This window comes from Gorilla gorilla, chromosome 7 (assembly GCF_029281585.2).
Source record: "Gorilla gorilla gorilla isolate KB3781 chromosome 7, NHGRI_mGorGor1-v2.1_pri, whole genome shotgun sequence".
Lineage (NCBI taxonomy): Eukaryota > Metazoa > Chordata > Mammalia > Primates > Hominidae > Gorilla > Gorilla gorilla.
This window is the reverse complement of record NC_073231.2, coordinates 99,555,533-99,699,711: the sequence shown is the minus strand read 5'-3', so window position 1 is coordinate 99,699,711 and position 144,179 is coordinate 99,555,533. Positions and strand designations below refer to the sequence as shown.

At 39.4% G+C, this 144,179-nt stretch overlaps 4 protein-coding genes across 19 annotated transcripts; 1 reads left to right on the top strand and 3 right to left on the bottom strand.

Annotated features, from left to right (window-relative positions):
• Window positions 1–23,768: 23,768 nt before the first annotated feature.
• On the bottom strand, window positions 23,769–89,510 carry TMEM67 (transmembrane protein 67). Of its 8 annotated transcripts, none has more exons than XR_008668035.2 (29): window positions 89,190–89,510; window positions 88,482–88,570; window positions 85,788–85,881; window positions 80,412–80,511; window positions 78,881–78,950; window positions 78,710–78,784; window positions 71,707–71,769; window positions 63,661–63,815; window positions 63,426–63,534; window positions 62,663–62,749; window positions 61,937–62,002; window positions 59,011–59,167; window positions 58,043–58,166; window positions 56,446–56,551; window positions 53,038–53,094; window positions 51,060–51,158; window positions 47,526–47,624; window positions 47,047–47,133; window positions 45,800–45,899; window positions 45,563–45,702; window positions 43,278–43,418; window positions 39,357–39,437; window positions 38,173–38,289; window positions 34,093–34,209; window positions 33,888–33,992; window positions 33,160–33,262; window positions 27,598–27,740; window positions 26,516–26,659; window positions 23,769–24,025 (listed from the first exon to the last, which is right to left on the bottom strand). XR_008668035.2 is itself a non-coding variant. In XM_019032936.4 (28 exons), exons 1-28 carry the CDS (start codon window positions 89,410–89,412, stop codon window positions 26,579–26,581), a joined length of 2,988 nt encoding a protein of 995 aa, XP_018888481.2. In that variant the 5' UTR covers window positions 89,413–89,510; the 3' UTR covers window positions 25,363–26,578. The 8 variants fall into 8 exon arrangements, 4 of the variants coding, with proteins under 4 accessions (XP_018888481.2, XP_055205364.1, XP_055205366.1 ...); XR_008668034.2 differs by lacking the exon at window positions 23,769–24,025 and adding an exon at window positions 24,960–25,321 and having other exon boundaries at window positions 89,190–89,479; XR_008668037.2 differs by lacking the exon at window positions 51,060–51,158 and having other exon boundaries at window positions 23,781–24,025; window positions 89,190–89,479.
• A 10,178-nt stretch (window positions 89,511–99,688) lies between these two features.
• LOC129524017 (uncharacterized) lies at window positions 99,689–104,061 on the bottom strand. The gene is made up of 3 exons (XM_055348233.2): window positions 103,816–104,061; window positions 103,035–103,594; window positions 99,689–100,033 (listed from the first exon to the last, which is right to left on the bottom strand). The coding sequence occupies exons 1-3, from the start codon at window positions 104,059–104,061 to the stop codon at window positions 99,961–99,963; spliced, it is 879 nt and encodes a 292-aa protein (XP_055204208.1). The 3' UTR covers window positions 99,689–99,960.
• RBM12B (RNA binding motif protein 12B) lies at window positions 103,236–111,535 on the top strand. Of its 8 annotated transcripts, XM_019032545.3 has the most exons (4): window positions 103,236–103,417; window positions 103,602–103,669; window positions 106,955–107,003; window positions 107,874–111,535. In XM_019032545.3, exon 4 carries the CDS (start codon window positions 107,902–107,904, stop codon window positions 110,905–110,907), a length of 3,006 nt encoding a protein of 1,001 aa, XP_018888090.1. In that variant the 5' UTR covers window positions 103,236–103,417; window positions 103,602–103,669; window positions 106,955–107,003; window positions 107,874–107,901; the 3' UTR covers window positions 110,908–111,535. The 8 variants fall into 8 exon arrangements, with proteins under 8 accessions (XP_018888090.1, XP_018888089.1, XP_018888091.1 ...); XM_019032544.4 differs by lacking the exon at window positions 103,602–103,669 and having other exon boundaries at window positions 103,268–103,417; XM_019032546.3 differs by lacking the exon at window positions 103,602–103,669 and having other exon boundaries at window positions 103,289–103,435.
• Window positions 111,536–115,050: 3,515 nt separating this feature from the next.
• CIBAR1 (CBY1 interacting BAR domain containing 1) lies at window positions 115,051–143,897 on the bottom strand. Of its 2 annotated transcripts, XM_055349386.2 has the most exons (9): window positions 143,738–143,897; window positions 142,953–143,187; window positions 140,688–140,756; window positions 139,366–139,467; window positions 136,859–136,864; window positions 134,487–134,591; window positions 125,545–125,658; window positions 117,792–117,911; window positions 115,051–116,099 (listed from the first exon to the last, which is right to left on the bottom strand). In XM_055349386.2, the coding sequence occupies exons 1-9, from the start codon at window positions 143,761–143,763 to the stop codon at window positions 116,007–116,009; spliced, it is 870 nt and encodes a 289-aa protein (XP_055205361.1). In that variant the 5' UTR covers window positions 143,764–143,897; the 3' UTR covers window positions 115,051–116,006. The 2 variants fall into 2 exon arrangements, with proteins under 2 accessions (XP_055205361.1, XP_055205362.1); XM_055349387.2 differs by lacking the exon at window positions 125,545–125,658 and having other exon boundaries at window positions 143,738–143,887.
• Window positions 143,898–144,179: the final 282 nt, after the last annotated feature.

Below are 144,179 nucleotides of genomic sequence, written 5' to 3'. Positions count from 1 at the left end.
ATAGTCATGCCCCACAGAGCATATTTAGTAGATAATAATAGAGCTCTGGAGTTAGAACTCACATTATAGTGTGAAAACTTAGAGAAATTATGTAAACTCTCTAATCTGCAAAGTTTCTTAGTTTCTTAATCTGTGAAGTGCAGCTAATAATAGAGTTTATCCTACAAGGTTGTTGTGGGGCTTAAATAAGGTCGTGAGTGTGAAGCCCTTCACACTTGGCCTGTCCCAGAGAAAGTGCTCAATGAATGTTGGTTGTTGGTACCGATTCACCAGCCTCATCCTGCACCATTTCCTTTCTGTCTTCCACCCTTCAAACAGACCAGACCATATTCTCTGCTACTTCTTCTTTGAAGCCTCAAAAATTCAGGTTGATGACTCCCCGACCACTTCATACCACCCTTACAGTTAGATACTTGGTTGGTGAGTATAGCCTTTAAGTCAGCAGTGGATTGTTTCCTGGGGTTGGTCAATAGGGCCTTGAGAAAGTCCCCCACACAACAGAATGTTCTTCCCACAAACTCTCGCTGGCCTCCTGCTTTAGGCTTCCCATCTCCTTGCTCTGCCTCTCCCCCATCCCCTGCCGTTTCTGACTTCAGATGTGTCCCCTAGGCTTGCCCTAGCTCCACTTTCCAGCCAGCTGCCTGGCCCCAGCGTCATGGCAGCTATCTGACCTCAGCTCCACACCAGTGCTGTGCTTCTGGGCAAGGCTTTGGCATCTTGGTCCTACTGTCTCTGGCATCTGACCTCAGTCTGTCCTGTTTCTAGCTTTCCTGGAGCTGACAACTCCCAGGGACCAATCAACAATGGTTCAGATGGGATGATCATAGCTCTTATCACACTGTTTCGTGTTATTTCTTTGTCTTTCTCGTCCATTAGGCTAAACCCTTCCAGGACAGAAAGACCTTGTCTTTGATCTTAGTAGATCCTTCATAGCATCAGGTTTAGAATAAGTGAGTGCTTGTTGATTGAATAGACTATTCTTTCTCCACATAGAGGCATCTGATAGCACAATCTTCTGAAACTGCTGTTGTACAACCACATTCAGATTAATGGGAGGTACATACAACTGTGGTCATATGTGAAGTTTTTTTCCCTACCAGAATAATATTTAAAAAATCACCCCTAAAATAGTCTTAAAAAATTATTTTCCTGCCAGGCGCAGTGGCTCACACCTGTAATCCTAGCACTTTGGGAGGCCAAGGCAGGCGGATCACCTGAGGTCAGGAGTTCAAGATCAGCCTGGCTAACATGGTGAAACCCCGTCTCTACTAAACATACAAAATTAGCTGGGCATGGTGGCGCATGCCTGTAATCCCAGCTACTCAGGAGGCTGAGGCAGAAGAATCGCTTGAACCTGGGAGGTGGAGGGTGCAGTGAGCCACAATCGCGCCACTACACTCCAACCTGGGAAATGGAGTGAGACGCTGTCTCCAAAAAAAAAAAAAAAAAATTATTTTCCGTTATATGCTGACAAGTTTCTATAAATTCGACTATGTCATCAATTGTCCTCATTAATTTAGTTTCATTCTATACATTTTCTTTGTTAACCCTTTGCTTTTCATCAAGCACTTTGTTGATATTAATCCCTTACTTCTGTACATAGAGTCCTTGAAAGGAGTTTTGTCTTTGTGTTTTCTTGCTGCACCTTGTTGAGTAACTTTTTCCAAGTACAGTACATGCTACATAATATTGTTTAAATTGAAATATACAGAAATTTTTGCAGCTACAAAATAACCTCATTTTGTGTTTGATTAAACTATCACAGCTTTCATTAAGATACATTTTTGTTTAACCACTGGACCTTTTATTTATTTATTTATTTATTGAGATGGAGTCTCACTCTGTCACCAGGCTGGAGTGCAGTGGCATAATCTCGGCTCACTGTGACTTCTGCCTGCTGGGTTCAAGCGATTCTCTTGCCTCAGCCTCCTGAGTAGCTGGGATTACAGGCGTGCACCACCACGCCCAGCAAATTTTTGTATTTTTAGTAGAGACGGGGTTTCACCATGTTGGCCAGGATGGTCTTGATCTCTTGACCTCATAATCTGCCCGCCTTGGCCTCCCAAAGTTCTGGGATTACAGGCATGTGCCACCATGCCCGACCTATTTTTATTTTTATTTTATTATTATTTTTCTGAGACAGAGTTTCGCTCTTTTTGCCCACGCTGGAGTGCAATGGCACGATCTCGGCTCACCGCAATCTCCACCTCTCAGGTTCAAGCAATTCTCCTGCCTCAGCCTCCCAAGTAGCTAGGATTACAAGCATGCACCACCACGCCTGGCTAATTTTGCATTTTTTAGTAGAGACAGGGTTTCTCCATGTTGGCCAGGCTGGTCTCGAACTCCCGACCTCAGGTGATCCGCCCGCCTTGGCCTCCCAAAGTGCTGGGATTACAGGCGTGAGCTACCGCGCCCAGCCTTATCTTTTTAAATCTGTAAAACAGTAAGTTTGCTTAGATGAGCATTTTCTTTTCAACTCCACCACCTGTAGTGTGTGGTTGTGAGATGTGACTAAAAACTCTGGTGTCTTCTTGTCTCAGGTGATCTCAGAATTAATAGAGGAAATTTTAAAATTCTATTGGTTTACTAAAAAGAAAAATGTACTTTGAAATTATTAGTTTTTAAAAGAAATACGCTTTAGAAAAATGCAAATTAATGCAACAACAAGATACCACTTTTTAATCTATTACCTAAAAACATATGGGTTAGGGAAATGCACATTAATGAAAAGACATACCACAAATTGCCTACCAAAAATATGATTATCCCTGGTGTTGGGAGGCATTATTGTACACCACTGGTGGGAATGTAACTTGGTGCAATTTTCATGGAAGACAATTTGACAGTATGTATTCACCAGACTTAAAAATGCATATAACAGCTGGGTGCGGTGGGTCATGCCTATAATCCCAGCACTTTGGGAGGCTGAGGTGGGCAGATCACTTGAGGTCAGGAGTCTGAGACAAGCCTGGCCAATAGGGTGAAACCCTGTCTCTACTAAAAATACAAAAATTAGCCAGAAATCGCTCGAACCCAGGAGACGGAGGTTGTAGTGAATCAAGATCGTGCCATTGCACTCCAGCCTGGTTAACAGAGTGAAAGTCCGTCTCAAAAAAAAAGAAAAAAGTATATAACCACCCATCTGACAATGGGTTAATAACCAGAATATACAAGGAGCTCAAACAACCCTATAGGAAAAAAATCTAATAATCTGATCAAAATATGGACAAAATATTTGAATAGACATTTCTCAAAAGAAGACATACAAATGGCAAACAGGCATATGAAAAGCTGCTCAAGTCTGGGCACACGCCTGTAATCCCAGCACTTTGGGAGGCCGAGGTGGGTGGATCACCTGAGGTCAGGAGTTTGAGACCAGCCTGACCAACACGGAGAAACCCTGTCTCTACTAAAAATACAAAAAAATTTAACTGGGCATGGTAGCACATGCCTGTAATCCCAGCTACTCGGGAGGCTGAGACAGGAGAATCATTTGAACACAGGAGGCGGAGGTTGCAGTGAGCTGGGATCATGCCATTGCACTCCAGCCTGAGCAACAAGAGCAAAATTCCATCTCACAAATAAAATAAATAAATAAATAGAAAAGCTGCTCAGTATCATTGACCATTAGAGAAATGCAAATCAAAACTGCAATGAGATATCATCGATAGCAATGAGATATCAGCTAAAATGGCTTTTATCCAAAAGATAGGCAGTAAGAAATGCTGGTGAGGATGTGGAGAAAAGGGATCCCTGTACACTCTTAGTGGAAGTGTAAATTTGTACAACTACTATGAAGAACAATTTGAAAGTTCCTCAAAAAACTAAAAGTTGAGCTACCATTATGATCCAGCAATCCTACTGCTGGGTATATACTCAAAAGAAAGAATATCAGTTTATTGGTGAGATATCTGCACTTCTATGTTGCAGCACTGTTTACAATAGCTAAGATTTGGAAGCAAACTAAGTGTCCACTGACAGATGAATGGATAAAGAAAATGTGGTACATATACACAATGGAGTACTATTCAGCCATAAAAAAGAATGAGACCCAGTCATTTGCAACAACATGGATGTAACTAAAGATCATTATGTTAAATGAAATAAGCCAGGCACAGAAAGGCAAACATCACATGTTCTCACTTATTTGTGGGATCTAAAAATCAGAACAATTAAACTCATGGACTAGAGAGTAGCAGGATTGTTACCAGAGGCTGGGAAGGGGAGTGGGGGCTGGAAGGGAGTTGGGGAGTTAGGTACAAATAAATAGTTAGAAAGAATGAATAAGACCTACTATTAGATAGCGCAGTAGGGTGACTGTAGTCAGTAATAGCTTAATTGTACATTTTAAAATAACTTAGAGTATAATTGGGTTGTTTGTAACTCAAGGGATAAATGCTTGGGGGATGGATACCCCATTCTCCACGATGTGCTTATTTCACATTGCATGCTGTGTCAAAACATCTCATGTACTCCATAAACATATACACCTACTGTGTACACACAAAATTTAAAAAATAAAAAGTAAAATTGTTCTCATTAAAACAAAATAAATAAAAATGCATATAACCTTTAAGCCAGAACTTACTCTTTTAGAATGTTCTCCTAAAACTATCATTGAAAATAGATGCAAAGCTTTAGCTAAATGGTGGTTCGCAGCATTTTGATTAGAAAAGAAAAGCTCTTTGAATGCTTGCAAACTGAATGAAGTACCATTTCCCAAACAAGCAAGGACAGATATTTGAGCCTACTGCTCTGTAAAAATTGTGTGGCTGGACACACAATAGAGAAGAAACATGTAATCACTCCTCTCTGAGGCTGAACCATTGGCGGGAGTGAGGTAAAGGCCACTTTTCTTTATCCCTTCCCCAGCTCCATTTCAGGACAAACCAGAGGAAACTGAGCATCTTGCAAGCTGAGCAGTAAAAAGCTAGAAGGTAGAAAAGGAAGAAAGGAGGCAGGGTCAGACCTACTCCCAGACCCCATCTGAAGGGGCAGGTTCCAGAACACCAAGAAGACTGGGGGCAAGGAAAAACCTCTCTTGTGCCACCTTGTAATCCCCATGTGTATATGCATCAAATAGAAAGGCTCCCTTCTGCTCATAGGCTGTACTGATGGTTAGGATTTATTTTAAAGTTTATGACAGAAAATAATTTAAAGGTCCAACAATGGAAGATGGATAGAAAAAAATGTTTATAGAAGATTTTACTAACATGAAATTATATTTACAATATATAGATGAGTGAAAAAAGCAAGTTACAAAAAATGTATGCAAAGTTATCTCATTTCTGTAAAAAACAATACATACACACATATATATGTACAGCCACAAACAGAAAAAAATATGGAATGGTGATATGGTTTCAATCTGTGTCACTACCCAAATCTTATGTAGAACTGTAATCCCCAGTGTGGGAAGTGAGGCCTGGTGGGAGGTGATTGGATCATGGGGGTGATTTCTCATGAATCATTTAGCACCATCCACTTGGTGCTGTGCTCGTGACAGTGAGTGAGTTCTCATGAGATCTGGTTGTTTTTAAAAGAGTGTAGCACCTTTCTTCTTCCCTCCTGCTCCTACTCTGGCCACCTGCTTCCTCTTTCCCTTCCACTGTGATTGTAAGTTTCCTGAGGCCTCCCTGCTTTCTGTACAGCCTGCAGAACCATGAGCCAATTAAACCTCTTTTCTTTATAAATTACCCAGTCTCAGGTATTTATTTATAGCAGTGTGAGAACAGACTAATACTAATAGTATACTTTGAGGTGTTAACAGAATTCTAGGTACTGGGGCTAGATTCAGTAGCTAATAAGACAGACAAGACCCCTACTCATGGTGCTTTTATTCTCATAGGGAAATAGATAACATAAACAATAAGCTAATAAATAAACATATAATATGTGATACATATTGTTGTCAGTTCTGGGGATACAACTTTGTGAACTCACTAGGCAGTTATGGTCCCTGTCCTAACAAGTTTTCTTGTCTGCTATGAATAGGGAAGTGAGGAGGCTGTGGGGACCTAGGAAAGGGACACCTGACCTGGTCATGAGGGATCCGGGAAGGCTTCCCGAGGAGGGAAGTCCAGGCTAACAGCCAAAAGATGAGTAAGGAGTAAGGCAGTTGCAATAAGAGAGAGCTTTCCAGAGACAGACCACGGTAGGTTTTCAGACCTCAAGGAGAGAGGGAAGGAAGGAGGGCAGACAGACACACGGACTGGCTGAATGACCAACTGCTTTATTACAGGAATTCATTCTGGTATCTGTGGCACTTAGGGTTTGAGCATGGATGGAGCAATGAGGAGTAAAGAAGCCTGGGAAGTAGGTCATGAAGCCATGTTAAAGAGGGCTTGGACTTGACCTTGAGTGATCTCTCAAAGGTCATTACGAGTAGTTCAAGGGCTCAGTAAACGAACTTACCGCCCTAGTGTGTACTTCTTTAGGAAGGAACCATTTTTTAAATAATAGTATCTTTAAAACCCATTTGTGAAGAATATTTAATTACAGGGAGATATGCTTATGCTGTGGTGCTTAAAGAGCAGGCTACAAAACAATGTGTATAGTATACATGGCAACCCCCTTGTGGAAAAAAGTACAAATATGTTATATGTTATTTACAATGCAAAGAAAATGTCTTAGGGAAATATGCTAAAACCAAATGTAATCTGTGGTTACCTCTAATGATGGAATTACAGGTAGTTTTTGTTTTCTTTTGTTTTCCATGGTTTTCAAAATTTCTACAATGAAATGAATATATACTCTTTTTATAATCAGAAAAAAATACTTAAGTGTGCTTTAGGGACAGAGAGCAGTGCCCTAAGGGTTATATATCACCAAGTGTCCTTGCCTATAGGCAATTATTCAGGGGATAAAAATAGGCTCAACACTGAAGTCTGTCCAGGCATGGTAGCACGTGCCCATAGTCCTAGCTACTTGGGAGGCTGAAGTGGGAGGATCGCTTGATCCTGGGAGGTCAAGGCTGCAGTGAGCTGTGATTGTACCACTGCACTCAATCCTGGGCGTGGGCAACAGAGCGAGACCCTATTTCAAACAAACCAAAACAAATAACAAAAAACACTGAAGTCTGGATGGGACTCTAGGACTCAACATTTTTTACTTGCATGAGATTTTACTAGCATTTTTCTGGAACAGTTTGAATTGTAGTGTGAACTGCACTAAAGGAAGCGCTATTTTTTGACAGCATGACATAAATTTCTCTATTGGCAGATAGGTTTCACCAGTACAATCAACATGTATGCACATATTTTTGCATGCCTAAGCATGTCATTTGTATATGCTTTAAACTTTTAAGTCCTGTTTCTAAGAATTCTGTGCCACATTCGTCGTACTTGACAAGCCAGGTGAGCCACCTAAATTAGATCATTTCTCCATTAAACTATTCTCAGCCTGGCTATGGCTGTCCTGAGGAGACTTTAGTGCTAGCTCTCCACTGAGGGGCTTGCCAGTGACCTTGGACCTACCAAAAAACTGCTTTGGGCTCCAATTTTCTGAACCACAAATGAGCGAGGTAAGCTACGATTGCTAAGGTTGCCTAAATTCTATGATTTCAGGACTTCTTTCCCATCGTAAAACTTGACAACATCCTAAAAACAGAGTGAAGACCCAACCCTCTTTGAATACTAATAATTTTCATTTCATTTGTTGACTAAAGAAAAAGCATCAGGCATTTTTTTTTTTTTTTTTTTTTAGATGGAGTCTCGCTCTGTTGCCAGGCTGGAATGCAGTGGCATGATCTCGGCTCACTGCAACCTCCGACTCCAGGGTTCAAGCAATTCTTCTGCCTCAGCCTCCTGAGTAGCTGGGACTACAGGCGCGTGCCACCATGCCCGGCTAATTTTTATATTTTTAGTAGAGATGGGGTTTCACCGTGTTGCCCAGGCTTGTCTCGAACTCCTGAACTCAGGCAATCCGCCCGTCTCAGCCTATCAAAGTGCCAGGATTACAGGCATGAGCCACTGTGCTCAGCCAACCATCAGGCTTTTAAAGAATTAAGGCTAGCTTTATTTAGACGTCTTCCTGAGGACTATGGACCAAGGTCTAGAGCCTGGGAGCAGTCTCGGCTCTGGCACAGTTTTTCATCTCACTGCTTATATACAGGTGATGGGGGTTCAGTACATGCAAAATCACATCAGACTTCCTCAGAAGTTACATTAAAGCAGAATCACATCAAGGTCTGGGTGTAAGAGTACATCTGGTTAAAAATTACAGAGGCATAATCACTAACCCCATCTGACATTATCTTATGTGTAGGACAAGGCAAGGACCAGGTCATTTATCTTTTAAGGAGTATAGTGACTCAGGCAAGAGACGTGGGGGGCCTATGTGCTCTCTCCTGTTTTGTCTTCAAAGCATCTTTCCAGAGAGCTGCCTGTCCCACAGAGTCAGTGACTTTTTGAAATTGTGTTGCCAGGAAGAAATGAAGAAATGCGGCTTCTTATGTTTGCTACTTTGTTCCACATAGTTTACAAGTTTTACAGAAATTGATCAAGTGCTATTTTATTATATTTAATTTTTTAAATTTTTTATTTATTTATTTTTTGAGACAGAGTTTTGCTCTGTCGCCCAGGCTGGAGTGCAGTGGCGCCATCTTGGCTCACTGCAACCTCTGCCTCCCAGGTTCAAGCAATTCTCCTGCCTCAGCCTCCCAAGTAGCTGGGATTACAGGCGTATGCCACCACACCCAGCTTAGTTTTTGTACTTTTAGTTGAGACAAGGTTTCAGCACATTACCCAGGCTGGTCTCAAACTCCCGACCTCCCTCTCCCTCTCCCTCTCCCTCTCCCTCTACCTTTACCTCTCCCGACTCCCTCTTTCTACGGTCTCCCTCTCTTGCGGAGCCTGGACTGTACCGCCATGATCTCAGCTCGCTGCAACCTCCCTGCCGTGGGCGATTCTCCTGCCTCAGCCTGCCGAGTGCCTGGGATTCCAGGCATGCGCCGCCACTCCTGACTGGTTTTTGTATTTTTGGTGGAGACAGTGTTTCGCCGTGTTGACCGGGCTGGTCTCCAGCTCCTGGCCTCGGGTGATCTGCCCGCCTCGGCCTCCCGAGGTGCTGGGATTGCAGACAGAGTCTCGCTCACTCAATGCTCAATGTTGCCCAGGCTGGAGTGCAGTGGCGTGATCTCGGCTCGCTACAACCTCCACCTCCCAGCCACCTGCTGTGGCCTCCCAAAGTGCTAAGATTACAGCCTCTGCCCGCCCGCCCCATCTGGGAGGTAAGGAGCGCCTCTGCCTGTCCGCCCCGTCTGGGAAGTGGGCGCCTCTGCCCGGCCGCCCTTCATCTGGGAGGTGGGGAGCACCTCTGCCCGGCCACCCCATCGGGGAAGTGGGCGCCTTTGCCCGGCTGCCCCGTCTGGGAGGTGAGGGGTGTCTCTGCCTGGCCGCCCCGTCTGGGATGTGGGGAGCGCCTCTGCCCGGCCACCCCGTCTGGGATGTGGGGAGCACCTCTGCCCGGCCGCCCCTTGTGGGATGTGAGGTGCGCTTCTGCCCGGCCGCCACCCCATCTGGGAAGTGGGGGGCGCCTCTGCCCGGCCGCTCTTCGTCTGCAAGGTGGGGAGCGCCTCTGCCCGGCTGCTCTTCGTCTGGGAGGTGGGGAGCGCCTCTGCCCGGCTGCCCATTGTTTGGGATGTGAGGAGCGCCTCTGCCCAGCCGCCACTCCGTCTGGGAAGTGAGGAGCGCCTCTGCCCGGCTGCCCCGTCTGGGAAGTGAGGAGCGCCTCTGCCAGGCCGCCCCATCTGGGAAGTGTACCCAACAGCTCCGAAGAGACAGCGACCATCGAGAACAGGCCATGATGACGATGGCGGTTTTGTCGAAAAGAAAAAGGGGAAATGTGGGGAAAAGAAAGAGAGATCAGATTGTTACTGTGTCTGTGTAGAAAGAAGTAGACATAGGAGATTCCATTTTGTTCTGTACTAAGAAAAATTCTTCTGCCTTGGGATGCTGTTAATCTATAACCTTACCCCCAACCCCCTGCTCTCTGAAACATGTGCTATGTCAACTCAGGGTTAAATGGATTAAGGGCGGTGCAAGATGTGCTTTGTTAAACAGATGCTTGAAGACAGAATGCTCGTTAAGAGTCATCACCACTCCCTAATCTCAAGTACCCAGGGACACAAACAGGGCCGAAGGCCGCAGGGACCTCTGCCTAGGAAAACCAGAGACCTTTGTTCAAGTGTTTATCTGCTGACCTTCTCTCCACTATTATCCTATGACCCTGCCACATCCCCCTCTCTGAGAAACACCCAAGAATGATCAATAAATGCCAAAAAAAAAAAAATAATAAAAAAATAAAATTAAAAAAAAAAAAACACAAAAAACTCCCCACCTCAAATGATCCGCCTGCCTTGGCCTCCCAAAATGCTGGGATTACAGGTGTAAGCCACACTGCCCGGCCCAATTGCTATTCTAAAAAGAAATGTCTGAAGTTGCTTTCACATTCTGGAAGGTGGAAGAAACAAGTCTGCTCTTTTGCTTGAAAAATACCTAGAGGGGTCTTTTGATTATAGAAGGTGATCTCTCCAAGGCATATTCTGGAAAGAGGAGATTCTGGCAGATGAGGAAATTGTTCTGTAGGTAAAGTAGAGAGATGGTGGAGTTGCAATGCTAAAATAAGGGGTGGTTGTATCAATGGAAGTGGCTTAAGCTCTTTCCTGTAGCCTCCATGGGTACCCCTACCCAATCCAAGTAGCATACAATCTAAGTAAAAACAGTGTGCTTCAAATCAAAGCAGACTTTGAGATAAGACCTCTAGCCCCAGTTTCCAATCAGGCTGTTCTCACTGAGCTCCTCCTTCTGTATAGAGAGTTTTTGAGTCACTGCTGGTGAAGGAGAAAGGTACAGGAATCCTGGGGACTCCAAGAAGATGATACAGAGGAATGAGGGTAGAGAGGAAAGTTGGCCCTAGGAGCACAGCAGCAGGCCAGGGCCTAAAAGGAAAGACAGTAATGTAAATTTCCTGTGCTGGAGAGTTGGCTGAAGGACTTGGAGGATGGCAAGACCTGATGTCCAGCTTGAAGTTGTTTTCCAAGCAGTGCCTCTCTCCATTACCCCCGACTTTCAGCAAAGGTTAAAACTTGCAGTTGTCTAATGTTAATGGTGCTTTGGAAAATGAAGGAAAGGTGAAGTGGTAGAAGAACAATAGCTGCAGGGCAAGATGAGAAACAGGAATTCAGCAGAACCATTCCCATTCAGAGGGGGAGGTGACTTGATGAACAGAAGCCACTATGCCTTCTGCACTTTCAGCTCCTCTGCTGTGACGTCCACCACACACACAGGCACACAAGCACAAACACACACACACACGCACACACACACAAGCACATGCATGCACTCATGCACACCTTCCCAGGAATCCTCAGAAACCTGGAAGGAGGCAGGGCTTCTCATAATATTTGGGTTGGGGACTAGATACTCACCATTTCACTTGGATATTACATGACAGGGTATTCTCAAAAGGTTGGAAGATTGGCAAATGGCTTTCATTTGAATGTAAATGACAGAAAAAAATAGTCCTGTTTTATTAGTAATATTAAACCATCGTCAGCTGTTATTTTTCTTTAAAAGAGAGTCAAAATGTCCATTGTAATAGAAATCCTTTGCCCAATTGTTGGCAAAATTTTCAACAAGTTCCATGTCTGTTTTAATCTCTTGCTTCATCAGCTGAGCTAAATGCAAACCTTGTACTCACATGTGCTTGTTAACATGGCCATTCTTTCATTCTCCAGGCCCCCTGTCTTCCCTGGGCCTTTTCTAAGATAACTTTCACTTAAAGGGGCTCAAAGAAAGGCCTGGTCCACTCACATGGGTTGTCTCCTCTTACTTGTCATAGTGATTTTAAAACTGGAAATGATTTTAGTGCTGGGTGCTTTCTATGCTCCCCATGTGGCATGTGTGAAAGTGGGAGGACCGAACATGTGAGTGTAACAGGAGTGAATATACCAGATGTGCTGTGGGTCTCAAGGACCTGGCTTCATCCAGATTTACTGTTAGTGTCCGTGATCATCACAAGCTGAGGAAGGTCCAGACCCTCACTGTACTGTCACTTCTAAAATCAAAGTACGAGATCATGAAATGATTCCGTGAAGGCAGAACTTTCTTTGATTATTCATGGAAATACGTGGGCAAATGCCTTTTGTGCATGATGATTATAACAAGAATTCCTGCCAGGGAGAGCTTTGCCTGTGTTAGGAAAATACCATCTTTCCTGAGGTAAAAGCTGAGTCTACAGAAGCTGGGCTTGCCTTGTTATATTACAAGAAGCTCCTGGGTGAACCCAGAGGGAGGGTCTAAGTGTGGATAAAATAACACTCAGTGTGCTTTTTCCTATTCTCTTACAACAATCAACACACAAGATTTCTGTGATCAAATGTGTGGGAGTTTCTCCCCACCACCAAACAAGCAATCAGTTCTGCAGAGGACACCAACCTGGTACCCCAGTTCAATTTTGACACTATCTATCTGGAGACAGTGTCAGATCCCACGGGTTGAGGGCTCAGTCCCCAAGATCACCCCCGCTCCCAGATACCAGTCACATGTCAGGGCCTCCAGAAGTTCTGACAGACCGGCTTCAATTTGGGGTTGCTACAACCACTCTTTGGGTTGGGTTAATTTGCTAGAGTAGCTCACAGAACTCAGGGAAACACATTGACCAGTTTGTTATAAAGGATATTACAAAGGATACAGATGGAGAGATGTGTAGGGTGAGGCATGGGGGGAAGGGTGCAGGGCTTCCACAGGCACTCCACCCTCCAGGAATCTCATGTGCTCAGCCATTCGGAAGCTCCCCAAATGCTGTCCTCTTGGGCCTTTTATGGAGACGTCCTTAAATAGGCATGATTGACAACCATGTAGAAATGTGTTTGGACAAAGGGATATGATCTAATGCTAATAGACTGAGTGGGGAGACCCAGCAAGGCTTGTCTGTCCAGGTTCTCCTTGGCTTCTTGGTGCAGTTTTCCTTCCTCCAGGTTATAGGGCAGGACCCCTTCTGAAATGGGGGTCTTATGGCCTACAATCAGACAAGGTAGCTCAGGGAATTTATGGTCAGCTCCAAGACGGAAAAGTAGGAGAACATTCCTGTCTTGGGGAAAGAAAGAACGGTGGGGGAAGGTCAGAGAAAGATTCTATTTTCTGAGGCCTGATTCTGAGGCCTAAAGTGCCCCCCAAGATTATAACAAAAGACTGTAACAAGGGCTATGGGAGTTATGAGCCAGGAACTGGCTCATCCACCATATATTAAAAATACCACGGAGAGAAGGGGAGAGAAAAAGAGAGAGAAGAAGAAAGGGAAAGAGGAGATGTTGTGCTGTTCCATAGTGGGGCCTCCCGAATCCTCAGAAAGTTAAAAAAAAGTCACAGAACGCTTGGTGAAACTGCATTTCTTGTGGGAACCGCAGAGGATCTGAGGAGCCAACCAGCTCTAAGCCTATGTGATCGCAGGGAGAAGAGGCCCCTGGCTGCATTTGAGGGATATGGCCATGCTTAGAGGGAGTTAGAGGAGTAGATCCAGTGAGCAGGAGTGGAGGTGCTGTAGCAAGTGTTAGTGCTTGGGAAGTGAACACGGCTGATTAGTGAAAAGATACACACACACACACACACACACACACACAGAGAGAGAGAGAGCACTGATAAAGGAAATCTCCTGATTTTGAGGAAAGACTTGAGTGAGAGAGTTCAAGAAAGTAGTTTATTCTGTCCATCCGGGACATATGGTGACAAATCCTTACAGGAAGAAGAAAACTATGCCTATTTCTGCCCTTGAATGGAGTGCAGGCATTCCTGGAAACTGCGACTGACAGGTGTACTACCACAAAGAAGAGCCTATTTTCCTCCTAGGGCAATGATGATAACAGAGTGGCATCCTGACCAATAACTCAGCATCACATAAGCCATAAATAGAACCAACCACATGTCATAAAAGCAAAGGTAAGTATTAACTTATATAGTTACCTCAAATTGTAAAATTATTTCTTAATGTCTATAAAATAGGCATAAATGTAATATACACATAATGTTACAAGAGACTCCAATATGCTATAAAATGAATAGCCATTAAAACAACTAGTGTTAACATAAATATAACATGAAATATGTTATAATAAAAATGAACTAAACACTTGACTAACGATACTTTTGTTTGCCTTCTTAGCAGTTAAATATAGTTTTATGGCACAACATATAGGTATAACTCTTAAAAGGGCTATTCAAGAAAGTGAGTTAATACTTTTTTTTTTTTTTTTTGAGACAGAGTCTTACTCTGTCACCCAGGCTGGAATGCTGTGGTGTGATCTCAGCTCACTGCAACCTCTGCCTCCCAGGTTCAAGCGATTCTCCTGCCTCAGCCCCACCCCCCGAGTAGCTGGGATTACAGGCATGTGCCACCATGCCCAGCTATTTTCTGTATTTTTATTAGCGATGGGGTTTTGCCATGTTGGTCAGCCTGGTCTTGAACTTTTGACCTCAAGCAATCCACCCACCTTGGCCTCCCAAAGTGTTGGGATTACAGGCGTGAGCCACTGCCCCTGGCTTCTTTTCTCTTGGTAAGTGTTCCTGAATTAAGTAGTGCTGCTTGAAGTCAATTAATCAAGAGTTCCTTAAGACACATTGTAAATACTTACTACTTGCTTGTTGTTCTTGTTGTTGTTGGGGGTGATGATGATGATGGTGGTGATGGTGGTGGTATCTTCTCTGAAAACACTGAATGCATATGGCTACATGTTCTTTTAAAAGGTAGGACCTTCCGGAGGGTATCAAGTGAAATAAGTTCATACTATGGTACCTGACATGGAACAACTGGGGAGCGGTGGTTTGGAGGTACTTTATGAGTCAGGATTGCATTAAGCTGCATGGAATAGAGACTTGTCTGTAAATAGGGCTTTGTCCTTCCCAATAACAAGAAGTGGATGCAGCCTGCGGCTGGCACAGCTGCTCAAGATAGTGGTCAAAGACCCAGCTTCTCTACCCGCCTGCTGTGCATCCTCACGCTCCTGCATCTCCAGGCATCATGAACACATTCCAGGCAGGAAGACAGAAGAAGGGCAAAAAGTGTGTACCAGTATGTTTATTCCTTTTTATGAGGAAATCAATAGCCTTCTCAGATGCCCCATCAGCAGACTTCTGCTTGCCTCTCATTGGCCACCATGAAACAGGGTTTCTTAGCCACAAGGGAAACTTAGCAGACTCCATCCCAAATGAAACCAGTGTTCCATAGTAAAAAAAAAAAAAAAAAGAAGGGAAGCCAGGCACGGTGGCTCATGCCTATAATCCCAACACTTTGGGAGCTGAGGCAGGAAGATTGCTTGAGCACAGGGGTTCAAGACCAGCCTGGGCCACACAGTGGGATCCTTATCTCTACAAAAAATACAAAAATTAGGCAGCCAAAAAATTAGGCAAAAAATACAAAAAAAAAAAAAAAAGAAAAAATACAAAAATTAGGCAGGCATGGTGGCACATGCCTGTAGTCCCAGCTATTCAGGAGGCTGAGGCAGGAGGATTGCTTGCCACCCTCCCAGGCTGAGCCTGGTAGGCTGCAGCTGCAGCGAGCTATGATTGCATCACTGCACTCCAGCCTGGATGACAGAGTGAGACTCTGTCTCTTTTTTAAAAAATAAAATAAAATAAAATGAAGAAGGGGAGAATGGATATTCCATAGGCAACTATCAGTATCCTCCTACAGGCTGATTTATTTTGAGGTAATAATTCAGAGCTTTGCTGCAGCATAATTCATACTATGGGTCATGTTTAAATGGCAAGGTCATAACAATTTTTTCGTATATGTTGTCTCAGTTTAAACTGATGTACTTTTTATAAATTCTGCCATGCTTACCTTCTGAAGATTATTATCTGCCATTTAAAAATATATAAAACTGGCCAGGTGGGGTGGCTCACGTCTGTAATCCCAGCACTCTGGAAGGCTGAGGTGGGCGGATCACCTGAGGTCAGGAGTTTGAGACCAGCCTGGCCAACATGGTGAAACCTTGTCTCTACTAAAAATACAAAAAATTAGCTGGGCGTGGTGGCACGTGCCTGTAATCTCAACCACTTGGGAGGCTGAGGAAGGAGAATCGCTTGAGCCTGGGAGGCAGAGGTTGCAGTGAGCCGAGATTGCACCATTGCACTCCAGCTTGGGCGACAAAAGCGAGATTCTATCTCAAAAAATAATAATAAATAAATAAACATAAAAATATATAAAACTAAATTTTAGGATAAATGACATGTCCAAGAACAAGTGGGCTCTAATGAACATTAATCATCTTCATCCAGCATTTACATGTAGAAGGTTATCAATTGTGGATCATGACATTAGGGAAAGAAGAGGACTTAGAGATCATTGGGCTTATAAATGAAACAGAAGCCTAGAAAGTGTAATTGATTTAGCCAAGGTCTAGTTATCAACAGAGATAGGACTAAAACCTAAACTTTTGAACTTCCAGTTCAGTGTACTTTCCACTACCCAATTAAACATGTATCTAACCTTGGAGACCATTTCTTTTGGGAGGAGGAAGAATTGAGTCACACAGCTTTCACTTTATCCCCATCATTTCAGATTCTTTCCTAGCCCACTTATTTACAGAGTCCCTCAAGGCCTGATTAACTAATCCCAGCACTTTGGGAAGCCGAGGCGGGCGGATCATGAGGTCAGGAGATCAAGACCATCCTGGCTAACACGGTGAAACCCCGTCTCTACTAAAAATACAAAAAATTAGCCAGGCGCGGTGGTGGGCGCCTGTAGTCCCAGCTACTTGGGAGGCTGAGGCAGGAGAATGGCGTGAACCTGGGAGGCGGAGCTTGCAATGAGCCGAGATAGCGCCACTGCAGTCTGGCCTGGGTGAAAGAGACTCCGACTCAAAAAAAAAAAAAAAAAAAAAAAAGACATGATTAACAATGCTTGTTACTTAAGGACTTACTGAACACATCATTATGGAATAAGTTATACCTTCCAAGATAGTACAACTATAGAAATGAGTCTATTATGATCCGGTTATTCTGCCTGTAAGACAGTTAGCTTTAAGGTTTCTTATTTCAGTTCTCAGAGCTCACCATCATAGGAGGCCAAATAGGCAGCCTCCTTCGATGTTGTAACTTTGTATGAGAAGGCTGTATGTGTACACCCAAATGGTCAATTGGGAAAGGATGGTGCAATCCATGTGGTCCGTCCCTCCCCCAAGAGAGATAACCTCTCTCGGCATCTCTGTCTCATTTCTACAACGCATATGCAGAAGGACCTAAATGTCACGAAGCCACTCATATTTGAGCAGCTCTAAATTATCTGAAAATTCTTCCCTCTTGACCTGAAATTCACCACTTCATCGCTTTCATTCATTGAGCCTAGTTCTGCACTTGGGAGCTATATGGATATCAACTCCTTCTTCCATGGGACAAATGTTTGAAGGACACCATCATGGTTCTGGTTCATTTTTTCTCCAGTTCCTTCTATTATGCTTCATGGGCATCTCAGCATCCTTCACCGTCCTGATCACCACCCTCCCAATAAAATCCAATTATCAAAGTACTTAGACCCAGACATGTTCAGAAAAAGAAACAATACCATGAATAAGGTGTGAATAGCACCCAATGGGGCCATTTCCTCCTTTATTTTGGACACTCAATTAATGTGGCCTTAAATTACATTAACAATGTCATCCCAGTGTTGTTCCATATTGAGCCTGTGGTCAGTTGAAACTATTACTGTTTTTTCTGGAGCACTGTCCTTGCGCCAGCTCTCCTTCTCTGGAATGTCGCACCTATACTCACCTCAGACATACCACAGAACCAGTCAAATAAGTAAATGTGTCACATGAATTTGTTTTGTGGCTGTCAAATTAATAATTCAGTCATAATGACGTACTGTATTCTTTGTACACTGACCTATTCCTGGCACCGTGCTAACAACTGTACTTCTATTATCTCGTTCAATCCTTATGACAACGCTCTTGAGGCAGATATTACCCAGGCTGACAGATAAAGAAGAGGCTCATAGGCTGGGTGTGGTGGCTCATGCCTGTGATCCCAGCAGTGTGGGAGGCCAAAGTGGGTGGATCATTTGTGGTCCAGGAGTTCGAGACCAGCCTGGCCAACATGGTAAAACCCCGTCTCTACTAAAAATACAAAAAATTAGCTGCGTATGGTGGCGCATGCCTGTAATCCCAGCTACTCAAGAGGCTGAGGTGGGAGAATTGCTTGAACCTGCAGGCAGAGGTTGCAATGAGTCGGGATCGCGCCACTGCACTCCAGCCTGGGCAACAGAGTGAGACCCTATCTCAAAACAAACAAACAAAAACAACAAAAAAAGAGACTCATAGAGGTGGGAGAGTTTGCTTATGATCATATGCAAAGGAAATAGAGAAGTTGGGAATTCAAAGCCAGGCCTGTCAGAATTCAAAGTCTTTGCTCTTAGCTATAATTCTACTGTGCCTCTTTATCCTAAGCATACAGAAAAAAAAAAGTGATTAAATGATGGCTCTTCCTGCAGCTTTATAACCGAGGAGAGCAGACAGAATAAGAGGAATGGGTTTGGAGTTCCATTTTCGTTAGAGAACAGGACAGATACTCTTGTGCACAAAATCTTCTAGCCTTTTACCCTCCGGGAATTAAAGCTAAAATGTTCTAGTAATTTACAGAAATATTTAAAATGTCAATTTAATGAGTCTCCCTGGCAGCTGGCATTGTTGTGCTTGTGTGATACAAGGTAGCTAGAAAGAATATATGGAAAGCCATCTAAGATCTTATTTATTAAAATATCAAAAATCAAAGCACCATGCAAACACTGGCCATGATTATCTCCAATCAGCTGGCTTGAGTTTCAAAGCTCAATAAGTGACATAAGAGGAAAAGAGCTCTATTATTCATTTTAAAACCTTTTTTTTAAAGTCCTGGTCTGCTACCAGCTGTCCCTCAACTCCTCACAATGAGAGCAGCTGCAAAAGAAAACTGCCAACATGAAAACAAGATCAGAATAATAGCTGACCCCAGCAAGGAGCAGACCTTTCCCAAACAGGATTAGATCATTGACTTTGGCTTTGTGTTCTGAGCTTGGTCTATCACCCTTCTAGGTAACAATCCTTTGAAAACTGTGTGTAATGATGGCTTTGAGAGAGGCTCTAAAAAATGAGAACTGTTCAGTGGATTGAAAGACATTCAGCTAGCTAAAAAAAAAAAAAAAAAAAGACAAAATCTTGTTCTGTTTGCTGTAATGGGAAAAATTGAAAACCCAAATAAAATGGAATAAGGCACTTAATTTTCTTCTAATTTTGAAACTATATTCTTGACTCTAAGTAAATCCCTTTTCGAATCTGGCCAATTCTGTCAAATGGTCAATCTAGACCCACTGTAGACAAGGATGCCCCCACATCAGGGCCTTTGCACATGCTGTTCCTTCTATCTGGAAAATTTCAGCCTCATTACCATCCTATAGTCCTGGCCAGCTTCTGCTCTCGCTTTGTCTCAGTTAAAGTATCCCTTTCACAGGCCTTTCCAGACTACCCAAACTATCGTAAGTATGCTAGTTTTATGTTCTTGTACCCTACAGATAGATAGTGTTCTATATTAGGCAAAATAACGCCCCCACACACCCCTACCCACCCACAAAAAAAAAAAAAAATCCAGGTCCTAATCCCCAGAGCCTATAAATATGTTACTTTACACTGCAAAGGGGACTTCACCAATGTGATTAAGCTAAGGATCTTGAAATGGGGAAAATTATCCTGAATTATCCAGTGGGCCCAATGTAATCACAGAAGTCCTTCCAAGTCAAAGAGGGGGTCTTCCTTAGAGCCTCCAGAAGAAACCCAGCCAGGCTGACAAGTTGATTTCAGTGCAGTGAAACCCATTTCAGACTTCTGCCGCCCAGAATTGTAAGATGATACTTTTATGTTGCTTTAAGCCACTCAATTGTGGTAATTTGTTACAGAAGCAATAGGATAAGAACATAGTACTTACTATGCTTTTATTGATTTGTTGTTCTGTCTTTTAACTATAAGCTCTGTAAAAGTAGAGGCAATGTCTTATCTACCTCCATATCCTTAGCACCTAGTGTCCCATTTGGGGAAATTGTATATAGAAAAAGGGCATTATATACTTTAGATAAGAGTTTGATTTTTAAAGAGATTTTAATGTAATATGTATTTCATTAAAATGAAGGAAGATTCCCTCATAACGAATCATTAGATAATTCGTTCTTAAATTTTTTCTGAAGCATGACCTGTTTTGTGATCCTATTCCCTAGGAGATGGATGAAAGTATATCATCTTTATTTTAGCATTCAATTCCCTAACCTGGGTTTTAAAAACTCAGCACTAGATTTAGAATGCACTGTAGTCATCTGAGCTGCCCAGCATTCTGGTGCAGTAAAGGGAGAGACGACAGAAGTTAGGAGGGGACAAAGAGTGAAGTGGAAGATGGGGAGAATGGCGTTCCTCTTGCCTCCGCCGTCCTGTGAGCACACCTACCTTTGAGCTACAGTCAGAAGGGCCCCAGCCTGGTCCTGAAAAGGTTACTGTGCTCTCCACTGCCATCTGCTGTCAGCCATGGGTTTGGTCAAATACAAACTTGAGTCTTCCTGTCTTTAAGATTCAGGATAGTCCAACCAAAAGTTACAGATTAACGCGAATCCCCTCACTTTACATAGTAAACAGTATGAAAGTTCTTTTGCTTCACACATTCTTGCCCACACATGGTATTTTAAGTTTTTAACTTTTAGCCATTTTGTTGGTTTTGTAGTGGTATCACACGGTTTTATTTTGCATTCTTATGACTAACAAGGTTGAGCACTTTTCACAGGTGTTTATTGGTCATTTGGAAACCTTCTTTTGAGGGATGGCTACTTGAGCCTTGCTCATTTTTCTATTGTGTTGCCTGTCTTCCTTATTGATGTGATGATGTGATTGATTCAGGACAGGAGTGCTTTGTCTAATCTGTCTGCAATTTTTTTTCTCAGATTGAGGTTTGCCTTTTCATTCTTATAATGGGGTCTTCTGATGTACAGTGTTCCTGATTTTAATGTAAATTCCAAATTTACACATATAAATTTACAAAAGTATAAATTTACCACAAATTGTAAAGTCCAATTTACCAATCTTTTATTTTATGGTTCATTTTTTTGGGTCTTATTTTGAGACAGACAGGGTCTCACTGTGTCACCCAGGCTGGAGTTCAATGGTGTGATCTCAGTTTACTACAATTTCCACCTCCCTGGGCTCAAGTGATCCTCCCTCCTGAGTAGCTGGGACTACAGGCACATGCCACCATACCTGGCTAACTTTTTGTATTTTTGGTAGAGACAGGGTTTCACCATGTTGCCCAGGCTTGTGTTGAACTCCTGAGATCAAGTGATCCACCCGCCTTGGCCTCCCAAGGTGCTGGGATTACAGGCATGAGTCACCATGCCTAGGCTTTTTGGGGTCTTAAGAAATCTTGGCAGGCTAGGTGCAGTGGCTCACACACAGGTGTGTAATCCTAGTGCTTTGGGAGAATGAGGGTGGAGGATCGCTTGAGGCCAGGAGTCTGAGTCCAGCCTGGGCAACATAATGAGACTCTGTCTCTACAAAAAAATTTAAAATTATCCAAGCATGGAGGCATGTGCCTGTAATCCCAACTACTCTGGAGGCTGAGGTGGGAGGATCGTTTGAGCCTGGGAGGTCGAGTCTACAGTGAGCCATGATTGTGCCACTGCACTCAAACCTGGGCAACAGAGAGTGACCCTGTCTCAAAACAAAATAAAAAACTAAAAGACCTACATGAAAGTCATGAATATATTCCCCTTTTATCTTCTAGAAACTTTATCATTTACCCTTTCACATTTAAATTTAGCATCTACCTGAAATTGATTTTTGTGTAAGTGTGACATAGAGGTATGCATTTTTTCCACTGGGATATTCAATGGCACATCTAAAAAACACCTTTCCGTTACTGCACTGCATGCTACCCTTGTCATGTGTGTGTATATACATATCCACACACCCGTGGACTTGTCCCTGGACTTCATTCTACTGATCATCTGTGATTATGTATTTATCCTTGGGCCACAGCCATGTATTCCTTGTAACAATAATAATTACAATGGAAGCAATGATTATTATAAAAATAACAGAAGCAGTTATTTTTTAAAACCCATAGACAACTGTGTGGCAGGCAGTTTGTCTATTGCTACTTCTAGCACACCCAGCAATGAGACAGTGTCTTAATGTAGTCTCTAGTGGGTCTAATCTGGGTCTCTCTTTCTGCACTAAATATTAATTGGAACTACTACTATTACTACTACTACACAGCTTATTTTCACATAGCATTTACTATGTGCCAGGCACTTTTCTAAGCACTGTACACAATAACTCATTTAATCTTCCCAATAAGTCTTTGAGGTAGGTACTATTTATCTCTTTTACAGATGAGAAAATTTAATCATGACTTGCCCAAATTGCACAGCCAGTAAGTGGTGCAGCCGGGACTTGAACACAGGCCAATCTGGCTCCAGGGTCTGTGCTCTCAACTACTACCCTTGGTGCCTCTCTTATGGGCAGTGGGGCAATGTATTTTCTTGCAAACCACAACATGCAGCCAGGCAACAGAGAGCAGGAACACTTATCTCCAACTTGGTTAAACACTCCATGCATGTGATGGAGATGTGGCCCAACATAAAAACCTTTAATGATGTGACTCCTGTTTTCCTTTCCAACCTCATCGCCCTCCAAAGCCCCCAAACATACTGTTCTGTGTCCTTTTATGTAGTGATGAGTGAGGAATGACAAGGGGAGACAGGAAAGTTTCTTACACTCACAGGTCCTAGAAACAGATGGCACGGCACACCATGCACAGCCACGGGGGAAAGCACCAGTCAGGAGGCAGGAGCACCAGGAGCCAGGGCAGAGCCTGGGTGCTTACTGGAGTTTCTGAGGAAATGGCAAGGCAGGGTGGGGTCAACAGTTTGGGATCGGCTCGTTGGAATAATTTCAGTGTGCTCTAAACTACAGAGACTATCCCTAGTTGCCCGTTACCTGGTCCTGGGATGATTTAAGGAAGAGGAACATTGCCTCCTAGGGTTTCAGGGCCAGACAGAGGAGGTGTGGCTCAGGTCTATAGTTTGTATATCAAAGGTATGCTCCCACCTGAGTTCTTTGCTGTCTAAAAGAACTGGGGAGCCCCAGGAGGGACAATCACTCCCCAGAAGGGAAGGTTTCTTAAAATGACAAAACATCTTATACAGACAACTTTTAAAATATAAATAGTACATGTGCTCTGATTCAAACTGCCCGTAGTGCCCCAAACTGCCATGTGCTGCTTTGTCTCTGAGCACATACTGTTCCATGCTTTGGTTGCACTTGTTTTTTTTTTTGTTTATCTTAAAATCTTATATCAAATCCACTTCTCTGAGGTCAAAGCCCTGATGACCCAGAAGTACAGTTAAGAGCTTTCCTTGTATCACACCCCGGTACTGCAGCATGTTTCATATTGCTGTAATTACTGGTTAATTTACCTGTTTCTCTTACAAATTATAAGACCCTTCTGAGGGGCTGGGGAGCAGGAAGAGGTAGAAACATTGTTGGAATGAATGAGCAAATGAAAAAAACCCTCCCTCCCAGAGACAATACTCCACTCTTCCTGTTCTCTCCACCCTCTATCACAAACTGTGTTTCCCACAGGGGTGTTGTCTTCTTTTATGTTTTACGTCTATCGGTGACCTCTATCTGGGCCTCTTCCTGGCAGAGCTGGGGGTGGCTGAGGAAGAAGGCAGGCTCAGAATTTTCATTGGTCAGTTATTGAGATCAGTAATCTGAGTTTTAATATCATATTATTAATTTATTAGCAAGAAAAAAATATATTTTGGGGCAGATATTTTAAACTAAAAATAAAAATTCCAGCATTTGTAGTTTACTCAACGTTAAAAGCACATTTTAAGAAACTAATCCTGGCCAGGTGTAGTGGCTCACACCTGTAATCCCAGCACTTTTGGAGGCCGAGATGGGTGAATCTCTCGATCAGGAGTTCAAGACCAGCCTGGGCAACATGGTGAACCCTTGTCTCTACAAAAAAAATACAAAAAATTAGCTGGGCTTGGTGGTGCACACCTGTTGTTCCAGCTACTTGGGAGGCTGAGGTGGAGGACTGCTTGAGCCTAGGAGGCAGAGGTTAGAGTGGGCCAAAATCGTGCCACTGCATTCCAACCTGGGTGATAAGAGTGAGACCCCGTCTCTCTCTCTCTGTCTCACACACACACACACACACACACACGAAACTAATCCTTACAACAAGTGGTAAGCAAAGGATATTATTTTCATTGCAGAGATGTAGAATGAAGCTCAATGATGGCAAATGACTTAGTTCAAGATACCAAAACTTATAAGTGATGGGCAAAATTCTAATTTGAATCCAGGGCTTCTTTTGCTAAATTTGGAGCACTTTCCATTAAGCCACACTGCTCACTGCTCCTTGACTTACAGTTATTTCCCCTCAGCTTATATTTGTCAATATTTACAAAAAAAAATACATGCTTCATGCTTGCAAGTGCTGAGTTAATGATCATTTTGAATGTTCCTCAATGTAGGTAATCAGCAAAGCCTTCTGAAAAGGCAGTTAGGACAGCAATGCCAGAGAAGGAAGCATTTACAAATCTCCCATAACAGAGGCACTGGTCTACAGAAGTATTTTAGGGGCCTGTATGTTTCTAAGGAGCATACAAAGTACACAACAGCTTATAAAGAACCTCTCTAGGTTTTGTTTCATTATGAAATGAAGAGAAATCAAATGTTTCTAGAAAATCAGTAAAATCAGGGATATAAGAGTCAAAGTATAGTGATTGGGTACTACAGAAATAGACAAAGGGTAATGAATCTAGTGAATAATTATGCACATGATCAGGAAATGTAAATTGTGACAATGTGAACAAAGGAGTCGACAGTGTATGAAAATCTGAACACATTTTTATGCACCTAGCCAAAATAAAAATATCATACAAAATTAATTTAGAATGATTTTAAATGTTTTCTCTGTTTTAATTTATCAGCAAGTAAGCCAATTGATCCTTTATTGTGAAATTTAATACTTAAAAACTTTTGCACTAAAATTAACTTCTTCTATGTTGAATGATGGTTGAATTTCTTTCATATGCTTCTGAGTGAGTGGTTTTAAATATCCATGCCATACAAGTACATGTATTTATCTCTGCAGCTTTTATAAAGGCATTCTTGTACTGTGATCCTTCAGAAACTGCAGTTTCAAAGACTTCCTTTTCAGTCATCCTCAAGATTCAGGGAAATGTAAAAGATTCAACTTTGGCAATGGCTGGGACCTCTGCCCCAATAATGTTATATTCCTAAATGCTACTCCATCAGATATACATTAATGAAACAGAAAACAGAAATACCAAATGTTTTAGTATATATTTTCATCTGAGAAAATATAAATAATATTTATACAGTATTCCATTTTAAGTATTTACACAGCATTAACATAGAAAGCAGTGAGAAACATGATACATTTACAGTGTTTTGTTTTTGTTTTTTCTGAGACAGGGTCTTGCTCTGTCATCCTGGCTGGAGTGCAGTGGTGCTATCTGGCTCACTACAGCCTCCACCTCCTGGTTTCAAGCAATTCTCGTGCCTCAGCCTCCCAAATAGCTGGGATTACAGGCCACCACATCCAACTAATTTTTGTATTTTTTGTAGAGATGGGGTTTTCCATGTTGGCCAGGCTGGTCTTGAACTCCTGATCTAAAGTGATCCATGTGCCTTGGCCTTCCAAAGTGCCGGGATTACAGGCGTAAGCCACAGCGCCCAGCCTTACCGTTTGTTATTTACAGTCTTTAAACGTAATTGAAAAGCAAAACTCTGGAAGAGAACTCTTAAAACATTAAGTAATTAAAATGTATAAAAAATGATATTGGGAAAAATGTCATACGTTATAACTTAATAAATGTAAACTATATTAGAAATGCAAATATATTTCATGGAAAGTGTATACTGACCTAATACAGGTATACAAAGGAATGAAAAGATATCATTTCATGAGATGCATATTAACCCAACAGTGAATTAATCCACTGCCAAATAGGATGAGCAATTAGAATGATGCAAATTGAATCAGCAATAATACAATTTAAAATTTCTAAGTAAACTTGAAAATATCTTTCAACATTTATTTAACCATAAGCACACAAAACATGAAAATATCAAACTGAAAACTAGTCTTAAACTTGGAATCAAATTACTTTGTCAATGTGAGAAGATTCAGGCAGCTCTCAGTTTATAAAATAATCTACAGAGACAAATGATGGGGACTGTTTTAATTATCATTAAGAAGTATTATGCTGAAAGCAACATTTAGATTTTTTTTTGGCCTCACTGTCAGTATTAATTTATTATTTACTGCATTAAATACTACACACAATGGGAAAACAGTATTTTCTATTATATCAGGTTATATATTCCCAAGTTATAAAAATAAATCTTTCTGCAAATAAAAAACAAAAACAGAATAGTCTGCATTATAAGTTTTAAAAAATATGGCAAACTAACCTGATATCATGACTTTTTTTTGGCCATGATTATACTGAGTCTTTAAGTTATTTATTCAGGAAGTTAAATCAAAAATCTTTGATCCACCAATGTTTTGGATGCCAAATTCTTTTGTCCTACTGTATTACGGATATATCTAAAAATCTGGAAAATTAAAACAATTCAGAATGAAAAGAAATATAAACAAAATTAAATATGCACGTCGATTAAAATATCTAGATTAAATTAGCTAATTCTCTCAACTATTTTCATGTATCAGGTATCTGAATCCCATGGTGATACATAAAATTATTTCAAGATGATAATTTCTTTCATAGTTTCATAGTATGTTCCCATTTAGAGTAAATTCTTATGAATTAATTATACAAATTCTCTCATGTTCACAGAAATACACTTTAAAATATATAGAAAGGCAACTTTCTTCTAAGTCTAAAACTACGGAAACATCAAAAGAATCTACTCACTAGAGATAGAATTTCTTCACAATTCTAGATCACTGTCAAGGACTAATAAATTGCATCTTACTTACATATACTTCTTTGACATAGTGGAGAATATTTAGTTGATAATAACACCATTTCAAGAACAGATTTGCCATTTCTTGAAATCTCTATTTCAGGGTCCACACTCATACATGAAGTTGCTTTTTATCCACACAGGTGGGGGAGGTGTCAAAGCTGCAAGCTAAAGGGGGCTTCCCTTTGGTGCTGAGCCCTGAGCTAGCTCTCCAGTGCTTGTTTTTTTGTTACTTAACATCTGGAGAGGGTGGATGGGACTCTAATTACTGTTCACTTGTAGCATCTAGGAGACTAGCAGTTAAGTGTCTTCCTATAGGATTCCTCTTCCATGTATAATCAAGCAACTTATGCCCTCCACTAGACCCCAGTATTTCATTGACCCTAAAGGACAGAGTACAGTTGGTTGAAATGTTATTCCTTCTTTTGGTGGGGTTAGTCATATTCTAAACCTTTACAAAATTGTAGTAAAAGTAGACATTGTTACTCTCTGCTATGAAAATATCTATTCTAACATATTTCTCTCAAGAAAATGAAGGAAAATGTAGAAAAATTTTAAAAGTTTACCTCTTGTTGTAGATATGTAAGGAAGGATGCTAAAATAAAATTTTGGCAAGCCAAATCCACAACACAGAAGAACAGCAGATCAAAAATAAGAAGAGTAGCTTCATTTCCATAATACAGGACACTGCTGAAAGAATAACCTTCATCTATTAAAAAAATTTAGAAAATATAAATTAGAAATTTAAAAAAGGAACAAGTCTGTGATAAACTTCTGGTGACAAAATCTGGATGTTTAAAAACAGCACATTAGAAACATACTATATACAATACTTCATGGCTTACACAAAAATAAACAAACATTTTAAGATTTGTTCATCTAAAAGAGGTTAGTTAAAAAACTCATAAAAACTCCTAAAAAGCAGTTTTAACATTAGGACCAATGGTTGGTAATTGCTAGTAGTGTAAGTTTCAAAGACCATTTAATAAATAGCCTTTCTTTATTTCTTTATACAACTAAAAGCTAAATTAATCTTACAAACATTCCCTAAGATACAGTAAATCAGAGAAAAAACCAGCAAGGCATAGAGTAAGTACATAGTGTTCAAGAGTTCAAGAATTTATCTCAAATAGTCCCGCTGAGGTTTTGCTCTAAGACCTCTTCTCACTCCACCAGCGGGTTTCATCCTTATTGGGATGTGAACACCCTTTTAAAAAGATTATGATGAGGCCAGGCACAGTGGCTCATGCCTGTAATTCCAGCACTTTGGGAGGCTGAGGCAGGAGGACTGCTTGAGGCCAGGAGTTCAAGACCAGCCTAGGCAACATAGTCAGACTCCATCTCTACAAAAAAAAAAAAGAAAGAAAGAAAAGCTAGGTCCGGTGGGTCTGCTGGTGCACACCTGTAGTCTTAGCTATTTGGGAAGCTGAGATGGGAGGACTGCATGAACCGAGGAGTTTGAGGTTATAGCGAGCTATTAATATGATTGCACAACTGCACTCTAGCCTGGGCAACAGAGCAAGAACCTGTCTCTAAAAAAAACAAAAAAACAAAAGCCCGATGAAAGCTATAGATCCTTCCATTAGGAAAAAAAAAAAAAGTATACATAAACTTGGGAGGCCGAGGCGGGCAGATCACGAGGTCAGGAGATCGAGACCATCCTGGCTAACATGGTGAAACCCCGTCTCCACTAAAAATACAAAAAATTAGCCGCGCATGGTGGCGGGCGCCTGTAGTCCCAGCTACTCAGCAGGCTGAGGCAGGAGAATAGCATGAACCTGGGAGGCGGAGCTTGCAGTGAGCCGAGATCGTGCCACTGCACTCCAGCCTGGGCAACAGAGCAAGACTACGTCTCAAAAAAAAAAAAAAAAAAAAAAAAAGTATACATATACAACTCTTGCAAACAATTAAACAATTTCAGGGAAATCCAGAGAACCACTGAAGCAGCCCATGGACACCCAGTTAGGAACATCTGCTTTATACAAGAGGGCATGTGGAGTGCTGGTAATGTTCTCTCTTGAAAGGGTACTAGTTACAGGGGTATATTCAGTTTGTGAAAATTCACTGATCTATAAGTTATATCCTTACAAAATATGCACATTAAACTTGCATATATAATCTTAAAAAACCTGTTTTACATGCTCTCTCTTGGTGATTTTCTATTAACATTGCTCCAGCAATGACTTCATATGATAGCAACTCCTCAATTTATTGTGTGCTTCTACTTTCTCCTACAACCTGGTCCCTTATATTTAATGCCTACTGGATACCTCTTCCTAGATGTCCTGAAGTACCTCAAGATGCAACATACTGAAAACTAAATTCATCCTCTTTCCCTCAAAACCTGATCCTCCCTCTGTATTGCCTCTGTTATTGAAAAGCACCACCACCCACTTAGTCACACAGCCAGAAGTCTGGATAATTTTTGACTACTCTTTTCTCTTAACATTTCTGGCAATCCTTTCTTCTTCTCTAGCCCCACTGCTACTGCCTTAGCTCATAGTCTCATCATCTCTTGATGAAGACGAAGGTAGTGAGGTCGGGCGCAGTGGCTCACACCTGTAATCCCAGCACTTTGGGAGGCCGAGGTGGGCAGATCTCTTGAGGTCAGGAGTTCGAGGCCAGCCTGGCCAATATGGTGAAACTCCATCTCTACTAAAAATACAAAAATTAGCCAGGTGTGGTGGCAGGTGCCTGTAATCCCAGCTACTTGGGTAGCTGAGGCAGGAGAATTGCTTGAACCTGGGAGGCGGAGGTTGCAGTGAGCCGAGATTGCGCCACTGCACTCCAGCCTAGACAACAGAGCGAGACTCCATCTCCAAAAAAAAGCAGATAGAGAAATGGAAGAACATACTTAGAAAGAAGAGGAAGATAGGAGGAAGAGGAAGGAAGACTGCAGGAGAAGGAACAAAGGAGAAAGGAAGAAAAAACCAGGAAGAAGGAAGAAAGAAGGTGATGATTGTATTATTAAAAATAATAGGGCCGGACACGGTGACTCACGCCTGTAATCCCAGCACTTTGGGAAGCTGAGGCGGGTGGATCACATGAGGTCAGGGGTTCAAGACCAGCCTGACCAACATGGTGAAACCCCGCCTCTACTAAAAATACAAAAATTAGCCAGGTGTGGTGGCACATGCCTGTAATCCCAGCTACCTGGGAGGCTGAGGCAGGAGAATCGCTTGAACCTGGGAGGCAGAGGTTGTAGTGAGCCAAGATTGCACCATTGTGCTCCAGCCTGGGCAACAAGAGTGAAACTCCATCTCAAACAAAAAAAATAATAATAATAACATTTCCTTTCTGAGTGCCTACCCATAACAGATACTTTACTGGGTTCTTTATATTAACACATAATAACCCCACAAAACTTTTAGAGGATTGTAACCAATTTTACAAAGAAGGCATTAAAGTTCAGAAACGCTAGGCAAGTTTCTCAAAGTTCACAAAGCCAGTAAATGGTAGTCAGGTTTTGAATCCAAGACCAGAAGACTTTGAAAGCTACAATATTTTTGTTTGTTTGTTTTTGTTTTACAGAGACAGGGTCTTGCTCTGCCACCCAGGCTGTAGTGCTATGGCATGATCATAACTCACTGCAGCCTCGAACTGCTGGGGTCAAGTGACCGCCTGCCTTGGCCTCCCAAAGGGCTGGTATTACAGATGTGAGCCACTATGCCCTGGAGGAAAGCTATAATCCTAATGTCTAAATTATGCTGTTACAATTTTCCATCTATTCAACTCAACTTGTAACCTACTGACAGAGTAATTCTTCCAATTTACAAATCAGATCTGCTTAGCACCCTTCAATGATATCCATGTTCATTGGCAGTGGTTTCTTTTTCTTTTCTTTATTTTTTTTTTTTTTGAGACAGAGTTTTGCTCTTGTTGCCCAGGTTGGAGTGCAATGGTGCAATCTCAGCTCACCACAACCTCCGCTTCCTGGGTTCAAGCGATTCTCCTGCCTCAGCCTCCCAAGTAGCTGGGATTACAGGCATGCACCACCATGCCCGGCTAATTTTGTATTTTTAATAGAGACACGGTTTTACCATATTGGCCAAGCTGGTCTCGAACTCCTGACCTCAGGTGATCCACCTGCCTCGGCCTCCCAAAGTGCTAGGATTACAGGCATGAGCCACCGCACCTGGCCCCATTAGCAGTGGTTTCTTCTTTTTTTTTGAGACGAAGTCTTGCTCTGTCCTCCAGGCTGAAGTGCAGTGGTGCGATCTCGGCGCTCACTAGCAGTGGTTTCTAAATCATTTTGATCATGCATCTCTATCAGAATAAGATGTTGAGCATGCAACCCATAATAGATATAATAGAAATATTTTATTAATTACTACTCTATATAATATAAACTTAAAAATAGATTAAGGGTGATTAAACTGCAAATACACAAATAGACATTTTAATATTTTCTTTTCACACCTCCGTGATCAACTTATATACATCTTGTGGGGCAAAAAATTAAAAAAAAATTTTTTTGGAAACAACAGGTTTACAGGATAGAGTGAAATTCCTTAGTGTATCAGGCAAGGACTTTGGAATTTGGTCTCTGCCTTCTTTATCTTTCAAGTACTCTCTTCCACTGTGTCCTACTTCATATCAGACTTTATAAAGTTTGTAAGTGCATAATGCACTTTGCGCACTGTTTTTGAATCCCCTTTTCCCTGTCTGCATGAATGTCTTTGCCTCTTTCTCTTACCTTGATCCTCTTGATTGACAAACAGCTACTGATTTTTTAAAATCCAGTTCAAACTTCTCCAGGTTGCCTCTTCTGGCTTTACCTCATATCTGGTTAGATTTTCTATGCTCCCTTCTGTCCCTGGCATAACCTGCGCCTGCACAGACTTCTGTGCCAGTACCACCCTACTTATTCACATGTCTGTCTTCTATAGTCTGTTAAACAAGATACCCAAGGTAGGGATCATTCGTCTGTGTATCTCAGACTGACACAATATCTGGCATGCAATAACATATGGGTAAATGATATCTAGGCCAGGGCACTGGTTATACCACTTCCATTCTTACTCATACAATAGGTTATCAGTCATACTACAAATGACATGTATACTATCTTTTTAATATGAAACCAGTTTTAATCACTACTCCTGTCACAAATAATACTGATTTTTACAAACTTGGATAAGATAAAAAATTAAATGTTAAAGATTAATCACAAATGTTATTCTTCTTTTAAGCGTTTCATAGTTTGGCATTAAACAAACAGTCCAATAAAATCTGAATTTTATTTGTTTTACTATCTCTTCCATGTGGACTGTTGATTCTGAAATTCACCTGAATACTTTCTTATAGAATCTTTTATGTATTTGTTTCCTGCTACACGACATAATAAAATAGAACACAGAAAAGAATTATAATTCATGAGGTTAACTGAGTTCATTATGTTTCCTTTGTTTTTATGTAAAATTATTATTATTATTTGAAACAGAGTTTCACTCTTGTCGCCCAGGCTGGAGTGCAATGGAGTGATCCCAGCTCACTGCAACCTCTGCCTCCCAGGTTCAAGCCATTCTCCTGCCTCAGCCTCCCAAGTAACTGGGACTATATGTGCCTGCCACCATGCCTGGCTAAGTTTTGTATTTTTAGTAAAGACGGGTTTCACCATGTTGGCCAGGCTGGTCTGGAACCCCTGACCTCAGGTGATCCACCTGCCTCGGCCTCCCAAAGTGCTGGGATTACAGGCATGAGCCACCGCACCTAGCCAAAAAATTATTAAATCAAAAGAAAAATATCAGCTGGGGGCGGTGGCTCATGCCTGTAATCCCAGCACTTTGGGAGGCCGAGGTGGGCGGATCACGAGGTCAAGAGATCAAGACCATCCTGGCTAACACGGTGAAACCCGTCTCTACTAAAAATACAAAAAAAATTAGCTGGGCGTGATGGCGGGCGCCTGTAGTCCCAGCTACTTGGGAAGCTGAGGCAGGAGAATGGCATGAACCCAGGAGGCGGAGCTTGCAGTAAGCTGAGATCGTGCCACTGCACTCCAGCCTGGGCAACAGAGCAAGACGCCGTCTAAAAAAAAAAAAACAGAAAAAAAGAAAAATATCTACAAGCACTTTTTTCTCAAACTTTGAAAACAGTTATCAAGTTCTACAAAGGGATTTAGAAGATACCATTGTAAAAGATGCTTTTTTCCATTGGTTCCATGAATTCCATTCCAAGAATTCTTTCAAGAAGCAACTTATCTTTTATAAAGTAATCCATTTCCTTATGAACCTAATAAAAAAAAAAGACAGCATCATTTCACAAACAGTAGTGAAATAAATGCTTTGCAATTAATGTAAAATCAGCAGGAGAGAAAATGAAAAATGAATAGTATATAAAGAAAATCTGTTCTTCAAAAAGACTGAATTTACTACATTGAAACCTATAACAAAATTCTCTACAGGAATGTTTTAAATTTTAAATGTCCTTAGTAGTATTTAGGGCTAGATATACTGAAAATCAATTTATAAAATGCTTTTTAGAAATACAATCATAGCATAACACAAGGATTTCAATAATGAATAATACAATAATATTTTGGTAACTGGCTAACAAAATTCCAGTGCAGACATAGTTTAAGGGAATCATGATTATGTTAACAGACACATAAAATTTCATTTCACTTTTGTATAACCTAGTTCTATCCCTAAGCCATAGTTTGTTAATGGCTAGAAATGTCTTTTAAAAATATATTATTCCTAAGTATTGAATGTGACAGACAAAAAAAGGGAAGGTCTTAAGGTGGGGGTTCTAAGTTTACTGACTTGGTTGACTTGAAGAAATAATTGACATTCCCACTTAACTTTTTAAAAATTGCATTTGATCCCAGCTTAAATATAAATGTTGACATACATACATGGTCAATGAAGGAGCCAAGAAATTTATTCATCATGTGATATGCTTTTATACTCTGCTCAAAAGTACTTGCTGATGAACTCAGTAGTCTAGCAGGACCATTTTTCTAATGTAAAAAAGAGAAATGAATACAAAGTGTTATGTTCTTGGTATCTAAAAAACATGAAATATTGATAGAATATATCTGAACTGTACTTTATACAAACCCTTATTAGTGTCTCATGAATTCTGTCATAATGTTGTCTCATCTGGTTAGAAATTGCAATCTCAAAAGTCTGACCATCTGTGTTGGGTACCAAACCTCTCTGGCTACACAAATTTTCCTGAAAAGTTAAAGAATTTAAGTTAAGATCAAAATTATAAAAAATTTCCTGCCTCAAAAAGAAAATACAGAACTTTTTTTTCGCTGTTATCACATATTACAAGATTCAGGTGCTAAGTGAAATTCACTGAAACTGTATTTGAGAAACAGATTCTACCATTATCCAAGGTTCCCAGATTTTGCTAATTTCTACTTTATTCTAATTCATACTCCCTTTCAGGTCTTTATATCATCTCCTTTGCTCTACTTAAATATATATATATATATCTATAATAGATATATTATAGATATATATAGATTATAGATATATAGATTATAAATATATATATATTCATCTATAATAGATATATCTATTACAGATAAATATCTATAATAGATAAATATATATATTTATATATAATAAATATATAATAGATAAATATATATCTATAATAAATATATTTATATATAATATATAAATATTATATATAGTAGATAAATATATATCTATAATAAATATATATTTATTATCTATAATTTATTGTCTATAATATATATAAGATAATATATATAATCCATAATAGGTTGATATATATTTATATATTTATCACATATATTTATATATTTAAGTAGAGCATATATATATTTTTAGGTAGAGCATATATATATATTTAAGTAGAACAGAGTAAAGGAGATGATATAAAGACATATATATGTTTATTGTATATTGATATTCTTAGCTTCCTTTATAATTGACCTTATTGCTCTTTTAATGTATGCTGAAAGGTCTTGCTTTGGAGTTAACTAGTTTTATAATTGCAAATGATCTTTTTTGTTTTCTAAACATTTTTAAGATGCTTCCTTAATTAATTCCAATAAAACATAGTGATACATGACCAAACAGTTAATGTTATGAACCAGATATCCATATCCATTTTGGGTTTCCCTGACACAACTTGGATCCTGACAACCACAAATATGTAAAAAAAATTTTGATTTGATTGATGCTTCAAGGTTCGACTCAAGTTCTCTGGCCTTCATAAAGCCTGTCTACCTACTCCAGAGGTTAATATTTTCCTTCTTTGTCTAAATCTAACCCGAAAACATAATATGGCACTTGGCTTTCTATACACTTAAAGGAAGAATACATGTAGTGAACTTCTCTATTTAAAAAAATTTTTTCTTGATTAAAAACATTCATGCCATTGCAGAAAATTTACAAAATAAAGAGAAATACAAAAAAGAAAAGAAAAATATTACCTAAAATCTCAACACCCAGAAATATAGATATCTTAAGGAATTTCATTTCCAGTCTTTTTTATAAGGCATGTACATATAAATAGCACAAAATTGGGATCACAATGACTCCTTTTTCACTTAACGTTATAGCCTGAGCAATTCTCCATGTCATCAAATATTCTACAAAATATGATTTTACCATCTACCTAAGATTTCACCGCAAAGGTAAACCAATTTATTTAATATTCTCCAATTTTTACATACTTTTCCCCTTACAAATAACCTCTGTGATAAAGATCCTGAATTTAAGTAGCTGTTCATATTGTTAATTTTTCCTTGAGTTAACATTCATAAAATCAGTGAATCAAAGATTATGAACCTTAAAAAGCTCTTGGTATATACATTGCCCAAACACTTTCCAGAAGGTCTGCATAAATTCAACCTGCCACCAGTAGCTTTGTGGTTGCCCATTTCACTGTGTCCTTGATGCTATTAAGTATTAGCTTTTCAAAAAAAGTTTGCTAATTTGAAGAGGGGAAAATCATTTTTTTATATTCAGTTCTTTGATTATGAGTTAAAATATTTTTAGAGCTTTATTAGTGTCTATTGGTCATTTTTCCATTGAGATTTTAATTTAGTGTTTTCTTGATTTGCATAACTTTCAATATTCTTATCAATTTCTTTGTCATATTTGTTAAAAGTATTTTACTCTAATTCACTTTTATAATTGCTTGATATGCAAATGTACTATATTAATAAAGTAACATCAATTAATATTCCCTTTTTGATGATTTCTATTCTTTATCCTTAGAATATCATCCCCCAGTCTGAAATATTCTTTTCTAGGTTCTCCTGGCTTCATGTTTTACATTTAACTTTTTAATCACAAGGTAATTTCTATTGTTTAATCAAGTGATCCAGTTCAATGTATTAAATAAATTCTTCTCTGAAATGCCATTATCATGTGTCAAATTCTTACAAGTCACAGGTATGGCCCCTTAATCACTAAATCCTCTTGGTTTTTCCACTTAAGCACATCTTATTATTTAAAAAATTTTATTATGGAAGTTTTCCAAATGTACATAGTAGAGAGAATAGTAAACCACTCATTACCTAGCTTCAGCAATTACTAATATTTTATCAATTTTGTTTCATCTATCCTTCCAAATTTTCTTTTTTCTTAGAGTATTTTAAAGTAAAACCCAGACCATGTCATTTCATCTGTAAATGCTTTGTATGTATTTCTAATAAGGACTTTAAAATAAATAACTATCATGCCATTTTCATACCTAACAAAATTAGTTATTCCTTAACATTTAGTCCACTAAAAATCTCCCAGATTTTTTTAATAGTTGGTTTGTCTGAATCAGGATCCAAATAAAGTCCACACATTGTACCAGATTGGTTTGTTTTTCAAACCTTTCTCATAATGTAATAGTTCGTACACTGCCACCATCATCCTTCCCTTTCTTTTCATGTCATTGATTTGTCTGGAGACACTGAGTCATTTATCCTGTGAGGCAGCCTATACTCCAGACCTGGCTAATTACTTCCTATGGTGCTATTTAATTTGTCCCTTTATCGCTTGTATTTCCTATAAACTGGTGATTAGAGCTAGAGGGTTGATTATACTCAGATTCAGTTTTTTAGGCAAAAATACTTCATTGGTGAAATTATATACTTCCTACTGCATCATGGCAGGAAGTGTTTATGTCAGTTTTCCTTATTTTTATTTACAGTGTGTCTAAATTACGTCAACCTGATCCCTCATTATAAAGTTCCCTGTCAACAATCACTTAATCGTTTAGCAGCCACTGATAATGGCAGCTTACATTCATCAATCCATTAGTCATTGCAAAATGGTAATTTTTCTAACTTAGAATTCCTTCTACTTTCTTCTATAAGGAGGAACTTTCCCTCATGAATTATTTGGTTACTGTGATACAGTTCATACAGAAACTACAAGATAAAATTAGATTCTTTCCCTTTATGAATGTTCAGGGTGAGTTGGTCCCTAGCAACTTTCTTTTTTTTTTTTTTTTTTGAGAAGGAGTCTTGCTCTGTCGCCCAAGCTGGAGTGCGGTGGCGCAATCTCGGCTCACTGCAAGCTCCACCTCCCAGGTTCATGCCATTCTGCCTCAGCCTCCCACGTAGCTGGGACTACAGGCGCCCGCGACCATGCCCGGCTAATTTTTTTGTATTTTTAGTAGAGACAGGGTTTCACTGTGTTAGCCAAGATGGTCTCAATCTCCTGACCTCGTGATCTGCCCGCCTCGGCCTCCCAAAGTGCTGGGATTACAGGCGTGAGCCACCATGCCTGGCAGTCCTTAGCAACTATCAAAGTGATCAATAGGCCAGGTGCGTGGTGACTCAAGCCTGTAATCCTAGCACTTTGGGAGGCCAAGGTGGGTGGATCACCTGAGGTCAGGATTCAAGACCAGCCTGGCCAACATAGTGAAACCTCATCTCTACTAAAAATACAAAATTAGCCGGGTGTAGTGGCAGACGCCTGCAGTCCCAGCTGCTCAGGAAGCTGAGACGGGAGGATCACTTGAACCCAGAAGGCAGAGGCTGCAGTGAGCCGAGATTGCGCCACTGCACTCCAGCCTGGGTGACAGAGGGAGACTCCATCTCAAAAAGAAAAAAAGGTTATCAATGAAGACTGTTTTTTTTTTTTAAACAAATCCAGCATTTATAAGAATCCACTTCTCACTTAAAACCAAAAAGATGTAAAACATTTTCATACCGCTTCTCTTTTAAGGTTCATATTCATTTCTTCCATATTAGTATCTGCATGCCCATGTACTGATCTACCATGAATGTAATATCCAAAACATTTGTGGGATAACAGAAACACTGATATCTATAAAAAGAGAATAAAAAGAAGCAATTAGCAACTCATCTGCAAAACAATAAAAAATTAAGTTTTCCTTAAAATTGCTTTCTTTTTCCCAAAATAATGAAGATTATATTCTTGGGAAATATATAAAGAGGATAATAAAGTAATGAAGGATAATAAGGTTTGTGTGTGTTTTTTTTTTTTTTTAATGTTAGAAAAAGAGATTGAAGATATTTTCCAAGAAAGGGAGAAACAAGTCTGGGCAACATAGGGAAACTCTATCTCTACAAAAAAAAAAAAAAAAAAAATAGCTGAGTGTTGGTGGTGCACACCTGTGGTCCCAGCTACTTGGGAAGCTGAGGTGGGAGTACTGCTTGAACTCAGGAGGTCAAGGTTGCAGTAAGCTACGATTGCACGACTGTAGTCCAGCCTGGGTTACAGTGCGAGACCTTTTCTCAAAAAAAAAAAAAAAACAAAAAAGAGAAAAGAAAAGAAAAGAAGAAACAGGGTTGACATACAAACAATTTTCAGGGGTACTGGAATGAATGAACTACTTGGTAGCATAAGAAATTCATAATTAAGAAACTGCAAATAAAGATGAAAAAAACAGGCTGGGCACAGTGGCTCACACCTGTAATCCCAGCACTTGGGGAGGCTGGATCACCTGAGGTCAGGAGTTCAAGACCAGCCTGGCCAACATGGGGAAACCCCATCTATACCAAAAATACAAAAAAAAAATTAGCCCAGCATAGTGGTGCACACCTGTAATCCCAGCTACTCAGGAGGTTGAGGTATGAGAATTGCTTGAACCTGAGAGCCAGAGGTTGCAGTGAGCCAAGGTGGTGCCACTGCACTCCAGCCTGGGTGACGGAGCAAGACCGTTTCAAAAAAAAAAATGAAAAAATGAAAAAACTAAGGCAGTTTAAGTATTAACTTGTAGCTCATTATAATTATCTCTGGAATTAACAACCAGTGGAAAATTGGCCCAAAAATTCAATCATACCAAATCACTTTTAAAGTCTCTCTTAACAAACTCATGACCTTTAAAAAGGGAAAGTAACAGTTGCAAGATGAAGTCAGAAAGTACTTACATTACTCATAGAGCATAAATCAACAAACTGTCGAATTTTATCTTCTATAAATCTCTCATAAAAGACAGCAAAGAACACGACCTGAAACATTAAGTCAAGTTTATGCTTATTAGCTTTTAGGATTTTAATTTTCTTTTACAGCCACAGTGTAGCATCTTAAGAAAAAAAAGGTCCAACCAAAAGCACAGTGGCCTTTAACAGTTCCTATGTGATAAAGTCCTACTTGTCATTTCTGACTCTTCTGTCAAAGGGAGGAGGATTTTAGAATTGTGTTGAGTCATTGAGGGAGCCTATTTTGAGTTTTGAAAACTGTTGTGTGTCATTAAAACAAGCTATGACAAACACGTGGGAAGAAAGAAAAAGTCTTTTAAAAATGTAGGATATATCAATGCATCCATGGTCAGATTTATGTTTGGGTTTGCAATTTTGCTCATCTAAATTTCAAGACATGAGAAAATGCTCTACTTTTCAAATTAATTTTCTCTGCCAGAACAGCACATAAAAAGCATATATCTAGTATTCTGACTACAAAGTATTAAAAATTCATATGGAATGGTTTCCTGTGTTTTCTTAGATTTAATACTAGAAACAGAAATTTTATAAATAAAAATTTTACATGGTACATCTTTTTAGACATGTTTCAGGAAAAGATAAAATTTCCTAACTCCCCTATTTAAAGCTGTCCCCACTGTCCCCCATTCCTATCTTCCACTCCCCTCCCTTCTATTTACTCTATCTCATGTCCCTGCTGATTTTCTTCACAGCACTTGGCACAATCTGTCATTTGTTCCTGTAACAGCAGATCCATAAGCTCAGCACAGCGTCCAGTACATAAAATGCACTCAAATATGTGGATGAATAGATAAATGAATCTACACCAGCCGACTGCTGAAAATGTTTTCCTACATACTCTATATACATATTTGAAACCTCTTTAAAGGATGTGAAAAACAGCAATATTCAAGGTTTAAAAATTAAAAGACACCACTTAAAAGCTGAAGAGGCTGGGTTTAAGGAAATAAAAGGAGTGAACAATTATTAGAATCAAGGAGAGTTTAGACAAATTTATGAAACTGTAACAGGTTGTTAAAGGAACCCTTAAGGATTCTTGACAAATATATAAACACCGATCATTTTAGAATATTACCATGGAGAGAAATGCTTTACTATCCAGCTGATGGCAAAGTGAGAAGCAAAGAATGAAGTTAGATGGTGGTGTCTGAGATTGCTAGGTGCTGTCCCAACAATCCTTTCTCCTTAGTAACAGATCCCTTCCTTGAGCAGGATATACTGCTGCCCAGCTGAAAGAGTCTAGTGCAGCTAGGTGTGGTCATGCAATTAAGTTCTAGCCAAGAAGATGTTGAAAGGCACCTCTGAAAAGGCTCTTAAAGAAAAGGTGAGCTTACCTACTTCAATTCCCTCCTGTAACTTCATTGGCTATTATGGACCATGAAGGGACTGTGGAGATGGAAGTCCCTTGTGGCTGGGCAGAAGGACAGGCTTCTGGGTCCTGACAGTAGCACTAAGCCACCATTCCACTCCAGCCCTGTACTTTGGACCTCTGCTTATCTTTTTCATGGGAAAGACAAGGTTCTCTTTGATTTCAGCCACTCTTATTTTGATTTTGGTTGTGTTATATTCAACCAAATATGAAAAGCTTCAGATGATATTGCTTTAGACTCTCTACATCCAGATGAATCTGATATACTCACAAAATATATCGGTATATTGTACAAAATATTTCCTTAACATTGATGATAAACATCAAACCCTATACTCTTTTGATTCTACCTTGTTTCCAATTTTAATATGTTTGTCTTCTTTTTCTGGTTGTCAGCTGTCCTTTACTAACTCTATCCCTGTAGTTTCAAGTTTGAGTAAGTCTCATCAATTTAAAATAAGTATATATTTAAAAAGTTAATCCACAGATTACTGAATACCACCACCTGGACCTAATTCTCTAAGAATAAGCTCTCTTAAAAATATTTCAATCTGGCTCACACGTGCAACCCTGGCACTTTGGGAGGTTGAGATGGCAGGATAGCTTGAGCTCAGGAGTTTATGACCAGCCTGGCCAACATGGTAAAACACCGTCTCTACTAAAAACACAAAAATTAGCTGGGCCTGGTGGCAGATGCCTGTAATCCCAGCTTCTTGGGGGGCTGAGGCAGGAGAATCGCTTGAACCTGGGAGGCGAAGGTTACAGTGAGCTGAGATCACGCCACTGCACTCCAGCCTGGGCAACAAGAGTGAAACTCTGTCTCAAAAAAAAAAAAAAAAAAATTGCTGGGTGTGGTGGCATGTGCCTGTAGTCCCAGCTAATCAGGAGGCTGAGGCAGGAGGATTGCTTGAGCCTGGGAGGTTGAGGCTGCAGTGAACTATGATTGCATCACTGTACTCCAGACTGGGAGACAGGGGAAGACTGTCTCTAAAAACAAAAACCAAACAAACAAAAATCTCAAAAGATCCTTAAAAATAGGCTGTTTTAGGTAGATAGCTATTAGCCAGCTATAGGAAGTTAAAACTGCTCTCTAGAGGTCCTATCTTCATGTGCTGATTATAAAAGTTAAGGAAATTTTAAAGTAAACAGAAGGACTCTTTCTGTTTATGAGTATCTGAAAGTTAGATGCTTGTTGCTGCTTCTTTCTTTTTCTTTTCTTCCTTTTGTCTTTTTTTTTTCTTTATGGCCTCTACTAGATCCATGGGACCTGAGGCTAAAAAGACTTATTTTTACTTTCAGTCATTTTAATAAATATTTCAAGAAAAACTCCACAAGGGGTACGAGCAATCTGAGTGAGGTTTCATGATATAAATAAATGTAAACAATAAGTTATGTTTCAAAAGAAAAGAACATATTTAGGGTAGCTTATCTGTCCCTGTATCTACATATAAACTAAACAAAGAGTCTGTCCTATTACTATAAAGCTGAGGACTCTCAAAGGCCCTTCAGAGCCCCACTATTGACAAGAACGTGAACTCTGAAATCAGGCTGCCTGAGTTCCAATTCCAGTTCCGTCAGTTACTAGTCACATGACTTCAGGCAATTTTTTTAGCCTTGCTGGGTCTCAGTTTCCTCATCTATAAAATGAGGATAATAGCAGAGCTTATCTCTGAGGGCTATTATAAAGATTAAGACATTATCAGGTATAAAGCGATTACAATTGTCCTTATAGTATGTTGGGATTGAGTCCAGAACCCCCAAGTATACCAAAATCCACCCATATTCAAGTCCCATATTCAGTCCTGCTGGAACCCATCTATACAGAAAGTTGGCCCTCTACAGATGCAGAATTTGCATTCTGTGAACACTGTATTTTCTACTCTCAATGAGTTCAGTCAAACAGTTCAACATGGGGTTGAACTATTTGAGGATCAACAGTAATTACACTCGATCTTAGCCTAAAAGCCAAGAAGTGATGGACCAACAGTAATTAATTAGCACAGTGACTAATACAATATAAGAATCGACTACTGGCTGGGTGTGATGGCTCATGCCTATAATCTCAGAACTTTGAGAGGGTGAGGAGGGTGGATCACCTGAGGTCACGAGTTCAAGACGAGCCTGCCCAACATGGTAAAAACCCATCTCTACTAAAAATACAAAAAGAATTATCTGGATGTAGTGGTGGGAGCCTACAGTCCCAGCTACTCAGGAGGTTGAGGTGGGAGAATTGCTTGAACCCGGAAGGCAGAGGCTGCAGTGAACCAAGATCATGCCACTGCACTCCAGCCTGGGTGACAGAGCGAGACTCTGTTTCGAAAAAAAAAAAAAAAAGAACTGACCATTAGCTATTGTTCTTGTCACCTTCTTTCTGCTACAGAAAGAAGGATGTGGTCAATATTTGATGATAATCAGTAATTAGGCAGAGTTATAAAGAAGCAATGTTACTTAGAAGTAATATTACCTGTATAATTCCTTACCTGTATAATTCCAATGGCTAGCCAAAGAGCAGCAGACACTGCATATCTCAAAATGCAGCTATAAGGAGCTATGTAGCTAGGTGGGCTTCTAGAAAGACTAGAAGATGAGTCCATTAATGCTAAGTTCTTGAATCCCACAACCTGGAGTAAAAAGGAAAAGTAATAATTTAAACGGACATGGATAAAGAAAACTACTCTAGACTGAAAATAGAAAACCTCTCCCTACTCACCTTGAAAAACTAAAATATCCAAGTTTGTATAAACAGTAGAAAATCTAGATAAAAATAATTATTATACAGTATTTTAACTACAAAGTATTTATTACACAATATTTAGTTAGCTCATTTGGCATTCTTCTCAATATGACTAACGGCCAAATATAACCTTATTGTCATACACACTGACAAGACTAAAAATTTAATTAAAAGGATAAAACTTTCATCAGTAAACTACCAATGAGTGAAACCAACAAGTAGTATTTCATGAGTATTCGACATGTGCCAGGCACTGTACTAAACATTTTTATACTTTAAAACAGTATATTACAAAATGTCTTCTAAAGGACATAAGTTCTTGAAAAAAGAATCTATGTTTAAATACTTTTGGTCCATCCGTTACACTCACCTCCATCCCTCCCACCCTTGTAGAATAAAGGCTCTGAGAAGTTTTACAGTAAAAGGTGCTACATGATTATACTGAATCCAATATTTTCCAAACTTACTTGACCATAAAACTTTTTCATGTAACACCTTTTAAAGCTGAGGAAACTCTTAAACACACACACACACACACACACACACACACACACACACTACTTTAGTACAAAAAGAAAAGAAGTATGTGAGGTAACAGATAAACTAGCTTGATTTAGCCATTCCACAATGAATACATATATCAAAACATTGTATTGTAAACTATAAACATATGTAATTTTTATCTGTCCATTTAAGAAAAACCAAAATACCACTTCAGGTGAACTTTGGAAGTCTTGTTCATATTATTTTAAAGCCCTAGGGATACAAACATTCTTCTACTAGTTTTATAAAAGGAAAGGAAGGGAAAGGGGAAAGAGAATGGAAAGAAAGAAGAAAAAAGAGGGAAGGCAGACAGACAGACCTAAGAGTTAATGATTTATATTCAATCTTAATTAAGCAGATAATTCCTGAGAAAACCTATTCCCATATAAACGGTTTCCATGTTCAGTCTTATACTCAGTACTGAATACTTCCTTTAATAATTCCAACCAAATCCATGAAATAACTGCAAATGTATCACAAACACGTGTTTTGTTCAGTTTACCCCCAGCTCTTAGCACAGAACATAGTCTACAGTAAGTGTTCAATAAAAATTTGTTGAAAAATATCAAACTTATAATAGTGATTCTAATGCAGGGGAGAATATGGATCGGGGGTAGGGAGCTTTTTCAAAATATAGATACCTGGAGTTACCTCAAAGCTACTAAATCAACACATAGTCTCTAAGGGTGAGCCTGAGCATAGGTATTTTACAAAAGATCCCCAAGGGATTCTGATACAAACCATTGGTTTTAAAGCTACTCCTTACACCTAGAGCAGTCAAACACACAGAGACAGAAAGTATTATAGAATGGTGGTTGCCTGGGGTTAGGTGTAGCAGGGAATGGGTACAGAGTTGTTTAAGGGGTATAGAGTTTCAGTTTTGCAAGATGAAGAGTTCTAAGATGAATGGTGATGATGATTTTGCATGGCAATGTGAATGTACGTAACACTACTTTTTGTTCGTTTGTTTTTTTCTGAGATGGAGTTTTGCTCTTTCTGCCCAGGCTGGAGTGCAATGGTGCAATCTCAGCTCACTGTAACCTCCGCCTCCCGGGTTCAAGCAATTCTCCTGCCTCAGCCTCCCGAGCAGCTGGGATTATAGGCATGTGCCGCCATGCCCGGCTAATTTTGTATTTTTTGGTAGAGATGGGGTTTCTCCATGTTGGCCAGGCTGGTCTTGAACTTCCAACCTCAGGTGATCCGCCTGCCTCAGCCTCCCAAAGTGTTGGGATTACGGGCATGAGCCACTGCGCCTGGCCAACTTAACACTATTAAACTCTACACTTAAAAATGCTTAAGATGGTAAACTTAAAAAAAGAATTGTGGTAAAATACGTAACATAAAGGCACTCCTTTTTAATGGCTTCACGACAATATTTCAACCTTTAGAGAAATCTTCCACTGTCATGAAAACTTAGTTGGAATTATATTAGTTTAATATTCATAAGGTACATGTAAGTCGCATATAATCACATCAAACAGTTTATACCTCCAAAAAGAAGAGGACAGTAAGTACTTGAAAGAGTGAATTAATTTTTCTCACAGTCTGAATTTCATTCCATTCATTTGCTACAAAATATGTTCTCCATATGCTTACAGGAACAGTGGCACTTCGTACACCACCCTCACCTGGTCAGGAAAATAAAATGAGTAAAAGAGTTTTACCTCCTTTGCTCTGCAAGGGTAGCAAAAGAATTTTGGTACAAATATTTTTTATTTCAGTTACCTTCAACAGCTTTAAGAACCTTTCCTTTAGGTCGCTCCCAATCAATAAAGAATACATCTATTGTAATCTGGGATATGAGCTTATGCAAAAATTGTAGTGCCTGAGAATGACATATAATAAAACACCTGAAAAAGTACCAGCGTTAAGCCTGCTTATAAAACCAATATTGACTCTTTAAGAAACATACTGTTATCACAAGAACATATAATTTTATGAGTGAATTCACATGAAGTTATAATACCACTAAGGAATCATTAGAAGCTCATCAGATAACCTGGAATCATCAAATTCACAGAATTTTCATATACATCTTAATTTACCTTCCCTTTTTATTTCTTTCTTTAAAATAGGAATATGAAAAGAGGAGACATTTTTCCTCCTCCTCACATAGGGACTTATATAATTGACTCTTTCCCAAAGATTCTAGAAGCACACTTTGTTTTGTAGATCAGCTGACTTCTTTATAAGTAAAGATATTTTCAACTATAGTTTGTTTTTCCTAATTAAAGTTTTCGAATGCTCTTACTGTCTTTTTTTTTCTATTTCTGCTATTCAGATTTCTGATTTTTAAAGAATGTGCTGTTGAAACACATCTTTCTTATTTATAGAAGCAATATGTTTAAACTGAGGCATTCTTTCTAGTTGCTGCATTATTCATCAAATAAAGGATAAAAATCTAAGTATGAGATACTTCACCTCAAGAAGCTCCCAGTCAGTGGAAAAAGCAGACACTTAATACTCACAGTAAAATAGGATAAGGACTACCAAGAGGCATATAAAGAGATTCACCTACACTGATGGAGAACACTGAGTTGGGGATTGGGGGGCCATAGGAAGAAAGGAGCAAAGGAATCTGGAGACAGACAAAACAACTTTTAAGATCTCAACACTTTATCCAGAGTGGTACCTTTTACCCTTGATTAATGGAGACAAAATTCATGCCTGAAGACATTTTGTCCCATTGTGAATGTATCATCAGACTTTAAAGAAAGTTATATACTGAAATATCATTTTATCAAATAAGCCATACAAATTTATGGCTTCTTTGAAAAAAATATTTAAGGCAGAGTTTCAGACTGAGCATCTACTATAAATAAAAGTAAATTTACCACATAAAATAATTAATGCTTTCTTTCAAAACCAAAGTGAATTTCACGCCAAAGATTTTTGAAAGCATTTTAATTTTAAAGACTTGTTAGTTCATTAGCAGGCCTTTTAAATTTGGTAACCTGTCCTTTAAAACTTACCTTCAGAGCAAAGGCACATCCAACATAAGTGACAAAACGTTCTTCCTGAACTGGCATTGGCAGCAAAACAGAGACAGACTTCTGTGCCTATAATAAAAATTACTTGATTAAATACTATCACACACAGTTTTTTTTGTTTGTTTGTTTGTTTTTTGTTTTCGTTTTTGTTTTTTTTGGGAAAGGAGGGTCTCAGTATGCTGCCTGGGCAGGACTTGATTCTGGACTCACAGGATCCTCCCACCTAAGTCTTCCAATTGAAAAAGGTTTTTACTAAGCACAATTTATAAACCAAAGAAAGCATAAAAGAGGAAGATAGTGATGTAATCGATAAGCTCAGCACACTCAAGGAATGGGGAGTTGGGAACTTTTCTTAATACTGTTGATCAAAAATTCTCTCAAATAAAAATAGTTCCTTTATAAAGAAAGCTTTTCAACTATTCAGATATTGGCAGTTGGGGAAAATTCAGAAACTCACGCACTTTGAAGAAAATAAGCCAGTAAAGACCTGTTCCCACTGTGATGATAAAGAAAACATTGGCCAGATCACCAGCATAGTACACCAAGAATTTCACAACTGTCTGCAATTAAAAAAAAAGAATTACAGCTGTTTAAGACTCCATGTATATACCACTTTTAGTAACACTACCACTTTTATACATCATCCACTCCATTTCTTAAGCCTGAAGCCTTGTTTCACATATCCCCATATGATCCAGCTATAAAGACCACCTGCTTCCTCCTCCTTGCTACCTTTTGGCTCCTTACCTTTCTGGCCATTCCTGGTAGCCTCTTCTTTCAACTCTTCTCATCTTTCACTATCTAAGAAAATGGAACTGCTTCCTAATTTTCTCTTAGTTGGGAATCCTCCCCTCTAATCTCTCCTCCACACTACCACCAGAGTTAGTTTTCTAAGATGTAAATTGGATTGTGTCACTCCCCTTGTTAAAAATGAACAACTCCTCACTGCAATATAAATTCCTGATCCACAAGGTCTTTCACAATATGGGCCAAAATTAACTTTTTAGCCTCATCTGCCAGTTCCAGCCATGTAGTCAATGACTAACCACTCCATACGTTCATCTCAAATACTTTCTGGAATAAAATGGGCATTGTTTTACCAAATATTCTTCTCTTCCTCTCTGGTAAGCTCTCATGATTTCTGAGAGCACAGACTATGTCTGTCTTGGCTCACTAACACATTCTCCAGCTCCTGGTAGAGTGCCAGACACTTAGACAATAGAGCCTCAGTGACTACTGTGGAATGAACAGATAATCCCACTTAAAGTTCATTTCTCTGGGAAGCCTTTCTGGACTATCCCAAGTAGTAAATCAAGTACCCCTGCTGATTCCTTAGCTCACTGGCTTTGGAATCAGAAAGATACTTTGGTTAAAGCTACCACGTAACCTTTCTCATGTTCTTCATCAGCAAAACGGAAATACCTATTACTGAGTTGCAAAAATCAAGTGAGTAGAAAATTTAACCTTTACCTCAATTTCATCACATGTAAAATGCAAATAATAATAATAACCTAACTTCAAAGAGCTACTGTGAGGATTAAGAAAATTACATACATAAAGCTTTAAAAAGTGCCTGGTACATGGTAAATATTTTTTAAATGTTTAATAAAAATAAAAGGTTAACCATGAAGTGAAAGTATAAAGTTAATAGAATAAAATGTGGACTATCTTTGTGATCTTGATGTAGGGACGGTTTTCCTAAACAAGATCCCAAAAGCACGTATCATAACATGAAAAAATATTCAGATATGATGATATCAAAACCAAAAGTTTCTGGCCAGGCGTGGTGGCTCATGCCTGTAATCCCAGCACTTTGGGAGGCTGAGGTGGGCGGATCATGAGGCCAGGAGTTCAAGACCAGCCTGAACAAGATGGTGAAACCCCGTCTCTACTAAAAATACAAAAATTAGCCAGGCATGGTGGTGTGCGCCTGTAATTCCAGCTACTCAGGAGGCTGAGGCAGGAGAATTGCTTGAACCCGGGAGGCAGAGGTTGCAAGTGAACCAAGATTGTGCCTCTGCACTCCAGCCTCGGCGACAGAGTGAGACTCCATCTCAAAAAAACAACAACAAAAAACAAAAATGAAAACAAAAACAAACCTGAAAGTTTCTGTTAAACAAAGGACTACATGGATAAAAATAACAGATGGGTCACATATTTATTTGGTCATATATTTCAACATCAAAAACCAAAAAGGGGTTACTATTTAGAAAATACAAAGGTTCAATGGCGCCCAGGCTGGAGTGCAGTGGTGTGATCTTGGCTTGCTACAACCTCCACCTCCTAGCCGCCTGCCTTGGCCCCCCAAAGTGTGGAGATTGCAGCCTCTGCCCGGCTGCCACCCCGTCTGGGAAGTGAGGAGCGTCTCTGCCTGGCCGCCCATCGTCTGGGATGTGAGGAGCCCCTCTGCCTGGCTGCCCAGTCTGGAAAGTGAGGAGCGTCTCTGCCCGGCCGCCATCCCACCTGGGAAGTGAGGAGCGCGGCCGCCATCCCATCTAGGAAGTGAGGAGCGTCTCTGCCCGGCCGCCCATCGTCTGAGATGTGGGGAGCGCCACTGCCCGGCCGCGACCCCGTCTGGGAGGTGAGGAGCGTCTCTGCCCAGCCGCCCCGTCTGAGAAGTGAGGAGACCCTCTGCCTGGCAACCGCCCCGTCTGAGAAGTGAGGAGCCCCTCCGCCCAGCTGCCACCTCATCTGGGAAGTGAGGAGTGTCTCCGCCCCGCAGCCACCCCGTCCGGGAGGGAGGTGGGGGTCAGCCCCCACCAGGCCAGCCACCCCGTCCGGGAGGGAGGTGGGGGAGTCAGCCCCCCCGCCCGGCCAGCCGCCCCGTCCGGGAGGGAGGTGGGGGGGTCAGCCCCCCGCCCGGCCAGCCGCCCTGTCCGGGAGGGAGGTGGGGGGGTCAGCCCCCTGCCCAGCCAGCCGCCCCGTCCGGGAGGTGAGGGCGCCTCTGCCCGGCTGCCCCCACTGGGAAGTGAGGAGCCCCTCTGCCTGGCCACCACCCCGTCTAGGAGGTGTACCCAACAGCTCATTGAGAACAGGCCATGATGACAATGGCGGTTTTGTGGAATAGAAAAGGGGGCAAGGTGGGGAAAAGATTGAGAAATCGGAAGGTTGCTGTGTCTGTGTAGAAAGAAGTAGACATGGGAGACTTTTCATTTTGTTCTGTACTAAGAAAAATTCTTCTGCCTTGGGATCCTGTTGATCTATGACCTTACCCCCAACCCTGTGCTCTCTGAAACATGTGCTGTGTCCACTCAGGGTTAAATGGATTAAGGGCGGTGCAAGATGTGCTTTGTTAAACAGATGCTTGAAGGCAGCATGCTCCTTAAGAGTCATCACCACTCCCTAATCTCAAGTACCCAGGGACACAAACACTCTGCCTAGGAAAACCAGAGACCTTTGTTCACTTGTTTGTCTGCTGACCTTCCCTCCACTACTGTCCTATGACCCTGCCAAATCCCCCTCTGCGAGAAACACCCAAGAATGATCAATAAAAAAAAAATAAAATTAAAAAAAAATAATAATTCAATGAAATAAAAAAAGAAAATACAAAAAAAATTCTTCAAATAAACAATAAAAACTGGAAACATAATAGAGAAATGGGCAAGGGATATAAACAGGCAGTTCACAGAAGGAGAAACCCAAATGATTAAAATGTATATGAAGAGTACAGAGAAATGAAAATGAAATCAACAATGACATACTACTATATGCCATGAGGGTGGCAAAAAATGAAAAGGTTGGAAAAATATCAAGTGTTGCCAAGTATGTGCAGAAATAAGAAGAGCATTGCTGGTGGGAATATAGACTGGCATACAGTATGGTGGGAAGAAAATGAGGTACGCATATACCATATGACCCAGCAATACTTATCCTAATTACATATCCCAGAAAAATTCAATGCAACTTTTTTACTTATCCTCTAGCTGTGTCTTATGAGAAGGATCCAGAATGGTCAAAAGATTAAAAATATTCTTAAAAAACTCCTGAGATTATACCTGTAAATCAATCATGGGACTCCCAATGCGCCTCTTCCATCCTGCTGTCTTCAAAAGAGATGCTAAAACAGCTAGCCCACCCAATACACCCAAAGCAATCTAAAAAACAAAAGAACAATTGAGAATTTATGTAATTTCTGTCATCGGTGTTCCAAAACACTGTGAACAGAAAGTAAGGAAGTGCTCAAAAAAATGGAGGGGTGGGAAATGTTGAAAGGACACAGGAGTCAGCCGGGCACAGTGGCTCACGCCTGTAATCCCAGCACTTTGGGAGGCCGAGGCGGGCGGATCATGAGGTCAGGAGATCAAGACCATCCTGGCTAACACGGTGAAACCCGTCTCTACTAAAAATACAAAAAATTAGCTGGGCATGGTGGTGGGTGCCTGTAGTCCCAGCTACTGGGGAGGCTGAGGCAGGAGAATGGCATGAATCTGGGAGCGGAGCTTGCAGTGAGCCACCAAGATCGCGCCACTGCACTCCAGCCTGGGCGACAGAGCGAGACTCCATCTCAAAAAAAAAAAAAGAACGGACACAGGAGTCAAGTTGGAGGAACTTGTAATGGCCAAATCTGGGACAATTTGAACAAGAAAACAAATAATAATATATTATAATTACTAGAATAAAATAAATATGAGTTCACACTGATTTAAAAATAAATAATTGAATAAATAATGTGAGCAAAGGGAGAGTTTCTCCTTATAGTAAAGTTCCAAATTAATAAATAAAAAAGTAATTAGGGAAACAGAAAATCACCATCAGGCAAATATCACAGTGAAACTTTCTGCAGGCAAAATCATCAATGGATGCTATTTAATAAAATTAGAGGGCCGGGCACCGTGGCTCACGCCTGTAATCCCAGCATTTTGGGAGGCCGAGACGGGCGGATTGCCTGAGGTCAGGAGTTCGAGACCAGTTTGGCCAATATGGTGAAACCCTGTCTCTACTAAAAATATTAAAAAATTAGCTGGGTGTGGTGGTGTGTACCTGTAATCCCAGCTACTAGGGAGGCTGAGGCAGGGGAATTGCTTAAACCAGCTGGGTGAAGGTTGCAGTGGGCCGAGATAGCGCCACTGCACTCCAGACTGGGCGACAGAGTGAGACTCCATTTAAAATAAAATAAAATAAAATTAGAGGGCCGGCTGGGCATGGTGGCTCACCCCTGTATTCCCAGCACTTTGGGAGGCTGAGGCAGGTGGATCACCTGAGGTTGGGAATTCGAGACCAGCCTGACCAACATGGAGAAACCCCATCTCTACTAAAAATACAAAAATTAGCTGGGTGTGGTGACACATGCCTGTAATCCCAGATACTCAGGAGGCTGAGACAGGAGAATCGCTTGAACCTGGGAGGCAGAGGTTGCGGTGAGCTGAGATCGTGCCATTGCACTCCAGCCTGGGCAACAAGTGCAAAACTCCGTCTCAAAAAAAAAATGAGAGGGGGAGAATAAGAAGAATAAGAAGCAGGATGTTTGCATAATTTCAAAGAATCTCCCCCATGAGATACTTATTTTTATTTATTATTATAGCATCACTTTGGTGGCATCTTTGCCAAAACTATATGAACTCAATTTGATCATGGGAAAATACCAGACAAACCCAAATTGAGGGCCAAAATAATGGACCAGTACTCTTCAGAAGTGTTAGGGTCATGAAAGACAAAGAAAGACTAAGAATCTGTCACACATTGTAAAACACTAACGAGATATGATAGCTAAAAGCAATATGTGACCCTAGATTGGGTCCTGAAACAGAAAAAAATTCAATAGTGAAATTCAAATAGTATGTAGTTTAGTTAATAGGACTACATCAATATTAATTTCCAGATTATGATCATTGTACTAAGGTTTTGTATGCTAACATTAGGGGAGTCTGGGGAAAGAATAGCTGGCAAATTTGTTTTAGCAACTTTCTTGCACATCTGAAATTATTTAATTATAAAATACACTGTATATATTTTAAAAGATTAAAATAAACTTACATCTGTCTGGACATGTGCTTCTCCATGATCCATTTCATATGTGACTGAGAAAGAAACCTGATATTTAAAACAAAACAAATTAGCTATACTGAAATTGTATGATACAAACTTACTTTTGTTATAAAAATACATTTGTAGCTGTAACAAATACATTTGTTATAAATATACATATGTACAAATACATTTGTACATAAACAGTATAGTTTTTAACTATCAATATTACTAGAGTTGACCTTTAACTTACACGTAAATAGATATGCTTTTGAGAATTACTTGTGCTGCTTTAAGTATCCTTTCACACACATTAAAAAAGGGGCTCATTAGGAGATAAGTTAAATTCATGCACAAACTAATCATATTTCATTTTCTGATAGACTTCTGTAACTGAGGAATTTGACTAAACTTGTGCATCAGGAATTTAGCAATTGGGTAAACCACCAGTTGCTAAACCGCAGATTAATCAAAGGTCTGAACAAAATCTTAAAGATACCACTACATTAAGAGACAAGAGAAAGAAGAACCTAGTAAAGGGTCAGAGAAGAGGACTGTGAGGGGTAGGAGAGGAAGATACCTAAGTCTTACCATGGTCACAGAATAGAGAGTTTCAAGAAGGAGGAGGAGGTTGAGTACAGTGTCAAATGTTGTATAAATGTCAAGGAAAGAAAGCCACTATATGTGGAAATCATTGCTGACTTTCATGAAAGAGGTTTTCAAAGAAGTAAATGGCAAGAGCCAGACTGCAAATGATGAATGAATAAATGGTTGGGAAATGAAGAAGAGCTACAATAGCAAGCTGGGCAGCTGGCAGAACTGAGTAAAATGTTTGTTTGTTTAGTTGGTTGTTTTAGTTTGTTTTTAAGATAAGGCAATCTGAGAGTTTTTATAAGCAAAGGAAAGGGACTTGCAGAGAGACTTGGCTGAATAAGACATTAGGGATGGAACAGGATATTGGAAAAGGTACTGTAAATGAGTTTAGATAGAAGATTAGTTTAGGAAGAGAGGAAGGGACCTTCTTTCTTAGAAACAGGAACAAGAAATGGGAAGGACAATGAAACAGAGATTCTGAAATATTAAAGAGGAAATCTTAAGGAATTCATATTAGATGGTCCTGATCTGCTCAAGACCAGATAAAGAGCAGAGACATAGCTGGATGTTTACAACTGATGTAAAATTTTGCAACAGCTGCCATGAGAAATTAAGAAATGATGAAAGAATTGTATATTTTATAATTAGAATAATTTGAGGTGGACTTCATCAATGTAGTTTCATGACTTAACTTTTTTTTTTTTCTTTTGAGACAGAGTCTCACTCTGGTGTGCAGTGGTGCAATCTTGGTTTACTGCCATCTCTACATCCCAGGTTCAAGCGATTCTCCTGCCTCAGCCTCCCAAGTAGCTGGGATTACAGGTACCCGCCACCATGCCCAGATAATTTTTTTTGTTGTTGTATTTTTAGCAGACAGGGTTTCACCATGTTGGCCAGGCTGGTCTCTAACTCCTGACCTCAACTGATCTGCCTGCCTCAGCCTCCCACAGTGCTGGGATTACAGGCATGAGCCACTATGACCAGCTGACTTAACTTTTTTCTATTTGTTATTTTTCAATTTATCAAGGCTTAGTTTAGAATTATTTTGGACAAGAATAATATTTAAAGAAAAAACTCAGAAGTGTTTTACATTAAAAAAAAAAAAATATATATATATATATTTTTTTGAGACAGAGTTTCACTCTTTGCCCAGGCTGGAGTGCAATGGCGTGCTCTCAGCTCACTGCAACCTCCGCCTCTTGGGTTCAAGTGATTCTCCTGCCTCAGCTTCCCAAGCAGCTGGGATTACAGGCAAGCACCACCATGCCTGGCTAATTTTGTATTTTTAGTAGAGACAGGGTTTCACTATGTTGGTCAAGCTGAAAATAAATATATTCTTGATTACCCATAATATCACTCCAGGAAGTTTTAAACCAGGCAGTCTTTTGTTGTTACCAAGCATGTTTTGGATTTTCTTCTCCTCTCATTACAGTGTATACAAGCTCAGTCAATGGAAACTAATTTTAGCATTGGATTAGGTAATACAAATGAGGATGGAAAGTCTTTAAAAGTTATACTACATGTGTATTTTTGCTTAATTAAAGTTTGAATCCAATAGCAGTCAAGTACAAGTACAAGCACAACAGAGAGGCCAAAAGCACTGGCTGAAGGAACTAGAATATTAAAATACAGAAGTAAAATAGTAGAAATTCAAAGCTCTTACAGAGTTTGGAGGTAAGAAATGCTTATGCTCTACTTCTCATGTTTTTAGAGAAAGAAGAGAATAGCCACTTAATCTCTAGGAGGAAAAAGTACAGAAGAATTACCTCTGTTTTTTTTACCTCTATCCCTCTCTCATTTACCCCTCCTCAAAGCAGGGATGCTTTATCTGACTGGAGAAGTTGAGAAGAGGAACTGAGCATGTGTGGCTCAACCTTCTTTAGGCTCATTCTCTGCAGTGCAGCCTAAGAGGTCTCGCTTCCATACGTAGGCCCTCCCAGGCAGGAGAGGCCTTCTGTCCTGTAGTTAAGTTTAATTTAGTTGGTGAAGTAGTGGGAAACCTATTTGGCTGCAGGTCCAAACTACATCCTCTAGTTCATGTTAGCAATACTAGTTATAAAGCTGATAATCATCATCTCTTTCTGCCTGTTGAAGTATGTCTCTATTAAGTGGGCCATAGATTGGTGAGCACACATATGCCCACTGTAAAGTCTGAGTTCCCGGCTTAATTGGGCAAAGACACAAAATCTTTATTTATTTATTTATTTATTTTGAGATGGAGTCTTGCTCTTTCGCCCAGGCTGGAGTGCAGTGGCGCGATCTCGGCTCATTACACCTTCGCCTCCCAGGTTCAAGTGATCCTCCTGCCTCAGCCTCCTGAGTAGCTGGGATTACAGATGTGCGCCACCACGCCTGGCTAATTTTTGTATTTTTAGTAAAGACGGGGTTTCACCATGGTGGTCAGGCTGGTCTCGAATTCCTGGCTTCATGATCTGCCCGCCTTAGCCTCCCAAAGTACTGGGATTACAGGCATGAGCCACTGTGCGTGACCCACAAAATCTTAACAAAAGCAAGGTGGCCAAAAAGAACAGGAGCAGACATTGAACATCTCAGCATATCCCAGGATCCCTAACAAGGATACTCAACTGCTGGTGAGGCTTCTACTGAAAACCATAATCCATTCTTACTTTTTTATACTCAGGATCCATAAGAACTCACCTCTTACCATTATTAGTAAAAAATAATTAAGACTTGACTATATGTAGAGAAAGGTTTATTTAGAACTTAAAAAAAAAAAAAGACTGTCTTTTGACCAAAATGTAAACTGAATCAGTATTATACTCTATTTATACATACAAGGGCACTGATAAGTCAGGAACTCACCTTCACAGACTGGCTGTTGGCATCTTTGATATCAATGTCACTGTAGGCAATGGTGATTAAGGGAGGGTAGATGTTTCCATTTATTGTGTTGGGTACAAGGTGGATGCTATTTAAAAGAAAATACATTTATAGTAATCAGTATATCCGGGCCTTTAAACAGACATTTAACTTACCATTTCTTTTGAATTTAATATGAATTGTCTGATGATCTCAGAACCAAGTAGTTAACAAGGACTAAGGAAGGTTACACATAAACTAATGATGACAACAAAAGCTATCTTCAGTGATCAAGACTTGAACATTAAAATATACCATCTGATGGTGTAAGATTAAAGAAAAAGCAAACCAAAAATGTACCATCTGAGATAAATTAGAAGCTCAATCCAAGTCCTGTGAAGTTTACAAATGAAATCACTGAAGCACTATAAACTATCTTTGAGGAATAATCAAAAGTACAGTGCTACATGAAGCCTAAAGAAAGGCAGATAAGGTCTTGATTTTCAAAAGAGAAAGATGAATTCTTAACAAAATAATATGTGTCAAGCCAGGTGCAGTGGCTCATGCCTGTAATCCCAGCACTTTGGGAGGCCAAGGTGGGAAGACTGCTTGAGCCCAGGAGTTCAAGACCAGTCTGGGCAACATAGCAAGACCCCGTCTCAAGATAAACAAATAAATAAATTTTTAAATTAAAAAAAAAAGTGTCAGCTGTAATATGGTTATGGCACAAAGTGAGGTTCATTTTGCCAAATTCGATGCATTAGTACTGCACAGTTTGTGAATTCAAAAAGGAAAGTGCCAATCACTAGGGGCCAGCATGGTTTCATCAAGAACACATCAAGTCTGACTAGGTGCATTTTCATTTTTACTAGGAACACCATATTAGCAGACTGAAGAAATGCTGAAAAGACAGTACATTTGGATTTCAGCATGATAAATAACAAAGTTTCTGCACTGTTTATAAGATTATGAGAATCAAAATGAAATAACTGAAAAATAAGTATATTGAAGTACTTCAAAGTACCAAACTACTGAGATGATGGTGTTGATTTTCATCAGTGTATTCAAGGTACACATCATAAAATATTATAGTGGGAAAGTCACTAAGATTTTAGAGATCTCACACTGGAAAAGAAAGAGAAATTTAAGTGGTGCGGTACTATCCTAACGTAGGATCATAATGAGATTATCCTAGGAAGAGGGAGGTGTTGAAAATTAATCTGGGTAAACCTAGAACAAAAGCCACTGAAAGAAATTAGGACAGGGGAGTCCTAAATATTAACAATCATCTGGCAAGCTCTTTCTGAAACACCAATTTCAGCCTCACTGGTATTTACTTAGCTATTCGCAACCCATTCTAATTCAGCAGGTAGAGTGGGACCTATAATGTGCATTTTGACCTAACTCCTCACACTCTTCTGTTATAGTTTCCCCCTTGGCTATTCACTTTTACTGGTCTATGCCAATCTACACATACACCTAAAATAACCCGACCAACTGTTCCAATTCAGTTGTCCTTATTGTTTTCATCTACTAATGACTGGCAAACACTTCCATTATGATATTTTCCCATAAATAATATCATTAGACATTTGTTTACCTCAGTGATATTTGAGTAGCAACTCGAATTACTCTTGGCTGAGTTCCTAAGTCATTTTCTCGTCCACTTACTGCATCCACTAAGAAAATGCGCCGAGTTAGAAGCCACTTTCCAGAGTTGCTGTCTTTTATTATAAAAAGAAAAAAGTTTACTGCACAAATTTAAAACATAAAATTATTGCTTTAGATAAGATGGCTGCAAAAAGCTACTAGTATAAGAAACACCTGACAATGGCCTTCTCTAACTCATGTGAATGTCTTCTTTTGTTTTTTTTAGACAGGGTCTCACTCTGTTGACCAGGCTATAGTGCAATAGCATGATCATGGCTCACTGCATGCATCCTCAACCTCCTGGGCTCAAGTGATCCTCCCACCTCAGCCTCCAGAGTAGCTGGGACTATAAGGGTGCACCATCACACCAAGCTAAATTTTTTTTTGTAGCAACCAGTTCTAATTATGTTGCCTAGGTTGGTCTTCAATTTCTAGGCTCAAGCAATTCTCTCGTCTTGGCCTCCCAAAGTGCTGCGATAATAGGCGTGAGCCACCGTGCCTTGGACTTGAATGTCTTCTGATTGAACTTTTCATAAATTTGGAAGGCTTTCCCCTGCAAATTACCTGAAAAAGCAGAATTTTATAACATGAATAACAACAAAAGAAACTAATTTGTCCAAAAAAGCATATTTGCGACAGCTTGACGAAAAAGCCCCAATTTACGGTTCTACTAATGTTTCTCAGGATATACCCTCAGCAACAGTATAATTTCTTAACAATATGTCTGGCAATAAAATTAGCAACAGTTTCTAAGTCCACCAGCAATTTATTGTTTCATTTTTTGGCACACTGTATAGAACCATATAAGAGAGAATTCATGACCTTTCTTATAATCAGTGGTTTATTAAATTATCATGTAGGTTAACTTATTTATTGATTTCTGCTCAGGGAAAAGAGTGGTATGTATGGATGTCTTACCTTGGTTCACAAATATCTTATTATGTTGAAGATTTAGGTTTAACACAGGCACAGCCAAAATATATTGATGTTGATTTTCATCAGTATATTCAAGGTACACATCATAAAATATAGGAGTGGGAAAGTCAATTAAGATCTTAGAGATAGGAATCTCACACTGAAAAGTAAAATTAAAAATAAAAGCACATAAAACAGCAACTTAAAGTACTAAAAAGTAAAAAATAAAATAAAATAAAAGATCACAATTGAAAATTAGCAAGCATATTTATTATCTTCAGAGTGTTTTTCTAGTTTTGCAAAATATCTTTATACTACCTTGTTTATATGCATTTTCATTTGTCTTCCAAAACATGAATACTATGATTATTTTATAAGGACCAAAAACACTAACAGTAAAGAACTGCTTTGAGAATTTTGAGAACTTCTTGAGCTTCAACTCAGATGAAGGAGGTATACCTTCATTCTCAATATTAAGGGTACATCAGTGAAAAGGTTTAAAACTACTGTCCTACGGGATAAATTCCCAATTTTTTCTCCTGCTGTACAATGATGTCTACGATCTGGCTTCCATTAACCAAGCCAGGCTTATCTCTCATTACTCCCTATCAGTCTATGGTGGTCCATTCATACTAATCTACTTGTAGTTTCTAAATATGCCATACTACTGTATGTCTCTCTGTCATTACAAATGTGATTTCTGTCTGATATTTCCTTCCCCACTGTGTTCTTCTGGAAAACTCATATTCATTATACAAATCCAGGTATCACTTACTTTGTGAAGCCTTTCTATACTTCCCCAGGAATCAGTACCTTGTACATACCTATAGAATGACACTTATCACATTCTTTGCAATTCTTTGTCTATATAACTGTTTTGCCCACTAGGCTATGAAGGACTTGAGAGTTAGCCAGGTTCAATGAAATAAAAATGCTTTTTAAACCTGATGATGGAACATTGGCTCCACAGTTTATGTGACACAAGTCTTTGAGTAAATTACCTAATTACATGGCATAATTTCCTCATCTGTGAAGCACAGATACTATGTATCTCATATAGTTATTTTATGAATCAAATGGGATAATAACGATAAAATGCTGAGCACACAGAGATAGGCATTACATAAGTGTTGATCTTTCTGGCCTATGTTAGAAGCACAATAACATTTATTTTAACAACAACAGCAACAACGTGTAAATCATTTCTGACAAAAGAAGTAAATTCATGTTCATGGTAGAAAATTTGGAAATTATAAAAAAGAAAAAAATAATTTCTAACCCCACTATCCAGAGGTAACCACTGTTAGTAGATTCTTCCAATCTACTTTCCATAATGGTATTTTTTGTTATGGTTTTGTTCTATGGTTGTGCATGGAACTTTATCAAGATGTACTTTTACAGACTAATGAATTGATATGGTTTGGCTGTGTCCCCACCCAAATCTCATCTTGGACTGTAGTTCCCATAATCCCCATGTGTCATGGGAAGGACCCGGAGGGAGGTAATTGAATCATAGGGGCAGTTACCCTCATGCTGTTCTCATGATAGTGAGTGAGTTCTCATGAGATCTGATGGTTTTATGAGGGGCTTTTCCCCCTTTTGCTCAGTACTTCTCTTCCTGTCACCATGTGAAAAAGGACATGTTTGCTTCCCTTCCACCATGATTGTAAGTTTCCTGAGGCCTCCTCAGCCATGGTGAACTGTGAGTCAATTAAACCTATTTCCTTTGTAAATTACCCAGTCTCGGATGTGTTTTTATTAGCAGTGTGAGAATGGACTAATACATGCATGTTTTTCAAGTATTGAATGGCTCATAATATTCCTTAGTAAGATAATGTAATTTCAAAATAGGTATCCAAGTAAGGAAAGTCAGAGAAGGAAGGAGAAAGAAAAGAATGGAAGAAGATGAAGGAATTATTTTTATTTGTTATGAGGGGGTAGAAGAAGGGAGTAACTTTTTATTAGTCATTTTAAAAAAGTAGTATTTTTACTTTATTTCAAAATGCTCAGAAGTAAGCATTACTTTTTAAGACCTATAAGCCTAGAAGCAGATAAACAATTTATTATGAAGATGTAATATTATATGATGTTTAAGACTCTAGGCCGGATGAGGTGGCTCACACCTGTAATCCCAGCACTTTGGGAGGCCAAGGCTGGTGGATCAGTTGAGGTCAGGAGTTTGAGACAAGCCTGGTCAACACGGCAAAACCCCATCTCTATGCAAAACACAAGAATTAGCTGGGTGTGGTGGTACATGCCTGTTGTCCCAGCTACTCAGGTGGTTGAGGCACGAGAATTGCTTGAACCCAGGAGGCAGAGATTGCAGTGAGCCGAGATTGCACCACTGCACTCCAGCCTGGGCAACAGAGCAAGACTCTGTCTCAAAAAACAAAAAACTCTATAGATAACAAGGTGCTCTGTTTATGCCACTTAAATTAAGCTTTTACGTACCCAGGTAATAAAAAATTATATTAAATAGTGAAATTATTCATCACTATTAAAAACATTCCCGGCCAGGCACGGTGGCTCATGCCTGTAATCTCAGCACTTTGGGAGGCTGAGAAGGGCAGATTATCTGAGGTGGGGAGTTCAAGATCAGCCTGATCAACATGGAGAAACCCTGTCTTTACTAAAAATACAAAAAATTAGCTGGGCGTGGTGGCACATGTCTGTAATTCCAGCTACTCGGAGGCTGAGGCAGGAGAATCACTTGAACCTGGGAGGCGGAGGTTGTGGTGAACTGAGATTGCACCACTGCACTCCAGCCTGGGCAACAAGAGCAAAACTCCATCTCAAAAAAAAAAAAAAAAAAAAAAACCAAGAAAAAAAAAATTTCCAATCTCAAAAATTTAAGTATTATTCCAATCACTGCCGATATGATATTTTGAAAAATAAAGCTAAAATATAGACTAATATCGTTCAAACTTACATTTTGTTGGTAGGTTGTTCCAAATGAATAAGCAGCATCTAGCCTTGTCTCTGTGTCTGGACAAAGCTACAGCAAAATAATACAACAGATAAATATCTCTCACAAATGTTTTCTATTCTTATACTCAAGAGTTCTCAAACCCGAACATGGATATATGCTCTACATAATACTTATTTAATGTATCAAGGATATGAAAAGTTAAGGGAACATCTGTTATAAATGAAAGTCATAACTTTAAAGAAATAAAACTTAGCCAGGCATGGTGGCTCATGCCTGCAATCCCAGCACTTTGGGAGGCCAAGAAGGGCGGATCACGAGGTCAGGAGATCAAGACCATCCTGGCTAACATGGTGAAACCCCGTCTCTACTAAAAGTACATAAAAATTAGCCGGACGTGGTGGCAGTCGCCTGTAGTTCCAGCTCCCAGCTGAGGCAGGAGAATGGCGTGAACCTGGGAGGCGGAGCTTGTAGTGAGCTGAGATCGCGCCACTGCACTCCAGCCTGGTTAAGAAAGCGAGACTCCATCTCAAAAAAAAAGAAAAAAGAAAAAAACAAAAACAAACAAACAAAAAACTTAAGAAATTCTAATTTAAAGCATCAGAAAAAAAATCAACTGCAGTATGTAACTGATGCTTTATTCATACAATAATCTAATCTTTTCCTCTTGGCTTTGTCTCAGGCAAAAATAATGCACGTTATTAATTCTTTGACTAGAATCATGCTTACCTGTAAAACACCTCCTTCTAAAGTTTGCCACTTGAGAAAATTTCCTCTTATATCATAGGAAGCAGCAACAAACTTCAGTTTTGTATTCTGATTAAAGAAAACAAGAGCAAAATCAGGTCAAATACTCTGAAAGTAATACAATATCCTATAAAGAAATTTTCATTGTTGACTGATCTTTTTTGTTGAAAAATTACATTCAATTATCTTTATTTTGAGGCTCAATTAATCTATTTCTATGACTAAATAGACCTGAAAGAATTGGACTGGTTTTTTGCATGAAAATTACTATTCTAGAATTGAGAGGCAGCACTAGTGACAGATAGCCTCCTTTCGAACCTGTTAAATAGGAGGCAGTGTGGGAGAATAGTATCTCCTCATTCTGGAAGGTCAAAAAGTTACAGGTAGGAATTTGGCCCTGTGAAGTGCTGAGCAATGTCACAGAGCCCCAATCAATCTTTGGAAGCACTTCTTTAAGGTGTGGAAAAACAGGACAGAGATTTTTTGCATTTGGTGATGAAAACTGCTCTTCCCAACCCTACAAGTACAACTTCTTGCCATAACCACATAATCCAGAAGTATCCACATATTCAGTAAGACAGCTAAACTCTATACTATTTAGTTCTTATAAGTTGTTGACATTTATATTTAGTTTAGTAACTGAGTTTGTACCAACAACCTAAAAAGGCAAGAATTGTAACTTTATTACCTTTTAAAATTATAAATCAAAATGTAGTTATCCTCTAATGATATTAGACACTTTTACCTGGTTTTCTCCTTTAAAACTGAAATTTGTAGGAAGAGAGGTAGAACTGAGCACTTGAGGTGCTAATCCTAACTGGTCTCCATAAAACAGCCAAGGAAGATTCTGTCTCCTATAAACAGTTACAACTGTTTTAATAATGGAGAATAAATATTTCTTATTATTAATATTTGTGAATATATTAATAACTGCACTGAATTCAGTCAAAATAACATTTCATCAATCAAAATATCCTTACCAAAATGAAATAGAATGAACAGTGCTCAGTCCAGCAGTATTTTCAAAGATAAACTGAAATAGTCCACATGCATCAAATGTGGCAAAGTCATAAGAATTCATATTCATCACACACATATTTCCAAGAGCTTGACAAGATGTTAGATTGGCATATACCTACAACAGAACAATGGCAAAGAAAAGTAACATGAACCTGAACAGTCTATGCAAAAGTTGATATAAAAATTTTACTTTGTGCAGGTCTGTTCCAAGATGGCCGAGTAGGAACAGCTCCGGTCTGCAGCTCCCAGCGTAATCAACGCAGAAGACAGGTGATTTCTGCATTTCCAACTGAGACACCTGGTTCATCTCACTGGGACTGGTTGAACAGTGGGTGCAGCCCATGGAGGGCAAGCTGAAGCAGGGTGGGGCATCACCTCACCCAGGAAGCGCAAGGGGTTGGGGGATTTCCCTTTCCTAGCCAAGGGAAGCCGTGACAGACTGTACCTGGAAAAATGGGACACCTCCGACTAAATACTGCGCTTTTCCAATGGTCTTAGCAAACGGCACACCAGATTACATCCCACACCTGGCTCGGCGGGTCCCACGCCTACAGAGCCTTGCTCACTGCTAGCGCAGCTGAGATCAACCTGCGAGGCAGCAGGCAGGCGGGGGGAGGGGTGTCTGCCATTGCTGAGGCTTGAGTAGGAAAACAAAGCAGCCGGGGAAGCTCGAACTGGATGGAGCCCACCGCAGTTCAGCAAGGCCTGCTGCCTCTGTTGACTCCACCTCTGGCGGCAGGGCATAGCTGAACAAAAGGCACCAGAAACTTCTGCAGAGTTAAACATCCCTGTCTGACAGCTCTGAAGAGAGCAGTGGTTCTCCCAGCACAGCGTTTGAGCTCAGAGAACGGACAGACTGCCTCCTCAAGTGGATCCCTGACCCTGTGTAGCCTAACTGGGAGACACCTCCCAGTAGGGGCCGACAGACACCTCATACAGGTGGGCGCCCCTCTGGGACGAAGCCTCCAGAGGAAGGATCAGGCAGCAATATTTGCTCTTCTACAACCTCCGCTGGTAATATCCAGGAAAACAGGGTCTGGAGTGGACCTCTAGCAAACTCCAACAGAGCTGCAGCTGAGGGAACTGTTAGAAGGAAAACTAACAAATAAAAGGAATAGCATCAACATCAACAAAAAGGACATCCACATCAAAACCCCATCTGTAGGTCACCAACATCAAAGACCAAAGGTAGGTAAAACCATAAAGATGGGGAGAAACCAAAGCAGAAAAGCTGAAAATTCTAAAAACCAGAGTGCCTCCTCTCCTCCAAAGGAACGCAGCTCCTCACCAGCAACAGAACAAAGCTGGATGGAGAATGACTTTGACAAACTGACAGAAGTAGGCTTCAGAAGGTCAGTAATAACAAACTTCTCTGAGCTAAAGGAGGATGTTCGAACCCGTCGGAAGGAAGCTAAAAACCTTGAAAAAAGATTAGACAAATGGCTAACTAGAATAAACAGTGTAGAGAAGACCTTAAATGACCTGATGGAGCTAAAAACCATGGCACAAGAACTATGTGATGCATGCACAAGCTTCAGTAGCCGATTTGGTCAAGTGGAAGAAAGGGTATCAGTAATTGAAGATCAAATTAATGAAATAAAGCGAGACGACAAGGTTAGAGAAAAAAGACTAAAAAGAAATGAACAAAGCCTCCAAGAAATATGGGACTATGTGAAAAGACCAAATCTATGTTTGATTGGTGTACCTGAAAGTGATGGGGAAAATGGAACCAAGTTGGAAGACACTCTTCAGGATATTATCCAGGAGAACTTCCCCAACCTAGCAAGGCAGGCCAACATTCAAATTCAGGAAATACAGAGAACAAAGATACTCCTTGAGAAGAGGAACCCCAAGACACATAATTGTCAGATTCACCAAGGTTGAAATGAAGGAAAAAATATTCAGGGCAGCCAGAGAGAAAGGTTGGGTTACCCACAAAGGGAAGCCCATCAGACTAACAGCAGATTTCTTGGCAGGAACTCTACAGCCAGAAGAGAGTGGGGGCCAATATTCAACATTCTTAAAGAAAAGAATTTTCAACCCAGAATTTCATATCCAGCCAAACTAAGCTTCATAAGTGAAGGAGAAATAAAATCCTTTACAGACAAGCAAAGGTTGAGAGATTTTGTCACCACCAGGCCTGCCTTACATAAGCTCCTGAAGGAAGCACTAAACATGGGAAGGAACAACCAGTACCAGCCACTGCAAAAACATGCCAAATTGTAAAGATCATCGATGCTAGGAAGAAACTGCATCAACTAATGGGCAAAATAACCAGCTAACATCATAATGACAGGATCAAATTCACACATACCAATATTACACCTTAAATGTAAATGGGCTAAATGCTCCAATTAAAAGACACAGACTGGCAAATTGGATAAAGAGTAAAGACCCATCAATGTGCTGTATTCAGGAGACCCATCTCACGTGCAAAGACACACATAGGCTCAAAATAAAGGGATGGAGGAAGATATACCAAGCAAATGGAAAGCAAAAGAAAGCAAGCATTGCAATCCTAGTCTCTGATAAAATAGACTTTAAACCAACAAAGATCAAAAGAGACAAAGAAGGGCATTACATAATAGTAAAGGGATCAATTCAACAAGAAGAGCTAACTATCCTAAATATATATGCACCCAATACAGGAGCACCCAGATTCATAAAGCAAGTCCTTAGAGACCTACAAAGAGACTTAGACTCCCACACAATAATAATGGGAGACTTTAACACCCCACTGTCAACATTAGACAGATCAACAAGACAGAAGGTTAACAAGAATATCCAGGACTTGAACTCAGCTCTGCACCAAGTGGACCTAATAGACATCTACAGAACTCTCCTCCCCAAATCAACAGAATATACATTCTTCTCAGCACCACCTCACACTTATTCCCAAATTGACCACATACTTGGAAATAAAGCACTCCTCAGCAAATGTAAAAGAACAGAGATCACAACAAACTGTCTCTCAGACCACAGTGCAATCAAATTAGAACTCAGGGTTAAGAAACTCACTTAAAACCACACAACGACATGGAAACTGAACAACTTGCTCCTGAATGACTACTGGGTAAATAATGAAATGAAGGCAGAAATAAAGATGATCTTTGAAATCAATGAGAACAAAGATACAATGTACCAGAATCTCTGGGACACATTTAAAGCAGTGTGTAGAGGGAAATTTACAGCACTAAATGCCCACAAGAGAAAGCAGGAAAGATCTAAAATCGACACCGTAACACCACAGTTAAAAGAAGTAAAGAAGCAAGAGCAAACAAATTCAAAAGAGAGCAGAAGGCAGGAAATAACTAAGACCAGAGGAGAACTGAAAGAGATAGAGACACAAAAAACCCTTCAAATCCAGGAGCTGGTTTTTTGAAAGGATCAACAAAATTGATAGACCGCTAGCAAGACTAATAAAGAGGAAAAGAGAGAAGAATCAAATAGACGCAATAAAAAATGATAAAGGCGATATCACCACCGATCCCACAGAAATACAAACTACTATCAGAGAATACTATAAACACCTCTATACAAATAAACTAGAAAATCGAGAAGAAATGGATAAATTCCTCGACACATACACCCTCCCAAGACTAAACCTGGAAGAAGCTGAATCCCTGAATAGACCAACAACAGCGTCTGAAATTGAGGCAATAATCAATAGCCTACCAACCAAAAAAAGTCCAGGACCAGATGGATTCACAGCCGAATTCTACCAGAGGTATAAGAGGAGCTGGTATCATTCCTTCTGAAACTATTTCAATCAACAGAAAAAGAGGGAATCCTCCCTAACTCATTTTATGAGGCCAGCATCATCCTGATACCAAAGCCTGGCAGAGATACAACAAAAAAAGAGAATTTTAGACCAATATCCCTGATGAACATCGATGCAAAAATCCTCAATAAAATACTGGCAAACCAAATCCAGCAACACATCAAAAAGCTTATCCAACATGATCAAGCTGACTTCATCCCTGGGATGCTAGGCTGGTTCAACACATGCAAATCAATAAACGTAATCCACCATATAAACAGAACCAACGACAAAAACCACATGATTACCTCAACAGATGCAAAACAGACCTTCGATAAAATTCAACAGCCCTTCATGCTAAAAACTCTCAATAAACTAGGTATTGATGGAACATATCTCAAAATAATAAGAGCTATTTATGACAAACCTACAGCCAATATCATACTGAATGGGCAAAAACTGGAAGCATTCCCTTTGAAAACTGGCACAAGACAGGGATGCCCTCTCTCACCACTCCTATTCAACATAGTGTTGGAAGTTCTGGCCAGGGCAATCAGGCAAGAGAAAGAAATAAAGGGTATGCAATTAGGAAAAGAAGAAGTGAAATTGTCCCTGTTTGCAGATGACATGATTGCATATTTAGAAAGCCCCATTGTCTCAGCCCCAAATCTCCTTAAGCTGATAAGCAACTTCAGCAGTCTTAGGATACAAAATCAATGTGCAAAAATCACAAGCATTCCTGTACACCAATAACAGTCAAAAAGAGAGCCAAATCATGAGTGAACTCCCATTCACAATTCCTACAAAGAGAATAAAATACCTAGGAATCCAACTTACAAGGGATGTGAAGGACCCCTTCAAGGAGAATTACAAACCACTGCTCAACGAAATAAAGGAGGACACAAACAAATGGAAGTACACTCCATGCTCATGGATAGGAAGAATCAATATCGTGAAAATGGCCCTACTGCCCCAGGTAACTTATAGATTCAATGCCATCCCCATCAAGCTACCAATGACTTTCTTCACAGAATTGGAAAAAACTACTGTAAAGTTCCTGTGGAACCAAAAAAGAGCCTGCATTGCCAAGACAATCCTACACAAAAAGAACAAAGCTGGAGGCATCATGCTACCTGACTTCAAACTGTATTACAAGGCTACAGTAACCAAAACAGCATGGTACTGGTACCAAAACAGATACATAGACCAATGGAACAGAACAGAGGCCTCAGAAATAATACCACACATCTACAACCATCTGATCCTTGACAAACCTGACAAAAACAAGAAATGGGGAAAGGATTCCCTATTTAATAAATGGTGCTGGGAAAACTGGCTAGCCATATGTAGAAAGCTGAAACTGGACACCTTCCTTACACCTTATACAAAAATTAATTCAAGATGGTTTAAAGACTTAAATGTTAGACCTAAAACCATAAAAACCCTAGAAGAAAACCTAGGCAATACCATTCAGGACATAGGCACGGGCAAGGACTTCATGACTAAAACACCAAAAGCAATGGCAACAAAAGCCAAAATAGACAAATTGGATCTAATTAAACTAAAGAGCTTCTGCACAGCAAAAGGAACTATCATCAGAGTGAACACACAACCTACAGAATGGGAGAAATTTTTTGCAATAACCCATCTGACAAAGGGCTAATATCCAGAATCTACAAAGAACTTAAACAAATTTACAAGAAAAAAACAATCCCATCAAAAAGTGGGCAAAGGATATGAACAGACACTTCTCAACAGAAGACATTTATGCAGCCAACAGACACATGAAAAAATGCTCATCATCACTGGTCATCAGAGAAATGTAAATCAAAACCACAAAGAGATACCATCTCACACCAGTTAAAATGGTGATCATTAAAAAGTCAGGAAACAACAGATGCTGGAGAGGACATGGAGAAATAGGAATGCTTTTACACTGATGGGAGTGTAAACTAGTTCAACCATTGTGGAAGACAGTGTGGCAATTCCTCAAGGATCTAGAACTAGAAATACCATTTGACCCAGCAATCCCATTACTGGGTATATACCCAAAGGATTATAAATCATGCTACTATAAAGACACATGCACATGGCACTATTCACAATAGCAAAGACTTGGAACCAACCCAAATGTCCATCAATGATAGACTGGATTAAGAAAATGTGGCATATTATACACCATGGAATACTAAGCAGCCATAAAAAAGGATGAGTTCATGTCCTTTGCAGGGACATGGATGGAGCTGGAAACCATCATTCTGAGTAAACTATCACAAGGACAGAAAACTAAACACTCTGTGTTCTCTCTCATAGGTTGGAATTGAACGAGAACACATGGACACAGGGCGGGGAACATCACACACTGGGGCCTGTCTTTGGGTGGGGGACTGGGCGAGGGATAGCATTAGGATAAATACCTAATGTAAATGACGAGTTAATGGGTGCAGCACAGCAACATGGCACATGTATACCTATGTAACAAACCTGCATGTTGTGCATATGTACCGTAGAACTTAAAGTATAATACAAAAAAGAAATAAACAAAAAGAAAAAAAAGTTTATTTTGTTTTCATTTTGCCTATTCTAGGCCGGGCATGGTGGCTCACGCCTGTAATCCCAGCACTTTGCGAGGTCAAGGCAGGCAGATCACTTGAGGTCAGGAGTTTGAGAGCAGCCTGTCCTATGTGGTGAAACCCTGTCTCTACTAAAAATAGAAAAATTAGCTGAGTGTGGTGGCATGCCCCTGTAGTCCTAGCTACCCAGGAGGCTGAGGCAGGAGGATCTCTTGAGCCCAGGAGGCGGAGGTTGCAGTGAGTCGAGATTGTGCACTCCAGCCTGTGCAACAGGGTGAGGCTCCGTCCCAAAAAAAAAAATTTTTTTTTTTACCTATTTTACTAATAATTTTTTTTTTATTCTTTTGCTTGTTAAAACCTTCCCTCTAGCTTAAGGAGAAAATAAACTTTCCACTTGGGAAGAGAAATAACACAAACATTTTCATTGTAAATTTTAGGTTAAAATATAAAGACAAGAAACTGAAAGAAGAACTAAGGAAAAACTCATAGCATGACATTAAAAAACCTACTAGACTATATTTGAAAGAACAATAATTTGTATGTTAGATCTTACACATAAAATCTAATCCATTTTGTTTAAGTAATCTGCTTTATAAACAACAAAATAAGATCATTTGTTGAGTTTGCCTGTCAACCATCTTTCTCAGTTTTCCCTATTAGGAAAAGGCAATTCCATTTTTACAGTTATTCATGTGAAAAACTTTGAACTTTTTTTCTCTCTTGCCCCTTATCCAGCTCAGGAGTAAATTCTGTCAGCTAAATCTTCAAAGCATAGCTGAAGGTAAATGCTTCTCTCATTTCTGCAAGACCACCCTTGTGCAATGGTCCACTATCTCCCACTCAGATTACTGTAATACTCTCCTAAATGGTCCCTTACCCCAACAAATTCTATTCTCCATGCTACAATGATCCTTTCAAGAACTGAAGTTCTATCATGTCTTCCTTTGCATGAAATCTTCTATCTCCCTTAAAATAAGCTCCAGGGCCTTGCCATAGCCACTCCCTACATCCCTGACCTCATCTCCACTCCACTTTCCCTGCTCACTCTGCTCCAGCCACTCCAGCCTCCTCCTTCTCTCTTAAGCATGAATAAGCCAGTAAACTGCTTTGAGATCTTTGCTCCTGCTATGGTTTCTGCTTAGAACACTCTTCTCCTTGTGTTTACATGGCTCACTGTCACTTTTTTCAGTTCTTTGCTCAACTATAACCCTCTCAGAGATGTCTGTCCTGATCACTATATAAAATAGCACCCCCCACCCCATCTATGTACTTTACTCTTAACTATTTGCCTTCATAGGACTTAGCACAACCTGACATTTACTTAGGCTGTAACTCCATGAAGGACTGTTTTTTTCTTTTTCTGAAATATCTAACCTGATTTAAGAATTGGGCCTGGCACACAGTAGGTCACCAATAAACATTTACTAAGTGACAGTCAGTTTCCCCTAACACTCCGTTTCAGCTAAAAAAGCTTGGAGACATTCAATTTGTGTATACTAAATAACATCTTCTTCATGTATTCTCTTTCAGCCCACAAGAAAGAGTTTATTCTTCTTATAAGATTATGACCAAGAAGCTATAGCTACTTAGATTTAAAACTTTTATTATCTGGGTAAATAAATGGTATAATTCTTCAAAATAAAATGAAATTTATTTAAAAAATTCAAACTTACCCAACATGCAGCTGCTGATGATTGCAAATACTTTGCAAACCATTCTGAAGTTAAAGACATGCCCTGTAAACAAAAAGATACATTTTATTTTTAAGTTCAAATGACTCCAATATGCATATTGTTGAATGGGAAATGTCTCACATTACTTTCACAATGTTAGTAGAAAAACAGTTACTAATAGGAATACAAGAATTGATTTTAACCAATGTCAGTTATTATAAATAGGACCGCATTACAAAATAATCACACTTAGGCAAAAGATATAACGAGACAAAATGTGTCTGTAATCAAAAAATACTACATGCCTATTTCACTAACATAAGAAATAAAGTGGCAAACAAAAGAAAAAATAACAGATCCTGACTTAGTATTGAGTGGTTAATATTTACTGGTTTATAATTATTATAAATACTGTACCAAATTGGCAAGCAACAAAAAAAATTGGGGGGAAATAATTTCAAATCTCCAAAGTGGTGGTTCTCAAACAATGGTGGACATCACAATCACCTGCAGAACTTTCTAAAAACAAAAAATGCCTGGCTTCATCCCAAACAAAAACGAATCAGTATCTCCAGATGAGACCAAGGCAATTACATCGGTTTTGAAGGCTACAGATAACAAACCTCTGGCTAAAAAACATTACTTTAAAGCTTATCTGTACATCTTGCTAAAATATGAGAAACTAAGAAGCACCATTCAGAGAAAATTGTCTGGGCACACACATAAGTGATATAACTAAATTATATGAATATGGCACCACAGTGATCAGAGAAATCTATAATAAAACTATGAGGTACTATTTGTGTATATTTAATAAGCAAAAATTATTTTGTAAGAAAAAATATGCATAGAAGGCTGAGGAACACATGCACACAAACTGATAAAAAATGAAATGCAACACAGCAGTACTGACAAATGCATGTAAAATGAAGCCACATACAATGCCACTGATAGTGTGAAAGCTGCATGATACTTTTATAAAGCAATATCCATATACTCTAACCCAGAAATTTAGGAACACTTAGGAAATTTATCTTAAAGCAATAATCCCTCTAAATGGGAAAACATATTTATGTGCATAAAATGGTTGACAGCAATATAGTTAATAACTGAAAACCTAAATATTCTCTGGAGATACCATTATACAAATTTTAGTGCATAAGCCAGAATATTATGGAACTATTAAAAATATAATTATACAAGGTGAGTCTGGAACATGGTATAGAGAAACCAAAGAAATCCCTAAAGTCTAAAGTCACGTCAAAACAACAAAGGAGCTATGCTGAAAGGAAGTTCAAATTTGGTACAACTTGAACTTCGAAAAGAAGAATAAAAAAAGTTAACAGATTATAACACAATGAGTAAACAAAGATTCTACAGTTCATAATAAAGCTTTTTTTAAAAAAAAAAAGCACAGAGAAAAAGTAAAGTGCTTCTACAGAAAATTGCTAGCTAATAAATGTAGAGGGAATAATAGAATTGTTATTAGAAATGACCAGTTTAATAACTGATACAGGCAAGATTCATTAATTGCTAAAATGGATATTTACATAGTCTCAGACTAACGTATTAATCACAGTACCTTTACAATGGAGAGAAGTGGCAGACACAACTATGACCAAGAAATCAATTTTTTTTTTTTTTTTTTGAGACGGAATTTCGCTTGTTGCCCAGGATGGAGTGCAATGGCGCGATCTTGGCTCACTGCAACCTCTGTCTCCTGGGTTCAAGCGATTCTCCTGCCTCAGCCTCCTGAGTAGCTGGGGTTACAGGAGCCTGCCGCCACGCCCAGCTAATTTTTGTATTTTCAGTAGAGATGGGGTTTCACCATGTTGGCCAGGCTGGTCTTGAACTTCTGACCTCAGGTGATCTACATGCCTCGGCCTCCCAAAGTGCTGGGATTAAAGGAGTGAGCCACCATGTCCAGCCTAGCAATCAAATTTACTATCACCAATAACTGGACAACCTGACAGACATTACATACCTCTTGTTGTGATGCAATGAGCTGTATACAACATCTATATAATAGCTTGCGAAAATATGTTTCACTGAGTCTAATCATGAGAAAACAATCAGAAAAATACAGAGGGGAAAACCACAAAAGCAAAGTGAAGCAGGGATATGTTCTAGATTAAAGGACACTAGAAAGACTAACTGCAGTGTGAGATCCTTGATTGGATCCTAGGTATCCCTTCCCCCAAAAAAGGAAGGGAGAATAAAGAACATTTTTGAACAACTGGGAAAATTTGGGTATGAATGGATATCAGTTAATTCTATTATGTTAATTTTAAATTCCTTGGGTGTGATTCTAGGAAAATGCCTTATTCTTTGGAGATCCACCCTAAAGTATTTGGAGTGCAATATCATTATGTCTACAACTTATTTTCAAATGGCTCAGGGGAAAAAAACATTGTGTTTGCGTATATATTTACATATATACAGAGAGATAAAGCAAATGTGGCAAAACATTAATAATTCTTTAAACTAGGTGAAAGACATAGGCATAGTCATTGTCTAATTCTTTCAGCTTTTCTGCAATTTTGAAATTTTTCAAAATAAAAGTTGGGAAAACCAAAAACCATGAAGCTATTTCACTATTAATGTATTTGAGGGAAAGAGAATGGGGAGACGCTAACTCATGTATGTGAAAATTTTTTTCTGATTGGCAAGTATATTCCAAGAGTAGGATGAGTAGGATTGGATGCCTTGTTATAAAATTATACAAACAGAATTATGTACCAATTTTGTTCTCTAAGAAAACTTCCAACCTTAACGTTCAAAGTAGACTTTTCCAATGAGGAAGAATGTATGTTATGGAGTCAATACAAATATTTCAGTCTAATTGGCAATTACAGTCTCAACATAAACTAATAAACATGTATTCTGGTTTATCAATTAATCTAATCTCGTCTGAGTTTAATTACTTTAAACAAGCCCTTAGAATCTGACTGACTTACAAGTACAGGATAAAACTGAGTTCTTATTCTTGCAAACTGAGACTAGGCAAGGGTAGTCAAACCATCTTAACTAGATTTTGCTTACACGTTTTATACACTGGCTACACGGAACCAGTCTGAAAAGCAGTTGCAACATGACTTAAAATCAGGAATTCCAAATCTGTCCTTAGGAAAGAATCAGTGTTCAGAACTGGTATGTTTAGCACACAATTGCTATGGTGATGTCATGCTCTCCCTGGCCAGGTCTGAGCCGCGACAGATGAGGGACAGACATTCATGGCAATGGAATCGCTTTTCTCATTCCTATGGGCCCCTCGCCTCTCCTCCCTGCCCTTGGGCAGTATGTGGGATGCAGGGATATGGAATCCGGCTGACCTCGCTTTCTCCACCCTCTGCCTCATGGCATCAGCAGGACTGGGGAGTCCTCTGAGGCAGCAGGTACCCCTTGCTCGCCTCCTATGGCCGTTGCCTTGCAGGCAGCCCTTCTTCAAGGTGGTGGGAGCTGCCCCACGAGCCCATCAGGCTGCCCTTCCCTGCCCGCGCCACTGTTGGTTCTGCTAGACCTTTGCAGTGCTCCTGGAGTGCTCCAGGTTGTCCCTCAGGTGCCCCAGGCTGGGCAGTTGTGTCGTTCCTGTTCCCAGTGCCCCATCCTCTGGTCGCGGTTGCAGTGTCTGCGTGTGGGACCAGGAAAGTTTTGGGAAGGGTCGAGGTGGTTTTGTTTTTTTTTTTAATTTAGTTTTATTATTTTTAATTTTAAAAAAAATCTGGTATGTTTAAATGAAATACATTAACTGAATCAGAACATTAAGGATGGAACAGTTCCTCCCTACCCACCTATCAAAGAAGTCTATAATGGGTCAACTGCATGGTGCTAGCAGAGGAGGGAGAATGTGGAGGTGGAATAGAAAGTGAGGGGGTTGGAAGATTGGTCACATTGAGCATATAAATAAATTGAGGATAATGAACCCCAGATTCCTCACTCCTGGAGAAGCTACTTAAAACTTATCAAAGGGAAAGGTTAGAAAGAACCCTGAAGTATTGCTTCAGAATTAAAGGGATCAGTATGAGCTATTTTATTTTATTTTATTTTATTGAGACAGAGTCTTGTTCTGTTGCCCAGGCTGGAGTGCAGTGGCGCGACCTTGGCTCACTGCAACCTCCACCTACCAGGTTCGAGTGATTCTCCCGTCTTAGCCTCTTGAGAAGCTGGGATTACAGAGGGCACCACCACACCCAGACAATTTTTGTATTTTTAGTAGAGATGAGGTTTTACCATATTGGCCAGACTGGTCTCAAACTCCTGACCTCAAGTGATCCACCTGCCTCGGCCTCCCAAAGTGCTGTGATTACAGGTGTGAGCCACCACGCCCAGCCCTTTTAATATATATACACAGGCACAGAAATAGTCATAGATGTGTGTATGTATGTATCTGTATATTTCCTAGCTACGTTTGGTGAGAGGACATACTAAGTGTGTTAATCTTGGTTTCTAAATATTTATCCTACAAAACTGATTAAAGAAATGGCTGATTCCAGTCGGGTGTGGTGGCTCATGCCTGTAATCCCAGCACTTTGGGAGGCTGAGGCGGGTAGATCATTTGAGGTGGGGAGTTCGAGACCAGCCTGACCAATATGGAGAAACTCTGTCTCTACTAAAAATACAAAAATTAGCCAGGTGTGGTGGTGCATGCCTGTAATCCCAGCTACTTGGGAGGCGGAGGCAGGGAAACCACTTGAACCCGGGAGGTGGAGGTTGTGGTGAGCTAAGATTGCGCCATTGCACTCCAGCCTGGGCAACAAGAGTGAAACTCCGTCTCAAAAAAAAAAAAAAAAAAAAAGAAAAAAGAAATGGCTGATTCCAGGTCTGAGGCAGGAAAATTACAAGATTAGCCTAGATTAGCCTAGAAATCTTGTTGTACCATAAAGTAAGCAAATGTTCAAAGAATGATGGGGACATGTCAAAAAAAAAAAAAAAACCACACAGGAGCCAACTTGAAGGGACTTTTATTGGCCAGATATAGGACAATTTGAGCATCAAAACAAATAATGAGTATGCTGGATTATAACTAACTGAATAAATTAGGAACCCACAAATCCACATGGACATTAATTTTAAAAAATAAGTGTATAAATGGGGAAGAAGAGATAGTTCTTCCTTACAATAGAATGTCAATTAATAAATATGGAAGTAATCAAATGTGGATGGAAATCCAAAATTAACCTTTGGCAACCGTCACAGTAGTGGTTCAACAATGGAGACTAATGCTAGTGAGTTAAGGGTTAGTGAGGAAGTGTAATCTCAGAAATACTCCTCACAAAATACTAATCAATTACAAATGGAAAATGGTAACTTTATGGTAGTCATGGTGACTTTAAAGCAGGTGATCAAGGTTAACAGCATCAGTGGTGGCACAGGTAGACACTGTGTGCCCCTGGATGTGATGCAGTCCACTGAAAAGAACATGACATCTTTTTTGTGGCTTTCATCTAAGCAGGTACAAAGTGTGAGGAAAGTATCTGTAGGATGGTAAGGCCTGTAATATTCAAAACTGTTGCATTCATGAAAGACAGGAAAACACTGAGGACCTAGTTCCAGATCGGAGGAAGCTAAAGGGACATGACCACTAAATGATTGGGGATCTCAGACCAGAAAGAACAAAGAGTCATTGTTGGGACTTTCAGCAAAATTATTTCAACTTAAATTATTTGAAAAAGGAAAATTAAAGGCCTGCAAATTTAATAATCATATACAGATATTCACTCCAATCTGGAGAAGAATGCCCCAGAAGACATATATCTTGTTACAGATGAGCCAATTTTGGGATAATCCCAGAGCTACCTATGTATTTTAGCTTTTATTTTGTTGTCTGGTAACTACTTGGTACTTGCCTGTCTTCCTCACAAGACTATACTGAGTAGAGGAATTTTTGCCTGATTCATCAAGATCCTAGATCCCACCCTCATCATTGCTATCCTCACAGTCCTCTTAATCACTCTTATATTCAATAATAATATTAACAATAATGATATTAACAACTAGATCACACCCTGTCCACCCCAAACTCTGGCATACTAAGCATCTTCAATGTTCATTCATTAATTCCTATTGTAACTCCTAGTCATCTAACTCTTATTCTCTTGGATTTGTTACCTCTTTAGTTCCAATTCATCTACTTACTTTCCATTTTATACCCTAGAAGTGGTTATCACCAGCATCTGCTGCCAAAGCTCTAACTCTAGGCCTCAATGCTCTCATCCACAAAATAAGAAACAATTGGCTGGGCGCAGTGGCTCATGCATGTAATCCCAGCACTTTGGGAGGCCAAGGTGGGTGGGTCACAAGGTCAGGAGTTCAAGACCAGCCTGGCCAACATAGTAAAATCCATCTCTACCGAAAATACAAAAAATTAGCCGGGCGTAGTGGCAGGTGCCTGTAATCCCAGCTACTCACTGAGGCAGGAGAATCGCTTGAACATGGGAGGCGGAGGTTGCAGTGAGCTGAGACTGCACCACAGCACTCTAGCCTGGGCAACAGAGCGAGACTCCGTCTCAAACAAAAATAAAATAAAAAAATAAGGAAAAATCTGGCCAAATAAGAATAATCCTGATATCTCTAATGATTACCATGTACAGGCACTGTGGTAAAGGTATTTTTATTATGTCCAACTTACAGACAATAAAATGAAGTTTTGAATTCTTCTCAAGGTCCAAGGATACCAAACTAATGACTTGCAAATCCAGGGTTGAAATCTAGCGCTTCTGGTGCCCTTAAACGTATTATACTGCATCCTATACAGAACATATACCAGATATTTCTGGTGTAAACATTCTGTAGCGCACTGAAAAACAAACAGGCTATGGTACAGACTGAGTACTGTACTTAGAAATTATACTGCTGAATTATTAGACTAATGTTTCTTAGATTGATTTTTTTCTGTTTTAAAATGATTTACACAAAAGGGTTTCTCATTCTAGCCTGAAATTACTAATGGATGAAATGTAGAAAGTTTTTAAACAACAGAACAAAAAAATTGAAACATACTCACAACTTCTCCATAACGTGCAGCTGAAATTCTACGTAGAGGAAAATTCCCTGTGCTGCTGAAACATAATCCCCCTGTCTTCATAAATAAATGAGGGAAAAAATAGAAGCTTATGAAAAGGCATAAGCAATTGAATTAAAAATATATATACTTTATCAATTTGGTTAGCCTTACTAAAATGTTAGGTTCTGAACATGCACAGGACCTGCTGGTATTAACAAATGTTGGCTCACATCGGACGCACCTGTTCAATATAACAAAAATAATTTTTAAAATGTTAACAAATTATACTAAACCTAATAGAAAAGCTGTCTTTCTAAACAATGGATTAGAGTAGATTCATTCAGTAAGCAATTATGTAAATATGTTAAACAAATTTAAAATAACACTGATTTGAATAGTTTTAGGCCATTCTGTGTTACAAAGTATAAAGTAAGTAAAACTAATCAATAATAGAAGAGTATTTTTTAACTACATGGAATGTACATAATGAATAATTCTGAATATCAAAGATAATTAAGTCACTCAACTAACAAGAGACCAACAAACTCATATAAATGAAACCCAATCAATTTTTACAATTAGTTATATCAAATATACTTTCCTTATTTTATGTGCCACAAAGTAAAAAGGTAGCATAAGCTGAAGAGAAATGTATCTCTAGCTCCTATCAAACCTACAGCCAACACTTTTAAATAAATTCTATTTACCATCTTTGTTTATTTTAGAAAAATACTTCATATTTTTCATTAATGAATGAGATAGAGGGAGGGAGGGTACTGGTCCAATGAGGACAGTGATGAGTGAATATATGGGTATTCATCACTTGCAAAATAGAGCAGGTAGGAGTCGGGCTGGGGCATGACATAAAACACACTAGGCTTGGGGAAATATTGGGCAAAAAAAATCGGTATTGGATGTCATAACTCAGGTCAGCCTTAGAGAAAAGATGATCCAACACTAAGTAGCCCTCAGAAAAGCTGCTCAACTATTTTCCATATTAAACTTGGAAACTAAAGAAAAAACTGTGCCTGGAGGGAAGTCATGATGTAGGCCTCTAATAAATTAAAGATGCTGAAATTGGTATAATGTGCTTAAATTAGAGGGAAGTATATAGGCAGGCAGGGGTGTGTGTGTGTGTGTGTTTCACAAACACATGCACAAAGGGGGAACAGGAAGCAACAGAAAATGGGACTATAAATCAGGGTACCTGGGCTATTATTAGCATACATTTATGTTTTTCTATGTAACATTATAATACATAAGGGCTTTAGTACAGTACATAGCACATAATTATATTACAGATTATATACAAATTACATAACAACAAACAAAAATAGCTACCCTGTACAGAGTGGTTACTATGTAGCACTATACTAAGAACTGTATCTATTTACTTTATTACTTATTATTTCTGAGCCATTACAGCCTATGAAGTGGGTGGTAACATTACCATTCTAAAGACAAGGGATTGTGAAGTAGTGAGCTATCCAAGGTCAGACAACTAACAGACTAGACCAAAATTTGAACCCTACTGTGTCTCACGCTCTGGGCCTCAGCTTCTGTATCTGTTAATGTCTACTTCTATCCTTCCTTGGGTTATTGTGAAAACTAAGTGATATGATAGGAAAACACTCTTAAAAGTACAAATTATACACTAATATAAGATGATATTAATGAAGTTAGCCCCCATCACACCGCTTACCTGTCTCCTAAAGCATTTACTACCATAAAAGAGTTTTCATTTCCATCACAGAGCTCACAAGTTGCTTGAGACAACAATGTTCCATTAATGTCTCTTTCCACTAAACAGTTTAGAAACAAAATAAAGATGTAACTCATAGTAAACATATAAGCTTCTACATATTCAGAAAATATTTAACAAAACCCAATTGTAATTATTATTCTAATTCTCAAAACACTTTATTTGCATTAAAGGCATAACAAGTATCTCCACAATAAAGTGTAGAGAAGTGATCCCTTCGTACCCGTCCATGCCTCCAAAAAAAAAGAGAAGTGATGCCTTCCCTATTCTCACATAGTAAAATATAGAAAATCATTTTCCAAGTCATCGTAACAATTAAGTCAGTATTTTTTTCCTCAAAAATTTTCTTACCTCTTATCTATACATTTCTGTCACACTAGGATGGGGAAGCAAGTATTTTCATAGATTACTGATAAGTTTCTGCAACTTAGAAGGCTTTTAGTAGTATCTATTAAAGTTTCAAATTCACATCCTTATAACACCACAATTTTGTTTTTAGATACCTAACTTACAGAAACACTTGAACATGTATATAAGGATATTCACTGAGGCATTATTTGTTAGAAACAACATGAATATTTAAAATAGCAGAATGATGGTATATCCATGCTACAAAATACTATGGAATATATTAAAAAGAATCAGGTAAGGCCAGGTGAGGAGGCTTATGCCTGTAATCCCAGCCCTTTGGGAGGCTAAGGTGGGTGGATCACATGAGGCCAGGAGTTCAAGACCAGCCTGGCCAATATGGCAAAACCTTGTCTCTACTAAAAAAAAAAATACAAAATTAGCTTGGCGTGGTGGCACGTGCCTGTAATCCCAGCTACTCAAGTGTCTGAGGCATGAGAATCACTTGAACCTGGTAGGTGGAGGTTGCAGTGAGCTGAGATCACACCACTACACTCCAGCCTGGGCAAGAGTGAGACCCTGTTCCCAAAAAACAAACAAAAAAAAAGAATCAGGTAAATCTAACAGAGCATCAGAGCATACCGTTAACTGAAAAAAGTATGCTAGAACAATATTTGTGTATGAAACATTTATGCAAACATACCACTTATGTTTCCTGTGGCTATATAATGTAGATCCTTATAATAAAACAGGGAAAAAAATTCTGAATGTGCACACACAGAGACACACACACCAAAATTAGTACATCATGAAGTGTAATAAATTTCATATTGCCATCCAACTCATAAAACTTTCATTAGTCCCATCCCTAAGAATACACCCCCCAAATACCGTGAGAATCAAGTTAATATTTTCAATGGAGGCAACAGTGCCAATGAAACTACTAAGAAGCTGGGTGCAGTATATTGCTTAAGCCCAGGAGTTTGAATCCAGCCTGGGTAACATAACAAGACCACGTCTCTGAAAAAATAAGACCAGGCATGGTGGCTCACACCTGTAATCCCAACACACTGAGAGGTCAAGGCAGGAGGACTGCTTGAGGTCAGGAGTTCAAGACCAGCTTGAGATATATAGTAAGACCCCCATCACCACAAAAATAAAAAATTGTTAAAAAGTAAAAAAAAAAAAAGGTAAAGATAATTAAAAAATTAATCTTTGGGTAATATATGAAATATAAAAATAAAAGGCACAAAAGGATTTATTTTATTTTATTTTTTGAGAGAGTTTTGCTCTTGTCATCCAGGCTGGAGCGCAGTGGCGTGATCTCACTCACTGTAACCTCCACCTCCCAGATTCAAGTGATTCTCCTGCCTCAGTGTCCCAAGTAGCTGGGACTACAGGCACCTGCCACCATGCCCAGCTAATTTTTCTATTTTTAGTAGAGACGGGGTTTCACCATGTTGGCCAGGGTGGTCTTGAACTTCTAACCTCAGGTGATCCACGCGCCTTGGCTTCCCAAAGTGCTGCGATTACAGCCGTGAAACACTGCACCAAGCAAAAAAAGATTTAAAATGAAAATTAAGTCTCTTTCCCACTATTCCCAGGCACTCAGTTCTTCACTCAGGAGGCAGCATTGTCAACAGTTTCTTATAAGCCTTTTCAGAAATAACCTGTGCATATACAAGCACATATGCATATATAATGGTCTTTAAAAAGCTAAATAGTGGAATACCAAATACATAAAATAGTGCTGATAAATAGCAGGTACTCAATAAATATTTGTAGATGAATGAATAAATTATTCCATATCTTGCTTTTTTACTCAATATATCTTAGATTTCTTTCCATAGCACTATGTGTAGAACTGCCTCTTTATTTTTCCACAATTGCATTCTATACCATTGTATGACTATATCATAATTTAATTTATTGATCTCATCTTGATAGAATCTTATTTTGTTTATAATCTTTTGTCTTAGGAATAATGTTGCAAGAAAAAAACATTCAACACTTCTTCAGGCATACAGTTAAGTGTATCCAAATGAGAAATTTCTAGATGAGAGCTTTCCAGGCAAAGATAATCTGTATTTTTAATTTTGATAAACACCATAAATTTGCTTTCCACAGAGGTTGCAGCAACTTAAAATTTTTCCCATTAATACACGAATAACTATTTCCTTGTATCCTTATAAATACATTGTCAAAGTTGAAAAAGTTTCTTTTTTATTTTGAGATGGAGTTTCACTCTTGTTGCCCAGGCTAGAGTGCAATGGCGTGATCTTGGCTCACTGCAACCTCCACCTCCTGGGTTCAAGCAATTCTCCTGCCTCAGCCTCCAAGAAACTGGGATTACAGGCATGTGCCACCATGCCAGACTAATTTTGAGTTTTTAGTAGCAACTACATTGGTCAGGCTGGTCTTGAACTCCTGAACTCGGGTGATCCACCTGCCTCGGCCTCCCAAAGTGCTGGATTACAAGCGTGAGCCACTGTGCCCGGTCGGAAAAATTTTATAATAAAATCTGGTAGGTTAAAAATAAAATCTCATTTTAGCTTTAATGTACATTTTCTTACTCTGAGAAAAGTTGAACATTTTTTTCTCATGTTAAAATATTTTTTTCTATGTGAACTTTATTTATGACTCTTGGCTATTTTAAAAATTGGGTTATTCATCTTACTTTTATTTATATGTAGGAGCTTTACATTTATTGAAGAACTTCAACCTCTGTCTATTGTATGCATTAATATTTTTCTTTAGTTTGTAGTTTGGTTTTTGGTATTATAATTTTTATGGCATTTTATAAATTTAGCAATTTTTTCTTCTGTGGTTTTTCTTTTTTTCTTTTTTTTTTTTTTTTTGTAGACACAGAGTCTCTCTATATTGCCCAGGCTGGTCAGGAACTCCATGGCTCAAGTAATCATCCCACCTAGGCCTCCAAAGTGACTGAGTATTTTTGGTCATACTTAGGCCTGTTATACCAAAACTATACAAATTTTTCCTGCATTTTCTTTAAGAACTTTCATATATTCATATTTAGTATTTGACTCATTTGGAGTTTAATTTTCTCAGAAATAAGGTAGAAACCCAACTTGGGTGTTTTCCCAGTTTTCCCAGCACCATTAATCAGTTTTATCCCCACTTATATGAAATGCCACTTTTTTCACATACCAAATTCCCATATGAATTGAATCTATTCTGATTGCCTGTTTTAAGTTCCATCAATCAGTCTGTGTATCCATAAGCCTGTCATATATGTGATTATAGTAGCTATATAACATGCATATTATCTGACGGGGTAGTTCCTTCTTTCCCTTCCCAGAATTTTCTTAGCTTTCCATATAACTTTCCTGTTAAACTTCAGACTCTATTTGTATATTACCCCAAAACAAACAAATAATATCCTGATAGAATTTATTAGGGTCCTTTAAAATATACAGACTGGTAGAAGAGTTGGCATCTTTCTAATATTTAATCTTCCCATCCAAAAATAAAGAATGCATTTTCACTTATAAAAGCCTGCCTTCATATCCCTCAGTAATACTCACAAATTTCTTCAATTAATTATGTTGTACATTCCTTCTAAAGTATATGCCAAGGTCAGGTGCAGTGGCTCAAGCCTGTAATCCCAGCACTTTGGGAGGCTGAGGCAGGCAGATCACCTGAGGTCGGAAGTTCAAGACCAGCCTGACCAACATGGAGAAACCCTGTTATCCACTAAAAATATAAAATTAGCCAGGTGTGATGGCACATGCCTATAATCCCAACTACTCGGGAGGCTGAGGCAGGAGAATCGCTTGAACCTGAGAGGGAGGTTGCAGTGAGCCAAGATCACACCATTGCACTCTAGCCTGGGCAACAACAGTGAAAACTCTGTCTCAAAAAAAAAATAAATAAATAAAATAAAAATTAAAATTAAAAAAAAGGATATGCCTACTTATTTTTTCTTTTTTGTTGCTACTGTATATGAGGTATTTTCTTCCATCACTGTTTATAATAATTTTTAGTCATTCTGTTGGGTGTTTTAAACATACAATCAAATCATCTGTAAACAATGATATTTTACTTTTTTTTTTTTTTTTCATGAGACAGGGTCTTACCCTGTCGCTCAGGCTGGAGTGCAGTGGTGCCATCTCAGCTCACTGTAGCCTTGACCTTCCAGGCTCAAGCAATCTTCCCACCTTTGCCTCTCGAATAGCTGGGACTACAGGTGCATGCCACCGTAACCAAATAATTTTTTTTTTATTTGTAGAGATGCGGTTTCACCATGTTGCCCAGACTGGTCTCAAACTCTTGAGCTCAAGCAATACACCTGTCTTAGCCTTCCAAAGTGCTGGGATTAACAACGGCCTACCTTTTCTTTTCCAATGATAAATATTTTTTTTCTCTTACTTAAGTGCATAGTTTGCATCCTTTTCCAGGTCCTGACATTAACAGGAACGCTTACACTTTTTCCCTATTAAGCATCAAGTTGGCTTTTGAGTTGAGACATATTTTGTCATGTTATGTTAAGGAAATAACCATCTAATCCTACAATATTAAGAGTTCTAAAAAACTCAGACAAAACTTTGTATTTTCTTCTCAATGCCTGCTGATGTTTTAAGTATCACTAAATTTGTACAAAAATAATTTTTATAAACACTATTAAGGGCTGGACACAGTGACTGATGCCTATAATCCCAGCACTTTAGGAGGCTGAGGCAGGAAGATCTCTCAAGGCCAGGAGTTCAAGACCAGGCTGAGCAACATAACGAGACCCAGTCTCTACAAAAAATTTAAAAATTAGCCAGCTGCAGTGGTGTTATGTGTGCAGTCCTAGCTACTCAGGAAGCTGAGGCAGGAGAATTGCTTGAGCCACTGCAAAAATATTAAGTAATCACTTAACTATTTAAATTAGTGCCCTTTTCAAATAAAAACAAAAACAAGAATGAAGATTTATCACTACTTCTTTGTAAGGAATCTAATTCTTACCTAAAATATGGCCAATGGGACAGTGACATTTTCCTTCGGCAGTTAAGCCACTAGGGCAAGAAATGCAGTTCCAGCCATCTTCTGTAACACCTTTCTAAATTAAAAGAAAAAAAATGCTTTTCTCTTTTTTAATTAACTTTCTTCTTCTAATCATGTAAGTTCAAAATGCCATAAGAGTATGTAACTACAGTGAATATTCAAATAAATCATACATATATGAGCCACATAAAAATTCCCTGGAGAGATAATTCATGCTTATATTCCAAAATGAAGCTCTATATTATCACTATGTCCTGAAAACTATTAAAGGATTAACTCTGGATAATAGTTCTCTCTTCTTCAGGATCTTTAATTCAAATGGATGCCTCTTTCATAATTATTTGTCATTTCGTTTTTCCATTTACAAATATAAAACACAACACAACACAAAAAGATTGAATCAACAGTCAGTTAATAGGTTAATCTTACCTGTTCTAAAACTCTATTCTAATTTTTAAAAATTCAAATACATAAAAAATTTAGTCCAGGCACAGTGGCTCACGTCTGTAATTCCAGCACTTTGGGAGGCCAAGGTGGGTGGATCACTTGAGGCCAAAGTTTGAGGCCAGCCTGGCCAATGTGGTGAAACCTCGTCTCTACTAAAAATACAAAAATTAGCTGGGCGTGGTGGTGTATGCCTATAATCCTACTTGGGAGGTTGAGGCACCAGAATGGCTTGAACCAGAAAGGTGGAGGTTGCAGTGAGCTGAGATCGTGCCACTGCACTCCAGCCTGGGCAACAGTAATACTCTCTTTCAAAAAAAAAAAAATTCATTTATGATTCAAAATGGGTAAATTTTATGAAATATAAATTATACACATAGTTGTTAAAATTGTTTTATGAGAATATTTTCTTCTATCCATTTATGGCTTGTACTAGTAAAGGTTTTTTTGTTTTGTTTTGTTTTGTTTTGAGACAGAGTCTTTGCTCTGTTGCCAGGCTGGAGTGCAGTGGCACAATCTCGGCTCACTGCAAGCTCTGCCTCCCAGGTTCAAACAATTCTCCTGCCTCAGCCTCCCGAGTAGCTGGGACTACAGGCACGTGCCACCACGTCCAGCTAATTTTTGTATTTTTAGTAGAGATGGGGTTTCACCACATTTGCCAGGATGGTCTTGATCTCTTGACCTCGTGATCCACCCGCCTCAGCCTCCCAAAGTGCTGGGATTACAGGCGTGAGCCACCGCGCCCGGCCTAGTAAAGGTTTTTGATAAAGTATGACAGCATTCAAAATTGGGCTTATTATATCATATGGTTTAGGAAAAGCCTGGGGCAAAAAACACAATAATTACAAACACAGATGTAACCAAAGTTTATAAAGAACAAAAATAATGCCACAAATTATTTTAAATTTTGGTTGAAAAGACTGAATTTATCAAGAAATACTCCTATATTTGGCAATACATTTATACAGGACAATTTATTTATTTATTTATTTATTTATATTTTATTTATTTTTTTGAGACAGAGTCTCGCTCTGTCACACAAGCTGGAGTGCAATAGTGCAATCTTGGCTCACTGCAACCTCTGCCTCCTGAGTTCAAGCGATTCTCTTGCCTCAGCCTCCCAAGCAGCTGGGACTACAGGCACGCGCCACCACAGCCAGCTCATTTTTGTATTTTTAGTAGAGATGGGGTTTCACCATATTGGCCAGGCTGGTCTCAAACTCCTGAGCTCATGATCCACCAGGCTCAGCCTCCCAAACTGCTGGGATTACAGGCATGAGCCACCGTGCCTGGCCTATATAGGACAATTTAAAAATTACAATAACTTAAGCAATGTCACTGAAAAAGAGATCTGCTGCGAGACCACTTTTTATTAGCAGCTTTTTATCATGGGTAATTCAGCTAGGATCAATATTTGCAAAGATATAAAATAAATGGTAATTTATTATAAAGATATAAAATAAATGGTAATATAAAAAATGGTAATCAGACCTACAAGTACTACAGATAGCTATAAATTGGGACAATTGATAACTTCATATTAAATTCCCAGAATTAATATTTTTTTATATGACAATGAGAAGAAACATTACTGTAAATGTCACAACTGTTACACAGACTTTTAATTATCCAACATGATTGAAAATATATTTATGTTGAGAATTATATATAGTAACTATTTACTAATTTTTCAAAAATTACGATACAATGAAATTACTAACAAAACAGAAACAGACATTATTTAATCTATTAATGCAATTGGTATTTCATGAAATAATTACACCTTAGATATCATTATGAACATCAATAATCATATAAACTGTTGACATGGTAGGTCTAAGACAACTCCACTTGCATCAGTCAAAAGAAATATACACATCCCAAATTGCACACATCCCAGACTGCTCTATATATGTCTTATTCATCTAATTTTCTTCATAACCGAGTTATTCTACGAGTAAAAACAAAAACTTAAATTTTTACAGCTTTGTGGTTTTTGGATTTCAGATTTTAAAAGAAATACATTTGTTTTCTCCAAGTTTGCATGAAATTTCGCTGATCTCCCAAAACTTACTCTAGTAGAAATAAAATTAGCATAGTAATTTTAAAGTCTGTGGGGAAACATTAAACATTAAATTATATTTTGAAAAATAAAGATATTTAACTTACTACTTTTTACAGGTAAGTTATTTTAAAATAAATTATGCGCACCATGTTTTCTGGGCACTTTTTACAAATAATAGCAGGTCCTCCATTATTAGAGATCATCTGAAATCCTGGTAGACATACACATGAAGTTCCTAAAAAAAAAAAAAAAAGCCAATTTTATTCTTGATAAATAAAAATAAAGTTCCAAGACAGTGAAACTTTTAATAAGTCTGAAGATCTTGAGAAGCAGTATAGTGATTAACAGCAGGATTCTGGAGCCAGTACTGCCTGGGTTCAAATCCAGAAATACACTTCTTGAGTTCCAATCGTAGTAATCCTACTCAGTTGCATGACCTTGAACAAGTTACTAAACTCTCTGCCTTGGCTTCCTCTATAATAAAATGGAGAAAAAACTCATAGGGTTAGTATGAGTAGAAAATTAGTTATTATACGTAAAGGTCTTACACTGGCACACAGCTGGTATTGTGCTGCTACCATTTTAAGTGCAAGTATAACTAAACTATTAAACTACTTAACTGCTGCTGGAAATTTTACATTTCTACATCACTAAACAATATACATGTATTCGGGCCAGGCGCGGTGGCTCACGCCTGTAATTCCAGCACTTTGGGAGACGGAGGCGGGTGGATCACCTGAGGTCAGAAGTTCGAGACTAGCCTGATCAACATGGCGAAACGCCATTTACAGGGACTAGGGGCCGACCAAGGCGGGAGTGTTACTTTTGCCAGGGCCCACCGCAAACCGTCTTACCTAGGGCATCTTGCCTCTGGTTAGCTCCACACGGAACACACGAGAGGGCGGAGATATCAAAGTACTGGTTGTTGTCGCACTTCTCCGGCTGCTGGAAAGGGAAAGAGAAGGTCTGGGCCTGTAAGAAGCGAGGGAGGAACAACAGAAGGAACGCGGTCACGGCCCGGGCGGATAAGAGGGACAAAGCCGCCATTGCCACCACAGCCCCACCGCGCGTCGCCATGGTACCGACGCTGGAACCCTCACAGGCCCCAGCCCCCCCATCAGCCTCTGCGGCGGCTTCGCTGAGCTGACTGGACAACCCAAGTCCGGGTACCGGAAGTCACTGCTCGTGTTGCTTGGTTGCTAGGTTACCAACCCTGCGCGAAGTTGGCAGGTCCAGTAAAGAATGGGTTAGAGACCGGTTAACCCTGGAGCCCAGCGATATTTTCAAACGTGTATAGAGTTCCTCTACTTACGATAGGACTGCCCCCTCCCCGCAATAAACCCATCGTAAGTTGAAAAATATCATAATTTGTCGAGTTATAGTTACATCAGAATTTATTCAGACTAGGTAATTTTCACGTTAAAGGAAACATGACTTGTAGTTTAACAATTTGATGTCAAAAAACCCCACTGACTTAAAACCCAGTGAAGGATTACTATAGCTCAAAGACTGAAAAAATAAAAAAACTTTCCTGCCAGGTTTGAGCATAGGAAATCATGTATGCGAGACAAAGCAGGAAATGGAAGAAACCATGTTTGCTCATTCTGTTGCCAGCGAAATTTCACAAAGCCCCTGACTCAGTGACTGAACGCAGTCCTCCAGAAGAATGCCCTGAAGACAATAAGTAGGATAGAGCACAGGTTTTCACATCTGTTGCTTGAATCGCTTCATTTTTTAAAAAGATAGTCAGTGATCCTAGCTCTTGCCTCTTCCTGTACGTAAGATAACGTGTGACAGGATTAATGATTATGCCTCTGTAATCTATAACCAGATGTAGTCTCCAAACAAAACTTTGATGAGATTTTGCTCCAACGTAACTTCTGAGCACGTTTAATGTAACTTTTGAGCACATGCAGAACTCCATCCCTTGATATAGAAACTGGGGGCAGAACAGCTGCTTTGGACCAGTATAACATAAACTCTTTGAAAGACTCTCCAGGGTTGCATTCCTCAGTAAGACTCCGAATAAAACTAACTTTGAGTCTTTAAAAGCCTGATTTTTTTCTTTAGTTGACATGTATATAAAATGAGATCACCTTTACACCTTTTGTGAATAAAGGAATCTAAGCCTGGTGCTGTGGCTCACACCCCTAATCCTAACATTTTGGGAGGCCACCGTGGAAGGATTGTCTGAGCCCAGGAATTCAAGACCAGCCTGGGCAAATAGTGAGACTCCACCTCTACAAATAAAATTTATTTTAATTAGCTGGGTGGGTGGCACATGCCTATGGTCCCGGCTGCTTGGAAGGCTGAGGCAGGAGAACCACTTAAGCCCAGGAGGTCAATGAGCCCAAAGGCTGCAATGAGCTGTGATCGTGCCACTGCACTCCAGCCTGGATGTCAGAGACCCTATCTCAAAAAAAAAAAAAAAAATCCTGGACAAAAATATGGAAACGTTTAGAGCTAGAGACCACTTGCGAGGCTAAGGTAGAAATCTAGAGTCTAAATTGGAGCCATGGAGGAAGGGAGAGGCAGGAAAGGATGAATAAAGGAGCTATTCAGGAAGAAGAATTATAAGAATTTTATTATTTGGACATACGAAGTAAACAAACAGAATCAAGGATAACTTCCAGGTTTCTGATTTGGGTGGCTGGGTAGATGGTTGTGATATTAAAGGAAGATACCTGTGGTAGATAGCTTCTAAGCGAAAACTTATTGGATAAAGAAAATTTTAAGGTAGAAATGAAAGTTATAGGAATATTTAACATGGTGGGAGCTAGAGGTATGGATAATAATAGAAATAATAGGTATTAATAGCTTGTTTTTGTTATCAAGCAAATGAGCTCTCTATCCAATGCATGCACAGAAGCCAATACTATGTGGCACAAGCTTTTGAGGAAAAAAAGCCTTTATTTGCACAACTGGTCAGCAAGGAGATAGGAGTGCATTCAAATCTGTTTCCCTGATTTAGAGTCTGGGGTAAACTTATGGGCTTGGAAAGTCAAGGGAAGAATTTAGGAATGTGTCTTGGCAGGCTGAATGGAGGACTTTAAATTTGACCATTTAGAAAAAGGTACGTAGAGGCCGATTTTAGGCCTGATCCTCCAGGCAAATGGACCCATCACTTTTGAAGGAGTTCCAAGTTCAGGTTCCAGTCATGTCCCGGTCTTGGTTCCAAGGAAAGGATTCATTGGTTTTGGGTGTTGTTAGAGGTCCAAGCTTTTTCTATTGCACATGACTGGGCTACATGACTTGCAGTTTTTGGCTCTGTTACATCTAAAAGGTAACACGACATTTTGTTATCAACAGAGTAGGCTCAGTTTGGGCTAGTCCCATGGAGACACTTTTAATGTGTCCGGCATTGCAATATCTCATTTGATCCTAAATTGGGACTGTTATCATCACCTTTAATTTACAGATGAAATAACCAAGGCTTAGAAAGTATAAGTGACTTTCTAAGGTCACACTTAATTCATGGTTCTAACCCTGGTAATTTGACACCAGAGCCCATACTTTTCTTCGGGTTTTTGTTGTTGTTGTTGTTGTTGTTGTTGTTTTAAACTTTAATTTAGGTTCAGAGGTACATGTGCAGGTTTGTTATATAGGTAAATTGAGTGTCTCGGGGGTTTGGGGATCAGATTATTTCCTTACCCATGTGATAAGCATAGTACCCAATAGGTAGTTTTTTGATCCGTACTCTCCTTTCACCCTCCACCCTCAGGTAGTACCCAGTATCTATTGTCCCCTTCTTTGTGTCCATCTGTACACAATGTTAGCTCCAACTAATAAGTGAGAACACACAGTATTTTATTTCTTTCCTGTGTTAGTTTGAGATAGGAGGTTGGCAGGACTGATTTCACAGGATAAGGTCATAAAGACCTGGCTGATAAAACAGGATAGGTAAAGAAGAGGACTGAAACCTGCTAAAACCAAGATGGTGACCAAAGCGACCTCTGGTCATCCTCACTGCTCATTATATGCTAATTATAATGGATTAACATACTAAAAGACACTCCTACCAGCACCTTGACAGTTTGCCCCTTGCCATGCCCACTTAGAGAAGTTACCCTACATGGTCTAACAAGGGAGGACGCTCCGTTCCAGGAATTCCCCACCTTTTTCCTGGAAAACTCATGAATAATCCACCCCTTGTTTAGTATATGATCAAGGAATAACCATAAATATACTCAGTCTAGCAGTCCTTGCCATTGCTCTGCCTATGAAGTAGCCACTCTTTATTCCTTTACTTTCTTAACAAACTTGCTTTCACTTTATTCTGTCAGATTGCTCTTGAATTCCTTCCTGCATGAAGCTGAGAACCCACATGGCCACTCAGGCTGAACCCTAATTTTGAGGTTTCCTCTGTGACAAGTTTGCTTTGGATAATGCAGAGCCCACACTCTTAAGCCTTGCTTTTTATTGTTGCCTTTGAATCTCTGGATGTGCTTTTCTGGGCAGGAATAAAGAAAAGCTAAAGGCAAGTAAGTTCAAGATGAGATTAATGAATTAAAATATTACAAAGAAGGTGAAAAACAGAAGTGGAGGTTGTGGTGAGAAAGGGGAATTAGTGAGGTTCAGATCTTACAGCTGGGGCACTTTGTGTGGTGAACCCTGTGTTCATTCCGAATCTCCAGACACTTAGTGCCCTTTTGATTTGTTAATCTTTTGTGTGTAACTTGTTTTTTACTTTCTTGAAGTCTTCAGGATGTTCCTCTCTGTGCCCCACCTTCTCATTTTTCTTAATTTTACAGTGATGTGTCTGGCCATGTTTCATTGTCATCTTTTGTGTGAAACACCTGTTGTAACTTTGCAATTCAGCCAAGAAACTCATGTCCTTTAACACTGGGAAATGATCTCTTCTACTAATTATTCCTTTGAAGACTTTATCTCCGTTTTTTTTTTCTTCTGGACACCCTATTTTTCAGATACTAGACTTCCTGGACCGTTCCTCTAATTTTCTCAGATTATGTTTTCATTTTTCTTTTCTTTTCTTTTTTTTTTTTTTTTTTTTTTTTTTTTTTTTGAGACGGAGTCTCGCTCTGTCGCCCAGGCTAGAGTACGGTGGCGGGAGGCGGGATCTCCGCTCACTGCAAGCTCCGCCTCCCGGGTTCACGCCATTCGCCTGCTTCAGCCTCTGGAGTAGCTGGGACTACAGGAGCCCGCCACCTCGCCCGGCTAATTTTTTGTGTTTTTAGTAGAGACGGGGTTTCACCGTATTAGCCAGGATGGTGTCAATCTTCTGACTTCGTGATCTGCCCACCTCGGCCTCCCAAAGTGCTAGGATTACAGGCGTGAGCCACCGTGCCCGGCCTGTCTGTGTGTGTGTGTGTGTGTGTGTGTGTGTGTGTCGGAGTTTTTTTGCTCTTGTTGCCCAGGCTGGAGTGCAATGGCACGATCTCTGCTCACTGCAACCTCCATCTCCTGGGTTCAAGTGATTCTCCTGCCTCAGCCTCCCGAGTAGCTGGGATTACAGGCAGGTGCCACCACGCAGGGCTAATTTTGTTATTTTTAGTGGAGTCGGAGTTTCTCCATGTTGGTCAGGCTGGTCTCAAACTCCCGACCTCTGGTGATCCACCCATCTCGGCCTACCAAAGTGCAAGGATTACAGGCGTGAGCCACCGAGCCCAGGCTTCATTTTTCATTTTATTTGGTTTGGTTCTACTTTCTGGAAGATTTTCCTGCATGTATCTGTCAAACATTGAATTGAACTTTTCATTTCTTCTATTATAAATTTAATTTCTAAGAGCTCTCTTTTGTTTTCTGGCTATAGCTTAATTATGGCATTCTTGAATTCTTCCATGCTGCAATATTTTATTTCCTGGAATACATTACTAGTGGTGTTTTAAAGTTTTCCTCTGTTGCATAATCTGTTTCTTCAAAGTTATGTTTTGTATAAAAGGCTTTCCTCCTAAATCTTGGGACCTTTTGCCATTTACACACATACAAAAGTGGGCGGCCAGGCGCGGTGGCTCACGCCTGTAATCCAGCACTTTGGGAGGCCAAAGCAAGTGGATCACCTGAGGTCAGGAGTTCGAGACCAGCCTGACCTAAACGGTGAAACCCCGTCTCTACTACAAATAGAAAAATTAGCTGGGCGTGGTGGCCATGCCTGTAATCCCAGCTTCTCAGGAGGCTGAGGCAGGAGAATTGCTGGAACCCAGGAGGTGGAGGTTGCAGTGATCCGAGACTACGACATTGCACTCCAGAATGGGCAACAAGAGCGGAACTTTGTCTCAAAAAAAAAAAAAAAAGTCGGCACACTGACAAGCTAATTAGAAGCTCTACAAAGATAGGAAGGGCTTGTTGACTGGGCTACAACGTGTGGAGTGATTTGCCTGGGTTGTTTCTTAGGGCAATCCCTCATTCTTCCTGTCCCCTTTCCCTATCCTACTGTGCTGATCAAATTTCTCAGAAAGATTCTTCTCCTTGGAGATTTTAAGCCTGGGTGTAATATTTAGAGGGTGTGAGTTTCATCGTTCACATAATGCCCTTCTTTTACATATATTAAATAGAATCCTTGTTTGCAAATGCACTGAGAATAAACCTTCAATCTTCTGTTGGAGTTGGGGAGAGACAGGTTTCCAGGTATTGGAAGGAAAGTGCTTTGAAAATTGATGTTCGACCACTTCTCCTGTTTTCACTCCCCTCCACAAACAGAAGATACTGTCTCCTAAGCCTTTGAGGACTTCTTTGGTGCATGTAAGATTGCTTCTTAGCTCTTCCCACTGTTAATGTAGGATTCAGCTCTCTTGGATCCATAGAAGAAATGGTCACCTATCCACTTGCTTCCCGCTTGCAAAGTTTTATTGCTGTTCGTCTTACCCTATTCTCTTTATTCTTGTTAGTTTTTGTCTTTTTAAAAGTTGCTTCCCTGTTATTTTATTAGAATTTCTGGAAGGAGTGGAGATAAATACCTGTGTTTAAACTGTCACATTAAACTAGAAGCCAAAATAACCTGTTAACCTGTCTTCACAAACATACTCTTGCCACTCTCTAATCCATTCTCCATACCTCAGCTGGAGTACTCTTTTGAAATGCAAGTCCTAATATGTCATCTGCCTGCTGGTTTTCCGATGGAAAGATCAAAGTCCTTAACGTGAACCCTAACCCTCAGCATGGTCTGACTTCTTCCTGCAGCCCTGCATTGTCCTGTGTGCTCCTGTGCTCTGTACCTGCACTGGCCTTATTTTCCTTCCCTGGATGCTGCCAAGCAGCAGGGAGTGCCTGGACCACTCCCTCCCCTTCCCAGCAATTTCCTTTTATCTTTTTAACTCCTCCTTTCCAAGCAGCTCATTCATTACTTCTTCAGGGAACATCTCCCACCCTTCCTGACCAGGCCAGGGTCTCCTGTGAAATACTTTCACAGTACCATGGACTTCTCGTCCATAGCACTTATCCCTGTAGTAAATTCACATTTAGTTGGGTAATTCTTTCATTGGTTTTACTTTTCTGAACTGCAGGCTTTGTAAAAGCAAGGACCGTGTGTGTGTGTGTGTGTGTGTGTGTGTGTGTGTTTTGGTCACTACTGCCTCCTCCGCATAGCACTGTGCTTGGCACATTGTAAGCATTTATTTCTATCATTATTTTATTTTTATTTATTTTTGTATTTACTTTGAGAAAGGGTCTCACTCTGTCACCCAGACTGGAGTGCAGTGGCACGGACACAGTTCACTGTAGCCTCGGCTCCCTGGGCTCAAGCAATCCTCCCACCTCAGTCTCCTGGGTAGCTGGGACCACAGACAGGCACTAGCATGCCCACCTAATTTTTGTATTGTTTGTAGAGACGAGGTTTTGGCACATTGCCCAGGCTGGTCTCAAACTCCTGGGCTCAAGTGATCCTCCTGCCTCAGGCTCCCAAAGAGCTGGTATTACAAATGTGAGCCACCTCCCCTGGCCAATTTTATTTTGTTTTCTTATTTTTTCTTAGAGATTGGGTCTCAGCCTGTCACCTTGGATGGAGTACAGTGATGCCGTCATAGCTTACTGAAGCCTTGAACATCTGGGCTCAAGCAATCTTCCTGCCCCAGCCTCCCAAGTAGCTGAGACTACAGGTGTGCATCACCACACCTGGCTATTTTGTTTTTTAAATTTTTTGAGAAGCAGGGTTGGGGGTGTCTCACTATGTTGCCCAGGGCTCACCTCAAACTCTTGGACTCAAACAAACCTCCTGCCTTAGCCTCCTAAGTAGTTGCGATTATTGGTGCGCACCATCACAACTGTTTTACATTGTAAGCATTTAATACACATTTGTTGCAGTGGAAAATAAAACGTGTCTCATTCCTTTCCTTCTTTAGTTTATTGTTGACTTCCAAACCCTGAGGGGAACTTGATGTCTTCTCCTCTCATTTCATCACAAGGAAGAGGACAGAGGGCCAATGTGGGTTTGGGTCCAGGACAACAGAGCCTCTGAAACTGCCTTTGCAAAGATTATGACAGTGAGAGAAATCTAACATGGCTTCACCCCATCTTGCTTCTAGCCTCACAGGCTGGGGGTGCTCATTCCTGGGTGAAGGCCAAGCTAACTATGGGAGGAATTTAGTTTCTAGTTTAACTTGAAAGCAAGGATGATAATAGCCCTTTCCTAAAACTAACCCCCCTTGCTCAGGGCCCAAAAATTGCCCTTGTGAAACTAATGAAAGGCCACAAGATTAAGATTATGAGAGGGGCCTGAATTTTGCTAAACTGTAAATGTAGTTTCTATAATCCCTAATTGCCCAGGAGTCATGCGGCGAGAGGTCACAAGATTTGTGACTTCCTCAATTGCTCCCATAGAAAACATCACTATTGTAAAACCTAAGATTGGTCTTTCGAGATATTTTTCAGACTGACTCCATCTGGATTCATGACTCATGACTCAATTGGTCCTATGCCCAACCCCCCAACCCCTCCCCCACCTAGAGGTGGACTCAGTGCAAGAGGACTGTTTTCCATATCTCTATGATTTCATCCCCAACCATTCAGCTGCACCCATTCCCTAATCACCTGTCCACCAAACTATCCTTGAAAAACTCTAACCTCCAAGCCTTTGGGGTGACTGATTTGAATAATAACTCCATCTCCCACATGGCCAGTCTTGCATAATAAACTCTTTCTTTACTGCAATACCATGGTCTCAGTGAATTGGTTTTGTCTGTGCAGTGGGCAGTAAAAACTTTTCAGGCGACCACATCTCTAGCCACTGTCCTAAAGGACAGAAGTTTTTTTGTGTCCATATGACATGGTCTTTGTCAGACAGAGTAGGAACAGGACACGGTTTCAGCTCACCCTCACTTAGAGTTTTCTTTCATGCATTCCCACTGATCACAAAATCCATACCACTGTCACAATGCTAATAGTCCTTTTACTTAAAGAATTCCAGGAACTGGCCTTAGGAGATAAGCAAGGTTGTGGAGTGCCCTACCTTGGGAAGGAATACTAAACAAATTATTTATAGCCTTGTTGCCTCAGGCCAATCCACCAGGTGGCCCATTACTCAAGATAAGCATTGCAACCAGTAATGCTGACCTGCATACCCTATCCCTGATGACAATTCCCACGCTTTGCCTAATAAAAAAGCCCAGCTGACTCTTTTCTTTGGAGAGTCAGTCAGGGAATTCTCTCCCTCTTATGCCTTGGTGTAAGCTCCAATGAAGCCTTGCCTGGGAAAACTTTTTTGGCCTCATGTCAATTTCTATTGCATTGCATTGGGAGCCCAAGAACCTATCGCTGTTAACATTTGAGTTTACACTTTTTGGTCTTCTCCTTAAATTCTCTCTCTCTTTAGAGTTTGTCTTTAGATCCTTAGGTCTTCCTCTTGCTGCTTCCTTCTGTTTTATATACCTGGGATTGGATGGTACCCAGGGGGAAAGGAACAATAAGCAGAAGGACATCCTGTTTTACATGGGGTCTTGCCCCATTCACTAAATGGATTCTCCTGAGATTTGTGATCCAAAGCTCCAGCAGTAAACCAAGAGATTTTATCCAGTATTCTTTCTACATAACTCCTTTCTGAACCTATAACTTTGACAGATTGTCAGTCAAGACCCCAGAGACAAGACTCCCATTTAACTCAGGCAAAAAACTATCCAAGTTGGAATTTGGAGGTCCTGTTCAGTTCTGTTTACCATAAATCATTTAATTCTGTTGAGTCTCTTGAATCTAACTTCTGTCACACACAACTGACCAGACCAAGCTCCTTTATTTGATCAGCAGTGTCCAAACTGTGCTCCAATAATCCCTAGGAGTTTTGTAGTTGCATCTCTGAAGACCACTGCAGGGGACAAGTTGGCAAAGAGCATGAGGGACATCAGGGAAACATGCTATCTCGCTTTCTTGGTGTTTTACTACATGTCTTGCTTAATGTTTATATGTATATGTATATGTGTGCTAATTTTTTCTACACAACATCCCTACTATTGTCATCTTCATTTGATACATGACGAAATTGAGGCACAGAGAGATTCAGCAACTAAAGTGATATAGCTGGCAAGTAGCAGAGTTAGGCTTGGAACTATGATATTCTGATTTCTGAGCCAACCTTCTTGATTTCTAAGTTATACTGGAGTTTACTATGTGCTGGGGATTGTGCTGAGTGTTAATGATTTCATTCATTTTTCATGACTGCCCTGTACCGCGGGTACTATTATCTTTACTCTTTTGCTTTTTTAAAAATTTTTTTATTTTTGAGACAGAGTCTCACTCTCGCCCAGGCTGGAGTGCAGTGGCGTGATCTCGGCTCACTGCAACCTCCACTTCCCGGGTTCAAGTGATTCTCCTGTCTCAGCCTCCCGAGTAGCTGGGACTACAGGCACGTGCCACCACGCCTGGCTAATTTTTTGTATTTTTAGTAGAGACTGGGTTTTACCATATTAGCCAGGATGGTCTTCATCTCCTGACCTGGTGATCTGCCCGCCTTGGCCTCCCAAAGTGCTGGGATTACGGGCATGAACCACCACGCCCGGCCTTATCTTTACTTTTTCAATGAAGAAATATAAGGAATTTGTTCACAGTCATTAAGTGGCAGAGCTGTATTCACACTTGGGTCTGCCTGCCCTGACAGCCCACTGTCTTAATCTCATTATACTCACATCTTCCTGTGTGTAATGACTAGTGGATTGTGTGTGCTTTCTCCTCTGCTAGAATGTAAGCTTTTTGAGGAAAGAGGACAATATCTTTTTAATCTTTGTCTTTCAGGAGCCTTAGCAAGGTTCTTCTTCTTCTTCTTTTTTTTTTTTTAAATGGAACTGTGATACAGAGGACTTAGCAAGGTTCTTGACTTATAGTCAATGATGCTTAATAAATGCTAGATTTGTTACCTACACAACAGGTGGATTTGTTAGCTTGGAAGGTGACAGTCCAATGATCACAACCAAAGCGGATTTAACAAGGGGATTTCATTACTTGCAACAAGTAAGGAGGACACTGGGGATAGTTCCTAAAGCAGTGCTTCTCCGAGCAACAGTGAAAATAGTGCTTTTACTGGGCTGGTTAGCTTAGTCATTGTATGTACAAGTGGAGTAAAGGCAGCGAAGACACAATTGCCGATCATGCTTCTACATACGTTGCATGTATAGAAAATGGTGAATAAGCTCTTTCCTGGGTGGGGATTTTAGCAGGATTGTAAGGGGAGTTCACCAAAGTTCATCTTCACTCAGGCATTTCTGGATCCAAATGTTTTGGTTTTTGTTTTTCTGGGGCTGGGCTTCTTCCTAGAACTTTTCTGAAACAACAAGAATGCAAGGTGCAACAGTTACAAGTGGGTACTTTTTCACAGTGCATACCCAAAACCCAGGACCTTGGGTTACAAATTGACTGGAAGTCAAGGTATGGAGGCTCTCAGAGTAGAAATCAAGGCATGAGTTGAGAAGATAAAGGTCCCAGGAGTTGAGAAGATTAAGGAACTCCGAGACCAAGTGATAAAAGGCTCTTCGTGTGGATGCTGAAGACCTAGGAAGGGCAACTGAAAACTCTCTGACACCAAAGTTGTCCAAGAAGGGTGGGTGGCGGTGCAGTGTGGCAAAACACCCGGAAGGCTAATTATCCAAGCAGAGTCACAGAATGGCCACAGCTCAGTGCGGCCACCATGTTTAGGGGCTAGTCTTCTGTTTTTCCATTCGAGAAACTTCATTTTCTCTTGATTCCCCAAAATGATTAGGTTTTCATGCAGACACACCAAAGGCACAAGAAACTGTTCAATAACCAGAATATCATGTGATTATGCTCAAATTACCTTGATCAGAATTTTCTTGTTCTGATTATAATGGTATGACCATCTAAGAAAGGCAAGGGGCAGACTAGAAAAGACATTCAGGCCGGGCGCGGTGGCTCACGCCTATAATCCCAGCATTTTGGGAGACAGAGGTGGGTGGATCACTTGAGGCCAGAAGTTCAAGACCAGCCTGGGTAACATGGCGAAACCTCGTCTCTACTGAAAATACAGAAAAAATTAGCCAGGCATGGTGGCATATGCCTGTAATCCCATCTACTCAGGAGGCTGAGGCACGAGAATCCTTGGAACCCAGGAGGCAGAGGTTGCAGTGAGCCAGGATTGTACCATTGTACTCCAGCCTGGGTGACAGAGTGAGACTCTGTCTCAAAAAAACCCAAAATGGAGAGACATTCAATATAGTGTCCTCGCTGGAGAAAGTCTGTGTGAATAGAAGGAGGATGGTCAGCCCAGAACAATGAAGGAGGCCATGGGAGGCTGGAAACGCTGTCAGAGCTTGCTCAGGGGACAGAGTCTCTCCTGAGCACACTTGGCCAGGTGAGTCCTACAGTAAGTGGTCATTAAATGATGACTGTTAGTTTTGTTAAGATGAGTGAGGATGTCTCCAGGGAGCCTTAACTGAGAATCACCTTTTGATATTAGGTAACTCATGTTCTATTTCTTAGAGTATTGCTTCTGTATTCTTGTTTAAAGGAGTCTGCTTCCGAGGACAGAGTCCTCTTTCTGTGCAATACAGAGTAATGGCTTCTGCAGGCAAACAAGCCGCGTTCAATTTTGCCTGGCTTTTGTAATCCTCTATGCCTCAGGTTCCCTTATCTGTAAAATACGAATAATAATACTACCTACCTCCAAAAGTAGTTGTAAGAATAAATTGAGATAATGTACACGTCCTGGCACACAATAAATTCTCAATAAATGTTAACTTTTTTTTTTTTTTTTTTTTGGAGACGGAGCTTTGCTCTTGTCGCCCAGGCTGGCGTGCTGTGGCACGGTCTCGGCTCACTGCAACCTCCTCCTCCCAGGTTCAAGCGATTCCTCTGCCTCAGCCTCCTGAGTAGCTGGGATTATAGGTGCCCGCCACCACACCCAGCTAATTTTTGTAATTTTAGTAGAGACAGGGTTTCACCATGTTGGCCAGGCTGGTCTCGAACTCCTGCACTCAGGTGATTCGATCGCCTCGGCCTCCCAAAATGCTAGGATTACATGTGTGAGTCACCATGCCCGGCCAATAAACGTTAACTTTTAAGGTCCTGTTCCTGAGACTGCAAGGCCAGGACCAAACTATGGATTATCAAGGTAAATGATATCTAGTCAATGAGCCTACCTCCTCAGAGTGACATCCTCTGCTTCTGTATAGATCACCTTGACATTTCAAACAAATCACAAATACTTATAATAGTCTCACTTATTTACATATATCTGAGACATACATATTTACTGAATGTTTCCCACAACCCTAAGAGGTAGGTACTAGGAGTATCCCCATTTTACAGATGAAGAAATTGAGGCACAGAGGGGCTAAATAATTTGTCCAGTGAGTAAAAGATGGCTCTGATTTGTGTTAACTATCTTTTTATTTACTTATTAAACTACCTCTTCTTTCTTATATCATTAAAGAATGAGTATTTTGCAGTGAGAAAGGGATCCACAACTCACTTTTTCTGTCATCTGTAACAATGTTTTTAAAATGTACTTTCTGCTTAATGAGCTTTCAATCCATCCACAAATACATCAAGTAGCTATACAACGTGGTGGGAAACTTTGTTATTTGCAAATGATAAAACCAAACACAAGGTTGTTCACCAGCTATTATGTAGCAGGCATCACAGAGTACACCTGTAATAGTGCTTTTCCATTACTGAAATTTCAGTACTGGCTCATCTGTTCTCGTTTCAAAAATCCAGAAGATGGGAACAAATTTATAAAGACACTTCACAAGGTTATTTATATCTATAAAACCGACTAAGCATGCATTTATTAAGCCCCCAGGTGTTGGGATTGTACTTGGCGAACATCTAAGGCAGTAAAAGTACCTTTTCTGTGGTATTCTAGGGTCTACAGGAGCTTTTTTATTTTTGTTTTGAGATGGAGTTTCACTCTTTTGACCAGGCTGGAGTGCAGCGATGCGATCTCTGCTCACTACAGCCTCCATCTCTCGGGTTCAAGCGATTCTCCTGCCTCAGCCTCCCGAGTAGCTGGGATTACAGGCGCCCGCCACCATGCCAGGCTGATTTTTTTTGTATTTTTAGTAGAGACGGGGGTTTCGCCCTTTGGGCAGGCTGGTCTCGAACTACTGACCTCAAGTGATTCGCCCGCTTCGGCCTCCCAGAGTGCTGGGATTACAGACGTGAGCCACCGTGCCCGGCCACAGGAGCTTTTTAGAAGATGCTTTACGCCACACAGTAATGCAACACTAAAAAGACAAGTCGCCTTTTCTCTGCTTTTGCATCTCTTTCCTTAACTTCTGGAAATCTTTAAAGTTTGTCCGCCGTACTTCGACAGTTGTCTACCGAAGATTCTCAGCACATCTACCGGCTGAGCCCTGAATGTGTCTCTGAATTTCTCCCGTTGAAAGTCGAGGTCCCTGGGCTGGGCAGAATCTGGGCATGCGCAGAAGCTCAGCCAACCCCGGGGCTCCGCCTCCCCTCCTCTAGCGTGGGGAAACGGGTGAGCGGCAGCGCGCGTGCGCAAGCGTGGTGGTGGGTTACGCCTGGAGAGCGCATGGGCAGATAAACCGTACGTCCGTTTGTCCGGACCGGAGGGGCAGTGGGCGCCATCTTCTTCTAGGCTCACTGAGGGTCTACCTGTTTTGGGGAGGCTGCTGCGACGAGGAGTTCCCTCAGCCTCCGGCCTTGTGTGTCCGACTCGGCAGCAGTGGTGTGTGTTTATTGCCAAGTGCGAAGCAGTTCCCCTCGGGGCGCCGGGGGTGGGGAGGGCTGGGCGACCAAACCGGAAGAACGGGGAAAGGCGGGACCGGCGGCCGCGCCAGTATCTAGCGTAGCTCCTGCCGTTAGGGCACCCTCTTTTCTTGCTAAAACACCGACTCTCCCTTTCCTGTCAGCTTCCATGTGGTGGTGTATGTGCGCTTCCCAGGGATCTTGAGAGTGAAGATCTCGAAGGATTTCATAGGTATATTTTTTTCTTTGCTATGTCATCGTAGTCAGTGGTGGCAGAAAAGCGCTGCAGGCCCAGCTCGTTAGGCTTGAGAAGGGCAAGTGTTTTCAGTTAGATTTGGGGGCAGTTCACCCTCTGGCGAGTTAGGGTGGAATGTTTGCCCTTGAGACGGCGTAACGGAAAGGCACGGAGGTTGGGCGGTCCAGGTTAATTTGAAGGCTGATTTTGGCTGAAAGTCTGGCGACAACATCGGATCCCACGTAGCAACTTTGGCCTGGCGCGAAAGAAGGAAGCTGTGACCCCTGGGAGTTGTGGACAAAGGCTTTGGGCTGTAGAATCGATGCCTTCGGATGATTCCCGTTTGAGGATGTTGGGAGAAATCCTGTGCCATGTGGATTCGTCTTCATTTACAGTTCTTCCTAGGGACTGTGGCTCTCATTGGTCATTCCTTTGGTTTTTATTTTAAACATCTACATTATAAAAGGTGGATCATCGTAAAGAATAATTATGGGTTGGTGTAGATTATTTTCTGCAGGGGAAACTCACGTTTAGAGTGTGAATATGCTACATCATGACCTTGGGCTTTACGAAGTAGTCGCAGAGTTAAAAAAAATTCTCTCCCTCACCATATCTGGAAAATGACTTTTTCTTCGCTAGTTAAAAATCAAATGGATCTGATGAGATATTACTTATTCAAATTCTGTCTCCCTCCCGTTTCCCTCTCCGTATCCCCTTAAGTCTTGATTAGAAGAGGCACCTTACGTATTGTTTAGTTACAATGGTGATTAAGTGGGATGAATCGTTGGATAAAAATAGCAGTTATTTAAAATGCGCTTTAAATTTCACTAACTTACTCTTAAGTGACCTTTTAGGGACCCACTCTTCTTTTCGTAGATATTTTAACAGATTATTGTCTTCAAATGAACACAAAGGCACAAAAATACTTTTTGCATTCATAACTAGAAAAACGCAAAATTTTAATTGCAGACTACTTGAGGGTAATTTTCGTGTTTTGCTTTTGTGTAATTTAGTGTGTTAAGAGTTGAATTTCTGGAGAATTTGCTTAAGGAAATATAGCATGTTGGAACCACAGAAGTGCCCATTTTGAGAGCTGGTCTCTTACAGTTGGTCTCCAAGGTGTGTTATTGTAGAGGCATAAATGGTACATTACCCTACTGTCTCAAGGGCAGAGAAGTTTAAGCATTAGTTTTGTTTAACTGTGGCAAATGAGAATAAACTTTTTAAATAGTCTGCTTGAATTGGAATTCATCAGATTTGTGCTCATGAAACTACTTAGTTAAAAGATAGTTTTTAAGTGAGGTAGGATAAATTACTAGAGTTTTTTTGAATTTGAGATATAATTATTCCTTGAAACGTCTCTAATTTCTCTTGTAGATGAATTAATGTTCCCAGGGTAAATCCCTTTAAAATTTTTTTAAAAGCTTAGGAGAGACAAGAATATGTATAGCTTATGGTGCTTTCTAAAATATCTTAAAAGAGTAGCTAAGCCAATTTGCATAGGAGGGAGTCTTGGGACTTTAATATGGATAAAGTAAGTATTCCAGAAGCCATTTGTAGTTTTTGTTGAAGTGTTAGTATGGATATTGGTTTGTTGAAGAAAATAGGCTTTTTTTCTTTTTTTGTTACTGTGCAAATACTTTAATAGCAAACCTGATTAATATTTTTCAGATGTAGAATGTGTGAAGTAATTTGATGTCTTTGCTAGTTTAGCTTCTGGTTAATCTACGTACCCTTTTTTAAAGGAAAACAGACCTCAGTGAATATATCTTCAGACCCCCACTTTGGGGAACAGTAGTACTTAAGTGTAAGTACTGGATTCTGGATTAACGCAACATTTATTTGTACATTAAAAACATGTAAATTACTCCAGGCGCAGTGGCTCATACCTGTAAATCCTAGCACTGTGGGAGGCTGAGGTGAGCTGATTGCTTGAGCCCATGAGTTCCCTACCAGCCTGGGCAACATGGTGAAACCCTGGCTCTACAAAAAATACAAAAATTAGCCGGGTGTGGTGGTGCACACCTGTAGTCCCAGCTACTTGGGAGGCTGAGGTGGGAGCATTGCCTGAGCCTGGGTAAGTCGAGGCTGTAGTGAGCCAAGATCGCACCAGTGCACTCCAGCCTGGGTAGCAGAGCAAGAGAGACCCTGTCTCCCCCACCAAAGAAAGTGAGTGTAAATTATAATTATTTATTTGGCAAGTCTTCATGAAATAGTTTGGGTATCCCTGAAAGTATTAAATGCAAACTTCTTTAAAAAAATACATTGAGATTTTTCAGTAAACGGGTAATCCCAGTATTCCTAGTTAATTTTTAATTTTACTTTTCTACATCATCATTTGGGTTTCCTTAGCAGAGTGCAGAATAGTTGTTTGAAATGGAAATCTGCTATTGGCATTATTAATAAGATAAATAGCATTTTCTGTTTGGCTTGAGATGAATTGTAACAGTTACTATTTTTGCAGTAGAAGTGGTATTGAGATTTTTACCTTTAGGGATATTGTAGTATTTGCCTTAATTATACTGGCTTCATGAAATTTGGTTCTGTGCTTGGATGTATGAGCTGTTTATGTAGACCTTTAAATTGTATCCAAACAATAGCCCATAGGTTTGGATTTATTGTTTTAAAAATTGATTTTTGAATTTCAGGCTTTGCTGTTTTATTCATTTATTGTGTAATTTTGAATGGTTGCCTTAATTTGATTTGGTCTTATGTTTTGAAAGGGAGGAGAACAGCACGAGAGTTGGATGTAAATATGTACTAGATTTTTGGATTTTCATGTGGCAAAATGATTGAAGGTCTTTTTTTCTTTTTTTTTTTTTTTTTTTTGAACTTTGGGTATTGAGATTTTACTTGTAGAACAGTTTTTTGAAGTAGATGTAAAACTTGTGTACAGCAAAATGTATAGACCCTAAGGATAGAATTCAGTAAACCTTGATAAATTTATACACCCATGTAACTACTGCTGCATTCAAAATATATAACATTTCCATCACTCCTTTCTTCATGCTACTTCCAATCAAGGAGCAGTTGTTAAATTTTCGGCAAGTTTCAAATTTTTAAATAATTTTTATGTGTCTATTTGGATATTGTATCTCCTTTTTGCAGAAGGATGATTAATTTCCCCTTGGAACAACAGACCATTTTGTAACACCCGTAATTGTGGTTCCTTATTCTGCTTCACTTTTGATAGGTAATTCTGAAATGGATATCCTAATCTGGCGTTGTTTAAGATAAATTACAGGGTTCAAGGATTAATTATATTTCATTTTCTTTCCACAGTTAAGTTGCTTTTACAGAATTAACAGGTCTCCAAGAAATTTTAAAAAAGGTAAGATATCCAGAGTTTAAGGCTTTTTACAGAGGCTCGACAAAAAACATGTGAAGTAGAATAGTACATCTGGGTATCCATGGCTTCTGTTCTTTTTTTTTTTAAAGACAGGGCCTCACTCTGTCCTCCAGGCTGGAGTGCAGTGGCACAGTTGCAGCCCATTGTATCCTGAAAATTTCAAACTGGGCTCAGGCAGTCTTCCTGCCTCAGCCTCCTGAGTAGCTGGGACTACAGGTGCATGCCACCATGCCCGGCTAATTTTTTCTTTTTAGAGACGGGCTCGCTCTGTTGCCAAGGCTGGTCTTGAACTCCTGGCCTCAAGCGATCCTCTTGCCTTGGCCTTCCAAAGCCTGGAATTACAGGCATGAGCTATCATGCTGGCCCTGGCTTTTGTTCTCTGTGTCTGGCCAGTGGTAGGCAATTTATTATCATGAGCAGAAATTATATACTAACCATAGATGACTTTTCTAAATATGTAGAATTCATTGCAGTTGATAAAATAATCTGCAAAGCTCTCATGTTTCAGTAGAAGATAAGATTCTAAATGAGTCTGAAAGTAGTTTGGTCTTGTGAAGCAGCATTTGGCAGACTTACAAAGGAAGATTTGATATTTTTGATGTTCCTATTGTATAGAATAGGTGATACGAAATGTTTCTTCAAGGTAGTTGGTTTATTTGTATTTTTAGATGGGAGAAAGTTTATCCCTTGTTTTCTTTAATAATTAGATACGATCAGTATTTTCGTGAACTTGTATCTTGTTTTCATTTGTAAATGTTGAAGGAAGCAGGAACCAGGTAATTATTAAGCTTAGTTTGGGCTAAGGTACTTCAAAAATAAGACTTGCTATTATGTGTACCTTTTTGTCTGCAGGTCATTATTGCTGTGGTTTGAGCTCAGCATGGCTGTAGTCATCCGTTTACTGGGGCTTCCTTTTATTGCGGGGCCTGTGGATATTCGTCACTTCTTCACGGGATTGACTATTCCTGATGGAGGAGTGCATATAATTGGAGGGGAAATTGGGGAGGCTTTTATTATTTTTGCAACAGATGAAGACGCAAGACGTGCCATAAGTCGTTCAGGAGGGTTTATCAAGGATTCATCTGTAGAGCTCTTTCTTAGTAGCAAGGCAGAAATGCAGAAGACTATAGAAATGAAAAGAACTGATCGTGTAGGAAGAGGGCGTCCAGGATCTGGGACATCAGGGGTTGACAGCCTGTCTAATTTTACTGAGTCTGTTAAGGAAGAAGCAAGTAATTCTGGATATGGCTCTTCAATTAATCAAGATGCTGGGTTTCATACTAATGGTACAGGACATGGTAATTTAAGGCCAAGAAAGACAAGGCCATTGAAGGCCGAGAATCCTTACTTGTTTCTACGAGGTTTGCCTTACCTAGTAAATGAAGATGATGTACGTGTCTTTTTCTCTGGTTTGTGCGTGGATGGAGTAATTTTCTTAAAACATCACGATGGCCGAAATAATGGTGATGCCATAGTAAAATTTGCTTCATGTGTTGATGCTTCAGGAGGTCTTAAATGTCATAGAAGTTTTATGGGTTCAAGATTTATAGAAGTAATGCAAGGATCAGAACAACAGTGGATTGAGTTTGGTGGTAATGCAGTTAAGGAGGGTGACGTTCTTAGGAGATCTGAAGAACACTCTCCACCAAGAGGAATTAATGATAGACATTTTCGAAAACGGTCTCATTCAAAATCTCCCAGAAGAACACGTTCTCGTTCCCCTCTTGGATTTTATGTTCACTTAAAAAATCTGTCCCTCAGTATTGATGAAAGAGATTTAAGAAATTTCTTTAGAGGTACTGATCTGACTGATGAACAGATTAGGTTTTTATATAAAGATGAAAATAGAACAAGATATGCCTTTGTGATGTTCAAGACTCTGAAAGACTATAATACTGCTCTGAGTTTACATAAGACTGTTTTACAATATCGTCCAGTTCATATTGATCCAATTTCTAGAAAACAAATGCTGAAGTTCATTGCACGTTATGAAAAGAAGAGATCAGGGTCACTAGAGAGAGATAGGCCGGGACATGTTTCACAAAAATACTCTCAAGAAGGTAACTCTGGCCAGAAACTGTGCATCTATATAAGAAATTTTCCATTTGATGTTACAAAAGTTGAAGTGCAGAAGTTCTTTGCAGACTTTCTTCTTGCTGAGGATGACATTTACTTGCTTTATGATGACAAAGGTGTTGGTCTGGGAGAAGCATTAGTGAAATTTAAATCAGAAGAACAGGCCGTGAAAGCTGAACGTTTAAACCGACGAAGATTCTTAGGGACAGAGGTGTTACTAAGACTTATATCTGAGGCACAAATGCAGGAGTTTGGTGTAAATTTTTCCTTGATGTCCAGTGAAAAAATGCAAGCTCGCTCACAGTCACGTGAGCGAGGTGACCATTCCCATTTATTTGACTCAAAAGACCCACCAATATACTCAGTTGGTGCTTTTGAAAACTTTAGACATCAGCTAGAGGACTTGAGGCAACTGGATAACTTCAAGCACCCCCAGAGGGATTTCCGGCAGCCTGACAGGCACCCTTCAGAAGACTTCCGACACTCCTCAGAGGACTTTAGGTTCCCCCCGGAGGACTTCAGGCACTCCCCAGAGGACTTCAGGAGACCTAGGGAGGAAGACTTCAGGCGGCCTTCTGAGGAGGACTTCAGGCGCCCTTGGGAGGAAGATTTCAGGCGCCCTCCGGAGGATGACTTCAGGCACCCTAGGGAGGAGGACTGGAGGAGGCCCCTTGAGGAGGATTGGAGGTGGCCACTGGAGGAGGATTTCAGGCGGTCTCCCACGGAGGACTTCAGGCAGCTCCCCGAGGAGGACTTCAGGCAACCCCCTGAGGAGGACTTCAGGTGGCTCCCAGAGGAAGATTTCAGGCGGCCACCTGAGGAGGACTGGAGACGGCCCTCAGAGGAGGACTTTAGGCGGCCTCTTCAGGGAGAATGGAGGCGACCACCCGAGGATGACTTCAGGCGGCCCCCAGAGGAGGATTTCAGGCATTCCCCTGAGGAGGACTTCAGGCAGTCACCCCAGGAGCATTTCCGGAGGCCACCTCAGGAGCATTTCCGTCGGCCACCCCCAGAGCATTTCCGGAGACCACCTCCAGAGCATTTTAGGCGGCCTCCCCCAGAGCACTTCCGGCGGCCACCCCCAGAGCACTTCAGGCGGCCACCCCCAGAGCATTTCAGGCGCCCGCCCCCGGAGCACTTCCGGAGACCGCCCCAGGAGCATTTCAGGCGGCCGCCTCAGGAGCATTTCAGGCGCTCCCGAGAGGAAGATTTCAGGCACCCACCAGATGAAGACTTCAGGGGCCCTCCTGATGAAGACTTTAGGCACCCTCCTGATGAGGACTTCAGGAGCCCCCAGGAGGAAGATTTTAGATGCCCTTCTGATGAGGACTTCAGGCAGCTCACAGAGGAAGACCTTAGGGAAGCTCCGGAGGAGGACCCTAGACTTCCTGACAATTTTAGACCTCCTGGTGAGGATTTTAGGAGCCCGCCTGATGATTTTAGAAGTCACCGTCCTTTTGTGAATTTTGGTCGCCCAGAAGGTGGCAAGTTTGATTTTGGAAAGCATAATATGGGAAGTTTTCCTGAGGGGAGATTTATGCCTGATCCAAAGATAAATTGTGGTTCAGGTAGAGTAACTCCTATTAAGATAATGAATCTTCCATTTAAAGCTAATGTGAATGAAATTTTAGACTTTTTCCATGGTTACAGAATCATACCTGATTCAGTTTCGATACAGTATAATGAGCAAGGCTTACCTACAGGGGAAGCCATTGTTGCTATGATAAACTATAATGAAGCTATGGCTGCTATTAAAGATCTAAATGATAGGCCAGTTGGGTCCCGAAAAGTTAAGTTAACTTTGCTGTAGAGAGAGAGCATTTCTAAATTCAGTTATCTTCCTTGCAGTATTGATGGAGTAAAATACATTTGTTTTAAAAAAGTTTTTTTTTAAAATTATCTAATGAAATATTTTATTTTTGACCTGTGAATAGAACAAATGTAAATAGTAGAATGTGAATCTGGTTTTCTTTTGCTTGCAAATTGCCATTCTTTTTTTTTCTAATTTAAAATTACACATGCTTTTTTTTTTCTTTGATGGGGAGAAAGAACTAATTCCCTGAGTTCATTCATTTTTGTTGATGTCATCGGTAAGCTTCAAGACTTATTGAAGTAGAGTTGTATTTGGGGAAGATACATTTTATATTCACTTTTTTTTTCTTTCTGTAGTCTACATCTTTTACTCAAACTGTATAAGGAAATAGTGACCGATTGTTCAGGTTTGGCATTTTCATTGCTACCTGCCTGCAGAATTAATGCCCTCTTCCTTGTCTAAGATATTACTGTGTTAAGTGTCCTGTTAATTATAAATAGTTCAAAATGGACAGACTGTCAACTTGAAATTTGCTTATGTAAAAAGCTTAAGTGATTCTTAGGGTTTCCATGTTCATAACTTTACAAAGTTTTATAAAAATAAAATTGCAACTTAATAGAGCTAATTAACTTGTATTTGTATAAAAAGAAAAAAGAATTGCAGCTCGATATTGTGAAGTTTTTCAATAACTTCATTAAACCATATTTATGATGGGAGGGACTGGACATTCTATAGTAATAATGTATAGTGCTGTGTATAATTCCATGGTTTCTTCAACATCTTATCAACCAAGTAAAATTAATACAAGATACGCAAAAGATAGTAAAATAAGAATCTAATTATAGGTGCAAGGGGACTCAGGCTTATGCTGGAAGAATCTGACAAATGGTATAGTTTGTTTTTCTAGGAAGAATTTACTGATGAGTCACATAACTTGCATGTAATATTAGGTTCTCATTTTTTAGCTTCGAAACTTTGTGTCCATGCAAAGACTCTATAACTGTTAAGACTTGTGTGGTTGAATTTTGACTTCTTTGATATTCAGCATTTAGTGCATACATTTTGCAGCTAGGGAATTTGATTTTCTATACCCATAATAATATTTATGGCTAACATTTATTAGGCACTTACTATGTGCTAGGCACTGTAAGCACTTTACATGCATAATCTCGGTATTCCCTGTGAGTACAGGGTTAATTATTTACCTCTATTTCACAAATGAGATAATGAAGTGGGATGAAGTGCAAGGTTAAGCAACTTGCTTGAAGTCATAGGTAGTAAATCATGGGGCCAATTTTAACCCAGACAGACCACTGACTCCAGTTCATGCTTGTGCTGCCTCACTTTTTTAAGTGGTATTTTTAATTAGGAAGACCATGCTAAAGATACTTTCAAGGATAAGTGATTATTTTCTCACTTCAATTGTTGGTTTAAAATTAGCATAAATAGGTAAAACCAGCATGCTCAAACACTGAGCTCAAACATTAACATTATTAATAAAAAAAAAACGAGTGACTTTAAAAGTTTCTTTCTATCCAGGGTTTCTCTTGGGATACTCACATTGTATATTACTGGCTTATATTTCAAAATTATTCATTTTATTCAACATGATTGACTTTGGTTGGCCTTTTATAATTTACATAAAACATAATTTTCCTCAGTTCTGTAATCCCCATTTTTCCCCATTGAGTAAATAATACAACTAAATTTACATATGGTAATTTAGACATTTAATAGGATATTGCATAGGTAGAATACTTTGTCAGTACTTAGTTACTACCTATATGTATTTTTGTGTTACTTTTCAGTGATTTAAAGAAATCTAACAGAAATCTGCTTAAATTTGTTTTAAATAGTGAATATCCTGCTCGCTATAGAATGAATAAACAGGTAAATTTGATATGAAAAAGCACCTCAGTATGATTCTTTAAAGTATAAGCTTGTAAGTAGCTAGGATAATGTTAAATTGTTTGGAATATCCAAACCAAGCACAATGAAGAAAGTAGAAATGATATTTTTAATTGAGCAAAGATTGTATAGATGGTTCATTTGGTCACCCATTTTGAATAATATATGGAAAGTTAAAAAATGCTTCTCAGATACAAAGGAATAAAGCTAAGATGAAGCTTAACGTGAGGGATTACTTACTGTGGAATTGCATTTCAAACTGGGCTGAGGTGGGATGGTGGTGGTAGATAAGAGGCCAGCTAGAGTAAACATAAGCTTTGTAGTTTTATTATTTTAAGAGTCAGAGTCTTGTTCTGCTGGCCAGGCTGGAGTGCAGTGGTCTGATAATGGTTCACTGCAGCTTCTAACTCCTGGGCTCAAGCTGTCTTCCTGCCTCAGCCTCCTGAGAGCTGGGACTACAGGTGTGTGCCACCTTGTCTGGCTAAATTTTTTATTTGTAGAGACAGAGTCTCACTGTGTTGCCCAGGCTGTTCTCAAATTTCTGGCCTCAAGCAATCCTCCCTCCTTGGTCTCCCAGAATGTGTTGGGATTGCAGGTGTGAGCCACTGTGCCCAGCCTTGTATTTTGATTTTTAAATTAATTTATATGAATATTTCCTTTTACTCTATATCAGGGCTTAATATTTTTACACTTCATTATAAAAAGTTGATTACAGAAAGTGGTATCTTCTAGTTGGGAGCCATCTTTGCACATCTCTCTCCAACTCTGCCTTTAGTGATATGTCAATAACAAATTGGCCATGGCAGGAGTATTTTACACCATGGAAACTGATAAATGCAGCAAATCAAGGAATTCCCCTCCTGTTGTCCCCTCAGAAAGCCAGCTTCCCAGCACCTCATCAATTTCAAATATAAAAAAAGAATAGTAAATTTTCATGTACACATCACTCAGCTTCAGTAATTGTCATCTCATAGCCAGTTTTTCCTCTCCTGTCCTCAAGGTATACCAGGTACACTGGAGGTGTATTCTCTAGCCTGATACCCAGTGGCATTTGTCTTAAAGCCAAACATTTTTGTCTAGAAATTATCTAAAAAAATGTAGATCATGTCTAGAAAGTCAATCCCACAACCAAGAGATAGGTAAAAATGTTAGGAGTGCATTTCTATTAATTTACTGAGATCACCGTTAAGAGCAGTGATTCTTGATCCATATATCAGCTGTTAAGTAGTGACCTTGCTGCCTCTGTTTTTGCAGTAAATATTAGCTGTTGTTTATTGAGCTGTATTAGATACTATATGATGTATAATTATGTATGAATTAACTATCATTTAATTCTGATAATCCTAGTAAATGTACTACAGGTCGAGTAGTCCTAATCTGGTAATCTGAAATTTCAAATGCTCCGAAAATCACAAACTTTTTGAGTGCCAACATGATGCTCAAAGAAAATGCTCATTGCAGCATTTAAGATTTCAGATTTTTGGGTTAGGAATGTTGAACTGGTATAATGCAAATACTCCAAAATCTGAAGAAATCCAAAGTCTTAAATACTTCTGGTCCCAAGCACTTCAGATAAAGGATACTCAATTTGTATTCCTATTTTGGAGATAAGAGATGGAGACTTACAGGCTGGGTTGGTTGGACTGGTTGCCTGTTTTTTGTTGTTGTAGTGGAAGCTAGGAATGGTTTTTCACATTTTTTAAGTGTACTTAAGTCTTACATGGTTACATAGTTACCTGTATAATAGTCTTGAATTTGCCTCAACCCACGAAGAATAACAGTATGTGCTATCTGGCCCTTTAAGAAGTTTGCCAACCTAGGCTGGTCTAAATAATGAAAATTTTACATTAATGAAAGTATTTTCATGGATAGTATTCCTTTTGTTCTTAGAATATTTCTTTGAGGTAGGCAGAATGTATGTTTTATTCCAGAATTACTGTTTTACGCAGTTTTAACTTTACAAATAAGGCAAATAATGCTCAAGAGAAGTTGCTATTTAGTAAGCGGCAAAATAACAACTCTGTTGTTTTCCCCCGAAGTACAACCAAATTTAAATACTGAGTGAGGAAGCAGTAAATATCCAATGATATCTTGAGTTTCTTAAGAATATCAATTTAGGGTTTTAAAATGTTTTAAATGTTTTACAAAAAAGTACTGAAACAACTTTGTCACTTAGGACTATTCTCAGGAAGGAGTGCTTTGTTAAGAACAGAGCCATGAATGACAAAGACAAAAGCTTTCTAGAAAGTCTTTATTTTTCTGTTATGAATAATTGCATTTTCTAATTATCCCAAATGATTTTATAAATTCCGTAACTTTTATATGCCTGCCTGGGATCCATGAAATAAAAGTATTCCTTACCAAAACAGAAGCATCAGATACACTGAAAGGCTCAATGTTTTATATTTTCAGAAATAAAAGTGACTGTATACCCTTTTATTAACTATATGGTAGCTTGGTAAAATTTTTATAGAATTTTTAATGATCTATGGTGTTCTATGATGAGGCAACATTCCACCAAATTAGCCTTCCAAAAGTTGCAGTATCATGTATAATTATGACAGCAGTTTTGTTTTAAAACCAGAGTCAGATAGAATGTGGCTTTTTTACAGCTGAAATTTATGCCTTATGTGTATTCATAAAACATTGATATCTTAGTGTCACATTATCTTTACTCTTTGATTATACTCTTCTTGAAAAGTAAATTTACTTATCAAAAAATGATAAAGTTTTAGGGAAAGTTAAAAAAAATTTTTTTTCTTAAGGCTTCATGGAATAGAATTCCATGAATCAGAATGACTACATAAGACCCTTTTCTGGTAATGAAAGCATGGAGTCTTAACCAAAAAGCTAAGCAGAATTGTTAGATCTTTTGGTTTCTGTCATAATGTACTATTGGAACTTCAAGTAGATATAGTACATTAATATGAAATACTTTTAAATACACCATCTTTAAAAAAAAAGGCACTTACACAAAAATCATGTAACACTAGGTAGGATGTTGAAATAACTGGTATGCAATATTTTTTAAAGCCTTCATTTTTGGTCAGCATAAGTTTCCTTTAATTATTTTTTTGTTTCCAGTTGGACTTCACTTTGAGGCTTAACATAGCAAAGTGAGTATAAAGTTCTACAATTTAGTCATTGTGGATTTCATGTCATTTATGATGAAAATGGAAATGTGTAGTTTACTTAAGAAAATTTTCTTCTTCTGTAACATCTAACTCTTCATCCTCATCATCTTCTGCTTGTTGATCCTTTCTTAGTCGACAAGTGGATACCTGTTAAAAGTTAACACACTTTTTAAAATAAAAATACTAACTTAAAAAAATTTTACATTCTTGGTATATTTTTATGCTATTAAAGAAAAGGGCACACAACAAATATTTCAAAAAAAGTCCATGTCATAATTTTTAGTAGTGAAAATTCCCTATGAATTTTAAGCTCAGAAGCCAGTTTTTTCATTCATCATATTTTTTTGAATAAAAATGTGTAAACAGCCATTTGATTTTAGTTGGATAGCCATCAATACTTCAAAAACATTAAAAGTATAGACTCTATATTATGAATGTTAAAAATAAATTTTGGGTCACAAAAACAGCATTTGAGAATCATAAAATGGATGGCAAAAATAGAAGGATATTTCAGCTAGGCAGTGGGACAGAAATACTGATGTAAAAGTAGTGTGATTTAAATGGAATGAGTTGAGAATCTGAATTCACCAGTTTTAAGTTGCCTGACTGCTGCCACGTGGGGCATATTGCTTAAAACTTCTCTGAGGGTGATTATATCTAACCCAGGGGACATTTGGGAATGTCTAGAGACACTGTTGTTTGTCACTATTGGGGCTGTGTGTTTATGTGTGCTACTGGCATGTTGTAGGTAGAGGCGGGGGATGCTAATATCTGCTTAATGTCGTCACAATATACAGGACAGTATTCCGTCCCCTTCTTACTCCCTGGTGGGCCCAATTATTTGTCCCAAAGTCAGCAGTGCTGAGGTTGAGAAACCCTGGGATAATGCATTCTGAAGTGCTATACAAGTGTTAGCTAAGGTAACATTATTAGTTGTAGTCAAAACTTTATATGGACTATAAAAGTAAATTTATGGAATTTATGTTCAAGGCACTTAATGCCGGAATAATAAAAATATAATTGGGTTGGGGGAGAGATACATACATATAAAACAAAATAAATGCTTACAGGAGAATCAAATGAAAATATAAAGTATGGTATCAAATTTACCTAAAAGTTGTATCTTGAAAATAAGTTTGTTGAATTTTATATTCTGAAGGCTAGATATGAAAAGGGCATAGCTCTCTAGATCAGGGTTTGGCAAGTTGTGGCCCAGCCAGCCTCCTGCTTTTGTAAATAGAATTTTATTAGAACACAGTCATACTGCTTTATGTGTTACTTACAGTTGTTATTTATAGTTGTTGGGGTAGAAACCATATGGCCCACAAAGCCTAAGAATGTTAGTCTCCACATCTTAAAGAAAAAGTTTGTCAGCCCCTGCTCTAGATACTGGGAAACTCAAGCTTTCTGGATATAGAAAAAAATGAAATGATTTCTGTGTTCAGTAAAAGCCCTTTTTTAGTATAATTTGGTATTTAACTTTATAATTTAATGAGATCCACTAAGTTTTGATAGTGAGATTTAAACCTAAGTTGGACTTCAGAATCTGCTCTTCATATTATAGCAGATAACACATCTGCATTAGCATTCTTTTGTCTTTTCCACTTCTGCTCTCAAGTGTTATGCTTTAGAGAGTAATATGTAATTACAGTATAAAAGATAATTAAGAAATAATAGAGCTGCACTTAATGCAATCTTCTGTCATTTTATAGAAGAGTAGAAATAGGTCCAGGGGAGGATAAGTTACCGAGGTGATATGACTGAGGGGAAACATTTTTAGAACTCAACAATTCCAAAGGCAGCAGCTCAAATTCCTTTAGAGTACGGTTTCTTGCTCACCTGTCCTGTTCCAGATACACACTTAGCTGACAGTGATCTCTGAAGAGGTGACTTTGAATTTGCTCTTACAATATCTAAACGAGATGAATAATCTGGTGCATACAGAGAATTTCGGAAAACCTATTGTAATGATAAAATAGCATTATAAAGTAGATGCTAAACAAAATCAAGACAGTCAAATTAAGTTCCTTAGTTAAGATTTTTTTTTAAAGAACAACTCCCCCCAAATGGACAAAATTCCAATTATTGTAAATGTAAAAGAAAAAACAACAAAAATAAGCTAGAAAGATGAAAGCTAAAAATTCTATTTGAACTATGTAAGATGATGACAGATATTAAACAGTAATTAGTCATGAAACAATCACTTAAATGCTTTTGCCAGGAGAACTGCAGAAGTTGAGACCCTCAAAGAGCATGCAAGCTAGTAGGGAGGCTGCAACTCATACCTTTGAATCTTTCTGTTCTGCATATTCTCAACTCTTACCAATTTAACTCTGCAGTACTGCTATGAAAATTACATAAGAGTAAATTGGAACCACTATAATTTATGGATTCCAACCTTACTAGGATCTGGAATGCCATGACTTGTCAGTTCTCTTTCCTTAAGGCACTATTTCCAAATGTTTACCACTCTTAAGCCTTTCTAGCTCCATCTTTTCTACCCTAACCCCCCCATTTCTCTATATAGACTAATAGGTAAGGTTATCAGATATGAATCTCTTGAACTTTCCCCCTTTCCCTCAAGCTTTTCACCCCTCCTTTTCCTTCTTTCTCTTTAAAAATACCATTCTGATTTATTTCCCATGTGCATTTTTCCTTTAACCAAAACTTCAAGCCCAACCAACAAAAGCTTTTGTTGTCCACAGGTTCCCTCTCCTAAAAAACAAGCTCAAGATCAGTCTCTTTTTTTTTTTTAGTTATCTCAAGGTATAACTACTTACAAAACTTTCTTGAATATTCGACTTCATCTCCATTTTCTTTTTAAAAAAATTTCTTTTCCATTTATTTATCAACAAACTACAATTGAGCTTTTCACCTCCCACTAAAATTGCTCTTGCTCACATCACCAAGGTCTTGTTTTTCCTCTTCATCCTCACTGACCCCCTTCCTGAAACTTAAATGCTACTAAACTCTTTCATTGTCCTGGCTTCTCTATTTCTTTACATCTCCTTTTCTACTACTTATACCTAAAATATTTTTAAAGGGTTTCCTTTAGGCCACTTATTATATATAAAAACAATGCTGCTGCACACAGTGGCTCATGCCTATAATCCTAGCACTTTGGGAGGCCAAGGCAGGAGGATCACTTGAGCCTAGGAGTTTGAGACCAGCCTGGGCAACATGGTGAAACCCCATCTCTCCAAACAAAAAAACAATCAGCCAGGGGTGGTGGTGCATGCTTGTAGTCCCAGCTACTTGGGAGGCTGACGCAGGAGAATCACTTGAGCCTGGGAGGCAGAGGTTGCAGTGAGCCAAGATCACGACACGCCACTGCACTCCATCCTGGGCAATAGAGTGAGACCCTGTCTCAAAAAAAAAGTTTCTCTGAAAGATCTTATCTACACTGTTAATGACTACCCTTCAACTAATCCCCTGACAAGCATACCCTGTGATAGCTGTATTCATGCTCCCAACTATCTCCTGCTCTAGACCAGCACTGTCCAGAAGAACTTTCTGAGATGATGGAAATGCTTGCTGTTCTGTACTGTACAGAAATGTAGCCACTGGCCATGTGTGGCTACTAAGCACTTGAAATGTGGTTCACGTGGCTGAGGAGCTGAATTTTTAAATTGAACTTTAAATAGTTATATATGCCTAATGGCTACTTTACTAAACAGTGTAGCTCTAGATTAGCTATTACAATGAAAGACATTATCTTTTACCTAGAAGACCAAACTATAAGCCTGGGCATTCTCCCTAAATTTCTCACCTGACACTTTGGGAGGCCAACACAGGCAGATCGCTTGAGCCCCAGGAGTTCAAGACCAGCCTGGGCAACATGGCGAAACTCCATCTCTACAAAAAATATGAAAATTAGCCAGGCATAGTGGGATGTGCCTATAATTCCAGCTACTTGGAAGGCTGAGGTGGGAGGATCACCTAAGCTCAGAGGTCAAGGCTGCAGTGAGCCGTGATTGTGCCATTGCACGCCAGCATGGGCAACAGGATGAGACCCTGTCTTAAAAAAAATTTTATATATATAAAACTTATACATTTCTCACCTGAGGCACTTCTCTTTTATTGACTCTACATACCCTTCACAGCTTACTTTTTATTTAAGGCCAAAATATGTTATTGCTCTCTTTAGACAGGGACCCACTCTGTCACTTAGGCTGAATTGCAGTAGTGCAGTCATAGCTCACTGTAGCCTCGAACTCCTGGGCTCAAATGATTCTCCTGCTTCAGCCTCCTGAGTAGCTGGGACCACAGGGGTACTCTGGCTAATTTTTTCACTTTTTGTGCAGACAGTGTCTCGCTATGTTGCCCAGGCTGGTCTCAAACTCCTGGCCGCAAGCAATCCTCCTGCTTCAGCCTCCCGTAATGCTGAGATTACAAGTGTGAGCCACCACGCTTGGCCTCTTTCTCTATTCTAAAACTTTTTGTGGCTCTTGACTGTAAATGCAGAACCTAAGTTATACTATGCCTTTGCAATGCTGGTTCCTTAGCCTAGAATTATAACAAACTGTCCTTCAAGAATTACTTGTCCTTCAAGAACAATGTAAAACGCCATCTTTCTTCTGCATTCCCCTATTGTCTGAGTAGCACCTACTGTTCATACCCTCAAGTACTGCTTTTAACTCAGTGTTTTGTAATTGATTACATTATCTGTCTCAATGAGTCTTAAGTTCTCTAGACCAACGGAGCCCTGTTTTATCTATGCATCTCCTCCCTGGCAAATAGAAGATGTTAATTAAATTCACTTTTGCCAAATGAATGACGTTAACAGTTAAGTTGCAAACATAGTTAACATCATTCATTTGGCAAAAGTGAATTTAATTAACATCTATGGGGGGGAAAAGGAGACCTAAATTAGGGGATGGCTACACATTCCTTTAAGAGAACTTCAGGACATGGAAGGAATCAAGGATAAAAGACAGAAGGTGAGACTTGTGTTTTAAAGTAATTCAGGGGTGCTAATTAGGTTAACAGGTTACCAAGGACCAAATTCAATTTTGGTGCCAGACATGGACCACTGACATCCTGGTATGACATAAAAATGCAATGACTTGGGCCGGGCACCGTGGCTCACGCCTGCAGTCCCAGCACTTTGGGAGGCCAAGGCGGGCGGATCATGAGGTCAGGAGATCGAGACCATCCTGGCTAACACGGTGAAACCCCATCTCTACTAAAAATACAAAAAATTAGCCAGGCGAGGTGGCAGGTGCCTGTAGTCCCAGCTACTCAGGAGGCTGAAGCAGGAGAATGGCGTGAATCCGGGAGGCGGAGCTTGCAGTGAGCGGAGATAGCGCCACTGCACTCCGGCCTGGGCGACACAGCGAGACTCCATCTCAAAATAAATAAATAAATAAATAAATAAATAAATAAATGCAATGACTCATTAATCAACTGGTATTTGGAGGAGAAACATTTTTCTTAAAACATTAACTTTTCTAGCAAAGATGGAATTTAAAGTGGGAAATGGAAAACAATATGTAACCCTTGGGATACAAGTCTATACCAGTTAAATATTTATTACAATTAACATTTTACTCCAATTTATTGGCAATAATGCATTTTCCAACATGGTCCAAGATCTCTTCTAAGAGCAGTTCTCAAGATCTGAATGTGCTCTGAAGTTAATACAGAGGTGACCTGACAATATTTTTTTTGTGTGTGTGAGATAGAGTCTCACCCTGTCACCCAGGCTGGAGTGCAATTGGCACGATCTCAGCTCACTGCAACCTCTGCCTCCCAGGTTCAAGCGATTCCTTCCATCTCAGCCTCTCGAGTAGCTGGGATTACAGGCACGCGCCACCATGCCTGGCTAATTTTTTATATCTTTAGTAGAGACAGAGTTTCACCATGTTGGCCAGGATGGTCTCGAACTCCTGACCTCATGATCTGCCTGCCTCAGCCTCCCAAAGTGCTGGGATTACAGGCATGAGCCACCGCGCCCAGCTGACAGTACTTTTTATGTGAAGAACAATTAAGATGGTTTGTGATATAACTGGAGGTGCCTAACTACAAAACACTGGCTGCAGCTGGAATAAATCTCAGCGGTTCTTACAAAGCATGGACTATCTGGAAGAATAGCAAGTTATTTCTGTCTTTTTCTGCATGTTTTCTTTACTTCTTTCCAAGAAACCTGTATTTACAGGATCCTTCCTCTTGGTAGGTACCTGTTTGATATTATATCAGTTACATCAATTAGTTACTTCCCCTGGTCCCACAGTTCTCTCCAGACTGTTCTCTCCACAATAATGGCATAATAATAGCTTATGCCCGTGGTTCATTGAACACATGCTCGTGCCCTATACTATGCTGTTTTGTTTTTGTTTTTTTCCATGACATGCCATGATTCTCAACTGTGTTGTTTTAAATACACTGTTCTTTCTTCACAACAGTCCTGCCTCAGGACCTTTGTATATCTATCTATGCCCTCTACCTGAAAGTTTTTGCCAGGCATCCTCCCATGCATCCCTCAAGATTCTAAGAAATCACTCTGATTCTCCAGACTATTTGTAACCCTCCATCACACACAACACTTTTTTTTTTCTTTATAGGACTGGTCATATAAAAAATCATTACACAGGTTTTAATGTCTGAATTCCCTGGTAGATTTAAAGTTACTGCTTTGACAACTTGGACTGTTTCTTAGAATGCTACATCCTTTACACTTAGAATGGTGCTTGGTGCATATGAGGTGCTCAATAAACAGTTGTTGAACAAACACTATATGAGGTAAGTACTACAGTATCTCCATTTTAGAAAGGAGGAAGCTGAAGAGCGAAGAAGTTAACTTGCTCAGTATTACTTCACTAGAAAGTAGGGGAGTTGATATTAAAAAAAAACATCTACCACATATTCCTGAGACCTTTAGTTTTACATAGAGCTCTTCTCCCACAAACTACTTAGATGGCTGATTAAGAGTAGTGGTAAAAAGTTATAAAGGAAGTGGTGTGACAAAAAAATATCTAGGACCTCTGGGATGAGAAGGAAAACCTTGTGGACTGAAGGGCTTGAAGGACTTTAAGGTCAGTTAACAAATGGTATGTCAAAGGTATTATACAAAGAAGAATGAAAATACTTATAAAGTGGACTACAGTCTTGAAGGAGAATTGGGGGATCACTTTTGAAGCTGCCACTAAATGCAGTGTTATTTCTTGCAGGAAATGGTTAATGCCACTCATCAAGAACCATACTTCTGGAAGTCTAATGTAGAGAGGATTAAAGCATAATGGGCCTTGTAGTCAGACTTCTGGATTAGACTTCCAGCTCTGCTACTTACTAGCTATGAGATCTCTGGGAAGTTTCTTAACCTCACTGTGCTTCAGTTTTCTCATCCACAGAAATCAGAAATAAGTACTTTTATCAAAGTTGTTGAGAGGATTAAAATGATATAGTTAAAATGCAAAGATTAGTAGCTGACTCAAAGTAATTAAACATTTGCTATTTTATTATTTTATAAATGACAGATGAAAGCTTGATAATCAATTTTTTTTTTTTTTGGATGGAGTCTCACTCTGTTGCCAGGCTAGAGTGCAGTGGCACGATCTTGGCTCACTGCAAACTCTGACTCCCGGATTCAAGCGATTCTTCTGCCTCAGCCTCCCGAGTAGCTGGGATTACAGGCACGTGCCACCAAGCCTGGCTAATTTTTGTATTTTTAGTAGAGATGGGGTTTCACCATGTTGGCCAGGCTGGTCTCGAACTCCTGACCTCAGGTGATCCACCCGCCTTGGGCTCCCAAAGTGCTGGGATTGCAGGCGTGGGCCACCGTGCCTGGCCTTCATAATCAATTTTTAAAAGCAGGACATGAAAAGGAGTGAAAGTTAAGAAACCTTAGCTGTAGTGTTTGGAATTAACACTTGGGAAGTCATGATTGACAAATAGAGAAATATAAATATGTATATATAACTGATATAAAACAAATTAGATTTTGACATTAGAAACATATATACACATACTGTAATATGTACTTTCTTCATTTTCTTTAACCTATATTCTGGTTTTAAGTTTCCTGGAGCCCGTGGAGTAATGGGACAGGAAGGCTCAGAGGGTCTCTTTACTGATAGTTAAGATACAAAAAAAACTAGGCCAGGCGCAGTGGCTCACGCCTGTGATCCCAGCACTTTGGGAGGCCAAGGCGGGCGGATTATGAGGTCGGGAGTTTGAGAGCAGCCTGGCCAACATGGTGAAACCCCATCTCTACTAAAAATAGAAAAATTAGCCAGGCACGGTGGCAGGCACCTGTAATCCCAGCTACTAGGTAGGCTGAGGCAGAAGAATCACTTGAACCCAGGAGGCGGAGGTTGCAGTGAGCCGAGATCGCACCACTGCACTCCAGACTGGATGACAGAGCAAGACTCTGTCTTTGAAGGCAGGGGAAGATAAAAAAAAAAAAAAAAATTCGGGGGAATCTTCAAATTTGTTAAGTGGTAGACACTTCCATATTTTGTTAATACACAACTCTTGTTATATGTGGGATTACATGGCTTTTTTCACTTCTATATTAGAGATGAGATGGGGAAAGTATGTCTTGAACAGTTTACTTCAGCATAAATACTTTTGTACCTTTATTTTTTCCATTTGGAAGGTAAGAGGGTTGGATATTTACAGAATTGCTCATTGAGGACCAGTCTTTGATATTTACTTGCTCTCATGTTAGTTGGCCAATCAGAATTATTTGCATTTAACTAAAACCATCAGCATAAAGCAAGCTTACGTAACCTACATTTATTTCATAGCTTAGTGATTACATTACACAGTCAGTCAGAATCCTGATTCTGCTATTTACTAGCTAAGTGGCCACAAATAAGTTATTTAAATCCTCTAAGCCTGCTTCTGTAGTTGTAAAATGAGAGTTACAGCAGCACCTACCACCTAAGATTTTGAGGTTTGAATGAGAAAATGCATGTAAAGCTTTGGGCATTGTGCATGATGTAAACACTCAAATGTTACTGAAGTCAATAAATGTTAACTATTTTTTAGCACACTTCAGTGGGCTTATATCACCAGTCAAAATGATACACAGTATTTTATTTAATGGCTTTATGTAAATTATATTTTACTAGCTATTAATAAATTAACTCTTGGAACTTTTGCCATGGTTAATTTGAAAAATTGAAAATAAATGGAAAATCATAAAAGTTCATCTATTTTGGATTACACATAATAACCACTATAGTGTTCCAAGTTAAGATACTAATCATGGCTGGGCACGGTGGTTCATGCCTGTAATCCCAGCACTTTGGGAGGCCGAGGTGGGCGCATCACTTGAGATCAGGAGTTCAAGACCAGCCTGGCTAACATGGTGAAACTGCATCTCTACTAAAAATACAAAAATTAGCTGGGCATGGTGGCGGGCACCTGTAATCCAAGCTAGTTGGGAGGCTGAGGCAGAAGAATTGCTTAAACCCACGACATGGAAGTTGCAGTGAGCTGAGATCACACTACTGCACTCCAACCTGGGCAACAGAGTGAGACTCTGTCTCAAAAAAAAAAAAAAAAAGATATTAATCACATACTAATGTTTTCTTTTAAATATTTCCACATTAACAGAAGAACTGAGCTTAGATAGACATAGTCCTACCTCTAAATCTTCATCTTCATCAATGTTTTGTATATTCTGGTAGGCAGCAGTGTAGACCTCTAAAGCTTTGCCGTGAAATAACATTTCGATTGTGATAAATTCAGAAAATATAGTCTAAAAAAAACCAAAGAATTGAATTTAAACAATGATTTAAATTTCTTTATGAATATAGTAACTTTATTCCTCACTATAGTCTTGGTATTTTATAAAATACAGAAGTATCTGTTTTTCTATAGGGTAAATAAAGTACAAAAGATAACTGAAAAACAGTTGTGAAGACCTTTTGCTGCCAAACCTTCAAATTATACAAAGTATTTCCTTTATCACCATTCACTTCCCTCTTATTTATTTTAGTTAGTTCTCTTTATACCTAGTAATTGACATTTATAATAACATAAGATCTGACTAAAATGTATGCTACTATATACTTTTAATACCATATGCTTATTAAGTATTAGAGCAGTTCAGTTATGAAGCTGGTGTTTTAGCAATTCCAACTGATGTTTAAACAGGAGAATGTTTTTTAAACAGGAATTATGTTCCACACTGTATGCTACTTGTATTCTCTAAACATAAAGGAGTTACTTGGTAGTAATGACACTCCTGCCACTTGATGATAACACCATATATTTGCATAGAGCGTTCCAGTTTACAAATATTGACTTGCCCAGCGTTGCTCACAGGTCAGACTCTTTAGACACAGATCTGATTCTAAGGCTACAAGGTTATAGCTCATTTAAGATTTTTTTGCTATTGCCCACTGAACTGTGCTGTTCTTGCCAGAATCAATCATTTCCTTCACAGATAAACCGTGCAGGTAACCTCTATAAGCATGATGGAAACCTATGACAAGGAAGATCATGAACAAAGAGTATGAGTGAAGATGTGCATGTTGATCTAAGCAGGGGGTGAGGTAATCAGTAGGTATGGAAAAGATGGAAACCAGGCAAGTTTTTAATAAATATGATCTTATCATTTTGTTAATTATAACAACATAAGCAATGTAGAGAGAACTGGGCTGAATAAGAACAAGGCAGAAAATACTCAAGCATGGATTATATTAGTAGGCAGTAGTCAAATACACTTTTCCCTTCATCCCTGCTCTCCTAAGATAACCCAGAAAGGAGTGGTCATATACTTTGGAGGATAGCCATATAGATAATTATCAGTGGCCTGTGATTCTTTCCTCCAGCCCCATTCTTCCTAGATGATTGGAAAAACACTTAAGGGAGCATTAAGAGGCTCTGATTGCTACTCAGTGATACACGTCAGTCTGAGACGACAGGGCCTAGGTAAAAAAGACTTGTAACAATGATTCACAATGACCCTTATTGTCACTTCATGTAAGTTATAGAGGGCTCAGGTATACCAGGCTGGCAACGGACTGATAAACGGCATTATGCTAAAATACAATTTTGGATTTCATATTAAAGTATCTCTAGATACCCAAGAATACCTTAGAGGAGGAATGGCTTCTGACCAGGGCTGGGACCTACTCTTAGTTGTTAGTGTCCTTATGATAGTTGCAAACCAGAAAGGAGTCAGGTTTTCTTGAGTGTGGAAACTCCTAGAGGGAAAACTGAACTAAGAGTCGATGACAAGCCAATACACCCATTTTTAATGCTCAATAAGTAAACTAGCCAGGCACAATGGCATGTGCCTATAATCCCAGCTACTTGGCAGGCTGAGGGAGGAGGTTCCCTTGGGTCCAGGTGTCCCAGACCAGCTTGGGCAACATTTGGAGACTTCTGTCTCAACAAGAACAACAAAGTCAACTAGCTAAATTGGACGTAATGACTAACAGTAAAGCGTCCATCTTGTTTGATTAACAAAAGAGATCTTTAACGAAAAGGTTTTAAGAACATTTTGGCAAAGAGGAAATGACAGCTCTCCAGAGTATAGGATATTCAATAAAGGATGTAGGAGAACTGTTTATCCATTTGAAAATTAAAGTTATATATCCATGTCATACCACATGCAAAACACAGCTGCCAGCTAAATATTTAATGTTTAAAATATTTTAAAAATCAAGAAAATATAAGCAAGTATTTATATAACCTAGGGGATGAAAACCTTTCTAAGCATGACACCAAGGAAGAAACCAAAGATAATACAGATGGATTTGGCAATGAAAAGAAAACTTAGAGGTGGCAAAAACACTAAGCAGTAAAATGAGAAAATACATTTGCAACATACTTTCTCTTTAATTTGAAGGGCTAATTTTCTCAATATAAAGAATTTTTAGAAATTAGTAAGAAATTCCAACATCCAACAGAAATATAGGTTAAGGAGTAATATAATTTACTAAAGGAATGTATCGCTAAATACATTTAAAAAGCTCAGCAGTAATAACACAAATGATACTGATTTTTTACCTATTGTCTTATTAAAAATACTGCAACTTATGGTGTCAACATTGTCATATTAAAAAAAAAAAAACAAAAAAACAAACACAGGCCGGGTGCAGTGGCTCATGCCTGTAATCCTGGCACTTTGGGAGGCCGAGGCAGGTGGATCACCTGAGGTCAGGAGTTCTAGACTACCCTGGCCAACATGGTGAAACCCTGTTTCTACTAAAAATACAAAAATTAGCTGGGCATGGTGGTGCACGCCTGTAATGCCAGCTACTTGGGAGGCTGAGGCAGGAGAATCACTTGAATCCGGGAGGCAGAGGTTGCAGTAACCCAAGATCATGCCACCATACTACAGACTGTGTGACAGAGCAAGACTCCGTCTCAAAACAACAACAAAAAAACAAACTCACCATTGTACCTGTGCTTATGCAAGGTTTAGTAGGAATGTAAATTGGTTTAACCTTTGTGGACAGAAGTTTTAAAAATATATATTAAAATTAAAAGTATGCTCTGAAGGAGGAACTCCACTTCTGGTAATTTATCTCAAGAGAATAACTGGGCCAGCACAAAGCCTGCTGTTTAACAATGTGTAATGATGCAGTGACAGCTACAATTGCAAAAATAACCTAGACATTCACCAATGAGGACTGGTTAAATGAACTAGTATAACCATACTGCAGAATATCATAAAGATAACAAAAAAATGATATGGATCTGTTTCTTGGCATAAATATATCCATAAGTTTTAAGAAGAGATGCTATATATACGGTGGTCCCATTAATGTATAACTGTTAGGACTAAAAATAGTACCTTCCTCATAATGATGTTTTGAGGAATTAATGAATTTATTCATGCAAAATGCTTAGAATGGTACCTGGCACACAGTCAATGTTTAAGAAATGTTTGTTATTGTTATTACTATGTCTCTGTATATATGCATAGGAAAAATCTGGAAGGATAAAATAAAAAATGATGAATATTTTTGGGTGGTGAGACTAAATTTTTCTCTAATTTTATGGATAAGTTTTATGATTTATATTTATAATAAAAATAAAGCTATAAAAATTAATTATGATGTTTCTTGCTCATGTCAGCTACTTCACTACATACTGAGTTCCCATCCCCATTTGTTACAGGAGCAACTCCTGGTTAAGTACCTTTTTTGTAACTGTGAAATTCCCTTGACATTCATCATATACTGATGACTTTTCCTAATACATGGAAACAAACAGGATTGTGATTTTTCTCTCATTTTGTACACTAAGTTCTATGCCAGCCGATTTCAGAGAGACACTCTGCAAAGTTCCTATGAAAAGTCTGTCAAAAATGTATTACCTTGCTGTTTAATACCAATACCAAAATTCAAATGGACTTATCAATTAAACTCACCTCAAACACAGTAATGCACTCACGGTTATGAGCAGTGCTCACTACTGCCAATCATTTCTGCTTCCAGAATGGTTAAAGGAGCCACAAACTCTGCCCTTATCAGAAGCAGTAGCCTGATAACAGGTAAGAATAGGAATGTTCTGTTTCTCCCCAAATTAAGAGTGGTATCAATAATCTGACTTTTCCAAGCATTTATCTCACAGAAATGTTTATGAGACATGCTAAGATCAACATGGTAATATCTGACTATTGTTTTTATTAGAAATAAGGGGGCCAGCCAGGCACGGTAGCTTACACCTGTAATCCCAGCACCTGGGGAGGTTGAGGTGGGAGGACTGCTTGAGCCCAGGAGTTTGAGACAAGCCTGGGCAACACAGGGAGACACCAGCTCTATTAAAAAAAAAAAAAAAAAAAAGTAAGGGGGCTGTAATGTAACCCTTATTGACTGATCTTTGAGGCTACTGTTGTGAGATTTCTACATCCCTCTTTATTATAAAAGATCCCAAATGCGGCCTTACTTGGAAAGGAAGCAATTTGACAGTGATGAGGAATGATGTGCAGAATGGAGATTCAGAACCCTAACAGACTCTGGTATTGATATCTAGTGCTCATATTTCTGGGAGTCTGCTAGGGTTATGGGAGTTTGCATTTAAATTGTAGGTTGTTGCAGAAAACAAAATTTATATGTGGAAAATTGTAACAAATCCACTAAAAAACTATTAGAACTAATAATCAAGTTTGGCAAGGTTGTAAGACATAAGTCAGTATACAAAAATCAACTGTATTTCTATACATTTGTGACAAGCAATCTGAAAATGAAATTAGGAAAACAAATCCATTTACAATAGCAACAGGAAGTATAAAATACTTAGGAAGAAGTTTAACAAAAGATATGCACAATTTATATTCTGAAAACTATAAATAGTGTTTAAAGAAATTAAAGAATATTAAAATAAATGGAAAAACATCCCATGTTCATGGACTGGAAGAATTACTCTTAAGATGTCAATACTCCTCAAATTGATCTACATATTTGATACAATCCTTATAAGAACCCGAACTGACTTTGTAGAAATTGACAAATTGATTCTAAGATTCATACAGGATTGCCATAGATCCAGAATAGCCACATCAATTTTAAAAAAGAAGAAAGTACAAAGACTCACATTACCTGATTTAAAAACATACCATAAAGCAATGTTAGGACAGTGTGGTATTGGCATAAGGATAGACACATAGATCAATGAAAAGGAAAGGGAGCCCAGAAGTAAAACCACATCAACTGATTTTCAACAAAGATGCCAAGACCATTCAATTGAGGAAAGAAGAGTTCCTTCAACAAATGGTGCTGCAACTAGACAGTCACATGCAAAAGAATGAAATTTAACCTTTACAAAATTTACCCATATATAAAAATTAATTCAAACGGATCAAAGACATATAAGAGCTGAAACTATAAAATTGTTAGAGAACATAGGAATAAATATTCATGACCTTGGATTTGGCAGTGGATTCTTAGCTATAACATCAAAGCACAAGTAAGAAAAGAGATAAATTGGATTTCATGAAAATTAAAAACCTGTGCTTCAAAGACACTATCAAGAAAGTGACAAGGCAACCCACAGAATGGGAAAAACTGCAGATTATCTGATAAGGGACTTCTATCTAGAATATATAAAAATCTCTCACAACTCAGAAATAAGACAATCCAGTTAAAATAAGGGTAAAGGAGCCGGGCATGGTGGCTCACGCCTGTAATCCCAGAGCTTTGGGAGGCGAAGGTGGGCAGATCACCTGAGGTCAGGAGTGCACGACCAGCCTGGCCAACATGGTGAAACCCCATCTCTACTAAAAATACAAAAATTAGCCGGGTGTGGTGGTGCATGCCTGTAATCCCAGCTACTTGGGAGGCTGAGGCAGAAGAATCACTTGAACCTGGGAGGTGGAGGTTGCAGTGAGCCGAGATCGCGCCACTGCACTCCACCCTGGGCGACAGAGTGAGAATCTGTCTCGAAAAAAAAAAAAAAAAAAAAAGAAAAGGAGAAAAAAAGGGTAAAGCATCTCAATAGCCATTTGTTCAAGGCAGATATACACAAATGGCCAAAAAGCATCCTCAGGCCAGGCACAGTGACTCACACCTGTAATGCCAGCACTTTGGGAGGCTGAAGTGGGAGGATCACCTGAGACCAGGAGTTCAAAACCAGCCTGGGCAACATAGTGAGACCTCGTCTCTATCTTAAGAAAAAAAAAAAAGCATCATCATGGAATGTAAGTCAAAACTATAATGAGACGACTACTACAATGAAACTACTACTTCAAACCCACTAGGAGAACTACAATCAAGAAGTCTGATGAATAGCAAGTACTGAGGATGCAGAGAAGTTGTAACTCTCATATACTGCTGGTGGGCAAACACAATGGTGCATTCACTTTAGAAAATGGTCTGGCACTTCCTCAAATGCTTAAGCATAAAATTACCAATAATCCAGCAATTCCACTCCTGGGTATATATCCAAAAGAAATGAAAATATATGTCTACATAAAGACTTGTACATAAATGTTTATATTAGTATTCACAATAGCCGAAAGGTGGAAACCACCGAAATGTCCATGAAATGAGTAAACAAAATGTGGTATATCCATACAATGGAATACTATTTGGTCAAAAAAAGGAATGAAGTACTGATATATCCTACAACGTGGATATGCCTTGAAAGCAGGCTAAGTGAAAGAAGCCAGTCACAGAAGTCAACATATTTGATGATTCTATTCTATGAAATGTGCAGAATAGCTCAATCCATAAATTAGTGGTGGCTGCTTAGGGTTGGGAGGCAGGCAGTGGGGCAAAAGCTAAACTGTACAAGGTTGAAGTGATGACAATGTTATAACATTTAGTGGTGATATATATCTGTGTATACACTCAAGACCAGAGTTGCACAGTGAATTATAGCCCAATGTTTTTAAAGTGTAAGTTTCTTCCTGTCTTTTAAAAAATTTTTCTTCTGTGACCAAGAGACTTCCTGAAATCAAGAGACTTCCCCCTTTATGGAGCACAATAGAGAAAAGCTCAGAAGCTCTTTTCTTCTCTGTGCACCCTCCACCATACAGCACCTTACTCCATCTCCTGTTGCTTCAGGAAATCCAAGGTAGCAGGAATTGTAGCTGGGAATCCTGCACTCACTTTCTCTGTGGGGTTTGGTACTGTGTAATGCTCGGGGAATTAAAACCAGCATCCAGGCAGAACATAGAAGTGAGCCCAAAGATCAGAATAGAGACAAATTTCCATGTGTAAATGAAAAATTTGCAGGTCTGAGGAACAATGATGGAGCAAGGAATCAGTTTCCCATCACTAAAGAAGCCTTTATCCAACAGTGGAATCAGGCACAGCTCACAAGTCTCCATTCCCATTTTTCAGGTTAAGGCTAATTAATTATCTTAATAATTATCCTTCCTCCCTCAGTTTAAGAGGGAATGTCAGCAATTATAAAACTTTATACCCTGACCATATTCTCCTAGCTTGGTAAAAGAATTTGTCTCGGGACAGCCTCCTGAGATGTTCTTCTGTGGGTAGCAATCTACTATTACATAGAAGAGTACAGAGCCTGTGACTAAATTGAGCTCAGAAATCCTTTGAAACTATGACAGGAAATTAAAGAAAATAAAAGATGTAAATGAATACTGTTTCATGGATTTCAGAGATAAATAATATAATTAAGTGGCAGATAATGCTTATTTTATTGAAAGAATATAGCTTATGAAGGAAGATTTGTCAATAGTAGTAAAATAAAAACAAACATATTTAAAGCCTGTTACAGGAAAATCTTCAGTGAGCCAAAAACAGCCTTAGATGAGTTTTAGTCTGTAAGATGGTCATAAGAGGTCCTTCAAGTGTTTCCAAGATGGTTATCAAAAAGACCTGCTGAATTTCATGATCCCCAAGAAAGTTTCAAATCTACATATGTGTTAGAATAAGGCAATTCTTGTGACTTTGTTGACTAAGATACCATATCATAGTAGATGCAAATTTACGTGATTGGCTACTATTACCCTGTTTACTTATTTGATGATATGTAGTTACTACGAAGTATTAAGCTATAAAAATTAATGACTGTATTATAACAGAAACCACAGATTTAAAAATTGGTTTATAGCTCCTATTTCTGGCTATTGTACTTTGGGTAAAATATTTTATGTCTCTGCTTAATTTCTTTCTTTTTTTTTTTTTTGAGTCAGAGTCTCGCTCTGTCACCCAGGCTGGAGTGTGGTGGTGGCATGATCTTCTTGGCTCACTGCAACCTCCACCTCCTGGGTTCAAGTGATTCTCCTGCCTCAGCCTCCCAGGTAGCTGGGATTACAGGTGCGTGCCATCACGCCTGGCTAATTTTTGTATTTTTAGTAGAGATGGAGTTTCCCCACATTGGCCAGGCTGGTCTCAAACTCCTGACCTCAAGTGATCTGCCTGCCTTAGCTTCCCAAAGTGCTGGGATTACAGGTGTGAGCCACTGCGCCTGGCTGCTTAATTTCATAACACCACCTCATCCTCATGGAGTTGCTGTGAAGACTGCAAGAATTTATGTAAAGTGCCTGGTATATAAAAACACAATAAATGTTAGTTCCCCTTGATTAAATAGTATTTGTGATAAAAAGCTGAATATCTGGCTTCTGGTTGGAAATGTTGGTCTTTTATATATCACTGTTTCTACTAAAAAAAAACCAAAATACATTTTATTTGTAATATTTTTTGCTTTTTCTGTTTTCTTTTTGTTGTTGTTGGGGGGTGGGGTGGGCAGGGTCTGGCTCTGTTGCCCAGGCTGGAGTGCAGGGAGTGCAGTGGCGCAGTCATGGCTCACTGCTGCCTCGACCTCCACAGGCTCAGGTGATCCTCCTGCCTCAGCCCCCTAAGAAGCTGGGTCTACAAGCATGTGCCACTACACCTGGCTAGTTTTTTGTAGAGATGGGGTTTTTCCATGTTGCCCAGGCTCCTCCCAAACTCCTGGCCTCAACTGATCCACCTGCCTTGGCCTCCCAAAGTGCTAGGATTACAGGCATAAGCCACTGTGCCCGCCCCCTTATTTATCATATTTTCTTTATAAGGGGTATTATGGGCTAAAAAATTTAGAGTAATTTAAATTTTTCATTAAAGTAAAAAAAAAAAAAGGTTAAAAACATGTTTTGAACCCTAACAGTTACTTTATTACCTTTATATCCTTCATTTTCTGCCTTTCAAAGTTGTTAATAGTTTCCTCCAGATGACGACTTGTTCGGCTAGCATCCATTGCAGCTCTCTGTAATTCCGTTTCTGCCTACAAAAGTATTCCCCAACCAAGGATATAAAAAAAATCAAATGAGAATTCATTCAGTTGAGCCTACTGGTAAATTCTACCATTGCAGTACTGGCTTTTTGGCATAACAGTGTAAATTGTTAATATTATATTTTACTATATATAATAAAATGATCTATGTAAGCACATGCAGAATAAAGAACTTTATTTAGTGATATGATTCACGATCTAGAAAAAAAACCCTAAGAACAAAAACTACCCCCAAATCCTTCCCTTTCTGTCTATAAAATAATTTTTTTTCCAGACACCCTTGGATAACCTACTGTAAAACCATCTCCCATATTTTCTACTGCTTCCCTCTATTTCACTACCTGTGCCATTTATCAAAAATTATTTTTCTTGTCTCTCTCTCCATTAGCAATTTCTCCCCTGAAAAAGACTTATGACTTAGTAAAAATTATTTCAATTCTCTCAATTACAGATTATCTCTTATTTATTTATTTTTTTTTGAGATAGAGTTTTGCTCTTGTTGCCCAGGCTAGAGTGCAGTGGCACGCTCTCGGCTCACTGCAACCTCCGCCTCCCAGGTTGAAGCGATTCTTCTGCCTCAGCCTCCTGAGTAGCTAGGATTACAGGTGCATGCCACCACGCCCAGCTAATTTTTTGTATTTTTAGAAGAGATGGGGTTTCATCACATTGGCCAGGCTGGTCTTGAATTCCTGACCTCAAGTGATCCACCAGCCTCAGCCTCCCAAAGTGCAGGGATTACAGGTGTAAGCCACCGCACCTGGCCTATTATCTCTTACTCTTTATGCTTATCTCATAGGACTATTGTATGGATTACATGAAATCATCTTTGGAAAGGACTAAGGAGACTGGCACACAGTAGAGAGACAGCTATGACAATTTCTACCACTGAGAGTTTGATTTTTGAAATCATTACAACATTGAGGTATTTTGGGTTAGCAGGTATATAACCAAAGACTCTTTCTTTCTACCTTGCTTACTTCTACTTGTTCTCCAAATGCATTAAATATTCCTAATTCTATAATATCCTCATCAGGTGGAATACAATATACACTACAAATATTTCAGCATGGGATTTCTACTTGTAGATTCTTCTTTACAAGACAACCATGTTACACTGCTTCTATTTAGTTAATGCTTATTACAAAAAATAAATACACTAGTAACTAAAATTAGATGGCAAGTCTAACACACTTGGACATGTACTCATATTATCTGGATCTGTTCTGTCCAATCAATATGGTGGCCACTAGCCATATGGGGCTATTTTCATTAAAACTAATTAAAATTAAATAAAAAATTAAAAACTAGCTCCAAAGTTACTCTAGTTGTATTTCAAGAACTCAACAGCCATATATAGTCAGTGGCTACAGTATATTTCTAATCTAACTGTGTATCTCTCTTTAAGCATCTCGTCTGCTAGAACAAAAGTTGCCCAAAAACATTTAAGAGTTTTTCTTAAAAGGTAACACAGAAATTTAAAAAGACACAGCCCAGTTTTCGGATTAAATTCTTCCTAATAAAGTTTTGTTTCTTGTGCTAATATTATATTTACTCAAAAGTCACATATATCATCATTTAATAATTAATCATAGAAAAAGTTTGCATTTGTTTTCAAAGTTCTGTGATAAGTAATACTGTGACATTTAGCTTTTGCTTTCTTTTTCAAGAAAATGTATAAATTGAAACAAGTAAAAAGGTTTACTATAAGGATCCATTTCTTGACACACCACTTTATTACCCACCTGTGACTGAAATTTTTCATAAAGGAAAAAATACATTTCCAAGAGAGTATAACAGTTTTTTCAATAAATTTATATACTCATAGAATTATATACACTTACAATTAGGTTATATATTAATTGTAACCATATATCAATTATGGTTACTTATGTAATTCAGTTCATTCAACTACACATTTTCAAGATACTAAGTACTTAAAATTATATTCATTTATACCTCTCTGTGTTTGTATATACATTTACAATATGGGGTGTAGAGTTCTTAAAAATCATACAAACTTTCAACTTAATCATAACCAGGAATCAAAAACATTTCTCTGTATTTCTGTGTTTGAGATTCTTTAAACCACAACTTCATCACAGGAAATTCAAAGATAAAATAGAGCTCCTTTGAAGACTTACTACTATGAAAAAATCTCTAACAGTTATTTGATACATGTTAACCTTGTGCTAATGAGAATATTCAAGCAGACTAATTCCTAATACTGTTTATTATACATGACTGATGCAGCTTTTTACTTGTGACTACTTCCTTTTGACTCATGTCTTTACCCTCCTCATTTATTGATATTTTCATTTTAAAATTTAGAAAAGTAAGTAGAGTTGGCTAAATCAGGGAAGCATGGGGAAACAGAAGCCATAACTGGGATATGTGTAGCTTCACCTTCTATCACCCTCCAGCAACTACTATTTATTTCTGAAAGTCTCAAATCCCTTTACTTGAGCATAGCAACTCACCTAAAGTAACACATCCATTTTTAGCAAAGAGAATATAGATTTCTAATATTTCTTCTTTTCATTGAAAATTCTTCAAAATTCTATAATACACCAACTTGAGTAGGAAATGCTTTGGATTAAAATACTAAGATACAACTCCATGAATAAAGATATCAGTATATTAAATGGAATTAATTAAGAGTTCAAAACGATTTTTAAAAGGGTAAGCCAGATTGGTATTTCTCACACTGCATTATAGGAAGCTTGTTCAGAAGTCACCTGGAGCCCTACTTGGGGGTGAGCAGGCAGAGCCATGGGATTCTTCTTTTCCCTATCCTCTCTATCAGAGGGACTCCATTTTATCTTACATATCAAACTTAAACATACTTCTACATAGATGAATTTTAAGAGTTTATCCTGGGAAATATTCCATAATACTATGATTGAATATTTGTATATTTATATTGACTACATTTGTATGTAGATTGTCCTTCATGTTTTGGTCTCAGGTTGTCAAAATACACAAGTTGCAGATCTTACCCAGTGAGCACACTGACTCACCTGTGGCAGTAATCTCTTAGGTTATATTTATTTCCCCACCATGTGAACCCACAGACCTGCTTCATCTGTGCTCTAAGATTATCTCCCTTCCATAGCAGTGTTTACAGCACAGCATCCAAGTCAGAAAAATGTTTGTCTTAGGAATAGATTCATTTCTGTGTTTACTGTAGACACCAGTACTCCTGATTTAATCTTGCCAACTACTCAGGATTCCAGATGTCTTCATGTATCACCACCTCCCCTACTCCAGGCCACAAAGAACAAAACAAAACAAAAAATTTTCATCCCTAGCTTAATTCTTAAACACTGGTGAACACCCCCACCCGCCCTGCCCCATAGCCTCTGCCTTGATCTCTAGTTATCAGTCATAAATTTTCCAGCATTCTCTGGTTTGTCTGACTTGCTTAAAACACAGATTCTATAATCTCTATTTGCGGATCTTATGCCACTATGACTATCTAGATATTTCTGTCCCAGTCTCCAGTGGGCACTCCCAGCCCTATGGCTGCCCATTTTTGTTTAGTACAAAGTTGGGCTTCTGTACCTTTGGTCCAAAGGAAGAAGGACCAAGCAATTGGCGCAGCCCCAAATTGCTGCTCAAGAGACTCCCCTCAGGAATGGAGGTGTTCTGGAACCTCAAATGCTCTCAAAGAGCCACTCCTCATGTGGTTTCTGGCTGAGCTGGGCAGTAACAACCTTAAGGAAGCAGGAAGGAGACATATAGAAGAAGGAATGGGAAAAAGAGGCAGTAGGGATGTTAGTGCTTTCTCTTTTTCTTTTTTTTTTTTTTTTGAGACAGTCTTGCTTTGTTTTCCAGGCTGGAGTGCAGTGGTGTGATCTCAGCTCACCACAACCTCCATCTCCCAGGTTCAAGCGATTCTCTTGCCTCAGCCTCCCAAGTAGCTGGGACTACAGGTGTGTGCTACCATGCCTGGCTAATTTTTGTATTTTTAGTAAAGACAGGGTTTCACTATGTTGGCCAGGCTGGTCTCGAACTCCTGACCTCATGATCTGCCTGCCTCGGCCTCCCAAAGTGCTGGAATTACAGGCGTGAGCCAACACGCCCAGCCAGATGTTAGTGCTTTCTACACAGTCCTACCTTTCTCAGTTGCTGGCAATTAGGCACTATTTTGTATGCTTTTGTTTACTCACGAACAAGGCACATTGTAGTTTAAGAAACAGTCATGTTTAACAGAAGAACCTTGTTATAGTAGACAGTCCTATCTAGGTTTCTTTGTGTCCAACTTGGATCTTAATTATACTCTTAAGTCTCCTGAGGTTAACTGGCTGGAAGTCATGATGTCACATAGTTGTTTTATTTCTAAAAGATGAAGGAAATTAAATGGGAAAATTTTCTTTCCTTTTCTCAAAGCAGGGCATAGAGGACACTGATATATTAGGATTAACAGTAGATCTTTAAGTTAATTGTAGAATTAATATTTAGTCATCACCATGTGAAAATAAAATTCAGAAATTTGAATTTACTGTTTATAAAAACATCTGAATTTTTTGTTTGTTCATTTGCAAAGTCTACTGTGTAAAACAATATAAGGGGATTTGAATTAGGTGGCGTAACCTCTTTAAAATTAGCCAATTTCTATAGTGAGAATTCCTAAACGCATTTCTTTTCAATCTTCATATTCAAATTCTCTACTCGTTTAAAAGTAAAAATGCACAATTTCTATATACATTTACTTTTGTACTCCATACCTTAAAAATTTTTTTAAAGACCCAAATTCAAAGGATACAATAACATGTCGATCAGATGGGTTTCGCTGACGTGTTCTTTCTAACTGAGTTAATTGCTTAGCTTCTCGATTCCTTGCTGTGAGTGTTGCTTTGAGGTCATCCTGCAAATTGGCATTTTTTTGTTAGTAAAAATGTCTGACTTAAGAAAATTCAGTTTTAAGAATGGAAGAATTCTTTTAAGAATTGTTTTAAGAATGGAAGAATACTTCTTGTGTGATCCTGGTACCATTACCACAGGAATTACAAGTATTACATAATTAGTGTCTATGTATGTGAGAATGTGTTTAATATTCTCTCAAAATAATGACACAATTTCAGTGCAAAACTATTAACCATAATAGATATATGCATATAAATGTGTAATTTTGATTGCGGTAGTGGTTACATGGGTATAAACATTTGTCAAAACTCAATGATCACTTAAAATGGAAGAATTTTATTGCACATAAATCAAGGGCTCCCAACCCCCAGGCCTATTAGGAACTGGGCCAGCACAGCAGGTGAGTGGTGGGCGAGCTAGCATTAAGGCCTGAGCTCTGCCTCTTGTTAGATCAGAGGCAGCATCAGATTCTCATAGGAGTGCAAACCCTATTGTGAACTAAAGAAAAATTGTCTTCCACAACCTGGTGCCAAAAAGGTTGGGGACTGCTGATGTAAATTACACTTCAATAAAGTTAGTTTTAAAAATAGAACTCTCTCACACATTTTAAAAGTCTAAATGCTATCACCTGCTTTAAAGAAAAACTTATATTCATATAGTAAAGCAATTTCTGTCCATATATTTTCATGATAATTATTTTAAAGTTTCCATAATAATGTCTATATTGCTACAGTATACTTAATAAGCTCATTAAAACTATTTCATTATTCTTAAAGATCTAAGTGATCTTTCAGAGTAAAAAGAATGACTATATACTACTTTGTATTTCTTTTCTTTTTTTTTTTTGAGACAGAGTCTCACACTGTCGCCCGTGCTGGAGTGCAGTGGTGCTATCTCAGCTCACTGCAACCTCTGCCTCCTGGGTTCAAGCGATTTTCTTGCCTCGGCCTCCTGAGTAGCTGGGATTACAGGTGCATGCCACCACGCCCAGCTAATTTTTTATATTTTTAGTAGAGACGGGGTTTCACTATCTTGGCCAGGCTGGTTTCAAACTCCTGACCTCGTGATCCGCCCGCCTCGACCTCCCAAAGTGTTGGGATTACAGGCGTGAGCCACCACTCTTGGCCACTACTTTGTATTTCTTATTTAAAAAAACAATTGGAAACCTCATACTCTTTGCCAGAGTAACTCACAGTTAAGTGAGAAAATGGATTTACTTACCCGTTTCATTTTCACAATGGTCCCATAAGTTTTCAAGGGTTCAACTACTTTGGCTTCAAGTCTTTCAACCTATTGAAAATTATTAAAATTTTAAATTAGAACATTTAACATTTTAACCTATAAATAAAAGGCTAATCACTAGAAATTGATAAGACTCAGAATCTAAACTCAAAACACATTAAAAACTGTTAAGCTGCACAGTAATAGTAAAAGTAGAAAAGCACCTGGTGAGCAAAATGACAAGAAAATGTCTCAGGTTTCCCAGGAGCTCATCCTGGCCACATCATCATCTTAGGATTACTTTTTTACCTTAAAGTAGTAGTTTAAGGGTGTTAAGACAGTTCAAATTTTAATATAGCTAACATTTTCAGTGTGTTCAGCACAGTAACGGATACTTTGCGTATATTATCTCTGAAGTGTAATAGCTCAACTTTTCAGAAAAGAAAATCAAAGCTGAAAGACAGAGCATCTTGGAAACATTTAAAGCAACATAACCTTGAAAAGCAAAAAAGCTTAGAGATCACTGTATTTGCTGCATTTTTTTTTCTGAGAAGCCATTTGTGAATTATCGAAGCCTACAGAACAAGATAAATGGTCTGAGTTGCTGAGCTGTCAAACTGTATGTCTCATCTCTGTTTCATTTAGAATTAAATAGTTTTTCTTAAACGTTACAGGTTTTTAAATCACATTTTGAGTAATTACTTCTTTTACAAGTAGTACTAGTGGAAGGCACTGAAGAGACATTTTTTTTTAAGGCAAGTATTTAAATATAGCATAAGAAAAACTCTTGGACATTAAAATTTTTTTTCTCAAGATAGGTGATGTATTCAATTGCTTAAAATGAACATTTTTTAATAGCAGGAAAAGGGCTTTTTAATGATACATATTTATATAATTGACAAATACACTTAATTTCATATTGATTTTTCTTTAGTTTCTGTAAATGAAATATGAATGTTTCATTTTAAAACATATTAGGAAAATAATGTTTTCCTAATCGACTTCTCATCAAGTATTCAAATATTAGGAATCCTAAAATCATGGATATTCAGGACAGTTTGCTTTACACCATTTCTTATAATCCATACTGATTATTCAGTTTAAGGATTATCTAAGTCTTTTTTCTGTTCTCCTTTTTGTTGCCTACCTTTTTGTCATTGTTCATTAGGACCTCCACCATTTGGTAAGCAAGGGAAATAAAAGGAGAACAAATGCAAATCAATTCACTTTGCTATTTGATAAATAGCACAAAGGTTTTCTACAAAGGGGCATTGAAATTATTGGCTAAAATAAGATTTTAGGATTACCTGTGAATATAAATTATCTTTGAAACATTAAGTCCCCAGTTATCATATATAATTGAGAGTTACTTGTTTATTACAGAAGTTTCATGACAAGAACTCCACATTTTTCCAAAAGTACCTCCAAATATGATTACTCTTCAAATTTGTATGGATAGCAATGATGAGTTCAATTTTTTTTATACTCATTCTGTTTTTTGAAAATTGAAATTCCCGTTTTAGGTTCTGAAAAGTACAAAAAAGCAACGCAGTTCTAACTGGGCAACTTCTGATAAGTTAACCTATGCCGTGAAACTGAAAATAAATACAAGTAAAAGTGCTTATTAAGTATTTAAAGGAAAAATATGGGCTTTTAGAAAGAAAACAATCACAAGGACACTTCTCCTGCTACCCAGAGCAAAAAGTCCACACGGTGTCTCAGTATTGGTTTGCTTCCATGATACAATTCATAGCATTTTGTTGTTGTTAGTAAACCATTGGTCAATTTTCCAGAGCATGGATGCAGCAATGATGTCTTACCCATTTATTAATAATTTATCCATCCACATTACCATTCCCAACATTTCCATCTCCAGTCATTCTTTAAAACGTACTTACGTGCCACACAAGACATTAAGTTATGCTTATTTTCTTCCCCCTGGGTACTATTCCCACTACCCCCAGTAAACAGCCACCCCTTGGCCAAAAGTTGGCAAATAAAGTGGGGAAATTCAAGTTGGCAAATAAAGTGGGGAAATTCAAGACCTCAAGATGCCCTAAAGGTTAGCTTGAAAACGGTAAAATAAAACACAGAACGCTTCTCTTTAATAGACTCACACAGTCTTATAGACATGAAAATGTATGTTTTATCAAGTTTGCATCCACCTCTGCAGTTAGGTAGATTACAAGTGAAAGTTTCCACGGTTCCTTCATCCACTACTTCATGGCTCATTCATAACAATGACACTGTGATCTCACTCCATACCTCTGCTTGTCGATAATCCTGAAGTTTGGCAAACTCATCTGCAAAGTTCATCAGGCCCAGCTTTAAATGCGGGGTCTCTGTAGCAGCATACGCGTTAATTTCATTCACCAGGAGGTCTGCTTTGTCTCTCAGCCTGGCAGTTTTCCGCACATAGGCAGCGAAGATTTGGCACAGTTCTCCAAAATGCTTCTCCACATTTGAGACAGCTGTTTGCAGTTGTTTCGTTTGAGCGTTCCTAGGGAAAAGGTGACACAAAAGGCAAAACATTCTCGTTAGAGATGAGAAGGCTTCACGTTAATTTAACATGCAAACATTCCCCGGGCATTCTGGAGCTCTGAAGGCGTAAACCCACCAACGACCCAGCGTCTCCCGGCGCGGACTGCTCTCCATGGGGTCCTGACCTCACTATCCGGACAGTGTAGGCACAGGAAAAGGCCCAGGCCGGGTGGGCCTGGCCTTAACTGGGGAGGTGGCTGCTCCGGCTGCTCCGCGCAGCGCGGCCTGGGCGCCCGGCTGCCTCCTAGGCTTCCGCACTGCCCGCGGCAGTGTGGGGACCCAAGACCCGGTGGCGTGGGTGGGTGGCAGCCGGCCGGGCCCCGGGCTCCCCTTCGCCGCCGGCGGTCGCTGCAGCCCAGGGAATTACGCCCCAGGTCACAGCGGGGACCGTGTAGCCTCCCACTCAGGGTCGGAATTCGGCGCAGAGGCCCCACGGACAGAGGCTTCCACTTCCCTCACCCCAGCCCTCCAGTGTGGGCGGCCCTGGGCAGCTGGGCTCTGGCTGTTACCGGTTTTCCAGGGTGCGCCTCATCATGCTGCCTCGCGCACGGCCGGGGACCTTGCGGGGGCCCAAGGACGGGGATTCCAAGGCCCCTGGGCGCGCGCTGGGATGCAAGCAGCCGCCGGGAGCCTGAAAGCCCGCCCCTCGCGCCGCCGCGCCAGGCCGGGCGTTTCTATGGAAACGGGGCGCGCGCCCCCGCGGTCAATGCCCGAGGCAGCCTGAGCGCGGCTGGGGCTCGGAAAGCGCCAAGCAGGCAGGGACCGAGAGGGGTGATGACGCGCCCACCCCTGCAGAGCCGCCTGCGCGGTTGTCCCGCGCGTCCCTGCCGGCGAAGGCTGTGAGAAGCACCGCGGGGCTACGGCGCCTCCATCCTCTCTAACAGCCGCGCTTACCAGACAGCCAGCCTCCAGCGCTGCTAGGCTACTCCGAGCAGGGGAGAAAAGACGCCG

What these genes read in the sequence shown, in the direction of transcription:
- TMEM67 (XM_019032936.4), bottom strand. Translation starts at nt 89,412, where the DNA reads ATGGCGACGCGCGGTGGGGCTGTGGTGGCAATGGCGGCTTTGTCCCTC. An exon ending in TAGAAGGAGGTGTTTTACAG is followed by an intron (nt 62,003 to 62,662) that starts GTAAGCATGATT and finishes ATTTTGCTGTAG; the next exon opens with CTTTGTCCAGACACAGAGAC. An exon ending in GGTTCTTAAAGCTGTTGAAG is followed by an intron (nt 45,703 to 45,799) that starts GTAACTGAAATA and finishes TTTCCTGACCAG; the next exon opens with GTGAGGGTGGTGTACGAAGT.
- RBM12B (XM_019032545.3), top strand. Translation starts at nt 107,902, where the DNA reads ATGGCTGTAGTCATCCGTTTACTGGGGCTTCCTTTTATTGCGGGGCCT.
- LOC129524017 (XM_055348233.2), bottom strand. Translation starts at nt 104,061, where the DNA reads ATGAAGACGAATCCACATGGCACAGGATTTCTCCCAACATCCTCAAAC. An exon ending in TCCGTTACGCCGTCTCAAGG is followed by an intron (nt 103,595 to 103,815) that starts GCAAACATTCCA and finishes GGAAGCTGACAG; the next exon opens with GAAAGGGAGAGTCGGTGTTT. An exon ending in TTCGGTAGACAACTGTCGAA is followed by an intron (nt 100,034 to 103,034) that starts GTACGGCGGACA and finishes TTGTTGTTTCAG; the next exon opens with AAAAGTTCTAGGAAGAAGCC.
- CIBAR1 (XM_055349386.2), bottom strand. Translation starts at nt 143,763, where the DNA reads ATGATGAGGCGCACCCTGGAAAACCG. An exon ending in CCATTGTGAAAATGAAACGG is followed by an intron (nt 139,468 to 140,687) that starts GTAAGTAAATCC and finishes GCCAATTTGCAG; the next exon opens with GATGACCTCAAAGCAACACT. An exon ending in GTGTATCTGGAACAGGACAG is followed by an intron (nt 116,100 to 117,791) that starts GTGAGCAAGAAA and finishes AACTTTTAACAG; the next exon opens with GTATCCACTTGTCGACTAAG.